The sequence below is a fragment of the Oncorhynchus mykiss genome, chromosome 25, assembly GCF_057628025.1.
Source record: "Oncorhynchus mykiss isolate SJ-2025 chromosome 25, ASM5762802v1, whole genome shotgun sequence".
Taxonomy (NCBI): domain Eukaryota; kingdom Metazoa; phylum Chordata; class Actinopteri; order Salmoniformes; family Salmonidae; genus Oncorhynchus; species Oncorhynchus mykiss.
The window spans coordinates 79,068,299-79,212,477 of NC_143046.1; the positions used below are offsets into that span (position 1 = coordinate 79,068,299).

A 144,179-nucleotide genomic window follows, 5' to 3' on the forward strand; every position below is an offset into this window, starting at 1 on the left:
ATAGAATCTATTTATTTACGTTGATTATTAACGGCTCACAGAGTCCAATAAAACAAACCAAAACCACACAAAACACTTTTGTTGATTGAATGTGTCCACAGGTACAAGCTTGATTTTCTTTGTTAATGGATTAGGCTTTGTATTCAGATATTCCACTACTACACCGATTGCTAACAAGACAAAAAAAAATCTAATCAACCTGCCCTTTTTAGTGGCTCGAAAAGGCACCGTGCATCACAGATCCCAGATCAGAAGTAGGCCACCAAGGGCCATACCGTAACAACTCTTTAATCTACAAGATTGGTGTACATGCCAAACCCTCCGAGACAACCTATGAATCTTGGCCTTTTTTCTCTGAGGTCTGAGGTGTTGGTGGAGAAGACGTAGGTCATAAGTCGAGGGGGCTGAGGGAGAAACGTGAAGCCATTGAAAAGTTTCTGAAGATGCCCCCAGCCACAATCAATGAGTCACTAGACCCTGATGAACACACGTCTCACACTCAGAGGGAGAGAGAGAGAGAGAGAGAGCGAGAGGAGGGAGAAAGAGAGAGTGGTCCATGGTAACTTTTCCTTCTTCTCATGCCTCATTATATCCAGGGGGAAATTAGGGACCCCTTTGACGGATAGCACATTTCAATTTTGGAGTGAATTATTGTACATTCGGAACATAAACCAGTCATTTGACTCCACGGGACGTGTGAGGGCTAGTATCAATCAGCAGTCCATTCGTACTGAATCAGGAATCACAGACACAATACCGGTTTTTAGCCTTTACGATGTATGTCACATTTGTTAAATTGAGATGCATGGACAATGCTTGAAGGGTATTGTCATGTCATAGTTAGACATGGTTTTGCAAAGTTGGGTTATGAAAAGGTATTCATGATTACATATTTGTAAAATCAATACATTTTTGGTCCTCTCTCTTCACATTCTTATATATATATATATATATATATATATATATATATATATATATATATATATATATATATATATACACAGTATACTATATATATGCTAAAGAAAATTAATATGCCATGCTCTCCAAGCAAACAGTAATCATATACAGTACGTATCACCATGACCAGCAATGTGAAGACTCTGCACTTCACAAGGTTATTCCTTCAGGCATGGAGTCCTGAAATGAAGAATCTCCCTGTTCCAAAAATACAACAACATTAAAAAAGGAAAAGCCAAATAAGACCCACATGATTGATTTACATTCCACATAGAGCATTACTGCATCGCATGAGGGCACTTCTATCAAAAGGCTATCAATTATGAATAGCTCCATATGGGTCGCCGTTATCCTAGGCTACCAAGTCTAATTATGTGAAAGTCAAGAAAAATTCTATTTGCAATTTTGCATTATTAAGGGAGCTGAATTGCACATGCCCTTGGCCTGAGAAGTTAACTCAGGATCATTCTACCTGCTATAACTGAAGGAAACAAAGTGAGAACAATTATGGTGGTATTCACACACAGCTGCTCTAAAACTCGTTTTTCAACCACTCCACACATTTCTTGATAACAAACTATAGTACTGAAAAGTCGGATAGGACATCTACTGCGTGCATGACACAAGTCATTTTCCCAACAATTGTTTACAGACAGATATTTCCCCTATCATTCACTGTATCACAATTCCAGTGGGTCAGAAGATAATATACACTAAGTTGACTGTGCCTTTAAACAGCTTGGAAAATTCCAGAAAATTATGTCATGGCTTTAGAAGCTTCTGATAGGCTAATTGACATAATTTGAGTCTCCCTCATATCTCCCTCATTAACTTTAAGCATCAGCTGTCAGAGCAGCTAACAGATCATTGCACCTGTACATAGCCCATCTGTAAATAGCCCACCCAAGTACCTCACCCCCATATTGTTATTTATTTTTTTGCTCCTTTGCACCCCAGTATCTCTATTTACACGTTCATCTTCTGCACATCTATCCCTCCAGTGTTTAATTGCTAAATTGTAATTATTTCACCACTATGGCATATTTATTGCCTTACCTCCCTAATCTTGCCTAATTTGCACACACTGTATATAGACTTTTCATTTCTGTTATTGACTGTATGTTTGTTTATTCCATGTGTAACTCTGTGTTGTTGTTTGTGTCGCACTGCTTTGCTTTATCTTGGCCAGGTCTCAGTTGTAAATGAGAACTTGTTCTCGACTGGCCTACCTGGTTAAATACAGGTGAATTTAAAAAAACAAATAATATATTGGATGTATTTCAAGGCCTACCTTCAAACTTAGTGCCTCTTTGCTTGACGTCATGGGAAAATCAAAAGAAATCAGCCAAGACTTCAGCAAAATAATTGTAGACCTCCCCAAGTCTGGTTCATCCTTGGGAGCAATTTCCAAAATCCTGAAGGTACTATGTTCATCTGTACAAATAATAGTACGTAAACATAAACACGATGGGACCACTCAGTCGTCATACCGCTCAGGAATGAGATGAACGTTGTCACGGCTCCTCCTCTGCATTGCAGGGGCGGTTCCTCCTGCAGGCAGAGGAGGGTCGTTAGTGATTGGAGTCACCTGGGATCAGAGTATTTAAACTGTCACTAATCACCTCTCTCTCTCTCTCTCCGCTCCTCCAGGTATGAACCTGTTTTCACTCAGTCATTCACACACACAGATGCACGCATCCATGCCCTTTACATTCACCTTACATTATGATACTTCCACACCTCATTCCTTTTTCTTAGTTTAAAGTTAATAGTTTTGTTTACAATAAAGAACTTTTTTTAATTGGCCTATACCTGTTGTTCGCGTCCCCTCATTTTTGCCAAAGGCTATGAGCCGGCCTGTGACAACGTACTTTGATGCAAAAAGTGCAAATCAATCCCATAACAACAGCAAAGGACCTTGTGAAGATGCTGGAGGAAACAGGTACAAAATTATCTATATCCACAGTAAAACGAGTCCCATATCGACATAACCTGAATGCTCAGCAACGAAGAAGCCACTGCTCCAAAACCGCCATAAAACAGCCAGACTACGGTTTGTAACTGCACATGGGGACAAAGGTCAAACTTTTTGGCGAAATGTCCTCTGGACAGATGAAACAAAAATATAAATATTTGGCCATAATGACCATCGTTATGTTTGGAGGAGAAAGGGGAGGCTTGCAAGCAGAAGAACACCATCCCAACCATGAAGCACGGGGGTGGCAGCATCATGTTGTGTGGGTGCTTTGCTGCAGGAGGGACAGGGAAGCTTGTGAAAGGTTACCTGAAACGTTTGACCCAAGTTAAACAATTTAAAGGCAACGCTACCAAATACTTATTTAGTGTATGTAAACTTCTGATCCACTGGGAATGTGATGAAAGAAATGAAAGCTGAAATAAATCATTCTAATCATACAGTTTTTACCCCCAAGCCATAAGACTCCTGACCAGGTAATCAAATGGCTACCCGGACTATTTGCATTGTGTTCCCCCCCAGCCCCTATTTTTAAGCTGCTGCTACTCTCTGTTCATCAAAATGCATAGTCACTTTAACCATATCTACATGTACATACTAACCGGTGTCTGTATGTAGCCTCGCTACTTTTATAGCCTCGCTACTGTATATAGCCTGTCTTTTTACTGTTGTTTTATTTCTTTACCTACCTATTGTTCACATATTGTTCTATTGGTTAGAGCCAGTAAGTAAGCATTTCACTGTAAGGTTGTATTCGGTGCACGTGACAAATAAACTTTGATTTCATTTGCTTCTCTCTTCTATTATTCTGACATTTCACATTCTTAAAATAAAGTGGTGATCCTAACTGACCTAAGACAGGGAATGTTTACTGGAATTAAATGCCAGGAATTGTGAAAAACGGAGTTTCATTGTCTTTGGCTAAGGTGTATGTAAACTTCCAACTTCAACTGTACATAGACCTCCACCCCTTGTCTTACCAGAGTCCTCTGTTCTATACTGCCAAAAAAGCTTAAAACCGCCAGCTGTATGTTATTCATGTCGTCAATCAACCGCGACTCGGTGAAACATAAGATATTACAGTTTTTAATGTCCCGTTGGTAGGATATAGTTTGCCTATTTTATTGTCGATTGATTGTAATAGGTAATAGCTAATAGGACCGATGGTGAAGGTAGATTACCCTCTCGGCGACGGACCCTAATAAGTCACTCGGCTCTTCGTCCACGATACCCCTGCCTCTTTCTCCTAAGGAATGACGGGGATGAGAGCCCTGTCTGGCGTCTGAAGTAAATCCTTCCCGTACAACTTATAGAAGAAAAAGTATTCCTCCAGTATGGGGTGAGTAATCTCTGTCCTGATATATAGAAGCTCTTTCCGGTCTATATTCAAAATAACTTGCAAATAATGCAAAAACTACATACACAATAGCACAACTGGTTGCTGGATCGTAAAACGGCAGCCATTTCCTTCGGCGCCATTCTTTCTGCCAGTATACAAGCTACGTGCAAAGAAAAGCGTTTCATGTCATACGCCTCAGACGCATGGTATAGATCCATTAGTGTTGTTGTTAGTCTTGTCTTTGTTGAGTAGAGAACACAAGCAGTGAGGTTGGACACTGAAATATAAAAAAAGAACAAGGTGCTAGACCATATTGCAATTATGTGCGGTTGGATTTTTTAATTAAAAAGCAATGCTCTCCAAACCTCTCCAATCTCTATGGCTGCTAACATTTCTATTAGACTCAATTACCATGAAATATGCTTTTCACTTCAAACCTTGTTGAAAATGTATGCGTAATAACAACAAATCATACGCATCATGCATGGAAATAATACACAAATAACGAATCCTAAAACCCAAGTCTCCAATAAAAAATGATGGGGAGAAAAGCAGCGATATCTACTCAAAATGTGTTAATAACAAGAACACAGAAAGCCAAACACCTTTCTGCAGCTACTGCACAGAGCGCAATGTTGCTATGTAGCCTCTTGTAAGTTGGTTCCAAACATATCTCTAAGACCATAGCCATTACTTCTGTATGGTGACATGCAATTTATACTGAGGCCCCTGAGGAAATTAACTTGGTGGTAACAACTCACAAGATCAACAATTCTGAAAGGAATAGGCCATTCCTTAGCAAGGAGCAGTACTACAATTATAGTCCATGAACTTCTGCACGGCTCGGCTTGCTATCAGAGATTCTGGTAGACACTTTGGGCCCGTCTTTCCAGAGCTGTGATAGATTAACTTAATTATTCACTCTATTATATCTGCAGTAAACCCCCTCTGTGGTGATGTTACCCATGAGGTCAATATGATAGGTTGAGATTGTGCTTTCTGTTGACATCCTGGATTTTGATGAGAATGTGGTGAAGGATCAAAATTAAGATTGTACAATGTCAGTGATGTTATGTCCAATGCTATCACAATATCATCCACTGAGATGCATTATTCAGAAATCAACATACAGTATGTTGTAGTATAAAATGCATCATGCTCTTTCTTCCATTGTCAACATTGCATGAGTTTCATGAGGAATTCCATTCTGAGGAAAGGATTCTTCTGAGACTATTATAAACTAGTGAGCCACTGATTGTCTGTGTTGAGAGCTAAATGTATGCCGATAGCCCGGGAGACAAGAACACACCACACTGGAGGGTCGGACAGGCTGATATTTCAGTTACTGGGCTGTTGATGCCTATTGCTGTCTTGCATTTCAAACTTGCCCCCCATGGTGGAAAATCAGAGTAAAAGCTGCAGCATATCATTCACAGAATAAAATCAAAACACACAAGTTATCACTGAAAATGAAAAGATAAATGAAGTGTCCAGTCATTTCATAAATGTCAAGCAGTCATAATGAAATATGATAGTGTCTCCGTCACACTCAGTGTCATCCTGTAACACTCAAACTGTTGGTTATTCCATGGGAGCTTTTGCAAAAATGGAATCACTGTGAAGGTTGGTGAAAACCAGGATCAGAGGTGGACTATATCAGACTTGTCTTATTTGCTCATTATCTGTGGTGGCAAAGTTCAACTGTTCACTTGGTTACTCATGAACACCAAGGGGCTAACGTTTAGGAAGGGCAAACAGACCCCATATTCCATTTGGTGGTAGTTTATTTTTCACATTCCATCATTTCTTTGGGTGTATTTGTATTTGTGTTTGTGTTGGATGGGTCCCAAATGGCACCCAATTCTTTGTATAGTCCACTAACTTTGACCTGGGCCCATAGGGCTATGGTAAAAAGTAATGCACTACATAGGGAATATGGTGCCATTTGAGACACATGTATATTTCTTTGTGCATGTCCAGACACCTAACTACATCATCAAAATCCTATCCATCGTTCCAGTCAGTCAGTGCTTCAGTTGGCTGGAGACTGGACAGTTGAGAGACCTGGTCGGTCCTGGACTGTGACAAGTGCCATTTTCAGGGTTGCTGTCATGGAGGACAACCACTTGGTGAAGCACCCCAGGTGATTTGATTCCTCCCTTTGTTACGTTTACTGACAGCAAATAGATTTTGCCAATCCATATTTCATTTCCTGTGTGTTCTCCAGAGATTCATCTCCTGTGGCTTGACCTTGTCAGCCGGCCTGGCCGAGTCTGTCTGCTGCTTCCCTCCCAATGGTCCTCTAAGATGTCTCTCTTGGAGTTGATGGGACAGTTTTCACAGCTTTACGACAATATGCAATAACGAAAAAGCCAATATCCAAGGGAAACATCAATAAAAAGTTAGAAAGCATTACTACATTGGATCAAAATAATTCCAAATTGCATTTGTTGTTATGCTGAAACGGTTAAATGAAAGTCAGGCATCGACACCACACTTGGAAAAATAGAATGGAGCATGCACAGCCTGTGTAAGGGTTAAACGGATGCTGCAGCGTGGCTACATTTAGAAATCACTTATGTCGTCCATCAAACTTTCTTCTTTCTCTCTCTGGCCTGCATTTCCCTGGAACCTCACTCTCAGTCCGTCCACCCTGCCTCCATCTGTAAATGCATTTAACTTATCTGTTTGCTACAGGCAGCGGGCTCATTTTGTAATGTCCGATTATTTCACAGTCATTTTCTGTACTGCAAACATGGCTGTTTAAACTTGGGGGAGATAGATGCTAGTGTTTCACTCTACACACAGAAAATGGGGATATTGATACACATTGAGGTAGATGGCATACATGAACAGTGGCCTTGGGTTATCTCACTGCAGCATCACTTGTGACTGAGCCATTAATTCTGTTAACACTCTCTGGTCAGTTTGTCATGTCAAGTCAACCCCAACGGAGTCAATTCACTGTTGATGCTGTATTGGAGGATTCCATTCTGGACAGCTGGGTTAACTTGAGCACAATTTTTTTCATGTTGCGAGATAAATGAAATAACATTTTGTCAACGTTGTTTGTTTCACTTTGATTTAGAAACAAACATAGGCTATATGCGTTTAATGCAGATTGTTACATAGGGCGGCGCACAATTAGCCAGTGTCGTCCGGGTTATGCCGGGGTAGGCCGTTATTGTAAATAAGAATTTGTTCTTAACTGACTTGCCTAGTTAAAAAAAGGTTAAATAAAATAAATGAAAAACAATAGAGATTACTCCATTGCAAGAATATAACAATATTTTTGTAGTGAAAAAATAATTGAGCATTGGTACGTTTTGCACCTTTCCCAATTATTTAGCATTATGAAAATGTTGCCTTATGTTCACAATAGCTCCTTGACACGTACTTGCTAATCACCCTAAAGTGAAAACCTACTGTTTTAGGGGAATCAAAAGTGTCTTGATGACACGATACATGGTGGTCAATATTTTCCACCTCGACAAGTCTCAAAACCTAAGAGTTACACTGTAGGGATAACATTCAGCCTGGCACCACTACAAATCCCTTAGAGGAGACACTGTCAGAAGAGAGAGAGAGAGAGAGAGAGAGAGAGAGAGAGAGAGAGAGAGAGAGAGAGAGAGAGAGAGAGAGAGAGAGAATGAACTGCATTACACAACTAAGGTGCATCAACCTAATCCACTGCTAACCTAATTTACACAGACACACGTACACACACAGGTGATAAACCCCAGATGTCATAAAATGACACTTTCACTTTCCTCAGAGTGGCTTAACACAGTGTCAGATTGTGTGTGTGTGTGTGTGTGTGTGTGTGTGTGTGTGTGTGTGTGTGTGTGTGTGTGTGTGTGTGTGTGTGTGTGTGAGTGTGAGACACCCCAAACCACTGACTGCATCACTATAATTCAGTGATACCTTGACCTTTCGCTTCTGTAGTGTCTCTCCTGGGCCCGTCCCAAATCCGATAGAGCTTATGTCAAAATTAGTGCACAATATAAGGAATAGGGTGCCATTTAGGATGCATCCTCTGTGTGAGAGCTACAGCGAGCGGAGAGGGGGGACAGGAGGTGTTGTGTGCTACTCACCTCAGACGGCCCAGTCTATTTCGGTTTGCATGGGGCTTTAAATATTCATCAGTCATTTATTTGCCGAGGCAACAGGGTCCTAAGCAAACAGTGCTTCAGGCGTCTGGGCGGCTGCTTGTAGTGATCATATCGCCTATCTATGTGATAGTCAGAAGCAGAGAGAGTAGAGACCATGGGATGACCTTCACTCTCTAACTCTGCTCTCTCACTCCTACCCAACCTCATGTACATCTGTTTCATACATTGACGTATTCATTTATTCTCTCTTTAGATATTTGTTCAGGTGAGTGTGAACTAATGGATGTGATTGTCTTGATGTTGGGAAACATATCACATGATTCTATTGTTCTAATTATATTGTTCTAGTTCTACTGTTCTAATTCATGTGATTATCTTGATGTTGGGAAACATATCACATGATTCTATTGTTCTAATTACATTGTTCTAGTTCTACTGTTCTAATTCATGTGATTATCTTGATGTTGGGAAACATATCACATGATTCTATTGTTCTAATTATATTGTTCTAGTTCTACTGTTCTAATTCATGTGATTATCTTGATGTTAGGAAACATATCACATGATTCTATTGTTCTAATTATATTGTTCTAGTTCTACTGTTCTAATTCATGTGATTGTCTTGATGTTGGGAAACATATCACATGCTTATATTGTTCTTTCTTCTTTCCGTACAGTAGAGAGAGAGAGAGGTTCTGTGCAGGCGGTGGTGGTGGGTGGTGCTGCCTGCGGATGTTAATAATATAGTAGCACACCGACAGACCGCATTATTCACTGCCATACCAAGCAATTAATTCACTCAAATCAAATTGTTTGAATTGACATTATTTTGTGCCGTCCCTGCAGAGGCACAGAGATAACAGCAAATTGAGTTCTAGGTGCACTTCTTTCTGCATGTGGACTAATGAATTAATCTGAGGCAGGGAGAGATTCACTGCTGCTGTGGGTTGTTTGTCCACGTCTTTATTCCCATTGCTGGAGAGGACTCACCTTCTGCATAGCCAATGTGTTCAGAATGTTGTTGTGACCAACACGGCTAATGGAACTGAGTGATAGGGTAGTTTCAAACGTAATGTATGCACATCTAAAAACCTTACCTTTGGATCGAAATGTTGCACAATAAACTGTGGGATCATTTACCGGTGTGCTTTTATCTTGATTGGCAGGCGAGTCATAGTGGAAAGATATTTCTATACAATAATAATATTGCTTTTCTCACATTATGGAAGTTGATGCTACTGTATTTGTGGCTCACCATAATTTATCTCAGGAAGTGTGCCAGGAAGTGTACCATGTAAGGGTGTGCTTATTGCCTAAGCAAAGACTTGAAAGTCTTTATTTGACCATTGACAAAGCATAACCGATTCTCGGAAACAGACTGGAATATCTTGTAAGGAATGACTTAAACTGGTGTTATGATCATTTTGATAAAAAGCAATGTAACACTGTATGTTTCAAGACTCAATAGCTGTTAGTTTCCATAAACACGACAATTACACCCCCCCCCCCCCCCCCTCTCTCTCTTTGTGAAAAAGTTTAATCCCTCAAGAGAAGAGTCAGGGGTTTAGGAGAAGAGGGTATGAGTGAGCACAGTAGGTGTGTGTGTGTGTGTGTGTGTGTGTGTGTGTGTGTGTGTGTGTGTGTGTGTGTGTGTGTGTGTGTGTGTGTGTGTGTGTGTGTGTGTGTGTGTGTGTGTGTGTGTGTGTGTGTGTGTAGATGTGTAATTTTGCCTGCATGTGTGTCTTTAAGAGGTTGACAGACAAGGCAGAGCTGGGGAGTGGAGGCTTGAACTGCATCCAAAGTGGCACCTAATTCCTATTTAGTCCATTACTTTTGACCAGGGCCCATTTGGGATGCAACCTTCACCCTCACAGTGTGCAGATCCAAAAAATAACCAGACCCAACAGGAGGCAAAACGAGAGAGAGGAAATATTTTCAAAATCAACATCAATGAATTTGAAGAGAAATAAACATGTATGGATCTACAGTGCAGTTCAGAGAGTTCCTAAGCAGTAAGGGATATGTGCATTTAATGTATGTATATGAGGGCATCTCTCTCTGAGAGGGCCAGGCATAGGGTTGGGGACAGGTATAGCATTGTGAGCATATGCTGATAATGTCTCAGTGATGGTTAAGGGTGAGCAGGACCTACGGGCCCTGGAGACTAGTGTGCTGGGGGTGGGTTGGTTGGCTAAGGTAAACTCAGGCAAATTAAGGCTCTTATGTGGGGCAAGGAGGGAAAGGGCACCTCTGCAGCTTCCAGGTGGGTTGCAGAGGGGCTGTGAGGGGATCAAGATTATTGGTGCGTATCTGGGCTCAGAGGGGTAGGCTAGCGGTGCTGTACCTGCCTGTCCAGGAGCAGGGTGACATGGTTCTGACTCAAAGCGGAGCAGAGACTACTATATCTCTCTCTCTCTCTAACTCCCTCTCTCTCTCTCTCATTTATATTATCCTCAGAATGGGGAATGAACTGTAAATAATTCAGTTATTTCAATAGACCCAAATGGAGCCCTATTTCCTAAATAGTGCACAACTTTTGACCAGGACTCATAGGGCTCTGGTCAAAAGTAGTGCACTATATAGGGAGCCATTTGGGAAGTATTCTCTCTCTCTCAAGATGAGCCTGTCGTGGACCTCCATCGAATGTAAATGAGGTCTCCTAGGTGTCCAGCCAGCCATGTTTTGTCTTCCCATGTCTGCTGGGTTGATTCTGCTGGGTTGTGATGCTTTTGACGCGGGGCACAGGGTTGCATCCTGTGTTCAGACACAGTATGTCCCAAATGGCACCCTATTTCCTATGTAGTGCACTACTTTTGACAAGGGTCATAGCGTTTTGATCAAAAGAAGTGCACAATATAGAGGTGCCATTTGGGATGAAGCCAGAGACACTGAGCTATAATTGAGATGTTATAGCTGAAACCAACACACTGACAGTATTCCAAAGGCTAGGATTAAAGCCACAATCCTGAGTCTTTGATTTTATCTTAATGTCAGCCCCATCACTTGGATCATTATGGAACAGCAGGAAATATCCCAGATTGTGCCTTTAGAGGGCTGCATACTCACTGTAGCCTTTCATTGAACATAAACACATTCCTTGCATGCTTTTATAATATAATAGCGCTCCAGAATAACAGCTTTATGAAATGACCTCAAAACACAGTGTTAGCTTAACCCTACATATTTAGAGCGGCAGCGACAACAGCAAGGCAACAGACATGAGGAATCCTCGGCCAAATCATAGGTGACATTTTTATCAGGGAGGCAGCGATGCAGCTTCTGCATTCGAATAGCATGGAGCTGTAGAGCCGACGCTCCTGAATGCTGCTGTCACCCTGATCCACAGAGCTGCCGGGATAAAGCAGGGACAGGGAACGTAATCCGATTGGGAAGATTGCAGCCAGAAACATATTTCCCCCCTTTCTTTCATTCTGACTGGAATCAAACAGCAGTGTCAGGGAGGCATTGTGATTAATCTGCGCTTTTGCCTTTTCGGCACTTCGTTTACGGGGTCTGGGGGAACAATGTTGCCTCCAAAATGGCACCGCATTCCCTACATGGTGCACTGGTAAAATGTTCCCTGGTCATTTATGGTACACTGGTAAAATGTTCCCTGGTCATTTATGGTACACTGGTAAAATGTCCCCTGGTCATTTATGGTACACTGGTAAAATGTCCTCTGGTCAAAAGTGGTGCACTGGTAAAATGTGCCCTGGTCATTTATGGTACACTGGTAAAATGTCCCCTGGTCATTTATGGTACACTGGTAAAATGTTCCCTGGTCATTTATGGTACACTGGTAAAATGTGCCCTGGTCATTTATGGTACACTGGTAAAATGTCCCCTGGTCAAAAGTGGTGCACTGGTAAAATGTGCCCTGGTCATTTATGGTACACTGGTAAAATGTCCCCTGGTGAAAAGTGGTGCACTGGTAAAATGTCGCCTGGTTAAAAGTGGTACACTGGTAAAATGTCCCCTGGTTAAAAGTGGTGCACTGGTAAAATGTCCCCTGGTTAAAAGTGGTACACTGGTAAAATGTCCCCTGGTGAAAAGTGGTACACTGGTAAAATGTCCCCTGGTTAAAAGTGGTACACTGGTAAAATGTCCCCTGGTTAAAAGTGGTACACTGGTAAAATGTCCCCTGGTGAAAAGTGGTACACTGGTAAAATGTCCCCTGGTTAAAAGTGGTGCACTGGTAAAATGTGCCCTGGTTAAAAGTGGTACACTGGTAAAATGTCCCCTGGTGAAAAGTGGTACACTGGTAAAATGTCCCCTGGTTAAAAGTGGTACACTGGTAAAATGTCCCCTGGTGAAAAGTGGTACACTGGTAAAATGTCCCCTGGTGAAAAGTGGTACACTGGTAAAATGTCCCCTGGTTAAAAGTGGTGCACTGGTAAAATGTGCCCTGGTTAAAAGTGGTACACTGGTAAAATGTCCCCTGGTGAAAAGTGTTACACTGGTAAAATGTCCCCTGGTTAAAAGTGGTACACTGGTAAAATGTCCCCTGGTGAAAAGTGGTACACTGGGAAAATGTCCCCTGGTTAAAAGTGGTGCACTGGTAAAATGTGCCCTGGTTAAAAGTGGTACACTGGTAAAATGTCCCCTGGTGAAAAGTGGTACACTGGTAAAATGTCCCCTGGTTAAAAGTGGTACACTGGTAAAATGTCCCCTGGTGAAAAGTGGTACACTGGTAAAATGTCCCCTGGTTAAAAGTGGTACACTGGTAAAATGTCCCCTGGTTAAAAGTGGTACACTGGTAAAATGTCCCCTGGTTAAAAGTGGTTCACTGGTAAAATGTCCCCTGGTGAAAAGTGGTACACTGGTAAAATGTCCCCTGGTTAAAAGTGGTACACTGGTAAAATGTCCCCTGGTTAAAAGTGGTGCACTGGTAAAATGTCCCCTGGTTAAAAGTGGTACACTGGTAAAATGTCCCCTGGTGAAAAGTGGTACACTGGTAAAATGTCCCCTGGTTAAAAGTGGTGCACTGGTAAAATGTGCCCTGGTTAAAAGTGGTACACTGGTAAAATGTCCCCTGGTGAAAAGTGGTACACTGGTAAAATGTCCCCTGGTTAAAAGTGGTACACTGGTAAAATGTCCCCTGGTGAAAAGTGGTACACTGGTAAAATGTCCCCTGGTTAAAAGTGGTACACTGGTAAAATGTCCCCTGGTTAAAAGTGGTACACTGGTAAAATGTCCCCTGGTGAAAAGTGGTACACTGGTAAAATGTCCCCTGGTTAAAAGTGGTACACTGGTAAAATGTCCCCTGGTTAAAAGTGGTACATTGGTAAAATGTCCCCTGGTTAAAAGTGGTACACTGGTAAAATGTCCCCTGGTGAAAAGTGGTACACTGGTAAAATGTCCCCTGGTTAAAAGTGGTACACTGGTAAAATGTCCCCTGGTGAAAAGTGGTACACTGGTAAAATGTCCCCTGGTTAAAAGTGGTGCACTGGTAAAATGTGCCCTGGTTAAAAGTGGTGCACTGGTAAAATGTGCCCTGGTGAAAAGTGGTACACTGGTAAAATGTCCCCTGGTTAAAAGTGGTACACTGGTAAAATGTCCCCTGGTTAAAAGTGGTACACTGGTAAAATGTGCCCTGGTGAAAAGTGGTACACTGGTAAAATGTCCCCTGGTGAAAAGTGGTACACTGGTAAAATGTGCCCTGGTTAAAAGTGGTGCACTGGTAAAATGTGCCCTGGTTAAAAGTGGTGCACTGGTAAAATGTGCCCTGGTTAAAAGTGGTGCACTGGTAAAATGTGCCCTGGTTAAAAGTGGTACACTGGTAAAATGTGCCCTGGTGAAAAGTGGTACACTGGTAAAATGTCCCCTGGTGAAAAGTGGTACACTGGTAAAATGTGCCCTGGTTAAAAGTGGTGCACTGGTAAAATGTCCCCTGGTTAAAAGTGGTGCACTAAATCTGGAATGGGGTGCCGTTTGTGACGCAGTTCAAGAAAGGTCATGGCGGCATTGAAACAGCTGTTATGCATAAAGCAAAGGGAGACATGAATGTATGCATGTAGAGCAGAGCAGAGAGAGTTTTGACACATGAATCTTGCTCTGTGCTGAGTAGACCCCACGGGGGACATGGTAATCGTGGATTTCACTGCATTTTTTGTCTGAGAGTCGTCAATCGACTTAAAAGGCTGTGGTATTCTTTGATCATGACTTGTATTTTTATTTGAGATTGTTTTCCATTAAATATTTAGATAGATATTCAGACAATCTTCTAATGTGTGCGCATTTATCCATCTAAAAACATTTTCTACAACTGGTAGCTAGCTAAATACCATTTCAAATCAACTGCATTGTCCATAACGCATTTTATAACACGCTTCAACACATCCTATAGAATCTAATCTTTTTTATTTTTTTATATTATTGTAATGGACAATGATACTTTGAGATAGGGAGACATATAGATATAGATATAAATAGATATAAATAGATATAAAGACAAAGACTAATGGGGGGAGACAAAAATGTCAATGAAAAAAAAGAAAGCGATAGGGCTGAGGCAGGATTGGAAACCCCGTCAACAGTGGGCATGTGTGGTCTGGAGTTGGCAGCCATTCCACTATACTAGATTACATGCCCACAAGGTTCATAAACCTGTCTCAACCCCATCACTTTTTTTTCTTGTTGATTTTTTACAATATTTTATTCATGCCCTCATTTACTCTAAGTGTGTGACAGCTGAGGTGAGAGCACTGATTAGTTTATGACAGATAATGACAATACACTGTGTCAAGCTGTGTCAATTACTAACTTGTGGTTGGGGCCCACCCAACATCTGACTGAGGTCATATTTCAGAGAGGATTAAAGTCCAATCACCAGTTAATCTAAGATCAATTTGTCAACAGTTGGGGTCTGAACATGCACGGCATAGTGATAGCTATGTACTCTGAGCATGCACAGGTACATTCTCTGAGCATGCACAGGATAGGGACAGGTACATTCTCTGAGCATGGACAGGATAGGGACAAGTACATTCTCTGAGCATGGACAGGATAGGGACAGGTACATTCTCTGAGCATGCACAGGATAGGGACAGGTACATTCTCTGAGCATGCACAGGATAGGGACAGCTACATTCTCTGAGCATGCACAGGATAGGGACAGGTACATTCTCTGAGCATGGACAGGATAGGGACAGGTACATTCTCTGAGCATGCACAGGATAGGGACAGGTACATTCTCCGAGCGTGCACAGGTTATGGACAGGTATTTTCTCTAAGCATGCACAGGATAGGGACAGGTACATTCTCTGGCATAGTGACAAGTAAGGTACTTTGAAAATGCATTACAGTACTATACGCTTAACATATTGTAGTCCAATTCATACTTCTGGATTTATGTATTTTTTATAATAACTTTTGAAAAGCTTTTTAAAAAGGGCTAAAAAAAAACTAATCAACATTGGTGTTCTACCACTAAACCAGGTCTGCTAGTCTACCAGATCAGCCTGAATATCAAACCATCACACCAGCATGTGTCACATCAAAACAACTTTCAACTTCAAACCCTCACATCCCCCATAAGGTAGATAAGGTAAAGCCAGCCTTGCTCCCATCTGCTGAGCGTAGCTGGCTGTGGTGTGATCTGTGATGCTAGGCCTCAGTACAGCTCAGGGCATCCAATCACAGGCACCGATTACACTAAGGAGCATAGGCAGTTAGTTTTGCCTCCCATCTTTCTCTTTATCTCTCCCTTCATCTCTCCCGTTCCCTCTAGCTCCCTCTTTACATCTCCCTCCACCTCTTCATCTCCCTCCATCTCTCGCTCCACCTCTCTCTCCCTCCACCTCTCTCTCCCTCCACCTCTCTCTGTATCTCTCTCTCCCTCCACCTCTCCCACTCCCTCCACCTCTCTCTCTCTCCCTCCACCTCTCTCTCGCTCCCTCCACCCTCTCTCGCTCCCTCCACCTCTCTCTCTCTCCCTCCACCTCTCTCTGTATCTCTCTCTCCCTCCACCTCTCCCACTCCCTCCACCTCTCTCTCTCTCCCTCCACCTCTCTCTCGCTCCCTCCACCCTCTCTCGCTCCCTCCACCTCTCTCTCTCTCCCTCCACCTCTCCCTCCACCTCTCTCTCTCTCCCTCCACCTCTCCCTCCACATCTCCCTCTCCCTCCACCTCTCTCTCTCCCTCCCTCCCTCCATCTCTCCCTCTCCCTCCACCTCTCTCTCTCTCCCTCCACCTCTCTCTCTCTCCCTCCACCTCTCCCTCTCCCTTCACATCTCCCTCCATCTCCACATCTCCATCTCCCTCCACCTCCATCTATCTCCAACTCTCCCTCTCTTGCCCTCCACTTCTTCCTCTCCTTCCCCTCTCCTTCCATCAAGGCCTTGCTAGCTACCCCGCAATTCAGGCAAATTCTGCACAGTTTAATTCTTCCCTGACAGTTTGAAGGTCCATTGGTTCAGTCAATACCCATCATTTAAATTAATCCCCCAGTCGTTTTTTTAACTCACTAAAAGTTGTCGGGATCGGATGGATTAAGGGGCAATCATTAAACATGTTGAATTGGTTCATTTTAGCTTTCCACAGGAGAACATGTTTTGTATTAAATAATTGTTGATGTACATCTAGATAATATTATTAGAAAATGTACAGATATTTAATGGATATAATTATGTTATGGCTGATTCTCTCACAAAGCTCTCATTACACACATTGTTTTTTTGTTGTTTTTTTTCAATCCAAATATGTAAGGCTTTAACCACACTGAAGATAAATGCAATTGCAGAATGTATGATTAGTGAACATTTGGTCAGCCTTTAGTTAGCTACCATTTTGTCTGTTTGTTCTCATTGTTACTGAAGCAGCAATTTTTTTTGAAATGCATTTATCTAACGAAAAACAAGTAAACACATACTGTACTGTAGTTGAATTTGCTGCTTGATTACTATGGTGTAATATATTCATTGACTCACCTATTTATTGAATCTAAATTACTTTTTTTTCTGACATACCCTGGAAAGATTTCTCATTAAGTGGGAGCAGTGATAAATGATATGCAGGGACCAGGGTGGGGGAGGGTGGGGGAGGGTTGGGAGGGAGGGAGGTAGAGAGGAGGGTCATTACACCACTGAAAGGACATCAGGCCCATATGGATGTGCTGAAGAAAGAGGAAGTCTCTTTCCTGTCCTGAGAGTCAGTGGGAAATAAATGATGAAATGGAGAATAGGGTCTCAGGATCTCAGATTAGCTGACGATCCTGTATGGGCCAATAAATTCTCAACCTAAATCCATGCAGTCATAATCTGGTGAATATGTTAAACACACTAAGAAGTGCTGATGAAGTAATGTCCTTCCATTGGATGTATTGATAATGCAATATTAGTGCCCTCCCACTTATCTTGTGTTATTCATGTATATTGACTCGTTCCACATACATACATCACAATACCAGATACATCATACCATAAATAAATGTGTAATGCATAGTCATTTTTTGCAACACCGGACAACATAATTAGGAATGGTTATAGGAAGGGCTTGCCATTGTAATGTTTTATAGTGTTATGTCTATGCTTACCATGCATTACGTCCACATGGTCTAGTAACTTGTCCGAGTGCTATCCTATGATAGTAATAATGGTAGATGGTGCATTAGTTAGGTGGCTAACGGGGCGCTTAACCCAGGTAGAGTGCCATCAGTGGGATTATTGACAATTGCAGGGAGACATGAGATGCCTCTACTCCCAATGTCAATAATGTAAGTAACAGGGATCTCTCCAATGGCTGGCGTATGTGTTAATTAAAGACACCGCAACAAGCCATTAAGCCTGTTTGTGTATACCACCCTATTCCCTACATAGTGCACTCATTTTAAGTGCACTATATTGGGAATAGGGTGCATCCCCTGAGATGGACTGAGCAGGAAATCATAGCAGCTCCCCTCCAATCCACTCACACAGCGAGTGGAGACATGCCAGATACTAATGTAATGAATCAGAAAATATGCAGTTCTGCTACTTAAAGACAGACTGAGTGTTGTCCAGGGTCATGCCAAGGTTCTTTGCAATCTGGGAAGGCGACACTGTGCAGTTGTCAACTGTGATGGAGAGGTCTTTGAGGGGGCAGGCGTTACCCAGGAGGAAGAGCATCTCCATCCTGTCGAGGTTGAGCTTAAGGTGGTGGGCCAACATCCAAGTTGCGATATCTGCCAGGCACGTAGAGATGCGTGTTGCTACCTGGGTGTCAGAAGTGCAGGAAGGAGAAAAGTAGTTGAGTGTCATCCGCATAGCAATGATAGGAGAGACCATGTAAGGATCTCGGAGCCGAGTCACTTGGTGTATTGAGAGAAGAGGGCCTAGAACCGAGCCCTGAGGGACACCAGTAGTAAGAGTGCATGGTGCAGACACAGATCCTCTCCATGTCACCTGGTAGGAGCGACTTGGCAGGTAGGATGCAATCCAAATGTGTGCATAGCCTGAGACGCCCAGCCCTGAAAGGGTAGAGAGGAGGATCTGATGGTTCACTGTGTCGAAGGCAGTGGATGGTTCTAGGAGGATAAGAACAGAAGAGAGAGAGTCAGCTATCGCAGTAAGGAGAGTCTCCGTGACACAGAGAACAGCAGTTTCGGTTGAGTGACCCGTCTTGAAGCCTGACTGGTTAGGGTCAAGAAGTTCATACCGAGAGAGATAACGAGAAAATTGATCAGAAACAGCACACTCAAGTGTTTTGAAAAAAAAAGAAAGGGATACACATCTATAGTTTTTGACGTCAGATGAGTTGAGTGTTTGTTTCTTGAGGAGGGGAGCCAGGCCATTCTGAAGTCAGATTGGATGCAGCTAGTGGTCAGAGCTGAGTTGATGAGGGAAGTGAGTAATGGGAGAAGGTCTCCAGAGATGGTCTGGAGAAGGGAGGGGGAGATGGGGTCGAGCGGTCAGGTTGCCGGGCGGCCAGACCTCACTAGTCACAGGATGTCATCTGGAGAGAGAGGGGAGAAAGTCAAGGTGTAGGGTAGTTCTGTGAGACCAGTGGACTCAATAGGCTGAATGAATGAGTAGCGGATGTTGTCAACCTTCTTTTCAAAGTGGTTGACAAAGTCGTCCGCATAGAAGGAGCAGGGAGGGAGAGGGGGTGGAGGATTAAGGTGGGAAATTGTTTCCTAGAGTTAGAGGTGTAGAAAGTGGTTTTAGCAGTGGATACAGAGGAGAAGAAGGCAGAGAGGAGGGAGTGAAAGGATGATAGGTCCTCAGAAAGTTTTGTTTTCGAACATTTTGACTCAAGTGTCTACAGCCCTTTTCTGTAAGGTTGCAATGAGTCACTCAGCCACGGAGCAGGAGGGGAGGGCCTAGCCGGAAGGGAGGAAAGGGGAGAGTGCGAGTCATAGGATGTGGAAAGGTAGGAGAGTAAGGTCGAAGAGGCAGAATCAGGAGACAGGATGGAGGAGGATTTAGCAGAAGGGAGAGATGATAGGATACAAGAGGAAAGTGTAGTGGGAGCGAGAGAGCGAAGATTGCGATGAGACATGACCATCTCGGAAGGGGCTGAGTGGGTAGCGTTGGAGAAAAAAAAATGAATCGAAGGCATACGTCTGGAGGTCGCCAAGTACGAAGAGCGGTGAGACACCCTCAGGAAATTAGATTATCAAGTGGTGAAGCTCATTGAGGAACTCTCCAAGTGCACCTGGTGGGCAATAGATGACAATAATGTTCAGCTTGAGTGGACAAGTGACAGTGACAGCATGAAATTCAAATGAGTAGATGGACAGGGAAAATCTCCACTTTAGAGAAATAAGTAGATCTGTGCCACCATCGCAATGACCAGATGCTCTCAGACTAAAAGAGAAAACGTAGTCAGATGAAGAAAGAGCAGCTCGAGTAGAAGTGTTCTCCGGGGTGATCCATTTCCTCTTCAGGGAAAAAAAGGAAAGTGACTGAAAGGTTGCAAAGACTGAGATAAAGTTGACTTTAATGACCGCAGATCGATAGATCCAAATGCTGCCAGAGACGCGGAATTCTTCATGTGTTTTGCATTCAGCGTACACTAAATTAGAAGGGTTGCAGCCAAGGGGTGGGGAGAGTCTGTAAAGCCTACAGGTATCAAAATAAAAATAAATAAAGAGTTGCCAAAGCTACAAAAAGAGCACCTAGAAAATAACTAGGTAAGATACTCAAGTGAGAGAGTGGTGTGGAGCCTTTCTCTCTTTCCTTCCTCGAACCACTCCACAGAACAACTCGGCAGAACCATCTTTGATTCAGCGATGGTCTTAGTTTGTGACACAACCGACACTTACAGCTGACGCTGAGAAACTAAGGGAGACTGACATACTAACACTAATTGCTAATTGCCTAGCAGAGGTGGAGAGCACACCTCCCTGTACTAATTGCTGATTGCCTAGGAGATGTGAAACTACCTCCAATACAGCCACTGATTACGAAAACAAGTCACAAATTGCCCTGCCCCTTGATCCTGTTTGACGTGTCAACAACTATCTGCAAATGATGAGCAGTCAGCAGTTTACACACCATGTAGGCTACTGGGAAGACAGGCAGCACTTAAAGTAGATGGCTCTAGCTAGCAAAAAGACAGTACTAGACAACAGATGAAGACAAAAATTACACTTCTCACTCCTGGAGATATCAGGAGTCATCTAGCTATAGAATGAATCTCAGTAAGGTTCAAGATAGTTTAGCCAACAACAATGGCACACAAGCAAAAAATCAACACTGTCAGAAATCTTAAAGTAAATGATGTCACATCGTTGTTCAGTGATGAATGTCACGGTCTGACATTAGTTCCTTTTTTATGTCTCTATTTTTGTTTGATCAGGGCGTGAGTTGGGGTGGGTATTCTATGTTTTTCAGTCTATGTTTTGTTCTGTGTGTTGTATTTCTATGTGTTTGGCCTGGTATGGTTCCCAATCAGAGGCAGCTGTCAATCGTTGTCTCTGATTGAGAACCATACTTAGGTAACCTGTTCCCACCTGTGTTTGTGGGTAGTTGTTTTCTGTTTTGTGTATTGCAACTTGCATAACTGTTCGTTTGTCGTTTTGTTGTTTTTTGTTCAAGTATTCTTATTGATTAAAAGATATTATGAATACTTACCACGCTGCACCTTGGTCTTCTCCATCTCCCGACAACAGACGTTACAGAACTACCCACCAAAAAAGGACCAAGCAGTGTGGTAACAAGGAGCAGAGGGTTCTGGACTCCTGGACTTGGGAGGAGATTCTAGACGGGAAGGGACTGGGGAATATCGCCGCCCCAAAGACGAACTGGAGGCAGCGAAAGCTGAGCGGCGGCGATATGAGGTAAGGCAGAGCAACAGGCACGAGAGGCAGCCCCCCAAATTATTTTTGGGGGGGCAGACGGGGAGATTGGCGGAGTCAGGCGATGGATCTGAGCCAACTCCCCGTACTTACCGGAAGAAGCGTAGTACTGGTTAGGCACAGTGTTATGCGGTCAAGCACACGGTGTCGCCAGTACGCGCTCATAGCCCGGAGCGCTATAGGCCATCCCCCTGCAAGTGCCATGCGAGAGTGGGCATCCAGCCAGGGCGTAGTATGCCGGCTCAGCGTGTTTAGTCTCCGGTATGCCGTTTCGGCCCAGGGTATCCTGCACTGGCTCTGCGTGCTGTGTCTCCGGGGCCCTGGGAGGGTGCAGTGCTCCCTATGCCTGCGCTCTGCCCGTGCCACGCGAATGTGGGCATTGAGCCTAAGGGAGAGGTGCAAGTGGTATGCACCAGATCTCCAGTGCTCCCCCACAGCCCGGTCCATACGGTTCCTCATCCACACACCAGGCCTCCTGTAGGTCTCCCCAGCCTGGGTCCTGTGGCAGCCCCACGCACAAGGCTCTCTCCGTCTCCTCCCTCCAGGTTCTCCCGCCTGTCCTGAGCTGCCAGAGCCGCCCGCCTGTCCGGCGCTGCCAGAGCCGCCCGCCTGTCCGGCGCTGCCAGAGCCGCCCGCCTGTCCGGCGCTGCCAGAGCCGCCCGCCTGTCCGGCGCTGCCAGAGCCGCCCGCCTGTCCGGCGCTGCCAGAGCCGCCCGCCTGTCCGGCGCTGCCAGAGCCGCCCGCCTGTCCGGCGCTGCCAGAGCCGCCCGCCTGTCCGGCGCTGCCAGAGTCTCCCGCCTGTCCGGCGCTGCCAGAGTCTCCCGCCTGTCCGGCGCTGCCAGAGTCTCCCGCCTGTCCGGCGCTGCCAGAGTCTCCCGTTGTTTTCTGTTTTGTGTATTGCACCTTGCAGAACTGTTCGTTTGTCATTTTGTTGTTTTTTTGTTCAAGTATTCGTATTGATTAAAAGGTACTGTATTATGAATACTTACCACGCTGCACCTTGGTCTTCTCCTTCTCCCGACAACAGACAGTACAATGACAATAGTTTGTCTAATGATCATAATGCATTTTTTGTATATATTTGATGCTGGGTTCTGACTATCTTGGTAAAAGTGTTATTCTGTCATGTCTATATTCAAATAGCTACAGTCTTCTTAAAAACTGAACATGTGTCAGAACCTTATGGTGGAAGCCAGATTGACTTTTCAGAGCCATTAGGTTCTATCTGCTAATGCACCCCCAATAATATGAATTTACAAGTGTCTCAGGATACTTTATGTACCTTTAAGGTGAGGACCTTAATGGGTTATGAAAAAATTATTCACCACAAAACAGTTCTGAGATCTGCGATGCTCAATATATATGAAAAATGATGCTACATTTCTCATAACTATGCTTAGTGCAGATAGAATCTCATTGTCCCAAGGTCACACATCTTTGTCTATTTATTGAGGCTACCGGACAGCACTTTCATTATTTTGTCTCCAACATATTTTGATTGTGTAATAATTAATTTAACAACAAATTCAAAAGGCAATCTTCATAACTCAATTATCAATTTCAAGCAATTTTGACATACCAAAAGACCAGCAGGCCTATGCTAGTAATTGCTGCATGATGCCCATTTCTGGTGATCATGCACAGCAAACAGTTAATATTGTTGATCCCCACATGTTTTTGCACCTGCATATTTATTTATCTCCTCTCTCCCTACAATCCTCTCTCCCTACATTTTTTACATTTGCACTTCGCGATTCTATAGCTGTACAGCAAATCAACAATCAGGTATGGTATTTGTACTGGTTGCCATTTTCTTGTGGCAACAGGTCACACATCTTGCTGCTGTGATTGCACACTGTGGTATTTCACCTAATAGATATGGTAGTTTATTGAAATTCAGATCCTAATTTGTATGTCAAATTTAATTTTCCTTTTGATTGCATAGAAGGCCCTCTTGCCTTGTCTCTCAGATCATTCACAGTGTTGAGGAAGTTAACCAAGGCTCTGATGTTTAGGCCGTGGTATGTACAGTATCATTTTTTTGTGTGCTCTAGGGCAACAGTGTCCAGATGGAGTTTGTATTTGTGGTCCTGGCAACTGGACCTTTTTTGGAACACCATTATTTTTGTCTTCCTGAGATTTACTGTCAGGGCCCAGGTCTGACAGTATCTGTGAAGGTCTAGGTGCTGCTGTAGGCCCTCCTTGGTTGGGGAAAGATGCACCAGATCATCAGCAAACAGTAGACATTTGACTTCAGATTCTAGTAGGGTGAGGCTGGATGCTGCAGACTGTTGTAGTGCACTCGACAATTTGTTGATATTTATGTTGAAGATGGTGGGGCTTAAGGTGCATTTCTGTCTTACACCCCAGCACTGTGCAAAGAAATGTGTGTATTTTTTGCCAATTTTAACCGCCCAAGTTGTGTTCATGGATTTCATAATGTTGTATGTTTTTATCCCAACACCACTTTCCATCACTTTCCTTCAATTTGTTTCGCTGGCCAAATTGATTTGAAAGCTTTAGTGAAATCAAAGAAGCATGAGAAGACTTTGTTTTTCAATTAGGGTGTGCAGGATGAATACGTGGTCTGTCATACGGTAATTTGGTAAAAAGCCAATTTGACATTTGCTCACTGCAATGTTTTCTGCTGTTAACGATAATGCAACGGTTGCTGTTGACACATATATCCCCCGGTAGTTATTGGGGTCATCAGTCCTTGGTTCCAAATATTGGGGAAGATGCCAGAGCTTAGAATGATTTAAAAAGTTTAAGTATAGCCAATTGGAATTTGTGGTCTGTATGTTTTATTATTTAATTTAGGATAATATCAACACCACATGCCTTTTTGGGTTGGAGGGTAAGCATTTTCTCCTGTAGTTCATTCAGTGTAATTGGAGAATCCAGTGGGTTCTCTTGAGAAACCAGTGGGTCTTTAATAGTGGATTCTAAGATTTGTAATTGATCATGTATATGTTTTTGCTGTTTGTTCTTCGTCATAGAGCCAAAAAGATTGGAGAAGTGGTTTACCCATACATCTCCGTTTTGGATAAATAACTCTTTCTGTTGTTGTTTTTTTCGTTTTTTTAGTTTTCCAATTTTCCCAGATGTTAGATTCTATGGATTCTTCAATTACATTGAGCTGATTTGTGACGTGCTCTTCCTTCCTTTTCCATAGTGGTCTTATGTATTGTTTTGGTGATTCACCATGGTGATGGCGTATGCTCAGGTTTTCTGGGTCTCTACATTTTTCGTTGGATAGGTTTTGCAATTTCTTTCTTAGGTTTTTGCATTCTTCATTAAACCATTTGTCATTGATTTGATAGGGAAGCTGAGAGGTCAAATATACTGTTTAGGTTTTCTACTATGAAGTTTACCCCTTCACTATTACAGTGAAACCTTTTGTCCAGTAAGTTGTCTAAAAGGGATCGAATATGTTGTTGCCTAATTGTTTTTTGGTAGATTTCCGAACTACTTTCCTTCCATATATATAATTTCTTAATGTTATTCAGTTACTTTGGCTTTGATGCCTCATGATTGAGTATTGCTCTGTTCAAGTAGACTGATTTTGCTGTGATCTGATACGGATGTCAGTGGGCTGACTATGAACAGTCTGAGAGACTTTGGGTTGAGGTCAGTGATAAAGTAGTCGACAGTACTACTGCCAAGAGATTAACTATAGGTGTATCTACCATAGGAGTCCACTCGAAGCCTACCATTGACTATGTATATTCCCAGTTTCTGACAGAGCTGCAGGAGTTTTTGTTGGTTATGTTGCCATAGTTGTGTCTAGGGGGGCATAGGGGGGCATATGGGGAGGGAATGCTGTCACCTCCAGGTAAGTGTTTGTCCCCCTGTGTGCTGAGGGTGTCGGGTTCTTGTCCAGTTCTGGCATTTAGGTCACCACAGACTAGTACATGTCCCTGAGCCTGAAAATTGTTCATCTCCCCCTCTAGGATGGAGAATCTGTCATCGTTAAAGTATGGGGATTCTATTGTGGGGATATAGGTAGCACACATTAGGACATTTTTCTCTGAGATCATTTCCTTATTAATTTCAAACCATATATACAATGTTCCTGTTTTGACTAATTTAATGAAGTGGGTTAGGGCTGCTCTTATCAAATTAGCATACCCCCTGAGTCTCTTCCCTGTTTGGTAGTTTGGTGGATGAAACTACCAGCTCTCTGTAACCTTGAGGTACGTCTCCTTTATACCATGTTTCTTGTAGAATGACAATGTCTGTATTTCCAATTTATTTTATGAAGTCTGGGTTCCTGCTCTTCAGGCCAAAGGCAGAGGACCTCAGCCATTGTATATTCCAGGATGAGATAGTAAAAGTTTTGTGTTCCATAGTGTCTAGTGTTGTTTTTGTGTGGTTTAAGCCCAGACCATCACAGAAGGTGTGAGCAGAGCATGTTGAGCATCTTAGGTCACAGGATGGTGCTTGGGCAGGTGTAATAGTGGGGGTTGGTTCTGTTGCTCTGCTCATGGCCTGGTCAAATATCCTGTAGTCATGTTGAAGGCCTTGCCACAGGTGCGGGGGGGGGGGGGGGTGCATAGGTCTGATATGGGGGGATCTATATAGGGTATGGCCAGGGTTTGCTTGGGGTGGTCTTAGCTGGTTGGGGTGTGGCTGGTAATGCTGTGGTCTGGGTGTAGGTCCTCTTGGTGTGGGTTTTCTCTGTGCAGGTCCTTCGGGAGGGTTTTTTGCAGGTCTGGGAGGTTTCTCGCTGGTCTGGGTGGGGTGTCAGTTGCTCTGTCGCTCCTGTTTGAGGTGCTGGGGCTACGGTTGAGGGTGACGTCTTTCAGGGTCCTGGCAAAAATTGGGATTGCTCTCTGTAGAGGTGGACCTGGTCGTAAAGGCTGTTCAGGGTGGAGTCCAGGGTGGAGTAGTGTTCCAGGTATGCATTAGGTTTTGAGGGACAGTCTCGCAAAATGCTTTCATTCACCCGTTGTATGGTGGCAGGGTGAAAGTATTTTCGTGGTAGCAGGGTGGCGATAACCACTGCATTGGGGAAAGTGGAATAATCTTTTTCAATCACTCCCTTGAGTGCAATTGCCACCCTTTCCTCTATATCATTTGTGCCCGTGTGAATTATGATATGGCTGGGGGACCCTAGTCTGTCCTCTGAAACCAGCTCCACACACACACACACACACACACACACACACACACACACACACACACACACACACACACACACACACACACATATCTTGCACTCACAGTCTATCCAGCTGAAGAGGAGCTGTCCAGAGCCAGTGATAGTGATTAGCATAAACAGAGTTTGGCAAAGCATCCACCATGTTGGTGCCAGACTTTCCATAACAATAACATGATATTTTGCATTCTAACTAGAATGTGTTGTGAGACTTACGTCGCCAAGATGCCTGTCATTATATTGAGTTTTGCTTGTATAGTGCAGCTTGTTAATCTGTGGCTCTAGTTTTATCCAGTGTTTAGTTCTATCAGGGTCTAGTTCTCTACTGGTTCCTATCTGGATCTATCCAGGGTCTTTCTCTAGTTCGTTCCAGTTCTTCTCTATTTCTATCCTAATCTCACAGCACCTCTTCAGGCATTTTTACATTTGAGTCATTTAGCAGATGCTCTTATCCAGAACTACTAACAGTAGGGAATGCATACATTTTCATTCAGTGGACCCCTGGTCAAGTGCCATGCTCTACCAACTGATCCACTCAGGACAGCTTGGTGATTAAGAGTGGCAGCCTGATGCCAAAGTCATCCATTCACAGTTATAGAAAGTCATAACACCTGTATTGAGGCACAAATATTACATACATTTTTTTTTCTAATTAATTTCTAACACATGATTCTATTTGACTGGAGAATGAATAGCAGATACCAAGTTTGATAAATATGAGGGGTTCTAAAGCCTCTCTGAAAGGTGAAGCTCAATTTGTCATGACGCCTGCAATAACGGTAGTGTTAATGAAGGAAAGGCTGAGAGAGAGTGTTGGGTGAGAGCCAAAGTTATGAGTAATGCTCCCTCTAGTCCATTATGTTAAGGATAATAAGCCACCTTCTCCCAGCCTACAACTAACCTCGTCCGCAAGGACTCACACACACACATACACACAAACACGTACACAGGCGCACACACACGTGTGTACACTCACACACAGACACATGCATGAATACACACACACAAACATACACAATCTGGTAAGAAGGAACACAGTTTCACTGCGTGGGCTAAAGTTTATTAGAGGAGAGAGGCTCACTGGCAATGGTGTCAAGGTCAAATGAAGTCAAAACTGCACTGAAGTTTGGTTGACAACTTTCACAGAAGGGGCAAATAGAGGGTTTGTGTCGATGTCACGTAGGCCTATCTCAGTTAGAAATGTCTCTAAAACTCACACTCAAGCAACCCTTGTTCTTATTTACTGTATACTAATTGCAACTAGATTGAATTCACATAAAAAAAAATCTGTTTTTTTATTTTTATTGATTTTCATTAAAAGGGATAAAAAGCAGTCAATGTCATGTTGTTTTGATCTGTGCATATTCTCCATATTTTATCTCAGCGGATAGATGCCTTTCAGCTAGACCAGACGTGTCCTTGATTATGATAATTGTCTGAGCATGTTTCTGATTGACTTTCATGATTAGTGACAGTGATTATAAAACCACAGGCCTGTGGTGCTGCAAACTAACTTAAATGGTCCTCTCCCAAGGAAACCATCCGTCAGTAAAGCACAGATACCCCATAATAACTTGGTTTTAGTTCTTAATCAATGCAGGAAGACGCAAGGACAACCCCAGACAGCATTTAACACAGCTTCTCTATTTTCTGCTAACGTTTGAACCTTATTTGCTCAGAACAGAGGAGGCAGTCTATCTCAGGCCAAACACCATTAGGGCTGGGAATCATATTTCATAATCCAGTGGAGCCCCTTAGATCAATACTTTCGTGTGTGTGTGTGTGTGTGTGTGTGTGTGTGTGTGTGTGTGTGTGTGTGTGTGTGTGTGTGTGTGTGTGTGCGTACTCAATCTTTATACCTCTGGCTCAGGAAGCTGGGAGACCATCATTCAGGGGTCCCTTACTCATTAGAAACAGTCCCCAGTGTGTGTGTGTGTGTGTGTGTGTGTATGCGTGTGTGCGTTCATTTAATGGAAGCTGGCCATGCTAATGACCATGAGGAATGGAGCCCAAATGTTCCTGTGAGCTAGGCACCAACATATCCAGTTATTGCAGCCCAAATGTTCCTGTGAGCTGGGAACCATTATAGCCAGCTGCTGCAGCCAGGCGTTATGGACTGATTTCAGGGATCGTCCACTACTATTGTTTTCTGCACATTGCCAAAACCTCCATAGTTATTAGTCAGTTACCAGATTGAACCTCTGCTCCCTCATCCTGTTCTAAGCTGTCTAAAAACCATAAGCAAAGCCACAGCAGGAACAGAAACTGCCAACTAGCGACTCAAATGGCATCCTAGTCACTCGAATTTGTGCACTAGGCACTATGGCTCTATTCGGTATACAGCCAACCAGCGACCCCAGCCATTTGGTAAATCTCTTCAAATCTCTTCAACTCTCCCAAGGGAACTTATCACAATGTATGTTCAATCAATCCCTTCCCTCCTTTCCTTCCCCATTCCTAAGCATCTTCTCTCTCATTGTGAGGAAAGTGTAAAATATGGTGTGTTCTGTTTCACCCTCTGGTACTAAGACCTTGTGTCCCAAAAGGCACCCTAATTCCTGCATAATGCACTACTTTGGACCAGAGTCTGAAAGTAGTGCACTATATAGGGAATAGGGTGTCATTTGGGAGGCAATCACAGTGTCAACCGTGTGATGTCTCACCCTGCGGTGACCCTCTGGTACTGAGAGAATCAGGCTGTCAAGTTAACAGTGGCCGGCCTATTAGTTGTCTGGACAGCACAGCTACTGTGGTTCAGGGATGACCATGGGCAACCGAGGTGATTACTTAAACATTTAATATACAGAGTCGATAGGCTAAAGACTCCAAGATTAAACTGCAATGTGAGATTCCCATGTGCTGTGGTTGTGGTAATAACCATACAAGCATAGCGCATTGGAATGTTATTTGATTGATATACGACCAACTTAACAGATAAGTATTTTACTTATAGTAAGTAATATGCGTATAAACTAGATTATTTTCATTTAAATAGTAGTCAACCTGTACTAGAATCATACTGGGCCATGTCTCACCCACCAAAACATCAAACACATCTTAAAACTCAACGCAATGGTCCTTGAAAACACTCAGTCTAAGCACACCCTCTGTAAGCATAGCGTACAATTGATCAATTGTAAGTAAGTATGCCATGGAAAGGGAGAATATAAAACTCTCAACTGATGGTTGCTCCCAGGCATTTATGACTGGAGAATAATGACTGTCTGTGCTTCCCTTGGTCCAGAAAATAGCCCTTGACACTATAACGTTCAAACTAGAAACAAACCTAAGCAAATAACAGTGGATCAATCAAGGACATAAAGTTTCAGCTGATAGACGCTCCAAGGCATAAACGATTGAGGAGAGTTGGTCGCCACTGTGTGGATACAGAATGTGAGAGACTTTGTTGGTTCAGAAACTGGTTACTGAGCTAAGTCACTGGTTTAGCACATTCACCAAGAGCTAAAATCTTACTAGAGATATGCATGAACTAAACATTCTGTGGATATTATTACATTAACAGCAGTGCATGAGTTATGAAAGTTAGATGAAGTTCACATTCATCCCTCAATGTCTCCTCCACACTAGGACCATGGAAGACGTGGACATTTTATTTGACCTTTAATTAACTAGGAAGTCAGTTGAGAACAAATAATTATTTACATTGACGGCCTACACCGGCAACATTGGGCCAATTGTGCGCCGCCATATGGTACTCCCAATCACAGCCGGATGTGATACAGCCTGGAATCAAACCAGGGACTGTAGTGACACCTCTTGCTGAGATGCAGTGCCTTAGGCCACTCGGGAGCCCAAGTATACGCACATACACTATACTGTATGTATACACTATCTTCAAATACTGTATGTCCTCAAAAAAGTATCTCACTCATGGACACTAGACTCCCCAGAGAGGGAGTGTTTGTTTGGTAGTTGAACTCTTTTATGGGTGACCACATAACTGGAGGGCACAGAAGTGTGAGTCTAAAGGCTGATTTCTGTCTCCACCAGGTCCACCAGGATCATTGGTTAAAGGTCAGAGGTAATTTAGAGCGGCATACTATCTATAGGCCTCTTTTAGTTCTCTGCTCTCAGAGGAATCACAGGAGAGTATGTGTACATATATGCACCCACCCACCCACCCACCCACGCACACACACACACACACACACACAACACAAGACTAATGAGGACAACAGCAGAAACCTGGCCTGGTTCTGTACTGGTTCATGTAATTGCATCCTTTAGTAGAAAAGGTGTCAGAGAGCCAAAGAGGACTACTAGTATGTGTGCCCTTTAATGTGGGTAGAGTCTGGCCAAGGTATCAATTGTGAACGAAGAAGTTCTGCCTTACAACATGTCCGTTGACCTTGAATTAGAATAGAGTCTTGGTAAATAGATTATGAAATAGAAGCTTCATGAAACCATATGTCAGACGTTGAATGAATGTCTGAGGATGAGGGATGCAACTTACTACAGTACTCTATATGGTTTTGGAATGTTAGAGATATAAAAGCAACCCCTCAATGTTCTACATCCCCTTAACAAGTGATTTGATATGGGACACAATACATTTTGTAACAAGCAAATTGCAGTATCATCTCCCCAGACTTGGTTCTCAAGGGTAACATTCAGTGTTTCAGACTTTTCTTAATTATTCAGCCTACACATGCAAAGTCTGTTCCAAATTGGTGAGATCTGAAGAGACATGTTGATGGAAAATAACTCAAAGCATCATTATAGCTTCTCTACATAATTTGTGTATTTCTCCCAGAGAAGACAGTAGCATCATGGATCAAATCTCTAAAAATGATTTCCTATTATCTTAGAAGTCAGGAACATTCTGAGATCAAATGTGAAGTGAATTTAAAGTGAGGTAAAAGAAGAAAAGAAAAAACAATACGACAAAAATAAATCATCAAATACCAGGAAATTGTTTTTTTCAACAACAATTCAATGTCAATTGTATGTATATACAGTACAGTACACGTTTGTGCAAAAACATGGATTCAAAAGACATTACATTATGAGCGGATCATTTCAAGGCACATATAATGTAATACCATAACATCATTTTTTGTTGAACAAAAACTGAAATAGTTGCTTTCCATCTTTCTGGACAGACATGCTTGTTCCAGTTAACTCTGCTATGTGTTTAACACCCATCTTTCATTCTCATCTATAACAAACATTTTCCTTACGCTGTAATTCTACTTAAAGGAAAGCGTAAGACGCAAACGTATGACTTGTGCATGAGTCAAGTCCATAAAAAAAATAATCTTTCAACAGCTTTGGAAACAATCAAAAGGTTCAACAAAGCTTGATTACTTCTACTGTTTCATAAACTCTATATCCAAGTTGTGGTAAGTGACCAGTGGCCAATAACATAGGAGTGGGTTGTTATTGAGAGAAATACTTGGATCAGGGCTAGTATTCGTAAAGCATTCCAGAGTAGGAGAGGTGAACTAGAATCAGGTCCCTCCTGTCCATTGAATTCTTATTCAATATGATCTAAAAGGCTAAACTGATCCTAGATCAGCACTCCAAACCAAGGAGTCCGTGCAGCTTTTAGACCAACAGATCTCTCTGTTTTTTGTTGTTGTTGTTGTGATATGTGAAGATGAGAGAGATGTCACTCACTGCATCAGGACAACATCGGTAGAATCTCTGTTCAGTACTAAGCAATGTCCAAGAAATTAATGTTATGACTAATTGACCATAATGAACAACTCTGCCCTCTTGTGGTATATTTGAAAGCACAGATTCTGCTCACTCTCTCTCTCTCTCTCTCTCTCCCCCTCGCTCTCTCTCTCTCTCTCTCCCCCTCGCTCTCTCTCTCTCCCTCTCTCTCTCTCCCTCTCTCTCTCTCTCTCTCTCCACCCCGTCTCACTCTCCCTATTTCTCTCTCTCTCTCTTTCTCACTCCCTCCCTCCTTCCCTCTGTCCCTCTCATCCTCTCTCTCTCAAATCCTTACCGTGAGAAAAGATTTCTCTCCAAATATAATTTCCTGAATGGCTGGTTTTATATTGGTTCTCTCTGTCACATTGAGTTGACACAGCAAGTCTAATTTACATAACCCCAAATTATTTCAATTCCCATTGCCAAAACATGGGATAGCCATATCTGTTATGGACACTGTGCTTGTTAGATTCATCACTGGTGAGGCAAATTTTTTAGCAATGAGTACACTGTCTGGCTATCACACGACTTCAAAATGGCCCAGTGGTTATGGAGCTCAAATCAGAACCAAACTGAATATAAAATGGCCCAGCGGTTATGGAGCTCAAATCAGAACCAAACTGAATATAAAATGGCCCAGCGGTTATGGAGCTCAAATCAGAACCAAACTGAATATAAAATGGCCCAGCGATTATGGAGCTCAAATCAGAACCAAACTTTATATAAAATGATGAGAGAACTCTGATTGGACAAATCTGTCTGCACAGAACTGAGTAACACAACTTCAAGAAACCAATAACTTATAAATCAATTAGCATTTTAACTAAGGGAATATAAAAGGTAGCTGAATTCAACATTATAGTCCAGCTGGTGTATAAATTACATTGTAGACACAGGGGTCTATGAAATATATACTGTACAGGGTACTGTATGTAGTTAAGTGTATGTGTTAATACAAAGGGGGTTCTATAACACTCTGTTGTGCAAAACCATCATGCACGGCAAAAGTCTGTGTCTGCTTGAACATTGTTCTTGCAATATACTGTGCTATTGTTCCCCACAGGGAAGTCTCTGAAGCCTATGCCCCCATTAGGGGTATACATGGGCTGTATGCGGTAGTCTCCCTTCAGGAGCTGCTCGTTGTTCAGGGACACTATCTGGAAGCTGGTCTCAGTCATTTCCAGTATAGAGTTATCCTTTTTGGTTCCTGCCTCTCCATAGTCATCTTTTCTCCTGCCCTTGTTGTATTTCCAATTGGTCGAGGACGACCGGTCCTTCTTGTGCATGTGCCAGCAGAATATGCTGAGGAGAAGCACCAGGACAACAATCACAGCGCCTCCAATGAGGCCAGCCAGGAGGAAGGGAGAGCTGGGGTCCTGCTGGGTGGCCTGCTCCGGCCACAATGGGCCTTTATTATTATCTGGACCATAGGAGACCGGCTTAGTCACAGCCTCTGAACACACTGTATCATCCTTGGGCCGGTAGTTATTGAACACGTCTAAGGGGATGACACAGATTCGGTAGGTGGATTTAGGCTCGAGGTTGGCCAACCGTATGCCCCGGTGCTCCCCTCCCACCATCCTATCCCGGACCGTGTCTCCAGACAGGCTGGGACCCATCTTGGCCCAGGTGACCTTGTAGGCTGTGACAGGGAAGGAAGCCACCCAGCTGACGTGGATGGCTGAACCGTTGAGTATGGTGAACTTGATTTGCAGGTTCTCCCGCTCTGGGTCCAGGGGTGGCAGGTTAGTCCTCTGTTCCCCGTCTCTGGGAGGGGAAGAGGAGAGGAGAGGGGGGTGATGTGTGGGTGAGGAGGGGAGCTTGGAGGGGGGAGAGAGGGAGTGCATGTCTGATGGGGAGTTTGTCGAGGAGGGATGGGAGCGGGAGGTCAGGCCTGGTGAGGTGGGGGGCAGGTTGATGGGCGGCGGGGCAGTTGTGGTGCTGTGAGGGCACTGGATCAGCTCAGTGTTCAGCTCTCTGATTACCATGCCACGGACCCTCTCAGGTTTCTGGCACATGAAGCCGCGCACGTTGAGGGAGGTTGGCAGGGACTTTAACCACAGTATGACCCAGTTAATGCTGCAGTCACACAGCCAAAGGTTGTTCCGAACAGTGAGCTGTCTGAGGCTGACGAGGCCGTCAAAGACCCCCTGTGTCAGGGACTGCAGCTGGTTGTTGGAAATATCCAGTCTCTCTAGCCTTCTCAGTCCCTCGAAAGACGTCACAGGGATCTCATTCATCTGATTATCCTGAAAGTTCAGCTTCACCAGAACGTCCCCCGGGAGCAGGGGGGGTGGGTAGGTGAGGGAGTTCCGCGCCAGAGACAGCTCCCTGAGCATTACCAGGTCCTGGAAGGTTCCAGGTGCCACACCCTCGTCTGTCAGCAGGTTCCCATCCAGCAGGAGGCGTTCTAACCTTGTCACATTCCTGAACGCCTCCTCTGCGATAACCGCGATCCGGTTCTCGTCCAATCGCAGCTCTTTGAGATCTTCCGGTAGACCAATAGGGACGCTGCTCAGGTGATTCTTTGTAAGGAAGAGCATCTTGAGGCTGATTGCCTCTCTGAACGCCCCTTCTTCCACCCCAACCGTGGAGATGGAGTTATCGTCTAGATGTAGCTCTTCCAGCCACAGCAGCTGGGCCAGTGCGGTCCGGGAAATGGTCTGAATATTGTTCTCCTGCAGGTGCAGCACCCGAACATTCTTGGGCAGGTTGATGGGGAACTCGTCAAGCTGGTTGCCGTAGAGATAGACATTCTCCACGGAGGCTATGTGGTGAAACTCCAAGGGGAATCCGGCATTGTTTATCTGGTTGTTGTGGAGGTAGAGGGTCTTGTAGCCCTCTCCGATCCCTAGAGGCACCGAGGTCAGGCTTCTCTCATTGCAGTAAACAAAGGTCCTGTCACAGCGGCACTCCTCTGGGCAGCTGGACCCGGACGCCCGGGAGAACTGCATGTGCAGGCCCAGCAGTATGGGTATCCACGGCCTGAGGAAAGAGACCCAGTCCTTATTCCACACACGCCCTGACTGATGGAGCTCCATTATTAACAATATGACATACAGACGATTTGTCGTGAGAAAAATGACAAATTCCAACCAACAACCACCACAACAAAAAAAGGAACAAAAACAATAAAAATCCAAAGAGGAAAAAAATGTTCTGTAACAAGCTGTGTCTGCTTAGTTCCCTGCCCCAGCAGTCAGCAGTGGTGGAGCGGCAGCAGCACTGCTGGAGGAGGCCTCTGGTGGTAATCCCTCAGTAATTGCCTGTCCTAAGCCTCCCAACACAAGAGCAATGGTCTCATTAAGCAATGCGCCTCCTTCGCCGGCCTCCATCCACGCTCGCTCGCTATGGGGACGACAGAAAAGCTCATCACATTTTCACTCTCAGTCAGCCGCTGCGGAGCACTGTGAGGGCCAATTTAAAATGGTGGCTACCAGAGAGCCGTGTAACGTACACTCAGGGTTATCATTGGAGAGCCCTCCCTCCTCCTTCTCTTCCTCTCTTTCAGTCTCTCTCTTGCTGTTTCTCTCTTTTGCTTCACACAAGGCTGGGCACAGACTGATGCAGCCTCCGTTGGACTTGAAATTTGGATCCAGAGGCCTATTTCAAAGAAACAAATAGAGAAATCAGTGGGCTGTTCTTTCTTAGAATGCTTGTGTTTCCTCTATATAAACATAAAGGAATACTTTAATTTGAATAACTCAAAGACAAAGTGAAGAGTTGTCAATTGGATAGAACAGACTGGTGCATGGTAATGAGTTTGACTCTTATTTCATATTCCTCACCAGACATGTACTGCAGCAGTGGATATTATTTAAAGAAAGTTGATGTTGAACCACGCTCTTGTTGTAAAAAATAATTAGATATCACTTACATTACAGTGTTCTTACAGTGTAATTACATTAGAATGAACAATGTAAGAAGTATTGTAACTCATAATTACAAAGTTGTAAAAATGAAGTGTCTATGAAAATTTCAGTAAAGCATTGTGGGTTTAATCCATATCAAAATCAACAATGGAAACATAATCGTGTGGAGCTGCACATTATCAATGTGCAGGTTGTACTTTTTTTAAACTTCAGCATGTGCTGAAGCTGACAAGAAATGCTGAATGAACTCAACACAGAGAGAGAAATAAATACATAGAAAAACAAATGCATACATAAATGAATAAATAGATCAATAAATAAAGTAAATTGAGTCTGGAATAAAGACGAGCTGGCAAATGTCTTATGAGCACTGAGTCGTGAAGTGAGTGATGCTGAAGAGATCACTGGCTCTGTGCACTCAAACTTGTAGAGGGCATTGAGGTGTTTAATCTGTCAAATGCCGCGGTGATGGACAGAGCTCTGCTCCACTGCACTCACAGGAAGCACAGAGCAGTCCTCCAATGGTAATGAGAAAGAGAGAAAGAGAGAGAGAAAGAGAGAGAGAGAGAAAGAGAGAGAGAGAGAGAGGGAGAGAGAGAGAGGGGGAGAGAGAGAGAGAGAGAGAGGGGGAGATGCACATGACATGAAGAATAACATTTTATAACACAGCCCTTACACAGAGAGAGAGAGATGCACAGAAACATCAGTGAAAACAGTTCTATTTAAATAAAAAATGTTGTGATTCAGTTGTTTTCGTTAGAGGGGGAAGAGCAACTTGCAACTGAGGCTAAAGCTGGACATGATGAACATGGGCTGTCAACAGAGATAAAACTGGACAAATGTCTACTGTTCGGAGGGAAACTAAGATCGATGTGGACTACTACTTCTCTGAAGGAAGAGGTGCTGAATGCACAAGGTCACAAGACAAGACACAATACTCTTGTGAAGTTGAATGCCCGAAATATGCAGTTAATGACGATTGTGCTTTAAAACATACAACCTCCCTGGAGAGTTGACATCTTTAATTAACTTGTTATGCAAAGAGAGTGTAAGAGAATACACTAAAGTGGGCCAATACAGTTTGTATTCAAGCAGTCACAAATAAACTTGCAACCCACCTCCCATAATTGACAATATTACCACTATCCATCTCAGACAGTATCAATTTTTAAAGCTGTTTGGACTGATCTTCAGATATAACCACATTAATTAATTATAAAGGTAGTTAAGAGATGAAGGGGGCAGGTAATGATATTACATATGGCTGGCTGTCATTTCCTCAAATGTCATCCAAAATGGCTAAGACATTATCTGATGATGTAATGTAACTCTCCACTGTTTACACTGTCGGGGCAGGAGGATCAGAAGCCTGGCTGACAAGGAGGTTAGTTGGTGTGCCTCCCCCGCAGCGAATGGTAGACTGCAAAACATGGATCACCAGTTTCTAACTGGATACGTATTGATTTATCACAGGTAAAGCCTCGGCAACGTCCGTAAAAACCTTGGCCGATGTCTCAATCATAGCCATCTACTTTAAGGTTGATTACAGTCGCCAGCAGCAGCGTAGGTAAAAGTTCCTCATCATTACCAATTTGTCACAGACCGCAGGTGAATTTCAAACGCTGCGCAAAAAGAGGGAATATAGCGAGAGACTTGCGGTGCCAATATATTTCATGTCTGAAACGGCTCACTTGCAGTGTCTTATTCAAATACAATAAACAAATATAAATTGATTTTGTTGAAAATATGCAGTTAGTGTTGTAGGCTTGTTTTCCATTTCGAAATAAACATAAGATGTGTGCGTAAAACATATGCGTAAAATCCAATTAATTATATTTTAGTTAAAGCAGCAATCTGCGACTGCTACATCAATTTTTAGACTTAAAAATGTATGGTATATGCCCATTGATACTTAAAGAGTAGAACTTACGAATGCCTCATGACCTTAGTTTAACTGTCATACCACACCAAAACCCAAAACACAAGCTTGCTTTACTCTATTGCTTGTAAACAATGCAATTGTAAACAAACAATGTATAGCCTCAAAACATAGTTGAAACTACAATTGTTATATCATGGATGGTCAGTCCTTGCATCCATAGTTCTGTCTATGAATTTGAGAGTGGTGACATTAGTCCAGCCCCATCCATCCCTCAGCTCTTTATCAAATCAGAGGCGGGGTACCACTCTGTTATTGTTTCAACTGCAGATTGCCCATTTAAAGTTTTAAAATATATATGTATATTTACCATCGCAGGGCTATTATATACCTAGTGGACAGCGTAGTATGTATTTCATAACGCATGTCCAGATGTTAGCGATAAAACGTAGGATAGCCTATCCGCTACCAGTAAGACGGGCAACAACAAAGTAATGTGTCTTACTTCACCTTTTTTGGAGATGCTGAAAGCCGTTTTACTGTATATCCATTGAGCATGGTGAACTATCCCTGGTCAGATCCCCCAGTAAATGACACCTAGCGCAGGCGTTTACAATTTCAGGCAACGCTGCGATTCCACATCTTGACGGGTGTACTCCGTAGTCCTAGTGACTCTGTCCGAGAGTCCCCGAAGGTGGGTGGTGTTGCGGGGGGCATGCTGTCCACTTGGGTCCGGGTTCCAGGCAACGATTCAGTTTATCCGCAGTACGATGCCCCAGCAGCAGTCCTTTGCCTCTTGGGCTGGTTCAGAGGCGCCCTCGAGTTCCGTGTTGCCTTCAAAAGATTAAATGATTACATTAGGCGAAGAACCGGGGACTTTTGGCACCCACCCCTTCCCCGTGTACACCCGAATGCAGCGGCAGAGCGCTTTTCCCAATAAAGCGGTCCGATCTCCCAGTCACAGTGACTAACATCGGATAGTTTATTGCTAATGCAAGAATTGCCTTTTCCCCTTGAAACCCTTGGGAGACGTTTACTGCAATCAATTCAGCTGATAGCGATCTCTCCTCACTGCCACTGCTCTCTCTCTCTCTCTCTCTCTCTCTCTCTCTCTCTCTCTAATTCAATGCAAAGGAGCTTTATTGGCATCTGTTTAAATTGCCACAGCAAGTGAAATAAACAATAAACAAAAGTGAGAAGAAATAAAACCATCAACAAAAAACTTTCAGAAAATAACATTCAACATTGCACTCACAGCGGTTTCAAAAAGATAAAGACATTTCTAGTGTTATATTATCAGCTATCTACCGTGTTTTAGCTATCTACCGTGTTTTAGCTATCTAGCTCTGTGTTTTAGCAATGTGCAAGTCGTTGTAGTACACTAGTGGGGGAAGATAAAGAAACAGATGACTATTTGTGGTATTTACAATGTTGTTTGTATTTCTCCTAACAGATATGGGACTTTATCAATGTTTGTTTTATTTTTAAAATCTTTGTGTGTCTGTGTGATCTGTGGGAAATATGTGTCTCTAATGTATTAATAAATGAAGCAGGAGGTTAAGAAGTGCAGCTGTTTCCACCTCATTTTGTGGACAGTGGGCACATATCATATCTTGAGAGCCAGGTCTGTCTATGGTGACCTCTCTCATTAGCAAGGCTATGCTCATTGATTCAGTACATAGCCAATGATTTTCTTAATTTTGGGTCAGTTAAAGTGATCAGGTATTCTGCTAGTGTGTCATCTCTGTTTAGGGCCAGGAAATATTTACTCATAATTTGATTGGATCTAATTGTGTTGCTGTCCTAGGCTCTGTGGGGTCTGTTTGTGTTTGTGAACAGAGCCCGCAGAACCAGTTGGCTGAGGGTCCTCCTCTGTAGGTTAAACTGTAGGTGCTGGCTTTGTGGTGGAATGTGTGGGAATCACTTCCTCACAAGAGGCATCAGTGCCTGGCTATGAAACAAATTAACTAGTCAACGTTGCTCCTCTGTCATTAGCTAGTTGCATACCAGATACATGTGTCTCATTTAACCATTGTTGCTATGCTATTGGGCTATATTGCATGAGGCTATAACATATAAACCACAGCTCCGCATATAATGAATGTACACAATTTATTTTTCAAAAAGACTATTACCAAGATGGAAATAAAAGAGTCTTGAAAGACTATTTTGGGTTCCTTCTAATCAGAAACTCTAAGTGGCTAATAGTTTCTTGTGAAGAGTTGGACTGGGATACGATTACAAAATGTTACAGGACCAGAATATCCCGACCACTGTTGGCAGACAGTCTCCCGCTGAGATGAAACGTGTTCATTATGACGGTTTCAGATGGGAGCGGATGCTGTTATGATTTATTGAAATGGGTAGCTAAGTCAAAATGGTCAGATGAGTTTGATTCAGGACTCCACCCCCCCCCCCACCCCCACCCCCCCCCCCACACACACACACACACACACCAGTATTTCCTACATGTCTTAAGAAGCGTTCTGCACTACTGGAGACCATAGAATTCCATGGCAGGAGTTATTTGAATACATTCCCTCAGTATTCAAACAGTCATTTGGATACAGTCCCTCGGTGTTCAAACAGTCATTTGGATACAGTCCCTCGGTGTTCAAACAGTCATTTGGATACAGTCCCTCGGTGTTCAAACAGTCATTTGGATACAGTCCCTCGGTGTTCAAACAGTCATTTGGATACATTCCCTCAGTATTTGTTCATATCCAGTTTTTCCTATAGCACATTACACAGCACTGATTCAGCCCGCTCACACACTCAGTCAGTAGAATCCCATGTAGAAGCACCACATGGCCCATTCTGAGTTCCACACAAAAACAACAGAGTGTACATCCTAATACACAGTGCAGATAATATATTCTTGTCTGTGTTAGTATAATTTGTGGATAAAGCACTCAATCAACAATTCCAATGGCAAATATACATGAATCCTAATTCAAAAGCATTGTAATTGTCATTTTCATTCAATTGTCCACTCATGTAATGTACCAGATATGAAGCAGCTATTGCTTGTGATCTTGATGCTGCTTTGCCAGCCAAATGTACATCCCCACATGACCCTGCCTGGAAATGGTTGACGTGTGCTTTTTAATTACTGGTATCAATGCAGATACAATGACAGCATGTAAAGGGGTAGAGTACGTGTTAATGGATGGGCTATATGGATAACCAATGCAAAAGGCAGACTGATTGATGAATCGGATCAATTTGTGATCATTAGTCATATGTAGATGACACACACCCGCACGCACACAGGAACGCACACACACATTTTGAATGCTAACATTTTGCATCCACAAATCACATGACATCATAAAGGATTCAAACATTCCAAAGGTCATTGATGCATGGACACTTAAGGAAACAAAAAGCACCCTCTCTTCCACACAGCTGGGCTGCCCATAACGGCCGAATCAGAGCAGTACCTAGCCAGTTGTTTTCAAGCCTGCGATCCGAAGGCCACGTACCGTAATACTATGTACTGTTTGCAGCCGAGACTGACAAATATCAATGCCACCAATTTCCATCTGTATCCCAGGCTGTCCAAGCGTGATTTGATGGGCTGGTATTTAAGGAGTATTTCAGAAAAAGCCTGCTCCATGGAACAATCGAATGAGCAGGACACTTCCAAAATCAGCACCTCCCTCTGGCCTCCCACCACAACAACTATATCTGGTTTATTCACACACACGCACATACACACACCACACATGCGTGTGTGCGCACATACACACTCATGAATAACTCTCTCAAACACACATACACAGGCCTTTAGCCTTTGAATATCATCATTAGTATTATGTGTCCACTGCCTCATTGTGACATTATCTGGGGCTTATGGCTTTAAATTCAACTGCCAAATGCCACATCTGCTCTCTCTCTCTGACCACTTCCATAATTAAAACGATATGCAAATCTGCCAGTTGGTTATTGTTATTAATGAGATGATGGGCTATATCAGGCCCTCACTGACAATAAATTGCTCATGGTATTTTGTTTGCGTTGTGTTGGAATAACCTGTGTTATTATGAGATTATGTAGCCTACAGAATGAAGGCTTTAGGAGTCAGCTGCTAAATCAACAAATGTGGTGTCTCTAAGCACAGTCTTCAATATTCAAAGCACTGTCTGACTTTACAGAAATTGATTATTCACTCTCTAGCTCAAAAGAGGGAAGCATAATGTTTCTATAGAAACTGTTTTTGTTATGTTAAGTGTGCCACAACTTTGCACGTTTCATCTAAACCAATATAGCACTTCTGATTTGAGAGACTACAGGGTTTGAGGTTTTAAAGGAGGTCAAAGGTTGTACGTGAACCATGAAATTAAACCTAGTGGATACTTTATGGACACATTCAGTCAGGTGGTGCAAGTTCAACAGGCTATATGAAGGTGGCAGTAGTGTACAGGATTGTACCACTTCTTTACAGAGAGGGGGAGTCATGGTAAGTCACATGATACACACTCAAGCTTAAGGATATAGACCTTTCCTTTGACCCCTTGAAATGTTGTGCCATGAACAGTCTCTAAAACATATCATTGTGACCCTGCGAGTACATAGAGATGTACAGTTGATTGTCAGGGCATAAATATCTGTCCAGAAAATGTATTAATCTGCTGTAAAAGTAAACAATATGGATGATGCTTCATACAAAGTTTTTTGTTCAATGTCTATAAAGGGCAAAGTTATTACCTTCTTAAATGATATTACATTCTGACTTGAAACCCAATGAAGCCAATGTAGCTATATGTCATATCATTCTCCACAGGATGTTGGTGGTACCTTAACTGGGGAGGACGGGTTCATGGTAGTGGCTGGAGCAGGTATCAAAAGTATGAAACACATGGTGTCAATGTGTTTGATGCCATTTCATTCACTCCGTTCCGTCCATTATTATGAGCCGTCCTCCCCTCAGCAGCCTCCTATGACTTTCTCATGTTTTCATGCTACCATCAGATCCATCTATCCAAGGGTACTTTTGTGAGATGTGAACAATATGAATGACATTCTTCTCTATGTCTGACGAGAGTCACAGCTATGAATGTTTCATTGTTTCATTTCATCCGTTTTACCATATTTCTATTAAAACACACACACACACACACACACACACACACACACACACACACACACACACACACACACACACACACACACACACACACACACACACACACACACATACATACACACAGAGAGAGACAGGCAGAGAGAGACACACACAGAAAGAGAGAGAGACAGGCAGAGAGAGACACACACACAGAAAGAGAGAGCGAGAAAGACAGAGAGAGAGAAAGAAACAGAGAAGGAGAGACATCTAGACATCTAGACAGTCATAACACCTCATCAGCCCCCTCAAAGGGAGAAACAATAAACAGACCCGGGGAGTAGGAGAGAAAGGGTGTCAGTGTTCAATCAGAAACTTATTTATTTAATCAGCCAGTTCTCAGTCTGAGGCAAATTAAGAGGCTAAAAAAAGATCCTGGGTACAACATGCGTGATCTGGATGGCAGCACATGGATGTGGTTCGGTAATGTGTGTCAAGCTGTGAAAACACAGACTGGATTCTAACAGAGAGATGCCTGTTACTGGCCAGACCACAGACACACTGACAGACAGGAGAGCTAAGGACAGGGAGGGTCAATGAGGTAACAGGAGCTCTCTTTCGCTATCTTTCTCTCTCTCACTACTTCTCCCTCACCACTCTTTTTCTTTGTCCATCCAACTCTTTCTCCTGCTTAACAAATCTCTATCCCCTCTTCTCCCTCTACCCTCTCTTTTTCTTTGTCCATCCAACTCTTTCTCCTGCTTAACAAATCTCTATCCCCTCTTCTCCCTCTACCCTCTCTTTTTCTTTGTCCATCCAACTCTTTCTCCTGCTTAACAAATCTCTATCCCCTCTTCTCCCTCTACCCTCTCTTTTTCTTTGTCCATCCAACTCTTTCTCCTGCTTAACAAATCTCTATCCCCTCTTCTCCCTCTACCCTCTCTTTTTCTTTGTCCATCCAACTCTTTCTCCTGCTCTACAAATCTCTATCCCCTCTTCTCCCTCTACCCTCTCTTTTTCTTTGTCCATCCAACTCTTTCTCCCGCTCTACAAAATCTCTATCCCCTCTTCTCAACTCTCCTCTCTGTTTTATTTTCTGGCTTGAACTTTTTATCCCTGTGGCTAAGATGGCCCTGACGGAGGCCGTCTCGCCTAAAGCTCCTACTTAACGTTGCAGGTTTATACTTTCCTTTGTAAAACATACAGGTTTGAGGTTAAATCACATTTTGGATAGACTGAGAGCATTGTTGTCACGTGTGCTCCCTCTCCGGCCTCTAGGTCACCAGGCTGCTCGTTATGGCACACACCTGTCACCAGTGTTACACGTATAATGACACACACCTGGACTACATCACCTCCTTGATTACCTGCCCTTTATATGTCACTCCCTTTGGGTTCTTCCCCAGTTGTCATTGTTGCTGTTTCATGTCGGTGTGCTGTTTGTGTTTCTTGTTAAGTTCATTTATTTATTAAATGTATTCACTCCCTGAACTTGCTTCCTGACTCTCAGCGTACATTGTTACAATTGTGTTTGTTCAACAATAAAATTCATCCTGAGGAATACAATTTGCCTAATAATTGTGCATGCAGTGTACACACGACTGCGTGGCCTCACACAGTTCCAACTACATCATCAAGTTTGCTGACGACACGACAGTAGTATGCCTGATCACCAACAACAACAAGACGCCCACAGGGAGGAGGTTGCCACTCTGACAGCATGGTGTCAGGTAAACAACCTCTCCCTTAATGTCAGAAAAAAAGGATCTGATTGTGGACTTCCGGAGGAACCAGGCTGGGCACGCCCCCATCCTCATCATGTTCCTCAGCGTACACATCTCTGAGGAGCTGAAATGGTCAAACCGCACAAACACTGTGGTGAAGAAAGCACAACAGCGATTCTTGAACCTCAGCATGCTGAAGAAATGTGGCCTGTCCCCAAGGGCCGTCACAGTGTTCTACAGGAGCACCATCGAGAGCATACTGTCGGGCTGCATTGCAGCCTGGTACGGCAATTCAGCTCTACCACCGCGGACCACATTGTTGGAGCTCTGAGCTCCTCCCCCTGTCCCTCCCCTTAATGTGTATATATTATTATTTGTATTTATTCTATATTTGTTGTTTTTAGCTGTGTACTGCATTGTTGGAGCTCGGAGCACAATAATTTCACTGTGCCCTGTAATTACATCTGCAACACTGTATATGTGAATTTCAAACTATCTAATCTAATTCCCATCTATCAAACTCTACCCCCTCTATTCAACAGTACACACATCAATCTTTCTCATTCATCTCTCATTCTCTTCAGCTCATTATTTATACTCTTCTCTGTCAAATTCTATCTCTCCCCGGATCTCTATCTCCACCACTCTCTCCAAAAACGCTCTCTATTTCCTCACCATACGTTGTCTTTGATATCAAGTCTGATTGGGGATGTTCCACTCTGAGTTTTACATCCTAAATGCTTTGTAGTTCTGCCAGTGTCTTTTCTCTCTCTGTGCTCTTTTGGCTGACCATTACCATTATTTGTGTGACCCATTTTGACATCATCAGACAACAAAGGAGTTCCCAGCAGTGTGTTCCATTTCAGATCTGTCTCAGTTCAACTTCAATCTCAGATCATAGGTTCAGAGTAGAGATATGGTCTGTGTCACAAATGGCACCCTATCCCCTTTACAGCGTACTACATTTGACTACGGGGCTCTGGTCAAAAGCATTGCACTATAAAGGGAATCAGGTGCCATTTGCGATACACACCATGAACCCATGGAGGTTTGTTTAGAACACAAAGCGTGTCTGAATAGATACAACTCCTACTTGTTGGAATGGAATGAGTAGTAAGCTACAGTAATAACGTCCTGAGAGACCGTCATGGAGTCCGGTTCACCAACCAACACCCTCAGGCAGGCCCACAGGCATCCATGTACTAGGACACAACAACACTCACTCAGCCCAATCTAACGCTCATTTTTCTGTCCTTTATTGTACTTTCATTTCATCCCATGATACAAGTGATATCGTTGTTAATATTCGCTGAACATCCAGTACTGTGCTTGATGGCTGTTTTGTGATTATCGCACCAGGTTGAGGTTGAGTAAACAGAGTAAACAGATAAATAGCTTCAAGCAATAACCAGGTTTCTCTCCTGACATCAACGTAGCTCTGATCTTCTACTTCTACTCTGATCTTTACTCTTTCCACACTTGCTCCCCCACCTCGACTCCCTTCTATGTACTGTACCTCCTCTCTCTCTCTCTCTCTCTCTCTCTCTCAGCATTCCTCCTCATTCTCTGTGCTCTGTGGAGCTTGTATCACTAGGTCTGCAGTGGCTGACCAGATCTCCTCCCTGTCTCCCCTTCTCGTCCCTCCGCTCCACCTCCTTCCTTTCTCTTCTTTCTCTCCGTCTTCTCCTCTCTTTTCCACCCCCTCCTTCCTCTTTGCATTCCTCCTCTTGCTCTGTGCCCTGGGCTGTCTATCAGTATGGACCCAGCCTGCAGGGGCCGACCAGATGGTCGGGGCCAGGAGAAGGCTCCACTCCACTGACTCAGGGTTCTGGCTGTGCTCTCGCCTGAAGGGCCGAGCTGAGGGCCGGATTCGAGGCTGAGGGCCGAGCTGGGGACTGAGGGCTGGACTGGGTGCTGAGGGGCTGAACTGGGGGCCGAGGGCCGAGCTAGGGCGTGCCTCGCTTGATCTCAGTTGCACCGCACCACTGAAGACACCGGCTGCTACCTGCTGCCTGCTGCCTGCTACACATAGCTAGCTGCTGCAGCCCACACCTCCCCCAGAGAGGAGGAGAGGGAGAGAAAGGAGAAAGTAACGTCTTGAAGAGAGGAGAAAAATATGTTGTAGAAGACAGTGTAAGAAGAAAGAAAAATGGCTTCTAGTCTTTGAGTGAATCTTCACATGGATTAATTAATCCGCCTGAAATGTATGTTGATAGGACACAGCCTTGCCCTTGGTCTGTATGACAATTAAGGCTCTCTAGATTGCATTCACATACTTTTCTTCATGTGCATCAGCATCATATGTATGCTTAATACAGAAAGGAATTTTTGTCAAAGTAAACAGCGCTCCATCATGTTCCCCCTTGTAAACAGCACTCCATCATGTTCCTCCTTGCAAACAGCGCTCCATCATGTTCCCCCTTGTAAACAGTTCTCCATCATGTTCCCCCTTGTAAACAGTTCTCCATCATGTTCCCCCTTGTAAACAGCGCTCCATCATGTTCCCCCTTGTAAACAGCGCTCCATCATGTCCCCCCTTGTAAACAGCGCTCCATCATGTTTCCCCTTGTAAACAGCTCTCCATCATGTTCCCCCTTGTACACCGTTCTCCATCATGTTCCCCCTTGTAAACAGCGCTCCATCATGTTCCCCCTTGTAAACAGCGCTCCATGATGTTCCTCCTTGTAAACAGCGCTCCATCATGTTCCCCCTTGTAAACAGCGCTCCATCATGTTCCCCCTTGTAAACAGTTCTCCATCATGTTCCCCCTTGTAAACAGCACTCCATCATGTTCCCACTTATAAACAGCGCTCCATCATGTTCCCCCTTATAAACAGCACTCCATCATGTTCCCCTTCATAAACAGCGCTTAATCACGTTCCCCCTTGTAAACAGCACTCTATCATGTTGCCCCTTTCCACAAAAACTGCAGAGGAGTTGCAGTAGTTGCTCAGCCCATAATTACAGTAGTTCAAAATGTCAGTTGGTGACATTCATTGATTTTGCTGCCCTAAGTGAAGTGTTGGTGAAATTAAGTTTGGACACACCTACTGATGCCAGGGTTTTTCTTTATTTTTACTATTTTCTACATTGTAGAATAATAGTGAATACATCAAAACTATGAAATAACATATATAGAATAATGTAGTAACCAAAAAAGTGTTAAACAAATCAAAATATATGTTATATTTGATATTCTTCAAAGTAGCCACCCTTTGCCTTGATGACAGCTTTGCACACTCTTGGCATTCTCTCAACCAGATTCACGAGGTAGTCATATAGAATGCATTTCATTTCAGGTGTGCCCTGTTAAAAATTATTTAGGGATCAGCATCCCGTCAACGGGACAGCTGTAAGTTATGCAGCGCCTTGTGTCGCCGTTGCAGATTTTAGAGAAACAACAAATGTCGGTACATATAAGTGTCTTATATCGGCTGAAAGCTTAAATTCTTGTATATATAACTACGCTGTCCAAAAAAATGTCATGACATTGTTTGAGGAGAGCTCCTAACAACAAAAAACACTTTTTTCACCGCGATAGGTTTGATAAATTCACTTCTGAAGGTGAAATGTGTACTTACGTTCTGAAATCTTGCTCTGATATATCATCCAAAGGGTCCCAGATATAACATGAAGTGTCGTTTTGTTGGATAAAATCATTTTTAATATCGTAAAAAGGTCCATATAGCATGCACGATCAATTTTGTATTTCCACTCGTTCAATTTGCAAAGAAAGGAATCTGTGAAAATCTCACTCTAAATGTTGTTTCAAAGAGTGAAATCACATTTGTATCTACTCCTCAGAGACGCTAGAACGTAACGAGACTTCACTCTATCATTAGGGGTGTAGTATATCCTATAGGACACCATATTTGGTCAGAGAGCGACACCTTCATGGCACGCCAGTGACAAAGCTAGCTAGATAGCCAATGAGCTGGGCTTTACGGGAGTATCTGGAAACCTTTTATGTGTCGTACAATGTAGCTACTAACCTTGTATGACAGCATGCCTTTTGGACAAAAATTATACGAATATTCAGAGTTATGAAGATACGAAAACTAGTTGTTTTGCAAATGTTGAACTTATAATATACCTACTAATACTGGAAAAGCTAAATCAAAGTCCAAGTATACAGATGACGATATTCTTGCAGAAAAAATTTAATATGAATGCAAATGTCTCCTTCACGATTTGCCCAAATGTATCTGGGTGACTTCACGCTAATGTCATGTAGTTCACTCATACTTAGTTATCTTAGTTTCTGAAACTTTGCACATACACTACTGCCATCTTGTGGACACCCTCGGAATTACAACCAGAGTGATGGCTGGAACCGGACCTTTCTGTTGCATTTCAAAGATGGTGGTAGAAAAAAAGTTGTTTTTTTCTTTGTATTTTCTTCTACCAGATCTATTGTGTTATAGTCTCCTACATTCAATTCACATTTCCACAAACTTCAAAGTGTTTCCTTTCAAATGGTACCAAGAATATGCATATCCTTGCTTCAGGGCCTGAGCTACAGGTAGTTAGATTTGGGTTTGTCATTTAGGCGAAAGTTGAAAAAAAGGGAGCTATCCCTAATTGCTTTCCTTCTTAATGCGTTTGAGCCAATAAGTTTGGTAAAAGTCCATACAATGGCAAGAACAGCTCAAATAGACAAAGAGAAATGACATTCCGGCATTACTTTAAGACATGAAGGTCAGTCAATAGGGAACTTTTCAAGAACTTTGAAAGTTTATTCAAGTGCAGTTGCAAAAACCATCAAGAGCTATGATGAAGCTGGCTCTCATGAGGACCGCCACAGGAAAGGAAGATCTGGAGTTATCTCTGCGGCAGAGAATAAGAATTACCAGCCTCAGAAATCGGCAATTAACTGCATCTCAGATTGCAGCCCAAATAAATGCTTCACAGAGTTCAAGTAACAGACACATCTCAACATCAACTGTTCAGAGGAGACTGCGTGAATCAGGTCTTTCTGGTCGAATTGCTGCAAAGAAACAACTACTAAAGGACACTAATAAAAAGTAGAGACTTCTGTGGGCCAAGAGACAAGAGCAATGGACATTAGACCAGTGGAAATCTGTCCTTTGGTCTGATGAGTCAAAATTTGAGATGTGGTGGTTGCAACCACCGTGTCTTTACGAGACGCGGAGTAGGTGAACGGATGATCTCCGCATGTGTGGTTCCCACCTTAATAAAGCATGAAGAAGGAGATGTAGAGGTGTTTTGCTGGTGACACTGTCAGTGATTTGTTTAGAATTCAAGGCACACTTAACCAGCATGGCTACCACAGCATTCTGCAGCGATACACCATCCCATCTGGTTTGAGCTTAGTGGGGCTATCATTTGTTTTTCAACAGGACAATGACCCAAAACACACCTCCTGGCCTCCTCAACCCAATTGAGATGGTTTGGGATGAGTTGGACTGCAGATTGAAGGAAAAACAGCCAACAAGTCCTACGCGTATGTGGGAACTTTTTCCAAGACTGTTGGAAAAGAATTCCAGGTGACTGCCTCATGAAGCTGGTTGAGAGAATGCAAAGCTGTCATCAAGGCAAGGGGTGGCTACTTTGAAGAATTTCAAATATAACATATATTTTTGGTTACTACGTGATTCCATATGTGTTATTTCATAGTTTTGATGTCTTCATTATTATTCTACAATGTATAAAATAGTTCAAACAATGAAAAAGCCTGGAATTAGTAGGTGTGTCCAAACTTTTGACTGGTACTGTATATACTTACACATATTTAACCCCTTAACTTTGTTTGCACAAAACTACCTCCATACTTCATTGATTTGTATGGATTACCTTCAGACAATTCACATAGTGTTACGAGATTCTTCCTGGGAAGGAGAGGCGGACCAAGCTGCAGCGTGGTAATCTTTATACATCTTTAATGAAGATGCTAAAACGAACAACATACAAAAACAAGAACCGTGAAAACCAGAAACAGCCCTATTTTTTACATTTTTTTTTATAAAAAATAATTTATTATCTTCAATACCATTCATTCTTTACAACTCATAATTTTCATACATACTCAAATAATGGTATTTTAATTTAACTAATTTAACTAAACAAAAACCCCAAACAAAACCTCAGGGGAGCATCTTCCCTCCCTGTCACCCTACAAACTACCTTTCCCTATCTCCCCGTCCCTAATCTATCCCCTTGCAAATCTAAATGACTTCCAGCCCTAAACCCCCCTTCCACCTCTCCCGAGCAGCATGCTGCCCCCACTTCCTCTCCTCCCTCTTCATCCTCCCCCTCAAATCTCCTTCCACCCTCCTCACTATCCCTTCCACCCCCCAATCTCTCCCGGTCTTCACCATGTTCTACCTGGCTTCCCACAGCCCCCGTTTAAAGAGACTCATGAGAAGCCAGAGCAGAAACCTGTCCCTATCCGTCCCTCTCGCTCTGCCTACACCTCTCTCTAACCTGGCCCACGTCAATACAAAATCCCCCCTTACCAAACCTAACAACACCCGTGCCCTAGCCCATACTACTCCGGCAAAGGCACAGTCCCAAAAGACATGGCGCACAGTCTCCTCCCTGCCACAAGAGGATCTTGGACAGGTGGGGGATTGCACCAAACTATACCGGTACATGATGGAACGTACCGGCAAGCACTTATGGAGGCTCAACCAATTCAGGTCCTTGAGCCTGTTGTCCAGACCCCGCGCCTGCACTCCCTCCCAGACCACTTCCGAGATGCCCACTACAGGCGCCGGACTCCCTGCCTTTCTGACTTCCTCGTACAGGTGCCTGTGATCTAAACCTACTCGGGCAACTTCAACCTCAGGGTGCGCACGCAGCCACTTGGCCGCATGACCAAAGTGCCACGGCAGCTGTTCCGCCCGAGGACCCGTGTTAGACCACACCATTACGCTTCTCGCCTGATACGAGAAGAACACCCGCAGGAGGTAACCGGACGGGTGTATCACTGGATGAGCAAGCTCCGTTAACAAGAAAGAAACAAAAATTGCGTCCAGTTTGAGGGGGAAATGTGGTACCCCCCTACCTCCCTCCCCGATGGGACAGATCATGCGTGCCCTGGCGACCCACTCGCACCTGCCACTCCACATGAACTGAAACACAAGTCTCACTAGAGGCCTCCTCAGACAAGCCGGCAATGGGTAGATGTACGCCAAATACAAAAGAGACGGCAACACATCCACCTTTAGGACCAGGACTTTGCCCATAAAAGACAAATACCTAGCCTTCCACATTGCTAGCTTCCTCTGTACCACTGCGATACGCATGTTCCAGTTTAGCGTCGCTGAGCCGGAGGTCTCAAAATGGACCCCGAGAATCCTCAGGGCCCCCTCACAGAGAGATAACCCCCCAGGCACATCCGTTCTACCGCGCCATCTTCCGAAAAACTTGACGAAAGACTTTGCATGGTTCAGAACTGCTCCCGACGCTCAGGTGAAATCCCCAAAGATGGCAAGGGACCTTGTCAGGCATGAGTCCTTGCACAGCAGCAAGGAAGTGTCGTCGGCGTACTGCGTCATCTTAACACGCAGCCCACCACTTCCAGGGATCAACAAGCCTTCCACCCCTGTGTCTGCCCTAATGGCAGCCCCCAGAGGCTCCATGTACAGAACGAAGAGGAGAGCCGAGAGTGGGCACCCCTCTCGGTCAAAAACATCACCCAAGTGACTATTTACACTAACTCGGCACCCCGCTCCGACATATAATGTACAAATCCATCCTATGAACTTCTCCCCAAATCCTAATCGACCTAACACTCTGAATAAAAAGGATCTATTCACGCGATCAAAGGCTTTCGCCTGATCTAGCGCTGCTACCATTAAAGGCAGTCCTCTATCTTCAACCCAAGCGATGGAGTCCCTGATTAACTGTAGGTTCCATCTAATAGAGCGGCCCTCTACCCCGCACGTCTGATCCTCATGGACGACGTAGGGAAGGGCTGTGCGCAACCGGTCTGCTAAAACCTTTGCAAGTAGCTTGTAATCTACACACAGCATGGTCAACGGCCGCCAGTTGCCAAGGTCTGTTACTTCCCCCTTCTTATATAAAAGTGACAGCACACCAACAGCCATTGATCCCCCCGGGACCCCCGTCTCAAGGATGGCCTTCAAGACTTCGAGGACCACTGGTCCAAGTATACCCCAAAACTTGAGATAAAACTCAGCCGGCAGCCCATCCATCCCAGGCACCTTCCCTTTTCCCATCCTCCTAAGAGCGCTCTCAACCTCTTCTAGTGAAATCTGGGCCTCCATCACTTCTCTAATGTCCTCCGGCAACCGCCTGGACAAGTGTTCTAAAAACACATTTCCCTGCTCTACATCTATTTCCCTTTCCTTAAATAAACCTTGGAAATGATCAGTTGTCAGCCTGACCATATCCCTTGGTTCTCTAACTATACTACCATTTTCTTCCCAAACGCCATGCATTACCTTCCTACTCTGTCTGGCCCTAACCGACTTAAAGAACATAGCAGAACAAGTCTCATTGTGTTCTAGAAAGCCACTATGCGCACGCTCCAGGAAAGCTCGAGCCTTCCGCTTCTGCAACTCCCTGAGCTGCGCCTTTAGGGTTGCGGATCTCTCCCAGTCAAACGACCCGCCGAGGTTGCCTGCCTCGTACTCAAGTTCAATTAACTTTTGGATACGATCCACCTCCCTCCTCTCCTCCCTTTTTTTCCTCTTGCAATACCCTATTATAAAAGCCCTAATCCTCACCTTAACTAATTCCCACCACTCTAACACCCCCTCGCACATGGACCGGAGACCTTCAAGCCTCCAAAAGAAACCATAAAACCCGTCAACAAAAGCCTGCTCCTCCAGCACATCCCGATCTAACTTCCAGTAACCCCTACCAAAGAGGCAGTCTGGCGACCCCACCTGCAGGAGCACCCCGTCGTGATCCGAAAAGAAAACAGGCAACAGCCGCCCAGACAACTTACCCAAAGACCTGGGTACAAAAATATAGTCGAGCCTCCGCTCAACCCCCCTGGAGTTGCGCCATGTAGGACCGGAGTAGTGTGCAGACCACCATCAACCAGACCATGGCAAGCCATTAGCCTGGTAATGACGCCTGCACTGCTATCCCCCCCTATTCCTAAATCTGTATTAAAATCCCCCCCTATCACTAATTTCCTATTTGTGACACACAGGGGCGTCAGACAGTCCACCATCTCCCTCCTGTCTGCCACCACCTGTGGCCCATACACCACCACTAATCTAAATTTACAAACCCTTATCGTGACATCCACCCCTATAACCCTCCCCTGCATTACCACAAAATAATCCTCCACTTTTACCTCCCTGTGCCCACACAAAATCCCTACCCCCGATGAGTGCACCCCCCCAATACCCCAAACCGACTCCCCCTTGTCCCACTCCCTCTTAAACCTACTAACATCCCCTAAATCCCTCAGGTGAACCTCCTGTAAAAAACAAAAATCAAACCCCACACCCTCCAAATAACTAAAAACCGCCCTCCTCTTAACAAAATCCCTTAAACCCCTTACATTTAAACTAACAAAAGTAAAATTAGACCCCATGAAAGAATGAAATAAAAACATGTAATACACTCAAATTCTAAACCTAGACAGAAAAAAACAAAAACAGGAGACTCACCCGATGCTCCCCTGCTCCATATCTACCGGTGAAAACACCATCCGTACTCCCGACATCCCCCCTCTTCCTCCATCTCACCAACCCAGGATGCAGGAATAGTGTTTGGCTCCGGGGTGCCCTGCACCCTGGGTCTACCCCCACACTCCTCCCCCTCCCCAGTGCTGCAGCTGGTTTGAACAAAAAACTCCCCACCTCCTCCTGTACCCAGTCCTGAGTCTTGTTAGGTGTGTCCCCACCCAACAGAAGTTGAGGGCCTGGGGAAACCAGCAGCAACCCAGAGGTTTCTCCCACCCCCATCACTCTCTTGACCATCCCCTCCCTCTAACTGTCGGCCAATCGCACCCTCCTCTTCATTCTCTTCTTTGGTGATGGCAGCAGTGGAGAGATACCACCCTCCCCCCCGCCAGCTCCTCCACCATACCCCTCATCTCTTCCACCAGGGCACTTTCCCCCCACTCCACTTGCTCTTCCACCATCTCCTTCTCCACCACTCCTCCCTCGCTTTCTTCTCTCTCATGCTCCTCCACTCGGTTGCCTTCTTCCGCCGCTTTTCCTGATTCTCCTGCTCCCGTGCCTGCTGTTTCCTTCTCTCTTCCATCCACCGCTTCTTGCTCCTCCTCCTTCCTTGCGGCCTTCCCCTTTGGACCTGTACTCTGGTCATGAGGCGTGCTTCCTTCCCCTCCTCTTCTTCCCCCATCCCCCGCTCCTGCTCCCCCCCCAGCCGCAGACGCATAGGACCTCTGACGAGTCAGGCACCCCCGCCACAGGTGTGCTGACGAGCCACACCCGTGGCACGCCTTAGGCTTGTCACAATCCCTCGCCTCGTGCTCCTCAGATCCACAAAATATGCATTTTCTTGTGCTGCACGAGGCGAATATGTGGCCGTAGGCCATACAGCGCCTGCAAAATGGGGGCTGACGTGCATAAAACAACGTCCCCCTGTCAGCCCCTAGTGAGAACATAGCAGGAGGATGGAGGTAGCCACCATGTCCCTTTGGGTCCTCCCTGAGGAGGGCCTGGAAGCCTCTCCTCCCATTCCAAAACCCAAGGGAGTCTTTGAGGTGCCTTGCTGAGGAGACGTTATCCATGTATCTCCCCAGAAAGGCCCTCACCTCTTCGTCCTTAACATATGGGTTGTAAATGTTGACAGTTACAACCCTAAAGTTGTTCTTCGCCAGGCTTGTTATTTCATAGTGGCTCATCGGCCTCTCACCTCCCACTGCTCTTGCCCTTCTCAGGATATCATCATGTTTCTCCTCTGTATATAGTGCCACATCGTATGCTCCCTCCAACGAGTTGTCTTGGAAACAAAACACGTCCTTCACCGTCAGCTTTAGAATCCCCATCAATATTATCCTTCCAAAAGTTTCCCGTCCTAAAGGCTCCAACTCCTTTTCCTTCCAAGCAAACCGAATCGTGTTGGCCAGCCCAATCCCACGGACTGACCGTGTTGATGTATTTTGCACCATCTCCGCAAGGAGAATGGCGCTCGTTCTCTTCTCTTCTCTTCCAAAACAATGAAAAAAGAAAAACCAAAGTGACTGAGCCTATACTGGTGCAAACCAACACAGAGACAGGAACAATCACCCACGAAACACTCAAAGAATATGGCTGCCTAAATATGGTTCCCAATCAGAGACATAGATAAACACCTGCCTCTGATTGAGAACCACTCTAGGCAACCATAGACTTACCTAGACAACTCTACTATACCACAATCCTATAACCTACAAAAACCCCAAGACAAAACACACCACATAAATAACCCATGTCACACCCTGGCCTGACCAAAATAATGAAGAAAACACAAAATACTAAGACCAGGGCGTGACACATAGAGCAAAATGGAGAACAACATTGTTTTTGTGACTGTCTCCCCTATCTAAAGAATGGTAGAATTAGTTTGCAGGCCGCAGATGTTTCCATGAGAAGACTTTGTCTGACAGACAGCGCTGTAGCTCTGCCACTTTCCACCTCAGATGCAGAACGGCGACATCGGCGGATGCTGTTGATTGAGTTGCAGCCCTGGCAATGAAACAGATATCTCTAGCTGACAGATTTTGATGGGGATTTTTAAAATGATATTACTTAGATTGATGCACCAGTTCATCAATAGACTCTAGAAGGGGTTTTATCTTCTCTGACATCAAATCAAAATCAAATCAAATCAAATGTATTTATATAGCCCTTCTTACATCAGCTGATATCTCAAAATGCTGTACAGAAACCCAGCCTAAAACCCCAAACAGCAAGCAATGCAGGTGTAGAAGCAGGGTGGCTCGGAAAAAACTCCCTAGAAAGGCCAAAACCTTGAAAGAAACCTAGAGAGGAACCAGGTTATGAGGGGTGGCCAGTCCTCTTCTGGCTGTGCCGGGTGGAGATTATAACAGAACATGGCCAAGATGTTCAAATGTTCATAAATGACCAGCATGGTCAAATAATTATAATCACAGTAGTTGTCGAGGGTGCAACAGGTCAGCACCTCAGGAGTAAATGTCAGTTGGCTTTTCATAGCCGATCATTAAGAGTATCTCTACCGCTCCTGCTGTCTCTAGAGAGTTGAAATGTCCCAAAATCTGCTATTCTTTCCTTTCTTCTTGATCCAGTCTGATTCATATGACTGGTTTGTTCTGAAACTAGTGTACTAGACAGGGAATAGGGTTACATCTGGGATGCAGACTCAGATTTTGGGACATTTGGGATGTAGTCCTCAGATTCCAGATTCCATTGAACTGTTACAACTCTCTCACGCAACTGTCCACCACGCTTCCTACTTCCAAATCTATCCTCACTATAGTGCAATGAAACGTGGAGCTCTTCAGAACTATGTTGTTACAAAGAGTCAGAGGGACGACAACCTGGTGGTTTGTAAATAAATCTTTTTTCATTCCATGTTCCATATGACGTCAGTAGAGCAGTAATAGCCTGCTCAGTCTAACCCAGCTGGGCAGTTGGAAGGACAGTTTGTGTTCTGACTGACACTATACCATCACCAGCATGAGAGAGAGAAAAAATAAAAATCAACAAACATATTGCTCTCTTCTCAGCCCAACTCACAATTAATTAATTTAACCACACACAGTTAGAGTAATACAGTAGATCCATTAATCAAAGTTCTACAGTAACATTCTTGGCTGCGTTGGTCTTAACTTCCTAAAAATACTGAGTATCACAAGACGATCCAGGATCAACACAGCTACATGATGATCCAGGATCAACACAGCTACATGAAGATCCAGGATCAACACAACATAAAGATGATACAGGGTCAACACAACATGTAGACAATCCAGGATCAACACAGCTACAGTGGGGAGAACAAGTATTTGATACACTGCTGATTTTGCAGGTTTTCCTACTTACAAAGCATGTAGAGGTCTGTAAATGTTTATTATAGGTACACTTCAACTGTGATAGACGGAATCTAAAACAAAAATCCAGAAAATCACATGGTATGATTTTTAAGTAATTAATTTGCATTTTATTGCATTAAGTATTAAGTAATACATAAGTATTTGATGCATCAGAAAAGCAGAACTTAATATTTGGTACAGAATCCTTTGTTTGCATTTATAGAGATAATACATTTCCTGTAGTTCTTGACCAGGTTTGCACACACTGCAGCAGGGATTTTGGCCCACTCCTCCATACAGACCTTCTCCAGATCCTTCAGGTTTCGGGGCTGTCGCTGGGCAATACGGACTTTCAGCTCCCTACAAAGATTTTCTATTGGGTTCAGGTCTGGAGACTGGCTAGGCCACTCCAGGACCTTGAGATGCTTCTTACGGAGCCACTCCTTAGTTGCCCTGGCTGTGTGTTTTGGGTCGTTGTCATGCTGGAAGACCCAGCCACGACCCATCTTCAATGCTCTTACTGAGGGAAGGAGACTGTGTGAATCAGGGCTTTATGGTCGAATTGCATGTAGACGATCCAGGAAAAACACAGCTACATGACGATCCTGGATCATCTTTATGTTGTGTTGATCCTGGATCGTCATGTAGCTGTGTTGATCCTGGATCGTCTACATGTTGTGTTGATCCTGGATTGTCTTTATGTTGTGTTGATCCTGGATCGTCTTTATGTTGCGTTGATCCTGTATCGTCTACATGTTGTGTTGATCCTGGATCATCTTTATGTTGTGTTGATCCTGGATCTTCATGTAGCTGTTTTGATCCTGGATAGTCTTTATGTTGTGTTGATCCTGGATCGTCTTTATGTTTTGTTAATCCTGGATCATCATGTAGCTGTGTTGATCCTGGACGACATACAGATGATCCAGGATCACCACAGCTACATGACGATCCAGGATCAACACAACATAAAGATGATCCAGGATCAACACATCATAAAGATGATCCAGGATCAACACAACATAAAGACAATCCAGGATCAACACAACATGTAGACGATCCAGGATCAACACAGCTACATGACGATCCAGGATCAACACAACATAAAGATGATCCAGGATCAACACAACATAAAGATGATCCAAGATCAACACAGCTACTTGTCGATCCAGGATCAACAGAATACAAAGACGATCCAGGATCAGCACAACATAAAGACGATCCAGGATCAAAACAACATGTAGACGATCCAGGATCAACACAGCTACATGACGATCCAGGATCAACACAACATAAAGATGATCCAGGATCAACACAACATAAAGATGATCCAAGATCAACACAGCTACTTGATGATCCAGGATCATTACAACATAAAGACAATCCAGGATCAACACAACATAAAGACGATCCAGGATCAACACAACATAAAGACGATCCAGGATCAACACAACATAAAGATGATCCAGGATCAACACAACATAAAGACAATCCAGGATCAACACAACATAAAGACGATCCAGGATCAACACAACATAAAGATGATCCAGGATCAACACAACATAAAGATGATCCAGGATCAACACAGCTACTTGACGATCCAGGATCAACACAACATAAAGACAATCCAGGATCAACACAACATAAAGACGATCCAGGATCAACACAACATAAAGATGATCCAGGATCAACACAACATAAAGATGATCCAGGATCAACACAGCTACTTGACGATCCAGGATCAACACAACATAAAGACAATCCAGGATCAACACAACATAAAGTCTATCCAGGATCAACACAGCTAAATAACATACTGTATATATTTTTTCATCTTCAGCAAGGATCGATCAGGACATAGTCTGCGACAGTTTGGCCTGCTGTACAGTACACAGTAAACAATAAGTAGGCAAGTGAGTGACGGTAATGTCAGGCAAAAAGAACAGGATTCTTTTTTTTGCTTTATATCATTATTTACTAGAGGGTTGGACCTGAAGAGATACACTACATGGAAAAAAGTATGTGGACGCCTGCCACCAGTTTTTCCCAATTGTTTACACACTAAAACTGGCCCATGAGGCACAATGACCCAAACCTGTAACTCATTTAGCAGAACCATACACCAAATCTGCAATACAACTAGCACATGTTTTGCTTTACACTCAGATTGCAATTCTATAACAAACATTTGGCAAAACACAACACACAATTCTCTACCTTTGGCACAACCTTCACGACCAAAATCCCTTGTGTGCAAATGAAAAGCAACACTCTTCAACAAGCTAAACTCAATGTCCAATTGATCACTTTCACCCTGCACATGTGCAAACACTAATTGCATAAATGTTCACTTTGTAATCAGACCTTTAGTATGGATAAAAAGGCCTCAGGTGAGTACTCCCGTGTTTGGAAGCAAACTTGGCGGAGAGAAGTAGGGGTAGGGGTAGAGGTAGAGGTTTAGGAAGAGGAAGAGGTGGGGGTGGAGGTAGACCAAGAACAAGGAGAGTAATCTCTGATGAAATTTGGGCTACTGTGGTGGACCATTTGGTCACCTGTGGTTTGACCTTGAGAGGCTGGGAAGAGAGTGCTGCCCAATCTGAGCCGCTTCACCGTAGCATCCATCATCCGGACCTTCCAAAATTAGAATAGGTATGTACTGCAGACATTGGACCGCTCTACTACTTTTACTACTTGACAGTAGAACAACATGAAGCACAGGAAAGACTGTAGATTCCAATACATACTGAAAGGAGAAACAAAGTAAATATTTAATGTATTACTGTATGAAGTTGGGAGCTGTACTACTTTGTAACATGTTTATCTAGTATACTGTATTACTGTAGTGTTTACTGTACTGTATGCTATTTTTTTTGCAGAACTGAAAGACGACCACCACATGTCTATTTACAGACAAACTGGAGAATGCCATTGTGCAAATGGTAGTTGAAAATAATGCAATAAAACAGCGAGAAATCCAACAACAGATTATTGAAAACCCTGCCATCTTTCATAACATCACAGTGAGCTTATCAACCATAACCCGCATCCTTAAGAAACACCATCTCCGGAAGAAAGGAATTCCCAAAGAGTGAAGGATAAACAGTACGAATATGTGCAAGTAAGTAATGTAATATTATTACACTCTTGAAACATTAGAGACTCATTGATGTTGCCAGTGAACTTTACTATACAGTAATTACAGTATTTACTCTCATTTCAGAGAATCATGGAGACAGACATAATGGTGCCAGAGGGGACGGCAGCCGTTTTACGTGCTCCTAACCATAGTGTGGTCTACAGCTTATCATGAGGTACTCTACCTCAGGCGAGCATAACCTCAAGAATTTCTTAATATTAGAGATGGCACACCAGCTGTTATTGACAAATAAACACAGACCACCATCCCTCGTCTTTCCGGAGGTTGCTGTTCTGTCTTGTCAATGGAGGGAAAACCCAGCCAACTGTATATTATCCTTGTCCTTGTTCAGTCACGACTCAGTGAAACATAGGATATTACAATGTTTTAAAACTTCTTAGGGTTAGATCTATTTTCCTGAATTTCAGCCTGACTGACGTGCCCAAAGTAAACTGTCTGTTACTCAGGCCCAGAAGCCAGGATATGCATATAATTGGTAGCATTAGATAGAAAACATGTTGACGTTTGTAGAAATGTTAAAGCATTGTATGAGACTATAGCACAATTGATATGGTATACTAGAATCCAAGGTCCCAGGCTCTTGTAATGGAAAGCCATGGGTCCTATGCAATTCTAGCTCCCAGATTGCAATTCATATGGCTTCGACTAGATGTCAACAGTCTTTGTTTCAGGCTTGTTTCCTCCAAAACGAGGAAGAATTTGGTCCCAGTGGAAAATCAGTCTGTCGGAGCACGGCGAAGAGGAGCGCCTGCTAATTTTACTTTTCTATTACAGTTTTTTTGGATTGCTTACACACTAAAATGAAAAGTAGTACACTATTATCAAAACCTTACACTCAAGAATCAAAACATCAGCCCCTATTTACACAACTATAAGCACATTGTCAACCTCACACTTGTTGCAAAACTATACACACAGTGATTTGCAAAACACTAAACACACTTAACATACATTACACACAAAAATCTATCATGAAGTCACGTCCTTGCAATACCAAAGCACTGACTGTAAAATTACCACACTGTCCAACCAATTGGTTCAACACAGTCATCAGGTGTGCAAACACTCGTTTGCTTAATTGTAGACACACCAATCAGGTGTATAAGCACTATAAAAAGCAGCAGGTGAGTTCATCGGTCTTCAAGCACAATGGAAAGAGTCAGAGAAAGAGTAAGACGAGGAGGAGGAGGAGGAGGAGGAAGACGAGGAGGAGGAGGAGGAGGACGACGACGACGAGGAGAACGAGGAGAAGGAGAACGATGAGGACGAGGAGGAGAATGAGGAGGAAGAGGAAGACAAGAAGGTGCTCATAGAGGACCGAATCTGACAAATGAGATCCGCGCAACACTGGTTGACCACGTTGTCAACCACGGCCTGACGCAGAGGGAAGCTGGACTGCGAGTACAGCCAAATCTAAGCCGATATACAGTGGCAAGTGTGATGAGAACATTTCGACTGGAAAATAGGTATTGTAAAAATATCATCATATCAAAAACATCTGCACGGTTTCAGTAACTGCTTACAGTACTGTATTCTATGCACTATCAGCACTTCTGTTACCTTTTCCTGTGAAACTACTGTACTATTGTATACTGTTTTTTTCTACATAGGATTGAGGGTCAGGGACGACAAGGGGGAAGGCCTCCTATGTTCACAGAACAGCAAGAGAGGGAGATAGTAAACATGGTTTTGGCCAACAATGCTATAACACTCAAGCAGCTCCAAGCTAACATTGTCAATAACCACGCCATTTTCAACGATATCCATCAGGTCTCAACATCAACACTGGCACGCATCCTAAAATAAAAACATATTCAAATGAAGCAAATTTATCGAGTGCCTTTCGAGCGCAATTCCGAAAGGGTGAAACGACTGCGGCATGATTATGCAGTGGTTTGTATTCACTTTAGCAGTGTGATCTTGCTAAAAGATCTCACAATCTTTTACTGTACTGTAATATGTATACTAGATCTACACTGAACTACACAATTTTGCCTGACACTGTTTTTCAGAGAGTTTTACGAATGGAGAGGAGATCCAGCATGAGTTAATTTACGTAGATGAGGCTGGGTTCAACCTGACGAGTACACGAATGAGGGGAAGAAACATCATTGGCCACAGGGCTATAGTCAATGTCCCAGGGCAACGTGCAGCCATTACCCAAAATGGGGTCCTCCACCACCATGCCCATATGGGCCCTTATAACACAGTACTCATACTTACATTCTTGGACCAATTGCACAACATAACAGCAGCAAATCAAATCGATCATATGCAATACATTGTTGTCTGGGACAATGTGTCTTTCCACCGCTCTGCTCTGGTTCAGAACTGGTTTCAGCAACATCCACATTTCACAGTCCTATATCTTCCACCATACTCTCCATTCCTCAACCCTGTAGAATATTTTTTTCTCGGCATGGCGGTGGAAGGTACATGATCTCCGTTCCAGGCTGAGGTACCCCTCATCCAAGCCATGGAGGAGGGCTGTGACCAGATGGCGGTAGCTTCAATGCAAGGATGGATTCGTCATTCAAGACGTTTCTTTCCAAGGTGTCTTGCTAATGACAACATTGCCTGCGATGTTGATGAAATTCTCTGGCCAGATCCAGCTAGGCAAAGAGACAATGTCTAGTTATTTTTTTATTTATTTGTTTGAACTTACAATATGTAAAGTGACGTCTGGTTACAGTATTATGAATCTTTATGTCAACATTTTGGGCGTGTTGAGAAATAAATGAGTTTCTTCAGTCTGCAACATTGGTCTTGTGTAGTGTTTGGTGAATTTACATTATATTTGTACTTTGTTGATAGTAGCCTACTCTAATCATAGGGAAGTAGAAGTGCTAAAAGTGTTTTAGGATTATCACAGCAGAGTGTAACTCGTGTCAACAGAGTATAGTAATGTGAAACGTGTGTGTTTCATATGGTAACAAAGTGTGGTTTTTAAAAAGAAGTGTATAGTTTTTACAAGAGTGTTTAATTTTGCAAAGGATCTGTAGTGTTTTGCTACTTGGGTGTGTGGTTGTGCTAATTGTGTGTAGTGTTTTGAAAACACGGGCCCTGTTTTGAAAATCGTGCTTAAGCAATCCAAAAAAACTGTAAACATACTTCTTTCCGTATGAAATATTATAGTTTATTTACATTTTAGGATAGCTGATGATTACATCGAAATGTAGTTTGACTTTTTGAACAAAGTTTAGAAGTAGCTTTTTGGAATTGTTTGTCTGCATGTTGAACGAGTAGATTACTGAAATGGATGACGCCAACTACACTGACTTTTTGGGATATAAAGAAGGATTTTATCTAACAAAACAACCATTCATGTTGTAGCTGGAAGCCTTGGGATTGCAAACAGAGGAAGATTTTCAAAAGTAAGTGATTTATTTAATCGTCATTTGTAATTTTATGAAACCTGTGCTGGTTGAAAAATATGTTGATGTAGGGCGCCATCCTCAAACAATCGCATGGTATGCTTTCGCTGTAAAGCCTATTCTAAATCGGACAACGCAGTCAGATTAACAAGAATCTCAGCTTTTAAACGATATAAGAAACTTGTATGTTCATAAATGTTTAATATTAAGATTATTTATTTGAATTGCGCACCATTCAATTTCACTGGACGTTGTCGAAAGGTCTCCCGCTAATGGGACGACTAGTCTTAAGAAGTTTATCCCATTGGTAGGATAGTCTGCTTCTCTGAGACTAGGCCCAAACCCCCCTTCATTCACATGAAGAAAAGACGGAAATACAGGGTTCGGAGATCGGGGTGCCTTGTGAGAATTCATCGGTGAGTGGGTAACCCACCTCTACCATCCATTCTATTGGTCATCGTGCAATCACTGGAGAATAAAATGGATGATCTCCGTTCGAGACTATCCTACCAACAGGACATTAAAAACTGTAATATCTTATGTTTCAAGAGTCGTGGCTGAATGACAACACGGATAATATGTGACCTGTTTCAAGAAACTGGGCGTACATCGTGGGTCACTTCTTCATACGAGAGCCATTTGAATAAAATCGTCTTATTTTTTTGAATATAATTGTTAAATTCTGATCCTAGCCACAGAAAAAGACAGCAACCGGTTCATTGACTACAGCTCAGCATTCAACACAATAGTGCCCACAAAGCTCATTACTAAGCTAAGGAGCCTGGGACTAAACACCTCCCTCTGCAACTGGATCCTGGACTACCTGACGAGCCACTCCGAGGTGGTTAGGGTAGGCATCTTCCACGCTGATCCTCAACATGGGGGCACCGCAGGGGTGTGTGCTTCATCCCCTCCTGTACTCCCTGTTCACCCACGACTGCGTGGCCAAGCACGATTCCAACACCATCATCAAGTTTGCTGACAACACAAAAGCGGTAGGCCTGATCAGCGACGATGATGAGACAGCCTATAGGGAGGAGGTCAGAGACCTGGCAGTGTGGTGCCAGAACAACAACCTCTCCCTCATTGTGAGCAAGACAAAGGAACTGATCGTGGACTACAGGAAAATGATTCACATCGATGGGGCTGTAGTGGAGCGGGTCGAGAGTTTCAACTTCCTTGGTGTCCACAGCTCCAACAAACTGTCATGGTCCACACACCAAGAAAATCATGAAGATGGCATGACAACACCTTTTCCCCCTCAGGAAACTGAAAAGAAGTGGCGTGTGTCACCAGATCCTCAAAAAGTTCTACAGCTGCACAATCGAGTACATCCTGACCGGTTGCATCACCGCCTGGTGTGGCAACTGCTCACCATCCGACTGAGGGTAGTGTGTACGGACTAGTACATCAATGGGGCCAAGCTTCCTTCTATCCAGGACATATGTATTAGGCGGTGTAAGAGGCAGGCTAAACATTTTTTGTCAAAGACTCTAATCACCCAAGTCGTAGACTGTTCTCTATTCTACCGCACGGCAAGCGGTACCGGACCTCTAGGTCAAAAAGGCACCTTAACAGCTTCTACCCCCTAGCCATAAGACTGAAGAACAATTAATCAAATGGCCACCCTGACTATTTACATTGATACCCCCCCCCCCCCCCCGCTTGTTTTTACACTGCTGCTGCTTTACCCCTACCTACATGTACAAATTACCTCGACTAACTTGTACCCCCGCACATCGACTCTTTACCGATTTCCCCTATGTATAGCCTCGTTATTGCTATTTTATTGTGTTACTTTTAATATTGTTTTTTACTTCAGTTAATATAGTAAATATTTTCTTAACCCTATTTCTTGAACAGCATTGTCATTTGAGGGCTTATATGTAATAATTTCACGTTAAGGTCTACTACACCTGTTGTATTCGGCTCATGTGACATATACAATTTGATTTCATATGATTTGGATGCACGTCCCATTCCACATGAACTCATATTCATAGAGAAGGCAGGATTCAATTTAGCGAAGACGAGGAGGAGAAGAAGGAGCATCATTGCTCAACGTGCCATTATTGAGTTACCTGGTAATGTCACCAAATGTGCAGCTATGAGCCACAATGGGGTCCTCCACTTCCATGCCACCCTTGGACCATACAGCACTGCCCATCTCCTTCATTTCCTGAACTCCTTACATGACAAGCTTTTTCAGACAGAGCAGAGATGGCCAAGTGATCGGGAGCAGCAAATGTATGTTCTAATTTGGGACAACGTGAGTTTCCATCTGGCTGCTCAGGTCCGCAACTGGTTCCATGACCATCACAGGTTTACAATTCCCTATCTCCCACCATATTTCTCAACCCCATTGAGGAGTTGTTTTCAGCATGGCGGTGGGAGGTGTATGATCGCAAAACCCCATGAACCTATGGCTCTTCTCCAGTCAATTGAGGAGGCCTGTGGTGACATTCCAGCAGACTCCTGTCAGGGGTAGGTGCATCATGCCAAAATATATTTCCCCGCTGTCTGGCAAAGGAGAACATCGCCTGTGATGTTGATGAAAATCTGTGGCCGGACCAAAACGACACACATGACTGATTTAGTTTTCGCAGTGGAGTATTTGTTCCTTGATGATTTTGATTTTACTGTATTTCAACAGTTTTTAAAAATGTATTCCCTACAATTCATCTAACATACAGTAGAGTAGTACAAATAAGTATATTTTTCGTCCTTTGCATATGAAAAATATATTTACTATATGTTTGCAGTTTTACTGTATGTGTGCTTGCTGTTTGACATGTACTGAATGATGTTGAAATATGAAACGTACATTTTTGCATTTGTGTTCCTTTCTTGTTTGAGTACAAAAACAATAAACAGTTTAACAACACAATCTTAGTCTTTACACTGAAGTAGATTTGAATAGTAGTGTTTTGAATGTCATATTAGTGTGATCTCGGTTGTCACTAAGTTGGATTCATTTGATGTGTGTGTGTGTGTGTGTGTGTGTGTCTCATTTGTATCCAGAGTTTAATTTTGAACAGAGAGTACATGATTTTGATTGTTGTGTTTCATTATGCAAGATGTCTGTGGGGTTTAGGGAAATTTACTAACTGTTTTGTGTTTAGAGTGTTGAGGACATGAGACGTAGTTTCAGCAAAATGGGTGTTAAAAAATTGGGAAAAACTGTAATATGCATTTGGTCCCCCCTTTGCTGCTATAATAGCCCCCACTCTTCTGGGAAGGCTTTCCACAAGATGTTGAAACATTGCTGCAGGGACTTGCGTCCACATTCAGCCACAAGAGCATTAGTGAGGTCAGGCACCTATGTTGGGCGATTAGACCTGGCTCGCAGTCGGCGTTCCAATTCATCCCAAAGGTGTTTGATGGGGTTGAGGTCAGGGCTCTGTGCAGGCCAGTCATGTTCTTCCACACCGATCTGGACAAACCATTTTGGTATGGACCTCACTTAGTGCACGGGGGCAGTGACCAGCACGAAAACATCCTGTGGCGTTCTGCATTAGCATCGAATAGCCCCCGTGATATGCAACTTTTCAGGGAAGTTAGGAACAAATATACACAGGCAGTTAGAAAAGCTAAGGCAAGCTTTTTCAAACAGAAATTTGCATCCTGTAGTACCAACTCAAAAAAGTTCTGGGACACTGTAAAGTCCATGGAGAATAAGAGCACCTCCTCCCAGCTTCCCACTGCTCTGAGGCTAGGAAACATTGTCACCACTGATAAATCCGCTATAATTGAGAATTTCAATAAGCATTTCTCTACGGCTGGCCATGCTTTCCACATCGCTACCCCTACCCCGGTCAACTGCCCGGCACCCTCCACAGCAACCCGCCAAAGCCCCCACCATTTCTCCTTTACCCAAATCCAGATAGCCGATGTTCTGAAAGAGCTGCAAAATCTGGACCCCTACAAATCAGCCGGGCTAGACAATCTGGACCCTCTCTTTCTAAAATTATCTGCCGAAATTGTTGCAACCCCTATTACTAGCCTGTTCAACCTCTCTTTCGTATCGTCTGAGATTTCCAAAGATTGGAAAGCTGCCGCGGTCATCCCCCTCTTCAAAGGGGGTGACACTCTAGACCCAAACTGCTACAGACCTATATCTATCCTACCCTGTCTTTCTAAGGTCTTTGAAAGCCAAGTTAACAAACAGATTACTGACCATTTTGAATCCCACCATACCTTCTCCGCTATGCAATCTCGTTTCAGAGCTGGTCATGGGTGCACCTCAGCCACGCTCAAGGTTCTAAACGACATCATAACCGCCATCGATAAGCGACATTACTGTGCAGCCGTATTCATCGACCTGGTCAAGACTTTCGACTCTGTCAATCACAACATTCTTATTGGCAGACTCGACAGCCTTGGTTTCTCAAATGATTGCCTTGCCTGGTTTACCAACTACTTCTCTGATAGTGTTCAGTGTGTCAAATCGGAGGGCCTGTTGTCTGGACCTCTGACAGTCTCTATGGGTGTGCCACAGGGTTCAATTCTCGGGCCGACTCTCTTTTCTGTATACATCAATGATGTTGCTCTTGCTGCTGGTGATTCTCTGATCCACCTCTACGCAGACAACACCGTTCTGTATACTCTTGGCCCCTCCTTGGACACTGTGTTAACTAACCTCCAGACTAGCGTCAATGCCATACAACTCTCCTTCCGTGGACTCCAACGGCTCTAAAACGCAAGTAAAACTAAACGCATGCTTTTCAATCGATCGCTGCCCGCACCTGCTCGCCCGTCCAGCATCACTACTCTGGACGGCTCTGACTTAGAATACGTGGCCAACTACAAATACCTGGGCGTCTGGTTATACTGGAAACTCTCCTTCCAGACTCACATTAAGCATCTCCAATCCAAAATTAAATCTAGAATCGGCTTCCTATATCGCAACAAAGCATCCTTCACTCATGCTGCCAAACATCCCCTCGTAAAACTGACCATCCTACCGATCCTCGACTTCGGTGATGTCATCTATAAAATAGCCTCCAAAACTCTACTCAACAAACTGGATGCAGTCTATCACAGTGCCATCCGTTTTGTCACCAAAGCCCCATACACTACCCACCATTGCGACCTGTACGCTCTCGTTGGTTGGCCCTCGCTTCATACTCGTCGCCAAACCCACTGGCTACAGGTTATCTACAAGTCTCTGCTAGGTAAAGCCCCGCCTTATCTCAGCTCACTGGTCACCATAGCAGCAACCACTCGTAGCACGCACTCCAGCAGGTATATGTCACTGGTCACCCCCAAAGCCAATTCCTCCTTTGGTCGTCTTTCCTTCCAGTTCTCTGCTGCCCATGACTGGAACGAATTGCAAAAATCTCTGAAGCTGGAGACTCACATCTCCCTCACTAGCTTTAAGCACCAGCTGTCAGAGCATTTTACAGATCACTGCACCTGTACTTAGCCTATCTGTAAACAGCCCATCTATCTACCTACCTCATCCCCATACTGGTATTTATTTATTTATTTTTCTCCTTTGTACCCCAGTATCTCTACCTGCACATTCATCTTCTGCCGATCTACCATTCCAGTTTTTAATTACTATATTGTAATTACTTCGCCACCATGGCCTATTCATTTCCTTAACTTACCTCATTTGCACTCACTGTATATAGCCTTTTTGTTTTCTTTTGTTCTCCTGTATTATTGACTGTATGTTTTGTTTATTCCATGTGTAACTCTGTGTTGTTGTATGTGTCGAATTGCTACGCTTTATCTTGGCCAGGTCGCAGTTGCAAATGAGAACTTGTTCTCAACTAGCCTACCTGGTTAAATAAATGTGAAATAAAAAAATAAAAATAAAAATGGTCATGCTGAAACAAGAAAGGGCCTTCCCCAAACTGTTACCACAAAGTCGGAAGCACAGAATCGTCTAGAATGTCATTCTGTGCAGCAAAATTAAGATTTATCTTCACTGGAACTAAGTGTCCTAGTCCGAATCACAAAAAAACTGCCCCAGAACATGATTCCTCCTCCACTAAACTTTACAGTTGGCACTATGCATTGGGGCAGGTAGCTTTCTCCTGGCATCTGCCAAACCCAGATTTGTCCGTCGGACTGCCACAATGTGAAGTGTGAATCATCATTCCAGCGAATGCTCCAGAGTCCAATGACGGTGAGCTTTACACCACTCCAGCTTAAGCTTGGCATTGCGCATGATGCTCTTAGGCTTGTGTGCGGCTGCTCGGCCATGGAAACACATTTCATGAAGCTTCCGATGAACAGTTCTTGCGCTGATGTTGCTTCCAGAGGCAGTTTGGAACTCGGTAGTGTTGCAACCGAAGACAGATGATTTTTACGCATTACTCGCTTCAGCACCAAGCGGACCCGTTCTGTTAGCTTATGTGGCCTACCACTTCGCAGCTGAGCCGTTGTTGCATCTAGACACTTACAGTTGACACTTACAGTTGACCGGTGCAGCTCTAGGAGGGCAGACATTTGATGATCTGACTTGTTAGAAAGGTTCCACATTGAAAGTCACTGATCTCTTCAGTAAGGCCTTTCCACTGCCAGTGTTTGTCTGTGGAGATTGAATGGCTATTGGCTCAATTTTGTACACCTGTCAGCAACAGGTGTGGCTGAAATAGCCGAATCCACTTAATTGAAGGAGTGTCCACATAGTTTTGGCCATGTAGTGTAACTCTTCTTCAGGTAGCAAAATGCCAAGCACCAGGCTGCCACCTCGCACGCCAGATTAATGGAAGCATACCGCTGCAAATGGATCACATGTGGCTCATATCCTTCTGCACAAGGAAAAGTACAAGTATTATAACTAATAATCAACAAATATTGGACATAGGACTAGTCGCGTCTTCTAGAAAAGGGAGATAAAGGAAACATTTATATCATGGAGACACAAGGTTATCTACCTGTGTGTGTATTTGTATGTGTGTGTCTACATGTGCAATTGTTTTTAGTGTGATTTTTAACCGTTGTATAATTCATGCGTTCTGGGCTGTTCTGGGCTGTTCCGGACTCTACATGGGCTTTAGGTTAATCACATGATACATGAGATTAATTACGGTGGCATTAGGAACCTGAGGAGCCAGCACCTGTCCCGTCAGAGCCATACATCAGCATTAAGAAATCAGCCCTGCGCGATCATTATTTATCAGGACCTGTAAATGCCCCTAAGGCCCCCAAAGTGCTGCAGGAGCTGAGGCGAGAGAGACCATTGAAATGTGTGTTTAAAGGCCCCAAGCCTAACTTAATCGCAAGAGAATGGGCTCCTGAAAGGGCCTCACAAAGTTTTGTTTTTGTAATTATTTACAGATTAAATAGATTAGCTCGAGAGCAATATTACAGTCTGTTCAATGACCGCAAAATTCAATGTAAAAATGGATTCAAGGACAACCAACTAAAATACAAAAGGACTTCTTTGGAACCATAGTGATTTTCATGGTGGTGAATTAGGGGGTGAGGACTTACACTGGGATAGTCTTGTCAGAACATTGTGAATTACTTTATCTGTTAATGCGATGTTGACATTTGAAACATGGACAGTCCAACGCCAACAGAAAGCGAGCCATACATCAAAACAATCCAGGCCTTTCATATTAAAGTCCAGCCAACAGAGAAATTGACTCATAAATCAAGATGTACAGTATAGCACTGTCCAATTCATTGCATGTGGCATGTGGCATGTGGCATGTGGCATACTGTATTTCAAGGCTAGCGGAGTGGGCACTGTTTCAGATATGCATTAGCCATGTTCGGGAAGGAACACAGCGCCGCCCCTCAGGCACGGCCTGCATCTCAAATGGCACTCTATTACCTTACATAGTGCACTACTTTTGACAAGATACCTATGGGCCCTGGTAAAAAAGTAGTGCACTATATAGGGAATAGGGTGCTATTTGATGTGTTCCGTGTGTTCTATGTTCCATGTGTCCTTGAATTCTGTGCATTCCGTAGAAATGTCAGATAACTCCAGTTGGGGTATTCTAGAAGTCCACATTCCCAGTCAAAGCACATTCCTGGGACATGCTAAAATCCCCCTGGGGTCAGGGATTGGCTTGAGTCCAATCCAACTGATAGCTAGGCTTAACAAGAAGGACATTTTAATGAATGGCCTTTTTCTTGTGTCTTTGCAGGCTGAGTGGGAACATAACATTTGGGCTCTCTGACAGTAGGCATCAAATGCAGACAGGTAGACAGGCAGGCAGACAGGTAGACAGACAGGCAGACAGACTGGCAGACAGACTGGAAGATATGCAGGCAGGCAGACAGGCAGGCAAACAGGCCCCTCATATCTCATTCTCTCTCAATTCAATTCAAGGGGCATTAATGGCATGGGAAACATATGTTAACATCGCAAAAGCAAGTGAAGTAGATAATATACAAAAGTGAAATAAACAATAAAAATGAACAGTAAACATTACACTCACAAAAGTTCCAAAAGAAAAAAGACATTACAAATGTCATATTATGTATATACAGTTAAAGTCAAAAGTTTACAAACCTGACTCAGTTACACCAGCTCTGTAAGGAGGAATTGGCCAAAATTCACCCAACTTATTGTGGGAAGCTTGTGGAAGGCTTACCAAAACATTTGACCCAAGTTAAACAATTTAAAGGCAATGCTACCAAATACTAATTGAGTGTATGTAAACTTCTGACCCACTGGGAATGTGATGAAAGAAATAAAAGTGGAAATAAATCATTCTCATTATTTTCTTTTGGCAATAGGTCACAATTTACCAGCTGGCAGAGGGGACTCTTCTCCAGGTTCATCTCTCTGTAGGTGAGGGCTTTGTTATGGAAGGTTTGAGAATCACTTATTTTAGGTGGTTGTAGAATTTAACAGCTCTTTTCTGGATTTTTATAATTAGTGGGAATCGTCACAATTGTGTTCTTTATGCATCATTTGGTGTTTTACATTACATTATACACAGGGTATGTTTTTGCAAACTTCTGCATGCAGAGCCTCAGTTTGGTGTTTGTTCCATTTAGTGAATTCTTTGTTGGTGACTGGACCCCTAACCTCACAACCATAAAGGGCAATGGATTCTATAACTGATTCAAGTAATATCCTAATTGGGATGTCAAATTCGATGTTCCTTTTCATGGCCTAAAAGACCCTTCTTGCCTTGCCTCTCAGATTGTTCACAGCTTTTTGGAAGTTACCTGTGGAGCTGATGTTTAGGACCAGGTAGATATAGTTTTTTTGTGTGCTCTAGGGCAACAGTCTCTCAGTGGAATTTGTATTTTTTGGTCCTGGCAACTGGACTTTTTTTGGAACACCATTAACTGTCAGTGCCCAAGTCTGACATAATCTGTTCAGTGCCTTCGGGAAAGTATTCAGACCCCTTGACTTTTTTCACATTTTGTTACGTTACAGCCTTATTCTAAAATGGATTAAATGAAAAAAATCCTCAGCAATCTACACACAATACCGTTGACAGTTGACAGTTTATTTCAGAGCAAAAAACAAATCATGAGGTCAAAGGAATTGTCCGTAGAGCTCCAAGACAGGATTGTGTTGAGGAAGAAGTTTGGAACCACCAAGACTTCTTAGAGCTGGCCGCCAGGCCAAACTGAGCAGTCAGGGGAGAAGAACTTTGATCAGGGAGGTGATCAAGAACCCGATGGTCACTCTGACAGATCTCTAGAGTTCCTCTGTGGAGATGTGAGAACCTTCCAGAGAGACAATAATCTCTGCAGCACTCCCTCAATCAGCATTTTATGGTAGAGTGGCCAGACGGAAGCCACTCCGCAGTAAAAGGCACATCACAGCCCGCTTGGAGTTTACCGTAAGGGACCTAAATACTCTAAGACCATGAGAAACAAGACTCTATGGTCTGATGAAAACACAATTGAAACATTTGGCCTGAATGCCAAGGTGTCACGTCTGGAGGAAACCTGGCACCATCCCTATAGCGAAGCATGGTGGTGGCAGCATCACGCGGTGGGGATGTTTTTTATAGGCAGTGACTGGGAGACTAGTCAGGATTGAGGGAAATATGAATGGAGCATAGTACAGCAAGATCACTGATGAAAACCTGCTCCAGAGCACTCAGGACCTCAGACTGGACAGAAGGTTAACCTTCCAACAGGACAACGACCGTAACTACACAGCCAAAACATTGCATGCGTGGCTTTGGGACAAGGCTCTGAATGTCCTTGAGTGGCCCTGCCAGAGCCAGAACTTGAACCTGATCGAACATCTCTAAAGAGACCTGAAAATAGTTGTGCAGCAATGCTCCCCATCCAACCTGACAGAGCTTGAGAGGATCTGCAGAGAAGAATGGAAGAAACTTCCCAAATACAGTTGTGCCAAGCTTGTAGCATCACACCCAAGAAGACTCGAGCCTGTTTTAGCTCCCGAAGGTGATTCAACAAAGTACTGAGTAAAGGGTCTGTATGTTTATGTAAATATGATATTTCAACTTTTTTTTATATACATTTCCAAAAATGTCTAAAAACCTGTTTTTGCCTTATCATTATGGGATATTGTGTGTAGATTGATGTGTAGACATTTTTTTTGTCAATTTTATAATAAGGCTGTAACCTAACAACATTTTGAAAAAGTCAAGGGATCTGAATTCTTTCCGAAGGCACTGTAGGTGCTGCAGTAGGCCCTCCTTGGTTGGGGACAGAAGCACCAGATCATCTGCAAACGGTTAACATTTGACTTCAGAGTCTAGTAGGGTGAGGCCGGGTGCTGCAGTCTGTTCTAGTGCTAACTAGTGTTCTACAGTTGTTCTCTCTCTCTCTCTCTCTCTCTCTCTCTCTCTCTCTCTCTCTCTCTCTCTCTAACCCTCCTGTCTCCAGTCTCTCTCCACATCAACGCAAGCGGCACTGGGCTTAGCCGTATTTGTATTATTAATCCACACGCTGGCTGGATCCCTCAAACAAGAAGAGGTATTGTGCTTTTTTTTAATGGAGGGAAAGAAGGAGGAGGGAGTGTATGTGTGTGTGGGGGTACCAGTCACATTTCCCATCACGGTCCATCTTGGCAGAGGTGGGTAGTAATACCCGAGGGCATGATGGTCATCTTTCAACAGGATCCACTAATGAACTGTTTTTATTTGACAGCATGCAATTACCAACTTGGCGATGTCATAAAACTATCCCTCGCTCTCTCCTTCTCCCTGTGACTCATTTTCTCCTCTCCCTCCCTTTTTCTCACCCTTCTAAATTATTTATCTCCAAATTATTCCATCTCTTATCTTATTTTACTAGCAACATCTGAGGTTGAACTCATTCTCTTTGCCAGTTTGTGCATCCACATTTGGAATCAAATGTTTTGCACCTGACAGTATGGATGTTGTCAGATTGCCCATACTAACATTTTAACATAAGCAGTCTGAGAGCAGTCTGTGCCAGAGGAGGCTGGTGAGAGGAGCTATAGGAGGATGGGTTCATTGTAATGGCTGGAATGGTATCAATGGAATGGTACCAAACATCAAATACATGGAAACAACGTGTTTGACTCCGTTCCGATGACTCCATTCCAGACATTTTAATGAGCCCATCCTCCTATAGCTCTTCCCACCAGCCTTTTTGTCTGTGCATGGCACTACATTCCTCCTACTTTATAGAAGGATTCAGATACAGCCTCACATACCAAACATCTGTCAGTGGGTAGAAACACTGACATTTGTTTCATGATCATCTGTAAATGCTGCTAGATATGCTGAATGGTGGGTTTGTTGGGATTGTTGTCCCCCATAATGAAGTCAGGGAGGGGACTGTGGATCTGTCTCTGTCCGTTTGTACGTTAGACACACGTGATATTTATATTTATAGATTTTGACGAAACATACTGTAATTGTAATTTAATGTGAAATAGTTTTATCGCTCCAAAATTTCCCAAGAGGGGAAAGAGGGAAGAAAATGTACAAATTCCAGTGAGCTTATTTTCTAGTCTCAGTACTGTCCCTGCTGCCCTTGAAGTTCTCAAAATGTCAAACAAATGTATTGTCCACTTTTAGCTTGTTTTTATACCACTTCTGACCTTAGACAACACAACCCACTCCAAACCAAACACTATGAAAACCTGCACATAAACACACAAACACGCATGCACGTACACACACACACACACACACACACACACACACACACACACACACACACACACACACACACACACACACACACACACACACACACACACACACACAGAGAAAGCACTACCACACATAAACTTTTTGAATATCCCTCTCCCTACCACAGTTTATGTTGATGATAGATTACCATGCTGTTTACAGGTAGACTAGATTATCATGATGTTTACAAGTGGACTAGTTGATGCCTTTTTTGTCTCCACTCTGAGAGACTTCCAAGGAGTTCAAGGTCCATGGCCAAGCCCTGAGCCTCTCTTATCAGTATGCCGCGCAGCAGAGCAGACAAAACACTTTCATCACAATGCAAAGAATGAGCTCGGAGATGATACTTTGCAAATGTCTATTTTCCACAACGAGGGTGAGATTGGGATCTCCCGCTGGCGGAGAGAGAATGGCCCTCTCTCTGTCTGTTTTTCAACTCTCTCTCTCTCTCTCTCTCTATGTATCTTCTCTCTGTATCTCTCTCTCTGTGCCTCTCTGTATCTCTCTCTATGTATCTATCTCTCTCATTTTCTCTTCCGCCATCTCACTCTCTCTCGCTTTCTCTTTCTCTCTCTCTCTCTAAGAACACAGATAATATTAGGATTATACTTGCTTGTGTCAATGATCATACTGATTAGTGGGGGTTTTTCATTCCGCAGGAACAATGAGTCATCTGGCTGACTTTGAGGTGATCACTGAGCTAGCAGACACATTTTGAGTTTTACAGTGAGTTACCAGACATATATTTAGTTAAACAATGAGTTAGCAGACTCATTTTGAGTTGAACAGTGTATTAGCCCCCCCCCCCCCCCCCCCCCCAGGTGTCGTTTATTTTCCCTGGTGTTTTTATCCCTGTGTTTCCTGTCTCTCTGTGCTCATCTGGTATGTTCAAGTCAAGCAGCGTGTTTTTCCCGTGCTCCTGCTTTTCTATTTTCTTCTTCTAGTCCTCCCGGTTTTGACCTTTGCCTGTTTTTCTGGACTCCATTCCCGCCTGCCTGGCCATTCTGCCTGCCCTGACTTCGAGCCTGCCTGACCATTCTGCCTGCCCTGACCTCGAGCCTGCCTGACCTTTCTGCCTTCCCTGACCTCGAGCCTGCCTGAACATTCTGCCTGCCCTGACTTCGAGCCTGCCTGCCATTCTGTACCTCTCGAACTCTGAACTGGTTTTGACCATTTGCCTGTCCACAACTATTCTCTTGCCTTCCCCTTTTGGATTTTTAATAAACATCTTGGACTCTAACCATCTGCCTCCTGTGTCTGCATCTGGGTCTCGCCTGGTGCCCTTAGCCCATCTTTGAGTTGAACAATGAGTCAGCTGTCTAACTTTGAGTTGAGTCTGCCAGTATGCATAGTCATTTATCTCATGTATGTCACAGTAAAGCTATTTCCAGGACATGGACTAAGTGCGGTTGGGTTCGTTTTTAATTCAATATTGCTACACTATGTTCTACAAAAACGGTTGACTTATTTAAATGGTGGGTTGTCTCTACAGAAAACTTGTACTTGGTTTTGACAGCTACTGTGATATGCATACAGTATTTATTGTTAAAATGTATTCTCTTTTAACCCCTAAACCAAACTCATGCTGAGCTAAATCCCTTACTCTTCATCTGTCAAAATGTAGACTTGTCTTCCCACTTCTTCAAGGTTATATATTTTTAGTTAGCACATGTGCAGACAGCGCACAGAGAGCTGGCCTGTGTTTTGCAAGCTAGCTCATTTGTGTGAGTGTACATTACCTGTACATAAAACTGCTGACTTGACCCCTGTGTCATAATTTACGACACAGTCTGTAAAGCCATGCTAATGGGCACACCCTACCTAAAAGACCATGACTCAAAGAGGCCAACATATGCCATGCCACGTTGTCTGTCGAAGCATTCTAAATGGCACCATAGTACCTATATAGTTCACTAATTTTGATAGGGCTCAAGCTAAAAGTAATGCACTATTTAGTGAAAAGGGTGCCATTTGGGACGTATGCTGTGACTGTGGCATGAACACTCATTTCACTCCATCAAGCGGAAAGGAAAGGGAAGGAAAGAGAAGACCCCCACTGAAAAAACTAATGGGATTACCAGAGCACTCTTACATACCACTCATGGACCCACATTTTTTTCAGCTTAGTTAATTTGTATTTATTGTATGTATTTTATAAGCCCTATGCCAGGGCAGAGCAGGGTCCTGGCAGTGGAAAACCATAGAAGGAGGCTGTGCCAAGCTGTACTCACAGTAATCAGGAACCCCCAGCCAGACAGTATTAGGAACATTCCTGTGATAGCCTGTGTTGACAGTGAGGTCAGATTACTGTACGGTACATCTCTCCAACATTAACTACACACCTCTGCTTTGATCCCTGACAGCCCAGCCATCACTCCGGCTGGTGCCTGGGAGAATTCACTGGAGGTCCGACCGAACGGCCCCGGGATCTAGAGTCCGGGGTCCAGATTCCAGGGTCCAGAGTCCAGGGTCCAGGGTCAAGAGTCCAGGGTCAAGAGTCCAGGGTCAAGGGTTCAGGGTCAAGAGTCCATGTCCAGAGTCCAGGTCCAGAGCCAAAATTTCAGCAATATCTCGATTAATTCATATTGTTTTTGTGGCCATATCATTCCATGGCTGATACAGTGTATACTATGAAAATAGGCTCGTGGTGCAGCCTGTAACTTGGACGGTTGCCTTGCCAACACAAACTGACTCACTTCTTGGAATATTTCAATTTGAAACAATAAATCAGGACAGGGAGCAGCAGCCAGCCAATCTTCCCAGGGTCTGAAACTCAAGCCGTCACATTGTGTGCGTGTTTGTGGCTGGTATGTGTGTGACTGGTGTGCGTGTCGTGTGTGTTTGTGTGTGTGTGTGTAGCTGGTGTGTTGTGTGTGTCTGCGTGCATGCTTGGATGCGCATGTGTGTATTGAGTTTAGGGGGCTCAGAGCGAGGTGTCTCTCTGGATCATATCTGTGCCACTTAATCATGTCTCCCAGCAGCTGAACAAATGGAGATAGATGTTGTTTCCACTTCTGCTCTTATCCCTGTGAGTGTCTTACACACAGGCATGACCAAGCCCAACACATGCGTGTCACAAGATAATCGAGCTGCTGCACATATAAACTACTTCACAAAACATTTGTTTTAAAGGATAGAGTGGAAGTGTGAGCTACCTCAAACAGAGGACAGGATAGCAATAGGAGAGACTGAGGCAGCACGGCGTACACAAGGCTTTTGTGACTTGTGTTCTGACAAGCCCACCCCAGCTAGCACTAACTACATGGCTAACAAGCCCTCCCTGGCTAGCACAAGCTACGTGGCTAACAAGCTCTCTCCGGCTACCACAAACTACGTTTTTAACAAGCCCTCCCTGGCTAGCACAAACTACGTTTTTAACAAGCCCTCCCCAGCTAGCACAAACCACGTGGCTAACAAGCCCTCCCCGACTAGCACAATATACGTGGCTAACAAGCCCTCCCCGGCTAGCACAAACTACGTTTTTAACAAACCCTCCCTGGCTAGCACAAACTACGTTTTTAACAAGCCCTCCCCGGCTAGCACAAACTACGTGGCTAACAAGCCCTCCCCGGCTAGCACAATATACATGGCTAACAAGCCCTCCCCGGCTAGCACAAACTACGTTTTTAACAAACCCTCCCTGGCTAGCACAATATACGTGGCTAACAAGCCCTCCCCAGCTAGCACAAACTGCGTTTTTAACAAACCCTCCCTGGCTAGCACAATATACGTGGCTAACAAGCCCTCCCCGGCTAGCACAAACTACGTGGCTAACAAGCCCTCCCCGGCTACCACAAACTACGTGGCTAACAAGCCCTCCCCGGCTAGCACAAACTACGTGGCTAACATGCCCTCCCCGGCTAGCACAAACTACGTGGCTAACAAGCCCTTCCCGGCTACCACAAACTACGTGGCTAACAAGCCCTCCCCGGCTACCACAAACTACGTGGCTAACAAGCCCTCCCCAGCTAGCACAAACTACAAGGCTAACAAGCAATGCAGTGCATACTCACAGCATACTTTCACAATTTGACCAGTCCAGTTAGATTCAAACTTGGGTACACATACAACCACTAATTTGTAGTTTATACGTATGTGTATAAGTAGTTAATTAGGCCTTTATTATGTCTTATTAGCCATATATTAGTTCTTAATGATTTTCTCATTCAAACATTATATGTCCTGTATAACTGGCCATAGCTGAGCTATAATAAAGGCATAGTAATAGTTAATAAAGAGCAGTGGCAGATAGCCTAGCGGTTAAGAGCGTTTGACCAGTAACCATAAGGACGCCGGTTCGAATCCCTGACCCGACTAAGTGAAAAATGATTAGTGGTTAATATATGTACATACAATTAAAGTGTTGTCCTTGATATTTACACTGTGATATTGGCTTTTATGTGATACTTAACATGACTGAATATTTCTGTCCAGACAACAGAATTTATAGGCTTAGAAAAACAATGATTTTCCCCAAAACATTCTCTGTGGTATGTCATTGCACTGTACATGTGGTTGTGTGTGTGTAAACGTGTATGTGCATTCCAGGTTGCTTGTTTCTTGTGTGTGTATAAATAAATAAAATGACTGAACACTGCAGAAAGAGTGACATTTAACCAACATGCACACCCACATAATGCATCAGATTTCTCAGATGGTGATTTATATTTACATGTTAGTCATTCACCAGACACTCTTATCCAGAGCGACTTACAGTATAGTGACTGCATACATTTTTATACTTTTTCGTATATTTTTTCGTTCTCTATCAACATAATCATCTTCACATGCCATGCGGGGTGTGTAATGTTATGTACATGTTGCTCCCTAACCACTGTCTTCAGCTACAAATCACAATCCAAATGATTACATTGAATGTACTACATGACCTGCCATCATACTAATCTGATGTCGTGATTGTAAGGAGAATAAATTATAGGCTACACAGGTTATTTTGTTCAAATGGGTAAAAAAAATGCACAAAAACGGAACTGGAATAAGTATTGTTCTATTCTTAGCTGCACTATAACCCTCTTATTAAACCACTGAGTGCCACCCACTGCCTGCACCATTACATCATACCCAAGGCTGGACCATTCGTGTGCCACTCTCACAGCTGACAGTTAAATCTCATTGGCTATTCTCAATTCAAAAAAACATTCAACCCTGATGAGAAGAGAAAAGGAGGCCGGAGCGAGACATCCCCGCCAGAGATTTAGTGTCTGTGTGTGTGCTTGTGTGTGTGTACTTGTGTGTGTGTGTGTGTCTGTCTATTTCTATACGTGTTTGCGAGAGAGCCTTAGCAACGGTTTATTTTTCTCGCACTTTTTCCCCCCAGCTCAGTTGAGGTCGATGCTTTGCCTTCTGCCTGATCTGCCGCCAGCGCTAGACCTCTTTAATGTGAAAGACACAAGGTTAGGGGATCCACTTACTAAACAGCAGCAGTCCCCACCAGGTAATCAACTGAGCATGGCATTGCAATTTGACCTGGGTCAACTGGGCCCACACCTCCCCTTTAAGAAAGGAGGAGAAGGCCCTGCGTGTCTGTCCCAAATGGCACCCTACACCCTATTTAGTGCACTACTTTTAACCAGATCACTATGGGCCCTGGTCAAAAGTAGTGCACTATGAAGGGAATAGGGTGTCATTTGGGACGTATCCCATGTAATGAGAGAGGAAATGTTGAGTGACCTAACGCTAATACAGCAGCTCGTCCACATCAGTCGATGGGAATTTGCATGAGATGCTTTCTCTTTAGTGTGGTCTCTACTGATCTTATCATGGCTAACTCCAAATCCTCTTTGTCTCCCAATTTCTTAGTGTTTGTTGTGTCCATTTTTTCTTGCCTGGGAGTACAATATAATATAATGTTATAGTAGATTTATTTAGATTGTTACATATAATTGTTTTAAAGGGATCATTTTGAATCTGTTTTCAGCTAGCCTACAAGCCAGATGTACGTAGGAGTTAGGCCTAACCACTAATTGAGGTTAAATAATTTAACATGCGGAAACGAGGTCTTATCCAAATGGAGCTGATTGGGACCCACTTGGCAGACCTGAACTTTTCCTCTTTTCTTTTTAAGCTTTGTTTCTTGGCAGCACCATGTATAAAAGTAGAATACAAGCCATCATGACCATACTCTGCCAGACCTCCTTGAAATACCAATTAAAGTTAATTTAGTCACATTCTCCTGTTCTTATTCCCCTCCTCCTCTGCCTCTAGTGTGGCTTATATGTTCTTCTGGCCAAGTGCTTTGCAGCAAAACACACTCTTTAGGAGCAAAGCGAGAGATTAATGCTACCATCTTGTAACCAGTTCTGAGTACATGTTCTTGGAAAATCTGAAACACACCAGCTATCAATAACAATGCTACATGTTGCCCAGTTATTACAGAGATAATTCTACATTGATTGGTTTGATCTCCACTCCCGTTCTACAGCGTTGGCTAATGTAGCAAAAGTTCTGTAACTTTCCCAAAAGCTAGATATCTCCTCCACGGGATTTTTAAATGTTCTATCTAACCTGATCATAAGGTGTAAAGACCTACAGTGCCTTGCGAAAGTATTCACCCCTCCTGGAGTTTTTCACATTTTTTGCCTTCCAACCTGGAATTAAAATAGATTTTTGGGGGGGTTATATCATTTGATTTACACAACATGCCTACCACTTTGAATATGCAAAATATGTTTCGTTGTGAAACAAACCAGAAATAAGACGAATAATCTGAAAACGAACTATTCACCCCCTCAAAGTCCATATTTTGTAGAGCCACCTTTTGCATAATTACAACTGCAAGTCTCTTGGGGTATGTCTTTATAAGCTTGGCACATCTAGTCACTTGGGATTTTTGCCCATTCTTCAAGGAAATATTGCACCAGCTCCTTCAAGTTGGATGGGTTCCACTGGTGTACAGCAATCTTTAAGTCATACCACAGATTCTCAATTGGATTGAGGACTGGGCTTTGATTAGGCCATTCCAAGATGTTTAAATCTTTCCCCTTCAACCACTCGAGTGTTGCTTTAGCAGTATGCTTAAGGTCATTGTCCTGCTGGAAGGTGAACCTCTGTCCCAGTCTCAAATATCTGGAAGACTGAAACAGGTTTTCCTCAAGAATATTCTTATATGTAGCGCCATCCATAATTCCTTCAATTCTGACCAGTGTCCCAGTCCCTGCCGATGAAAAACATAACCATGTTTTATTTAAGAAATTGCTTTTTTTCTGGCCACTTTTCTGTAAAGCCCAGCTCCGTGGAGTGTACGGCTTACAGTGGTCCTATGGACAGACACTCCAATCTTCACTGTGGAAGATCTGTGAGTTTTGGTGGGTGGCCCTCTCTTGGCAGGTTTGTTGTGGTGCCATATTCTTTCAATTTATTATTAATGGATTTAATGGTGCTCGAGGGATGTTCAAAGTTTCAGATATTTTCTTATAACCCAACCCTGATCTGTACATCTCCACAACTTTGTCCCTGACCTGTTTGGAGAGCTCCTTGGTCTTCATGGTGCTGCTTTCTTCTTGGTGCCCCTTGCTTCGTGGTGTTGCAGACTCTGGGGCCTTTCAGAAGAGGTATACTGATCATATACTGATATCATGTGACAGATCATGTGACACTTAGATTGCACACAGGTGGACTTTATTTAACTAATTATGTGACGTCTGAAGGTAATTGTTTGCACCAGATCTTATTTAGGGGCTTCATAGCAAAGGGGGGAATACAAACCCAACTTTCCTTTCTCTTGTCCTTTTCCTCCACTGGTTCTCAGGCTTGTATTTACTATTCTACTTTCTCTCCAAGTTACAAAGGGGTTTCATGTATGTTGATTTGTTTGCTTATTCTACTAATACATACATACATTTTTTTTTTTTACTTCACCAATTTGGACTATGTTGTGTATGTCCGTTACATGAAATCCAAATAAAAATCTATTTAAATTGCAGGTTATAATGAAACAAAGTAGTAAAAGCGCCAAGGTGGTGAATACTTTTACAAGGCACTGTAAACATGAGACCAGTATTTTTGCTTCATATAACGATACCTACTCACTACATACTCTATAGAGAAACGCAGAAACTCTCTAAAATTAGGTGAAAATGTATTCAGTCTCATACTCTTCGTTCGTGTAGTCGTCTGTACGTTTTAGAGATCTGCTGAGGGGTAGGAAAATCTGCCCAAAAATAACTAAACACGGTAAGCAGGACACGAGGACAAGGCACTTGGTGAACAGCTAACTTGAGAACCCCCCCAATAACATCCCATGCCCTGATATTGTTCACAGTCTGGGAGTTGAAGACCCCAAGCTACTGCTTAGCCTCAATACGTCTCCCCTCATTTGTGTAAGAGAATACCCCTGGAACCATCCAGGACTTGCTCTCACTTTCATTTTCCTACATAGTGTTGTTGCTGCATATTTTAGCTCTACCCTGGGGCTGGAAGCCACTTTAAACTGTCTCCAAAGCCAGGGAAACCAGCATCCAACCAGCCCTGCAGCCCAGGGAGAGGAGATCTACAGATATACTTCACTATGAGTCTTGCAGTCATTAGGTACCCAATGACTGCACTGTCAATGGTCATGTTCAGTATGTGTGTGTGTGTGTGTGTGTGTGTGTGTGTGTGTGTGTGTGTGTGTGTGTGTGTGTGTGTGTGTGTGTGTGTGTGTGTGTGTGTGTGTGTGTGTGTGTGTGTGTGTGTGTGTGTGTGTGTGTGTGTGTGTGTGTGTGTGTGTTCATGCGTGCATGTTTGTTTCCAGTGTTTTATCTCTCCACAAACCCAGCGGCATTTGCCACCTGTCCACAGCGACCCGGCCAGCAGTGAAGCTGGTATGTCAGCAGTCTGCCACTGTCACATGTCTCGCAACATAACAATCCACAGTGACTTTTGTGACTTAAGCGAAGCATAAACCCTAGAAGGGATTGTTGCTTTTGTCAACATACAGAGTAGTAGCAAACATAAATGCATTTTCATCACATTATAAATGGCTTGGAGCCATAGGATCCATTTTAAACAGTGACTTATTTTTTGTAAAAAACCATTTTCAGAACTTCTTCAGGCACTAGATATAACTTAAATGTCGAACTCTAAAACAACAACTGCTGCTAAAAGTTTGCATTCTATTCTATCTAATTTTTGTTGAAAAATATTAAATATGCAAACAACGTTATAAATTACCTAGATTGTTTTATATTGCATTAACATAATTAAATTAAAGAAATAATTGGCTCACCAAGAAAGCGCATTTGACTTGTTTTGCGTTGATTTAGCTTAATCAGAAAATACATCAAGAGATTTTGTATTATTTTAAGATATTCTGCCTTTAAGTAAAAAAAAGGATCTGCCAGTGCATTAAGATCAAATAACTTGAAATGAGATTAATGATCTTACACCACTTGTGTAAAGCTTTTAACATATTTTATATATATATAAAATATTTTTTAAATAAGAAAAATGATCTGCTAGTGCACTAAGATTATTTACCTTGGTAAAAGGGCAAGTCAATGCATTCTAATGGTAAAATATATCTACAGTAGGTAAGATTTTAAAAAATTGCAGTGTAGTTTTCATTGTTATCTTTCACAAGTTCTGAGATGTATTTCTTCACAAAATGGACCATATGAATTTGACTATTCCTCTGAACAGCTCTGTCCAGGATGTAATGATTGAGGTAGTATGTGAATTAATTCATCAATGTCAGTAAATAGAACTGCAGGGCAAACAGCTAAACCGAGGCACTGATGGGATAGAAACCATTACTGTGGTTTCACCTGCGATCAATACACTGTAAAACACAAGTGGATGGCTGCAAACACAATAGGAAAGCAGAGATGTGCAATACACACGTACAAAGGCACACATACACACACACACGAGAGGCATTGTAGTGAAGCCCCACCCAATTATACTTTAATTTGATTTATATTCTGATGAATGAAGCAACTAATGTAACAATGTGATCTGGTTCTGTCAGTGTTGTTTTGAATCTTTTATTCGCAGCTACAAATTCCCAGTAGTGGAGAAACGGTGAACCGCTTCAGGGATTTCATGGACGGACGTCCGTCAGTAGTTATTCTGACTTCTTGTTCAGATTCAAAGAACTAACATCAATCCATTAGATCAGACTAGATGACATCCATGTGTTTTCAGTGAATTACATGTTGTGGTAGCACAGTATTTTACACTACTGTTTCCAATAGGCGATTGTATGATAGTAAGGGTACTCAAATGTGCAACTACATGGCAACCCAGAACCAAATGGTGTAGTAGTCAAGCAGTGCTTGATTAAACAAGCAAATCATTTATATGTTAATACTGTGTAATTACAATTTTAATAAGTATTCTGTCTGTAATTACCTAGTAATTATTTAAGTAATTCATCATTTTTGCATTAAATAAAATAAAATACCGCAATATAAATTCACTCAACCAAATAAATAAAGTGACAGTATCATACTGTATTTCCAATAGATTTCCTTACAATATACTAAGACACATTTGCAGAAGTGCAGTATGTGTTCACAATGTGTCTTTGGGATATAATAAATGACAGCCCAGCAAGAATTCAAACCATCTATAAAACTACTCTTACATGTATATGAGCACTTTCAGCTTCAGTTCTTCCTTGTACTATACACATTTTACATTTGATCTCAATATAACTTTGAATATAACTTTCAAAATAACTTTGAATATGGTTTCTCATTTCACATTTGATCTCAACTTTGAATATAACTGAACATATTTTTGTTGTTCATTGTCTGCTCATAGCCTACTACTATTTAACCTCTAGGGAAATTGTCTTAAACATCAACATAATACATTTTATTTATTGCCCAGCCTTAAGTGCATGCAGCAGCAATTTAACAGTGCCCCGTAGGTACACAGTCATTACAGCAGGTAATTAGGAGACTGGCTCTATACCTTCTCTAGCGCTGCTGATTGGTACACAGTCAGGGAACCTGAATTCCTGGGGTCTCACGGTCCTCTGCGGTGTTTCCCAGTCCCCGTCCTGAACGGATGACTTGTAAACGTTCAGAGAGAGAGTGGGATACCCGGGGCACTGCTCAGCGGCACAGGCGACTTCTCAGTGAGATCAACACCTCAGCCTTTCCTTCTCTTCCACTGGTGTAACTTAACCCTCTCCATCCCTACCTCCGTCAACTCCCCCTCAGCCCTGGACCAGCCCTCTATAGGCAGGCAACCTACATCCAGTTGGATTCTCAACTTCCTTTTTATTTAACCTATAAGCCCAGCTACGATGAGCTCACAGACACAGTATGCCTATAGTAGGGTCGGGTTTCCAGGCCTCTTGAAGGAAGGAGAGCCTGGGGAACACCATAGAACAAAAGCGAGAGAGGAGAAATAGAGAGTGGCCAGGATGGTTGAGGAGTCAGGAGACTGAGGTTGGCTGGGTAGTACAGCGACCCCCTCTCTCCACTGTCTCTCACGGATGAAGACCATGTGATGATCCATCCGACATGCTAAAACTCCCCAGGCTTTAGAACTGAACCACAGCCTCCTCAGAGATAGATCAAGGAAGGGTAAACGCTATTCTCGAGAACAATGAGTGGTTCCCAAAAAAGAGGAAGAGAAGCTTGTAGTGGAAAGGTTTTATGAGGTCAAAGTGAACCATTTATTATGTAGCTAGCTATGGTGTCTGTATTGGTTAGAAGGGGCTCTCCGCAGGTTCATTACAGTGTGATGTATTTAGAAGGGTCTCTCCACAGGTTCATTGCAGTGTGATGTATTTAGAAGGGGCTCTCCACAGATTCATTACAGTGTGATGTATTTAGAAGGGGCTCTCCACAGATTCATTACAGTGTGATGTATTTAGAAGGGGCTCTCCACAGGTTCATTGCAGTGTGATGTATTTAGAAGGGGCTCTCCACAGATTCATTACAGTGTGATGTATTTAGAAGGGGCTCTCCACAGATTCATTACAGTGTGATGTATTTAGAAGGGGCTCTCGACAGGTTCATTACAGTGTGATGTATTTAGAAGGGGCTCTCCACAGGTTCATTACAGTGTGATGTATTTAGAAGGGGCTCTCCACAGATTCATTACAGTGTGATGTATTTAGAAGGGGCTCTCCACAGATTCATTACAGTGTGATGTATTTAGAAGGGGCTCTCCACAGATTCATTACAGTGTGATGTATTTAGAAGGGGCTCTCCACAGATTCATTACACAATGCAGAGCTAAAAAGTAAGAACATTTGCAAATGTCAGTGTGCAGGTGTACGTGGTAGTTGAGGCAACGTGTACATGTAGGTTGGAGTTACAGTGACTTGGCAATCAGGATAGATAATAAACAGACTAGCAGCAGCATATGTGGAAAGAGTGTGTGTGTGTGTGTGTGTGTGTGTGTGTGTGTGTGTGTGTGTGTGTGTGTGTGTGTGTGTGTGTGTGTGTGAGAGAGAGAGAGACAGAGATCAGTGTAAGAAAAACAGTTAAAAAAAGGGTCAATTAACGGTCCTCTTATATGACTTGCAATGACCTATTTCTACATCATGTGTCTAATCAGAATGCTGTGGAACACATCTGCGTTGCATCGTTAACAGTAATGACATCATCTCATAACCTCTCCCAGTACCGACGGTAATGGAACTGTTTGGAGAACGCTAGCTAGTCATTATGCTGTATGCATAACATAGAAAACTCCAGCCCCAAACTCCAAAGGGTTACGCCGTAGAAGTGAATTTGCTGCAGTTTCCTAAAACTTTGGATTTACTGTTTGCCAAACCAACCTATTTACACGAGTCCTTTTTGAGTCCGTGTTGCGAAACTCATTATCTTGTTAGTAGTTGTGGTACAGAGAAAATGTATGTTTTTTCTTTATGGAAAATCACTGTATATCTGTAGTGTACAGGGATTAACTGTAATTCAAATCAACAGGAATGGACGGTGAAGGCAATCTGCCCTAGAATCTCTCCTCTTGGTGTTTATGCTGCTTGGCCCCAATTCCGGCCCCGATTCCGGCCCCGATTCCAGCCCCAATTCTGGCCCGAGTTAAGTACCTGTAACTAGAACTTAATTCCCTTGTTATGCGTATTCTGACCTTGCTATTCTCTCGCTATTCGTTCAGGTGTGGAGATCGAATAAGTTAAACTTTGGCGGAGGTGTGTCCACAGATAAGCCAATTTCTGACCTTGACTTAATTCTCTCATAATTCCACCACCTTTATGTGCAAGGAAACCATGAATAAGGTCGAGCAAACAAGTGGAAAAAGCATCTACTTTCTTTTTTCAGATTGAAATAACAGCATTATCTATGCACTGTAATTTCTAAATAGATAAGAGCTATTGATAAGAGCTTGGTAAATGAGTAATCCGATTGGAGAAGGTGATTGTAAATACACATAGCAATTGTTTTAGATAATTGTTCCTTATGATCCCTGAAGATGAATGTGAAACCAGTCACATCGAAGCAAACGGAAAATCAAATGAACATGACATGTATTGAGGCCCTATTTGAAGGCACCTTCTTCTAGTAAAAAAAATAAATCCTAATGCCCCAGGGCAGTGAAAGGGGACATTGCCCTGTGTAGGGTGTCGTCTTGAAGGGTGTAGGGTGTAGGGTGTCTTGAATCGCTGTGGTCATTAAAGAGCCCATGGCACCTTTCGTAAGAGTAGGGGTGTTAACCCTGGTGTACGTACTGGTGAAATTCCCAATCTGGCCCACATACCATCATGGCAACCTAATCATTTCAAGCATCCAATTGGTTCATTCAACCCCCCTCCTCCCCACTGTAACTATTCCCCAGGTCGTTGCTGTAAATGAGAATGTGTTCTCAGTCAACTTACCTGGTAACATAAGAGTTCAAATTCCACACTGAAGTAGGCTATAAATAGCTGTGCCGCTATTCTGGATGTTAATTCTGTGCTCTCATAATTTGCGTGGATAAAGTTTAAACACCCAAGCTTTAAGCTTCTGTAGGGCTGAACCTGCCGAGTTGATGTATATGCTATTCGTGGGATTTTCTCTGTTTCATTTGACAATTTATATAATGTTAAATATTAGCCACTATCCGGAGCCACTGTCAGTAATACCCACATACATTTATAACTGTCACTTTAGTGTTTGCTTTTTTCAATTTGTAGCTTACAATTTGCATCATTCCATTCCGTTTACCTTTCTTTCCTCTGTCATGTCCGTGTAAGGGTAAGTTGTTCCTGAGGGTCGCTACCATTAGTGGATCAAATTAGGTTCACGTTGTGCAATCATTTTGAACATGTAAATCATTATGGAACTCAGACCACACGTAGCAGGTTAAACCTGGAGTCTGGAGCATGGATGAATATGATTTTTTAATCAATATATTTTGTGCGTAAAGGCACTCCAAACCTGCTTTTTTATGCTTCTTACATACTTTCTTAACCATAACATTTGCCTAAATAATCTACAAGATCAGAGTATTTTTAAATCTACCAGTTGGTGCTGAAACGGAGGTGAAAGAACACAGTTAACATACGTTCATTGATCCATATATTCTGAACACGTTCTCTCAATGTATTCTATTGAGTCTGTCGACAAAATTATAATTAAAGTTACAACGTATTTAAAGGGATATCTTAAGATAAATGTACTGAAAACCCAATTGAACGGTTGAATGATATTTATTCAGAGAGCTCGAGTTGGCCACACCTGCAGAGCACGTTACCAGACTGAAAAAGGTAAGTCTGAATACCAAATACTGAGAAATGTGCAGGAAAGGCGTGTGTAGGAAAGGTGAAAATTCCTACATCGGAATCGGCCCCCGATAATGGAGCCGTGTGGATCCACAGATGAAGTATAAGCACATATTAATAGTTTATCGGGGTGAGAGAAAGTGCTTTGATAAGGTCTAGCTAGCTCAGGCTTCCACTGGTCTATGTCTGCATCCCAAATGGCACGCTATTCCCTATGTAGTGCACTACTCTTGACCAGAGACTTTTGGGCCTGGGTCAAAAGAAGTGCACTACTGTACATAAGGAAAAGGGTGTTATTTAGGACACAACCTTTAAATCCTCTCATTTAAAACCACTGGGATGTTTTAACCCAGAGGTAGGGTTGTAACAGATTATTAAACATTTTACTAATTGTAATCTGTTACGTCACCAGAAAACATATTGTAATCAGATTACAGATCCTTTGAAAAACTAGATGATGACTTCTAGGATTACTTTTAAATTCAGAAAGGATGTTTTGTAAAAAAATATTTGACACCTTTCTGTTTTCTCAATGACATTACAATCCGCATTGAAGAAGAGGCGCAAGTTTATGTTTGTTTCCTGAGCTTGTCTGACCACAAGTCAGAGACCACCAGAGCAACACAAAAATGCATTTGATGGATTGCGGGGAAAAAGCAGGAATAGGTTTTTGTAGGCTACAGTCCAAACTATCTCTTCCAATGGTGCGACTGCTGTCGGCATCCAAAGATTATCCAACTAGAATAAACGCTTGGAGGTAAGGACTAGAGCAGTGGTGTAGCCTACGGGCTATACATACATCACTTATTTTTTTACATCTACAGTACATAGCACATTGATGTGAATCATGCTGATGCTTTCTCATTTAGCTATTTGTGGTTGTTCTGGATGGCTGTTCACAAATGTACACTCCCATTCTAAAGTTTGGGGTCACATAGAAATGCCCTTGTTTTTGAAAGAAAAGCACACTTTTTTGTCTACTAAAATAACACCAATTGATCAGAAATACAGTGTAGACATTGTTAATGTTGTAAATGACTTTTGTAGCTGGAAACAGCTGATTTTTAATGGAATATCTACAGTACATAGGTGTACAGAGGCCCATTATCAGCAACCATCACTCTTGTGTTCCAATGGCATGTTGTGTTAGCTAATTCAAGTTTATAATTTTAAAAGGCTAATTGATCATTAGAAAACATTTTTGCAATTATGTTAGCACAGCTGAAAACTGTTCTTCTGATTAAAGAAGCAATAAAACTAGACCAGTTGAGTAGCTGGGGCATCAGCATTTGTGGGTTTGATTACAGGCTCAAAATGGCCAGAAACAAATAACTTTCTTCTGAAACTCGTCAGTATGTTCTTGTTCTGAGAAATGAAGGCTATTCCATGTGAGAAATTGCCAAGAAACTGAAGATTTCGTACAACGCTGTGTACCACTCCCTTCACAGAACAGTGCAAACTGGCTCTAACCAGAATAAAAAGAAGAGTGGGAGGCCCCGGTGCACAACTGAGCAAGAGGACAAGTACATTAGAGTGTCTAGTTTGAGAAACCGACGCCTCACAATTCCTCAACTGGCAGCTTCATTAAATAGTATCCCCAAAACACCAGTCTCAATGTCAACAATTGGCCCTCTTTCTGGGACTCACCCACAAACAGGACCAAGCCTGACCTGCTGAGGAGTGACGGACTCCATCCTAGCTGGAGGGGTGCTCTCATTTTATCTACCAACATAGATAGGGCTCTAACTCCTCTAGCTCCACAATGAAATAGGGTGCAGGCCAGGCAGCAGGCTGTTAGCCAGCCTGCCAGCATAGTGGAGTCTGCCACTAGCACAGTCAGTGTAGTCAGCTCAGCTATCACCATTGAGACCGTGTCTGTGCCTCGACCTGGGTTGGGCAAAACTAAACATGGCGGTGTTCGCCTTAGCAATCTCACTAGGATAAAGACCACCTCCATTCCTGTCATTATTGAAAGAGATCATGATACCTCACATCTCAAAATAGGGCTACTTAATGTTAGATCCCTTACTTCAAAGGCAATTATAGTCAATGAACTAATCACTGATCATAATCTTGATGTGATTGGCCTGACTGAAACATGGCTTAAGCCTGATGAATTTACTGTGTTAAATGAGGCCTCACCTCCTGGCTACACTAGTGACCATATCCCCCGTGCATCCCGCAAAGGCGGAGGTGTTGCTAACATTTACGATAGCAAATTTCAATTTACAAAAAAAAAAATGACGTTTTCGTCTTTTGAGCTTCTAGTCATGAAATCTATGCAGCCTACTCAATCACTTTTTATAGCTACTGTTTACAGGCCTCCTGGGCCATATACAGCGTTCCTCACTGAGTTCCCTGAATTCCTATCGGACCTTGTAGTCATAGCGGATAATATTCTAATCTTTGGTGACTTTAATATTCACATGGAAAAGTCCACAGACCCACTCCAAAAGGCTTTCGGAGCCATCATCGACTCAGTGGGTTTTGTCCAACATGTCTCTGGACCCACTCACTGTCACAGTCCTACGCTGGACCTAGTTTTGTCCCATGGAATAAATGTTGTGGATCTTAATGTTTTTCCTCATAATCCTGGACTATCGGACCACCATTTTATTACGTTTGCAATTGCAACAAATAATCTGCTCAGACCCCAACCAAGGATCATCAAAAGTTGTGCTATAAATTCACAGACAACACAAAGATTCCTTGATGTCCTTCCAGATTCCCTCTGTCTACCCAAGGACGCCAGAGGACAAAAATCAGTTAACCACTTAACTGAGGAACTCAACTTAACCTTGCGCAATACCCTAGATGCAGTTGCACCCCTAAAAACTAAAAACATTTCTCATAAGAAACTAGCTCCCTGGTACACAGAAAATACCCGAGCTCTGAAGCAAGCTTCCAGAAAATTGGAACGGAAATGGCGCCACACCAAACTGGAAGTCTTCCGACTAGCTTGGAAAGACAGTACTGTGCAGTAACGAAGAGCCCTTACTGCTGCTCGATCATCCTATTTTTCTAACTTAATTGAGGAAAATAAGAACAATCCGAAATTCCTTTTTGATACTGTCGCAAAGCTAACTAAAAAGCAGCATTCCCCAAGAGAGGATGACTTTCACTTTAGCAGTGATAACTTCATGAACTTCTTTGAGGAAAAGATTATGATTATTAGAAAGCAAATTACGGACTCCTCCTTAAATCTGCGTATTCCTTCAAAGCTCAGTTGTCCTGAGTCTGCACAACTCTGCCAGGACCTAGGATCAAGAGAGACGCTCAAGTGTTTTAGTACTATATCTCTTGACACAATGATGAAAATAATCATGGCCTCTAAACCTTCAAGCTGCATACTGGACCCTATTCCAACTAAACTACTGAAAGAGCTGCTTCCTGTGCTTGGCCCTCCTATGTTGAACATAATAAACGGCTCTCTATCCACCGGATGTGTACCAAACTCACTAAAAGTGGCAGTAATAAAGCCTCTCTTGAAAAAGCCAAACCTTGACCCAGAAAATATAAAAAACTATCGGCCTATATCGAATCTTCCATTCCTCTCAAAAATTTTAGAAAAGGCTGTTGCGCAACAACTCACTGCCTTCCTGAAGACAAACAATGTATACGAAATGCTTCAGTCTGGTTTTAGACCCCATCATAGCACTGAGACGGCACTTGTGAAGGTGGTAAATGACATTTTAATGGCATCGGACCGAGGCTCTGCATCTGTCCTCGTGCTCCTAGACCTTAGTGCTGCTTTTGATACCATCGATCACCACATTCTTTTGGAGAGATTGGAAACCCAAATTGGTCTACACGGACAAGTTCTGGCCTGGTTTAGATCTTATCTGTCGGAAAGATATCAGTTTGTCTCTGTGAATGGTTTGTCCTCTGACAAATCAACTGTAAATTTCGGTGTTCCTCAAGGTTCCGTTTTAGGACCACTATTGTTTTCACTATATATTTTACCTCTTGGGGATGTCATTCGAAAACATAATGTTAACTTTCACTGCTATGCGGATGACACACAGCTGTACATTTCAATTAAACATGGTGAAGCCCCAAAATTGCCCTTGCTAGAAGAATGTGTTTCAGACATAAGGAAGTGGATGGCTGCAAACTTTCTACTTTTAAACTCGGACAAAACAGAGATGCTTGTTCTAGGTCCCAAGAAACAAAGAGATCTTCTGTTGAATCTGACAATTAATCTTAATGGTTGTACAGTCGTCTCAAATAAAACTGTGAAGGACCTCGGCGTTACTCTGGACCCTGATCTCTCTTTTGAAGAACATATCAAGACCATTTCAAGGACAGCTTTTTTCCATCTACGTAACATTGCAAAAATCAGAAACTTTCTGTCCAAAAATGATGCAGAAAAAATAATCCATGCTTTTGTCACTTCCAGGTTAGACTACTGCAATGCTCTACTTTCCGGCTACCCGGATAAAGCACTAAATAAACTTCAGTTAGTGCTAAATACGGCTGCTAGAATCCTGACTAGAACCAAAAATTTTGATCATATTACTCCAGTGCTAGCCTCTCTACACTGGCTTCCTGTCAAAGCAAGGGCTGATTTCAAGGTTTTACTGCTAACCTACAAAGCATTACATGGGCTTGCTCCTACCTATCTCTCTGATTTGGTCCTGCCGTACATACCTACACGTACGCTACGGTCACAAGACGCAGGCCTCCTAATTGTCCCTAGAATTTTTAAGCAAACAGCTGGAGGCAGGGCTTTCTCCTATAGAGCTCCATTTTTATGGAATGGTCTGCCTACCCATGTCAGAGAAGCAAACTCGGTCTCAACCTTTAAGTCTCTACTGAAGACTCATCTCTTCAGTGGGTCATATGATTGAGTGTAGTCTGGCCCAGGAGTGGGAGGGTGAACGGAAAGGCTCTGGAGCAACGAACCGCCCTTGCTGTCTCTGCCTGGCCGGTTCCCCTCTTTCCACTGGGATTCTCTGCCTCTAACCCTATTCAGGGGCTGAGTCACTGGCTTTACTGGGGCTCTCTCATGCCGTCCCTGGAGGGGGTGCGTCACCTGAGTGGGCTGAGTCACTGATGTGGTCATCCTGTCTGGGTTGGCGCCCCCCCCCCTTGGGTTGTGCCGTGGCGGAGGTCTTTGTGGGCTATACTCAGCCTTGTCTCAGGATGGTAAGTTGGTGGTTGAAGATATCCCTCTAGTGTTGTGGGGGCTGTGCTTTGGCAAAGTGGGTGGGGTTATATCCTTCCTGTTTGGCCCTGTCCGGGGGTGTCCTCGGATGGGGCCACAGTGTCTCCTGACCCCTCCTGTCTCAGCCTCCAGTATTTATGCTGCAGTAGTTTATGTGTCGGGGGGCTAGGGTCAGTTTGTTATATCTGGAGTACTTCTCCTGTCCTATTCGGTGTCCTGTGTGAATCTAAGTGTGCGTTCTCTAATTCTCTCCTTCTCTCTTTCTCTCTCTCGGAGGACCTGAGCCCTAGGACCATGCCCCAGGACTACCTGACATGATGACTCCTTGCTGTCCCCAGTCCACCTGGCTGTGCTGCTGCTCCAGTTTCAACTGTTCTGCCTTATTATTATTCGACCATGCTGGTCATTTATGAACATTTGAACATCTTGGCCATGTTCTGTTATAATCTCCACCCGGCACAGCCAGAAGAGGACTGGCCACCCCACATAGCCTGGTTCCTCTCTAGGTTTCTTCCTAGGTTTTGGCCTTTCTAGGGAGTTTTTCCTAGCCACCATGCTTCTACACCTGCATTGCTTGCTGTTTGGGGTTTTAGGCTGGGTTTATGTACAGCACTTTGAGATATCAGCTGATGTACGAAGGGCTATATAAATAAATTTGATTTGATTTGATTTGAACAGTGAAGAGGTGACTCCGGGATTCTGGCCTTCTAGGTATAGTTGTAAAGAAAAAGCCATATCTCAGACTTGCCAATAAAAAGAAAAGATTAAGATGGGCAAAGAACACAGACAATTGGACAGAGGAACTCTGCCTAGAAGGCTAGTATCCCGGAGTCGCCTCTTCACTGTTGACGTTGAGGCTGGTGTTTTGCGGGTAGTATTTAAAGAAGCAGCCAGTTGAGAACTTGTGACACTTCTGTTTTAGGTATTAAAATAAATAAATTGGAGTGACTGGAAATATGACAGACTTTGGTTTTAATGTAAAGATTTAACCTAATTGTATTATTATGTGTAGTAGAAAGCAATGGGTTAGAAGAAGCTTACATAACCAACCAATAAAGTCAAAAGTAACATCTTTCCAATGTTCTGCCTTAAAACTATCAACGTTTCCCATTACTGTTGGAAATGTGATTGAATCAACACAGTATTAGCCACTTTCAATGCAACATAACAAAAAAAAATACAATAATAACTATGCAAGACTAACTATGCAAGAGATTCTGTGGTCGGCAGAATGCATCAGAGTAGGATTCTATTACATTGACAGCCATGGCTCAGGCCCATACTCTACACAGACCGGTGCTCATGAACAAATCAGAGCTGCAATAACCTACATGCAACTTGACCATTGCCATATATGGATCTGTGCCATTCACTTTAAACTGGACTGTGTTTACAGCATGAGTCAGTAGATGTGCTTGGTTTGAGATCAAAGAGAGAGCTACATGTAGCGACATGCAAATTTATACATCTGTCCTTTGCTAGTTAGTGAATTATTAGCCCAGTTAAAGATACTTTGTAGTCAGCAATGATGGGAGTGATTGCTTCCTACAAGAGCACAAAACATGTGCATTTCTACCCATCTTTGAAAAGTGAATCGGGTAAAGAGCTTTTTTTGTCTTAAAGGGGCAGTGTTGTATTTTGAGACAGGCTTGATTTAGCTAAGTAGCCAATAGGCAAAGAGTAACATGATTTGTCTGATTCTCTGTAATAATGTATGGGAATAATAATGCATTTTATTTGTAAAGTGGTTTCTTGCATCAAACAACACAACAACATTTTCAGCCCCCTCCTTGTCTGAAGGACAAGTAGTTAAACAGGTTCATGTCAAGTCCTGCATGTTCTTTGCATTAGTCTCATGGAATGTAGGCCTATATTGAAGGCCTATATCACACATGGACCGCTACTGTAGGCTGAATGATCGAACAGCTACTGTTTCTCAGAAAGTATAACACCAACTGAAATGGACAGTATGATTTGTCAACAAATGTGTTATGTCATACTGTTCAAAACCAATAAAACAACTGGTCATAAACTCCTTAAAGTAAAGAACTGGAATATGTATCAGCGTTCAATCCTATGCCCAATCTGTTAAATAAAACATGTTTTTATGTGTCTGCAGGAACCCTAGACATTTAGGAAGGCTGTAGTGTAACCTGCATTGTACAGAACAAGTCATACCTTTGAGATCATCTATACAGAAAACACAATACAACAAATAGCACTCTGTCACTATTCTAAAACACCTTAGGAATGTGTGTGACTGGTATGTGTGGGAACATCAATGACAGTATCCCATACTGTACATTATGTATATCAATGAACAAGCGCTCAAAGGGAAGACTCTCGGTATGTTGTACATTATGTATATCAATGAACAAGCGCTCAAAGAAAAGACTCTCGGTATGTTCTGCTCGAATGTGAGAATTATTCATAGGAATCGCCCTTCTCTCCCCCCAGGAGGTAGGACATTAGAGTGTAACACTCGATACATCACTTGCTCTAACTGTTCAGACACAAATATAGTGTTACACTTGCGGATTGCAGGAAATGAACCGTGTTAGGTGTTATTGGATTGTGTGTTGGGTTGGTATGCGCCGCTATTGTCTGTGTAGATACATCCCACAGCAGGAATGTGTGTGTGTGTGTGTATAACATGTGAACCTGTTGATAGCCTGCAACTTTTTCCCAGCCCTGATGACACTGCTGGGGCCTGATCTGTGGTTCCCTGTACCTCTGAACATTCTGCAAGGAACCACACTGGGAAAAGGAATTCAAAGAGTGTCAACAGTATTTTTATGTCACATATTTTGGGGGAAATTGACCTATTCAATTATCATTGTAATTGTGCACACGTTGATGTCAGACATGCAGCTAGCCCAATTCTCTGTTGGTGATGACTGGGATGAATGCAGGAGCAGATTTCAGGAGCAGACACCCTCTTTCTGACTGATGACTGATATATGGGCATGTACGTGATAGGCCTATCTGGCTTACATGATTACGATGTTCATAATGCTTCTTGACAGTGTTATAAAGTGTATTTTCTAAGTCCATATAAAGTGACACAAGATGGTTATAATGCTTCTTGACTGTGTTATAAAGTGTATTTTCTAAGTCCATATAAAGTGACACAAGATGGTAATAATGCTTCTTGACAGTGTTATAAAGTGTATTTTCTAAGTCCATATAAAGGGACACAAGATGGTTATAATGCTTCTTGACAGTGTTATAAAGTGTATTTTCTAAGTCCATATAAAGTGACACAAGATGGTTATAATGCTTCTTGACAGAGTATTTTACAAGTTGTTTAAAATATGATGAAAAACACATGACTGTAAAGAATTCATTACAACAACAAAGAATTTAAGAAACAAACTTTTCAAATGAAAGGAAACTTCTTAGCAGGGATAAACCAAATTTGTAAGTGTGTCATAACCAGCCAGAGATTAACTCAATATATGTCACAACTGGTGTAAATACATGTCATGACAGTGTTATGAACATATTATGAGAGGTTATGGCAAGTTATGTCAGCTGTTATGACATAACATGACATGATTGTGACCATGTCATACCATGTTATGACACTTGGTGTCAAGTGTTACCAAATGGCCATTATAAAGACAAAAAATGATTGTTCAAATTCAAAGCTTCAACATTGTGAATGGTAACAGTAAGGAAGACGGCATTGGAAAAGTGAACAGATTTAGACCAAAAGCAGTGCTGTTGTTATAGTGACAAGGGATATCTGTGTTATAGATGCTGAGAGAAGTGACACTTTAAATGGTGTTCACGGCCCTATTCATGGATTCAAGTTGTACAACTGTGCAGCTAAAGGTTGACGCATTGATTGGGAGAGTCTGTTTGCACAAACATATTACGATAACCATTTTGTGGCGTCTCCACAACATTTGTACATCACTGGAATCCTTTTTGTACAGTTGTGCCAACTGCCTTGTACATCAGTTGTACAACTGTAGCTTGTAGTGATTTCTATGACAGTTTGTCAACATTCACTTCCTGGCAATGAACACATCTCTAGAAACGTAGCATATTTCTTAAACGTGTGGGTCCTGGATTTTCATCTGATGCTTGACTGTTGGTCGAGTCATAAAATGTAGTTGCACAATTAAAAGCAACAGAGACAATACTAACATCACATGGCACGGTAAATCAAATCAACTCATCAAGCGGTATTGATTGATCTAAACTATGTAACACACTCCAGTGCCCATCTTAACTTTTCTAAATAAATGTCTACATTTTCTTAAGAAGTTGAGAGTGGTGTCATTGGGGGTGTTGTCTAACTCGCTGTGTGTCTGTCAGTATCACACTGAGCCAAAATAAGTGTTATGGGTGTTGTCTAAATCACTGTCTGTCTGTCCGTTAAGTATCACTGAGCCAGAAGAGATGTTATGGGCCTTATGATCTCTCTTGTCACGGATCATTTCTCATTAAATATGTGGGCGAGACAAAACAATGTCCTTGTGCTCATTCCGAAACATTAGCCAAGTGGATAACAAGCGATTAAAACCCCATTATTTCTAAGCACCCTAAACAGGCTTAAAGGGCTAGTTCACCCAAGATGCGCAAACAATCCTGATATCCATCCTATGACTTGAATAGGATTTGTGCCACAAATGCTGAAACATTAGCATGTGGAAACGGTGCCAGAGAAACTAACCGAAACATGGATTGCTGTCATACCTTGTCTATGGGCTGCTTACAGGGTAAGAAAACCAATGTCTAATTCTACAATTTGGGTGAACTATCCCTTTAAGTGTTTGTTCTGCTATGTATTGTTTGGGGGACTCTGTATGTGAAGTATGCCACGTTATTAATCCCAGTAAAATGGAAAATTAAACAAGAAAATGCAATATAGCTACACGTCCTGGAAACTAATCTGCATTTCACAGCTGCTGAACCCTAAATGGCATCATTTTTTGAAATTTTCTGGTGAAAAATAATGTGATTAATATTTCTTCAATTGATGATTTCCATAGTTTATTTTTCCACATCTTTTCATGGCTTTGGAAACTATTTAAGACTATTTAGCTGTACTATTCAGGAATATTCTGTAATCTAGCTAAATGCATGTATTATGTATGTTTCCCTTTACCTATGTAGCCATTCCTGGAGTGAGTGCAACAGAAGAGACAGGCATGCATCCTTTCGTCAACATCGGGAGGTAAGCCAACAGTAGTAGGGTCATTCACTGGGGAGATACTGCCATGGGGCATCTGTTTGCTTCCATTAATTCCAATAAAATGAAATAAATAAAATCCATAAAAGCTGGTTCAGTATGGCAATAGTGCAGTTTGCATACAGATGTAGGATCTTAATTTGATCACTATTTTGTTGTTGAGAATTTTCCAACGCAGGAAATGCAAAGTTGTGGTGTATTTGAGTTTTTAAAAGGCTTTAAAGTTTGTAAATTCCACTTTGAAATGTCATACTTGATTTTCCCTAACAAAAAATGTATCAATCCCTACAAAAATGTTCATTCATTACAATCCACATAATAATTCACATTTCCTGTTGCTGCAGGATTTTTTTCCTGCTGCCTCAAATTAAAATCCTACATCTGAATTTTTGAGGGTAAAAATGAAAAACACCTCTCTTTTTGTCGTTTTTATTGGCCTTAGCAGTGGGGCCCTGTAGACCTCCCAGAGAGCTGGTTGGTAACGAAGGACCATATTTATGAGGGCTTGAATAGCCAGGTAATACCATCATTTGGGACTGGATTGACAGTTCTTTACTAGCATAGAAAAGCGTATTTATTACCTGCAATATGAACTGTGAAATGCAACACCTGTAGAATAGGGAACAGTAAGTGACAGCCAGCCTCAATCATTTGTTACAACATCTGAGAGGTACTGTCATTAACCGATAAGTGGACCATAAACATGGCCATGCCTTCTCTCACATACTCTACTATATATATATAAAAGTGTAAAGAAGATATGGGCCGATAAACATTTTGTTGATACATGTTGGTAGCATTGCCTGAGTCATTAAATGTGTAAGAATACAATGCTAAAGCACAAACCCGTTGTATTTGGAGCAGTGTTCCAAAGCTTTGATTGATGAGAACTGAAAATATGTTTATAAAAGGACAGGTTTATATTTGTTAAAGGTATAATTTGTGGGAAGGGTATCAGGACTGAGTACTCTAATGTGCAATTTCCTCATGTTAGTGTCTGTGGAGAGACTTCATGTATTAACAGTGGGTGTTTTTTTATCACACAGATAAAGACTTTATGTTCCCGGAATAACATGGAGTCAGGACCACAAAGCAGACTGAAAAAAGCCTGGAGATAATGGTTTCAGAATGATTCATACACATAAAACATGTTGTTTATAGAAAGTTTGTTTTGGGATAGACTCAACTGCTGTTTTGACTCGGATAGGAGCCTTAAACGTATTCAAGAAGTTCATCACTTCCAGTATTCAATTTTTCTTCTAGTTGTGTTTTCATATCAGCACTCAGATATTTCGCAACCATTGCCCATTTCTCGTTACGGCAGGAAATATATCAACACTTTGGACTAAATCAGCAACTTTCTCACATATATAACATTTGGTTTTATTCACCTTGATTTCAGTGTTCTGTTCAAACAGTTTAGGCAGCCAAGAGTATCCAAGGATCCAAGGATATCCCTACTTTTAAGCACATTCATCTGTTACCTTTTTTCCTATCATTGAACGACATGGTACATATTGTATTACACAAGTTAAGATTGTTCATGGAATATATAATGATTGCTCAACACAATTCTGTTTACAAACCCGAGGGATGCAATTACATGTCACATCAGTAACTCAAATAATTTGTAACATGGTAATTCAGAATCCTCAGAGGACAATATGCTCAGGGGAATGAGTCAAGAATAACATAACCTGTAGGAACAACCTAATAAAAAAGACCTCATTACTGTACGTCCTATTTCCATATTTCAGATAGCTGTTTTTAGTCATCTCCAATAAATTACTTGAATACATGATTAGTCTTCACGCTCATTGAAGGGAGAAATTGTGCCCAGACTGAGTTTCAAATGTTGAATGGAATATCACAATTTCCCACCATGATCATTGCATAAAACTGTGGACAGACTTCAGCTCAATCAGCTCAATGTCTAGTTTTGATTTATATTTGATTGCGTTGTCAATTAATATCAATAACAACAAAAATACCATGTCATTGGATTTAAGTTAAAAGTTGGGTGAAAAAAAGGCTAATATTCCCGAAATTCCCTTACATTGATGACTTTTTGCTAATCCAATCAGTTTCCCACGCTGATTCAACGTCATGACATAGCATTTTTATGACGTGGAAACAACATTGATTGAACCAGTTTGTGCCCAGTTGGAAGGTACAAGAAACTCAAACTAGTTAAATAGTGTAAATAGTCTCCAATGGCCCTTTTCCTCCTCCCTCTTAGTTGGTGATCAACAGTGGTATGTTCTATTCCTGAAACCGCCAGTCATCTCCCCTGTCGGTTTGATCAAAGGCACCTAGATGACTAGGCGACTAGTCACAAGGACTGTCAGCTCTGCTCATCATTACTGGAGCCGTTATGTGCTTCAGGCCTGTCTGGAGCCTGATGCTGACAGAGGCAAACACATCAAGAGTTGTCTGGTACCAAGCTCCTCCAGCTCCACTCCGCACCAGGCCCAGTGTCGAGCCCAGCACTGGGCGTATCAGCTGCTCCTGTAGGAGGTATCAAGCCCTGGATATCTGGGTCTTGCTCTGTGCTTCAGACAGTGATAGCTGATGCTGTCTGTGATTGGTTGTCCAGACAAGTCACCTCCAGGCGGTCTGACCTCATACCCTACAATCACATTCCTGACTCTGTTTGTTCTGGCCAAGCAGAGTTTATTTCTGGCTTCTTTGTTGAGATAAGACAAACACAACAAAGTACAAAGGTTATTTAAGGAACAATGACAGATGTGGTTTTGGTTTCCGAGCAAGAGGAAGGATAATTTTGTTCCCATTTTCTTGTAGTCTTCTTTATACTTTCAGGCCATCTTGTTATTATACAATTATCTTCTGTTCTATTGCTCTTTCGGGTAACTTGGATGCCTATTCATGATTCTCCAAGAAAAAGTCATGCTCTTACCCAGCGAATGGTTAGATTTGCTTGTGTATCTAAGCATTCCATGACCCAAAATGCTGTACAAGCTGCCTTTACCAGTGCTTGAGAGAGGCTTCATTCAATTTCCTACACGCTGATTTATAATGTGTACATTTTTGTCCACGTCAGTGCATATGCACACTGTAGACTGTGGTTAACTTAAAGCCCCCCAAACCCGTACAATTCAGGAAGCTCAGCATATTGTTTCAAAGTGCTCATAAAGAAACCTGGAAAATGACAACATGCTTTAGGGTGAGCTCAACTTAAGCCTATGGTGGAAGAAGTGTATGGCATTGAAAAGGTCTCTACAAAATGGTTTCCCCTTTTTCTGCTGGTGGAGGGAAAAAAATAATGAAAGAAACAAAACTCCTCTTAAAGTGAGAGCATACAGCAGCCACCAATGAAGCAGGAGAAAAGCTTATCCTATTTCATCAAAAGTTCAGTTGAATATTTATACATAATATTGACTGGAACCTTATCTATAATGTATATAGTAAATAAATATATATAATAACCTTGCTGGCTGGTTGGGGCCATGTTTTGTTTCCCCCCTGAGGGTTCTGGTGTTATGATCTGCATCCCAAATGGCACCCTATTCTCTATTGTAGTGCATTACCCATAGGGGTCTGGTCAAAATTAATGCACTATATAGGGTGCCAATGGAGCCGCAGTCATGGACTTCTTCCAGCACTGCTCAGGGTTCATTCCAGCCCTGCTCAGGGTTCATTCCTGTACACATACTTTGCAGATGTTGTCGCAGATGTAGCAAAATGTTCTTACCTCCAACAGTGCAGAAACACCTAACAATGCACAAAAATACACGGAAATTTTAAAAAATGTAAAAAAGGAATGAAGAAATATAGAAATATTACAACAAGCAATGTCAGAGTCTGGAATAGAAATATATACATGTATGTATAATGATTGTGTGTATAGACATGAATTGTATATGAATAGAAAAGGTGTGTACTGTAGTACATAAATAGGATGATAATACAGTACATACAGTTGAAGTCAGAAGTTTATATACACCTTTGCCAAATGCATTTCAACTCAGTTTTTCACAATTCCTGACATTTAATCGAGTTAAAAATTCTCTGTCTTAGGTGAACTAGGATCACCACTTTATTTCAAGATTGTGAAATGCCAGAATAATAGCAGAGATAATGATTTATTTCAGCTTGTATTTCTTTCATCACATTCCCAGTGGGTCAGAAGTTTACATACACTCAATTAGTATTTGTTGGCATTGCCTTTAAATTGTTTAACTTGGGTCAAACGTTTCGGGTAGCCTTCCACAAGCTTCCCACAATTCCCACAAGTTGGGGGAATTTTGGCCCATTCCTCCTGACAGAGCTGTTGTAACTGAATCAGGTTTGTAGGCCTCCTTGCTCGCACACGCTTTTTCAGTTCTGCCCACAAATTTTCTATAGGATTGAGGTCAGTGCTTTGTGATGGCCACTCTAATACCTTCACTTTGTTATCCTTAAGCCATTTTTCCACAACTTTGGAAGTATGCCTGCGGTCATTGTCCATTTGGAAGACCCATTTTCGACTAAGCTTTAACTTCCTGACTGATGTCTTGAAATGTTGCTTCAATATAGCAACAAAATGTTCAATCCTCATGATGCCATCTATTTTGTAAAGTGCACCAGTCCCTCCTGCAGCAAAAGACCGTCACAACATGATGCTGCCACGCCCGTGCTTCAAAGTTGGGATGGTGTTCTTCGGCTTGCAAGCGCCCCCATTTTTCCTCCAAACATAACAATGGTCATTATGGCCAAACAGTTCTTTTTTTGTTTCATCAGACCAGATGTCCCCATGTGCAGTTGCAGACCGTAGTCTGGCTTTTTTATTGCGGTTTTGGAGCAGTGGCTTCTTCCTTGCTGAGCGGCCTTTCAGGTTATGTCGATATAGGACCTGTTTTACTGTGGAGATAGATACTTTTGTACCTGTTTCCTACAGCATCTTCACAAGGTCCTTTGCTGTTGTTCTGGGATTGATTTGCAATTTTCGCACCAGAGTACATTCATCTCTAGGAGACAGAACGTGTCTCATTCATGAGCAGTATGACGGCTACGTGGTCCCATAGTGTTTACACTATTGTTTGAACAGCTGAACGCGGTACCTTCAGGCTTTTGGAAATTGCCCCCAAGGATGAATCAGACTTGTGGAGGTCTACAATTTTGTCTGATTTCTTTTGATTTTCCCATGATGTCAAGTGAAGAGGTATTGTTTGGAGGTGTACATCCACAAGTACACCTCCAACTGACTCAAATGATGTCAATTAGCCTATCAGAAGCTTCTAAAGCCATTACATAATTTTCTGGAATTTTCCATGCTTTTTAAAGGCACAGTCAACTTAGTGTATGTAAACTTCTGACCCACTGTAATTGTGATAGAGTTATTTATCAGTGAAATAATCTGTCTGTAAACAGTTGTTGGAAAAATTACTTGTGTCATACACAAAGTAGATGTCCTAACTGACTTGCCAAAACTATAGTATGTTAACTAGATATTTGTTGAGTGGTTGAAAACGAGTTTTAATGACTCCACCCTAAGTGTATGTAAACTTCCGACTTCAACTGTACATATGAAGTGGGAAAACAGTATGTAAACATTTTTAAAGCGACCAGTGTTCAATGACTCAATGACACTAGCCTCTAGGGTGCAGGTTTGAATACCTGGTGGTACCTGGCTGGTAACAGTGACTAAAGTTCCAGGCAGGGTACTGGGTGAAAGCTGGCTAGTGGTGACTATTTGACAGTCCGGTGGCATGGAAATAGAAGATGTTTTTCAGTCTTTCGGTCTCAGCTTTGATGCACCTGTACTCTCTCCGCCTTCTAGATGATAGCGGGGTGAACAGGCTGTGGCTCGGGTGGCTGAGGTCCTTGATGATCTTCTTGGCCATTTACATTTTTAGTAATTTATCAGACAGTCTTATCCAGAGAGACTTACAGTTAGTGCATTCACAGTCATAGTAAGTATATTACCTCTCAATAAATAGCTATCAGCAAAGTCAGAGCTAGTAGGAGATGTGACACTGGGTGCTGTAGATGTCCTGGAGGGCAGGCAGTGTGCCCCCGGTGATGCGTTGGGCATGCCGCACCACCCTCTGGAGAGCCCTGCAAATGCTGACAGTGCAGTTGCCATACCAGGTGGTGATACAGCCCGACAGGATGCTCTCAAAGGTCTATCTGTAGACGTTTGTAAGGGTTCTAGGTGCAAAGTCACATTTTTGCAGCCTCCTGAAGTTGGAGAGGAGTTGTTGCGCCTTTTTCATCACACTGTCTGTGTGCATGGACCATTTCAGGTTGTCAGTGATGTGCACGCTGTAGACTGTCTAGACGTTGTTGGTAATTAAGCCTACCACTGTAGTGAACAGGGAGTACAGAAGGGGGCTGAGCACGCTCCCTTGTGGGGCCCACGTGTTGACGATCTGCATAGCAGAGGTGTTGTTGCCTGCTATGTTTAAAGGTTGACCTGTCTCAGAGGGCCTCACCTTTGTGACAGTGCTTAGAGAGAGAAATATTCAATAGGTAGAAGAATGAAGAGCAGTCAGTGTACAGGAAACAGGAAACAGGCCCGTTCTCTAGTCAATCAATCAATCAATCAATCAAATGAATTTCTTACATCAGCTGATGTCAGAAAGTGCTGTACAGAAACCCAGCCTAAAACCACAAACGGCAAGCAATGCAGATGTAGAAGCATGGTGGCTAGGAACAACTCAATGGAAAGGCCAGAACCTTGGAAGAAACCTAGAAAGGATCCAGGCTATGAGGGGAGGCCAGTCCTCTTCTGGCTGTGCCTGGTGGAGATTATAACAGAACATGGTCAAGGTGTTCAAATGTTCACAGATGACCAGCAGGGTCAAATAATAATAATCACAGTGGTTGTAGAGGGTGCAACAGGTCAGCACCTCAGGAGTAAATGTCAGTTGGCTTTTCATAACCGATCATTCAGAGAATCTCTACCGCTCCTGTTGTCTCTAGAGAGTTGAAAACAGCAGGTCTGGGACAGGTAGCATGTCCGGTGAACAGGTCAGGGTTCCATAGCAGCAGGCAGAACAGTTGAAACTGGATCAGCAGCATGACCAAGTGGACTGCGGACAGCAAGGAGTCATCAGGCCAGGTAGTCCTGAGGCATGGTCCTAGGGCTCAGGTCCTCTGAGAGAGAGAGAGAAAGAAAGAAAGAATTAACAAAATAAAGAAAGAGAGAGAGAAAGAAACAGAGAAAGAGAGAGAAATAGATAGAGAGAATTAGACAGAGCATACTTAAATTCACACAAGACACCGGATAAGACAGGAGAAATACTCCAGACATAACAAACTGACCCTAGCCCCCCGACACATAAACTATTGCAGCATAAATACTGGAGGCTGAGACAGGAGGGGTTGAGAGACACTGTGGCCCCGTCCAATGATACCCCCGGACAGGGCCGAACAGGCAGGATATAACCCCACCCACTTTGCAAAGCACAGCCCCCACACCACTAGAGGGATATCTTCAACCATCAACCTACCATCCTGAGACCAGGCCGAGTATAGCCCACGAAGATCTTCCCCACGGCACAACCCTAGGGGGTGCCAACCCGGACAGGAAGATCACGTCAGTGAATCAACCCACTCAAGTGAAGCACCCCTCCTAGGGAAGGCATGGAAAAGCACCAGTAAGCCAGTGACTCAGCCCCTGTAATAGTGTTTGAGGCAGAGAATCCCAGTGGAGAGAGGGGAACCGGCCAGGCAGAGACAGCAAGGACGGTTTGTTGCACACTCCTGGGCCAGACTACACTCAATCATAGGATCTACTGAAGAGATGAGTCTTCAATAAAGACTTAAAGGTTGAGACCGAGCCTGCGTCTCTCACATGGATAGGCAGACCATTCCATAAAAATGGAGCTCTATAGAAGAAAGCCCTTCCTGCGTGCGTCTTGTGACCGTAGCGTACGTGTAGGTATGTATTGCAGGACCAAATCAGAAAGATAGGTAGGAGCAAGTCCATGTAATGTTTTGTAGATTAGCAGTAAAACCTTGAAATCAGCCCTTGCCTTAACAGGAAGCCAGTGTAGAGAGGCTATCACTGGAGTAATATGATCACATTTTTGGGTTCTAGTCTAGATTCTAGCAGCCGTATTTAGCACTAACTGAAGTTTATTTAGTGCTTTATCCGGATAGCCGGAAAGTAAAGCATTGCAGTAGTCCTAGAAGTAACAAAAGCATGGACAATTTTTTCTGCATCATTTTTGGACAGAACAATTCTGATTTTTGCAAAGTTACGTAGATGGAAAAAAGCTGTCCTTGAAACAGTCTTGATATGTGCGTTAAAAGAGAGATGGTCGAGAGTAACGCTGAGGTCCTACACAGTTTTATTTGAGATGTCAAACATCAAGATTAATTGTCAGATTTAACAGAAGATATCTTTGTTTCTTGGGACCTAGAACTAGCCTCTCTGTTTTGTCCGAGTTTAAAAGTATACAATTTGCCGCCATCCACTTCCTTATGTCTGAAACACAGGCTTCCTGGGAGGGCAATTTTGGGGCTTCACCATGTTTCATCAAAAGGTACAGCGGTGTGTCGTCCGCATAGCAGTGAAAGTTAACATTATGTTTCCGAATGACATCACCAAGAGGTAAAATAAATAGTGAATACATTAGTCGTCCAAAAACATGGCATTGAGGATCACTGAATTTTTCCAAATGGTATCCATATACAGTGCCTTGCAAAGGTTTTCACCCCCCTTGGCACTTTTCCTATTTTGTTTTATTGCAACCTGTAATTTAAATATATTTTATTTTGATGACATGTAATCCACATACACAAAATAGTCCAAATTGGTGAAGTGAAATTAAACAAATACCTTGTTTAAAGAAAAATATATATATTAAACAGAAAGGTGGTGCGTGCAAGTAGCGCACTGTGAGTAGTGGGTGTGGAGTCAGACACAGGAGGCAGAAGATACAGAGTAGCGCTTTAATATGCACTGGGAAAATGTACTCTCCAAGAAACTGGGCGCACATAAACAATCACCCAAAACCAGGACCACACCAGTCCGGAGGGAAAATCCAAAACAATCAACAAAACTACACAAAATAAATTTGAATAGCCCAACTAAACCTAAACAAGAAACAGGTGTACTAAACAGACAAAAACAACAGAAAAGGGAAAAGGGATCGGTGGCAGCTAGTAGGCCGGTGACGACGACCGCCGAGCGCCACCCAAACAGGAAGAGTGGCCACCTTCGGTAGGAGTCGTGACAGTGCATGGATATTTCCCCCCCCCCCTTTGCAATGAAGCCCCTAAATAAGATCTGGTGCAAACAATTACCTTCAGAAGTAACATAATTAGTTAAATAAAGTCCACCTGTGGGCAATCTAAGTGTCACATGATCTGTCACATGATCTGAGTATATATTCACCTGTTCTGAAAAGGCCTCAGATTCTGCAACACCACTAAGCAAGGTGTACCACAAAGAAAGCAGCACCATGAAGACCAAGGAGCTCTCCAAACAGGTCAGGGATGAAGTTGTGGAGAAGTACTGATCAGGATTGGGTTCTAAAAAAATATCAGAAACTTTGAATATCCCACAGAGCACCATTAAATCCATTATTAAAAATGGAAAGAATATGGCAACACAACAAACCTGCCAAGAGAGGGCCGCCCAGCAAAACTCACGGACCAGGCAAGGAGGGCATTAATCAGAGAGGAAATATTGAGACCAAAGATAACCCTGAAGGAGCTGCAAAGCTCCACTGTGTACATTGGAGTATCTGCCCATAGGACCACTTTAAGCCGTACACTCCACAGTGCTGGGCTTTACGGAAGAGTGGACAGAAAAAAATACGCAAACATGTTTGGTGTTCGCCAAAAGGCATGTGGGAGACTCCCCAAACATATGGAAGAAGCTACTCTGGTCAGATGAGACTAAAATTAACTTTTTGGCCTTCACGGAAATTGCTATGTCTGGCACAAACCCAACACCTCTATCACCCCGGGAGCACCATCCCCACAGTGAAGCATGGTGGTGGCAGCATCATCATCCTGTGGGGGTGTTATTCATTGGCAGGGACTGAGAAATTGGTCAGACTTGAAGGAATGATGGATGGCGATAAATACAGGGACATTCTGGAGGGAAACCTGTTTCACTCTTCCAAAGATTTGAGACTGGGACGGTGTTTCACCTTCCAGCAGGACAATGACCCTAAGCATATGGCTAAAGCAACACTTGAGTGGTTTAATGGGAAACATTTAAATGTCTTGGAATGGCCTAGTCAAAGCCCAGTCCTCCATCCAATCGAGAATCTGTAGTATGACTTAAAGATTGCTTAACAGCAGCGGAACCCATCCAACTTGAAGCAGCTGGAGCAGTTTTGCCTTGAAGAATGGGCAAAAATACCAGTGGCTAGATGTGCCAAGCTTACCAGTCCCTGGTTCGAATCCAGGCTGCATCACATCCAGCCATGATTGGGAGTCCCATAGGGCGGTGCACAATTGACCCAGCGCCATCTGGGTTTGGCCAGGGTAGGTAGTCACTGTAAATAAGAGTTTGTCCTTAACTGACTTGCCTAGTTAAATAAAATATAAAAATTATAGAGACATACCCCAAGAGACTTCCAGCTGTTATTGTTGCAAAAGGTGGCTCTACCACTTTGGGGGTGATGAATAGTTATGCACGCTCAAGTTTTCTGTTTTTTGTCTTATTTCTTGTTTGTTTCACAATAAAATATTTGGATCTTCAAAGTGGTAGTCATGTTGTGTAAATCAAATGATACAAACCCCACAAAAATCTATTTTATTTCCAGCCTGTAGGGCAACAAAATAGGAAAAATGCCAAGTGGGGTGAAAACTTTCGCAAGCCACTGTATAGTCCACAACTTTTGTCCATATCCCTGTGAGCCTTGGTCAAAATGAATACACTATAAAGGGAAGAGAGTGCCATTTGGAATGCATTCCTTGTGCCCTGCTTCCCGGGGACAGAAAAGACTTCAGAGGGCAGAGAAGGCCGGCAACGTGAGAGGAGCAAGACTCTTAAGATTTGCAATGTGCAGCCTTTTCGTTTCCCCGACTAGACGGGAGGTGGTTCAGCTCTCTCTGACTTTTAGGAATCTTGTGGGACTAATTAATTAGTTGTCTGTGTGTTTTAAAACTGATAGAGGGAGAAGGGAGAAGGGAGAAGGCGTGTGGTGTTGAAACCGAGGGATGAGAGGGAAGGAGTTAAAAGGAAAACCTTTGGTGCCTGAGAGGTCACGGCATGTGCAACGGTATGCACACTTTCCGTCATCTCTGTCACATGGTCCTTCCTATATTTTCACATAATAAAGAGATAGAAAAAAGAGAGAGAAAAGGAAGACTGAACAAAATCAGTGAATCCTGTACAACAGATAAAACATTTGTACAATAAGGGGAGAGAGACACTGAAATAGACTCATGAGAAAAGCTTCTGCCTTCACTTACTGACTTCCATCTGTTTGCCTCAAAGCAACACACCACAACACAAGGCAAAGAGAATTATTGATAAAGAACAACAGATCTTAGTTGAAGCCGTGTGAAGTCAGAACAACGAGATCCATCCATCCCCGTACAGTGTTTCTCCTTTCCCACTGACCACTCAATAGTCATTAGCGACACAACATTACAAATGAATGGAACCGCTACCAGACCTGCAGTTAGGGGCGATTTTTATGAAACATTACTTATCCGGGGACAATTTTAAGTGTGATTAAACATAGTTAGCTAATTACAGTAACAGCATGAATTATGATTATAATAATACTCTCTGTGATTTATCTGGAATTTGATTGTTTGGGGGTGAAAGAGAAAAATTATATTAGCATATGCAAAACATATTAATGTATGGTTAATGAACCTTTCCCCAAGTAGCGTCAGTCAGCCTCAATGTTAATGTTGCATGGCGTTCAGAGGAAAAATGTAATACTAACGCTATAATTAACATTGCAATTAAAGATGAGCTCAACACCTAGGAGCAACACCACAGGGGCTCATGGTAAGCAGGGGTACGACCAAGGCTCCAAGGTTGAGCTGCACTAGAGTGGGAGGCAACCAAACTATCCATAATAAAATACATATGTAATGAAGAGTGTAGTCATGCACAACTATGTATATACCTAAGTGACAGGGTTGAAGAAAAAAAACAATTGTGACCTGAGGTGAAAATATAGGTGAAAATATAGGTGAAAGTAAGGTGAAATCATCAGGAAAAGCCTAGTGGTTAGAGCGTTGGACTTGTAACCAAAGGGTCCCCGAGCTGACAAGGTAAAATCTGTCGCTCTGCCCCTGAACAAGGCAGTTAACGCACTGTTCCTAGGCCGTCATTGAAAGTAAGAACTTGTTCTTAACTGACTTGCCTTGTTCAATAAAGGTTTCAATTAAATTGAAGTGTTGTTTGTGGACACCCTGAAATAATGATGATGACTGTGTTGGTGTTTGGATGCTATAGACCGTTGTTTCCCAAATCTGGCCCTCAAGTTCGCCCAACTGTACATATTTAACCCTACATACAGTATTTAACCTCAACAGTACATGTTTAACCATACAGACAGTATTTAACCCCAACAGTGCATATTTAACCCTACATATTTAACCTCAACAGTACATTTTTAACCTTACATATTTACCTCAACAGTGCATATTTAACCCTACATATTTAACCCCAACAGTGCATATTTAACCCTACATATTTAACCTCAACAGTACATTTTTAACCTTACATATTTACCTCAACAGTGCATATTTAACCCTACATATTTAACCCCAACAGTGCATATTTAACCCTACATATTTAACCCCAACAGTGCATATTTAACCTTACATATTTAACCTCAACAGTACATTTTTAACCTTACATATTTACCTCAACAGTGCATATTTAACCCTACATATTTACCTCAACAGTGCATATTTAACCTTACATATTTACCTCAACAGTGCATATTTAACCTTACATATTTACCTCAACAGTGCATATTTAACCCTACATATTTAACCACAACAGTACATTTTTAACCTTACATATTTACCTCAACAGTGCATATTTAACCTTACATATTTAACCCCAACAGTGCATATTTAACCCTACATATTTAACCCCAACAGTGCATATTTAACCTTACATATTTAACCCCAACAGTGCATATTTAACCCTACATATTTAACCCCAACAGTGCATATTTAACCTTACATATTTAACCTCAACAGTACATTTTTAACCTTACATATTTACCTCAACAGTGCATATTTAACCCTACATATTTACCTCAACAGTGCATATTTAACCTTACATATTTACCTCAACAGTGCATATTTAACCTTACATATTTACCTCAACAGTGCATATTTAACCTTACATATTTACCTCAACAGTGCATATTTAACCCTACATATTTAACCACAACAGTACATTTTTAACCTTACATATTTACCTCAACAGTGCATATTTAACCCTACATATTTAACCCCAAAAGTGCATATTTTACCCTACATATTTAACACCAACAGGGCATATTTAACCCTACATACAGTATTTAACCCAAGTCTTTTACAATTTTTGGGGCCTTTCTCTGACACCGTATGTAGATCCTGAATGTCAGGAAGCTTGGCCCCAGCGTATTCAAAACATGAGGCACTTCCGAATTTGATTTTTCTCAGGCTTTCGCCTGCAACATCAGTTCTGTTATACTAAAAGACAATATTTTTACAGTTTTGGAAACTTTAGAGTGTTTTCTATCCTAAGCTGTCAATGATATGCATATTCTAGCATCTTGTCCTGACAAAATATCCTGTTTACTACGGGAACGTTTTTTTTCCAAAAATGAAAATACTGCCCCCTAGTCACAACAGGTTTTTTAATGTATCCAAATAATGTATCAAAATAATGTATTGTAATAACATTGTGCAGATTCCTGCAGAACATTGCATAGTTTCACACACTACAAAGGGTAAAGAGAGGCAGACAGGCAGGGTAACAGACAGGTTTTTGGAGCTATGTTGAAAGAGCAGGCCCAGGGAGGAGGAGGACAGAGTGAAGGCACACAGCAAACCTTCTTGTTTCATTTTTACTTGTTTTCACCTACACACTTTCTACACTTTTATTTCGCTCGTGTCCAGTGGACCCGAACACCACATATGTAATATAAATGTGTAGGAGGGTGCACAGTGTGCACTCAATGAAAAGGTGTTATTTCACATGTTCACAGAAAATGAGCCAAGGCAAATGAGTCTCAGGTTGAAAAAATTATTCATTGTATAATTTTTATTTTAGTTAACATTGAAAATGGGTCCCACAGACCAGAACTCCACACAAGGGTTAAACAGCATGATCATTACACAGGTGCATCTGGTGCTGGGAACAATATAATGCCACTTTCAAATGCGCAGCCATGCTATTGGCATGCTGACTGCATGAATGTCCACCAGAGCTGTTAACAGAGAATTTAATTAATTGTTAATTTTCCATCATAAGGTCCCTCCAACTTCATTTGAGAGTATTTGACAGTATGTTCAACCGGCCTCACAGCCATAGACCACTTGTATGGTGTTGTGTGGGTGAGAGGTATGCTGACATAAGCTACAGACAACAAACTATAATTGCATTTTATTGATGGCCATTTGAATGCACAGAGATACCGTGATGAGATCCTGAGGCCCATTATTGTGCCATTCATCAGCCACCATCACCTCATGTTTCAGAATGATAATGCACAGCCCCATGTCTCAATGATCTGCACACAATTCCTGGAAGTGGAAAATGTTCTAGTTCCTCCATGGCCTGCATACTCACCAGACGTGTCACCCATTGAGCACGTTTGGGATACTCTGGGTCAACATGTTCCAGTTCCCGCCAATATCCAGAAATTCGCACAGCCATTGAAGAGGAGTGGGACAACATTCCACAGGCCACAATCAACAGCCTGATCAACTCTATGTGAAGGAAAATGGTGGTCAGACCAGATACTGACTGACTTTCTGATCCACACCCCTACCTATTTTTTAAAGGTATCTGTGACCAAAATATGCATATCTGTATTCCCAGTCATGTGAAATCCATAGATCAGGGTCTAATGAATTTATTTCAATTGGCTGATTTCCTTATACGAAATATAACTCAGTAAAATCTTTGAAATGGTTGCATTTTGCATTTATATTTTTGTTCAGTAGTTTTCTCTCTAGAGAAACGGTGGGTTGGGATCACAAAAAAAACTGAACTAAATGGAATTCAAGTAATTGACGTCAGTCAATCAGTTGTTTAGTAACTGAAGAAAATAAATATGAAAATGTGGTTATTCGCTCAGCACTAATTACAATACTACAATTTGTGTGGGTTGAGTACAAAACAAGACATTAGTCTTTATCATCTTCGTTCTTTTTGATTTGTCATTCAACATGTTTCTACTGATCACTGAGAATGTAGCAAGAGGGTGGTGAGGCCTGGGGTTTTCTCTTTTTAGCAGTGGAAAAAAGGAAACTTATTTCCATTTTTCTTGAGTTGAGATTGATGTTTGTCTTGAAGGACTGGGATCATGAAGTCTTCATATGATGGAATGATGGGTGTAGACTACTGGTTATAAATTATACAGGGAACTCAGTTAAGCACGATTAAGTATTATAATTAAATTTTGAGATTGTGTATATCTATCTTATTCAGCATTTGTTGTACGGTCTGCTTTCATTTTTTTGTATTGTACTTGAGTTTTCTTCTAGAAATGATCTTGGCCATACCGTTTTTAAACTGTTCAGGATGTATTAAAAGTCCATTCTTTATCACCATCACAGACTACTCTGTATCCTTCTGTGTCTTTGTCTTCGTAAATCCCTCTCATTGTTCTCACTGGCAGAGAATGCAATGGCTTTCTACTGTCGTGAATAATTAAATAGTATGTTCAGTAGCTTCTTTTGGCAGGGGAAGCTAACAACTTATTCAAACAGTGTTCAGGAGGGAATCGAATACTGCTTAGTTAACACCGGTTGATGTTTGGTTGCAGCACTTTTGTCTGACTAAAAAATGTTGCATACATATTGAATACATATTGAATTCAAAGAGTGAACTCTTCTCTATAGTCAGTATATGTTTAGATATATGACTTTAAAAAACACCTTCTTTATTTTGCCCTATCAAGGACATGATATACTGTAGCTCTTCTGTCGACATACATATTGTGGCATTCAAAGGAGACACAAAACATAGTTGACATATATTTTATTGTATGTAAGGTGAGAGTAAACACAAATCCCCCACTTCCTACTATAGTAACAAATTCTCATAGTTAAGATGTGTGTTATCCTAATCCCACATGCAATCTATAGGCCTATATGCCATTATTTGTGATGGCCATTTACGGGGGTCCTGAACACCCAGAGATAGATGTCCAATACATCCATTGTACCTCAGAGCACTCAATTCCTTATGGAGAGCAGTTGTGCAATCATAAAGTTAGATAGCCCTGCTGTGGCCTGTGGGTCTCGTAATACTGCCTGCTGAGAGAGTGTTCGGCAGCCTTCACGCCCGATCAGTGCGAGGCAATGAACCCGATTGATGACAGTTTGGTTTCTGTCTGAAGAAAGCGCCTTAACGGGGAGGCAGCCTCATAGTCAGAAGCAAATTCATTTTTTTCTCCATCGCTCCCCACCATGCTTTGGAAGATTTAATCGCCAGCAGGTTGTCTCCTTTAGGCAGGAGAGTATTACTCAAGAGAACACTTGCTGTGAAGAGAAGGAAGGCACCGCTGCCGCCCGCCACCCGAAAGCAAGTCTGAGATAGTGGAAATGTGAAACAATGCTGTCATGGTGTTGAAAACATAGCTGCATATGGTGGAAATGGAAATATTTCCTTTTATTTAAACGTGGCATGTCTTTGCTGAGCCACCTTTCCATTAGTCTCACAATTAAATAAATGCTAATTTCTCTTTATCGTGAGCTGAGTCCTAGTTTTGTGAACTGACGAAGATCCTCTGGATCAAAATGTTGTCAATTAAGGTGATAAGTGGGATCACACAGTGTGTGGTCCTTTCTGTTCTTTCCATTTAAATATCATTAGCCCAGTACCTAAGTTATTTTAAAGATTTGCAAATTACTGTAAATAATCCCTGAGTCATAGCTGAGTCAGATTTGTATTCCCACATGACCGGAGTCTGGGGAGATCCAAGGTCTATTATCTGCTCTTAGTTCTACATTTTGTGAATGGGGCATGCTTATTTATGCTGTGATGAAAGCACTTTTAAAGAGCAACCAGGCATCCTCTACTGATGGGATGAGGTCAATACACTTCCAGGATACACGGGCCAGGTTGATTATAAAGGCCTGCTCGCTGAAGTTTTTTAGGGAGCGATTGACAGTGATGATCGCTTAACCGCAGACCCATCACGCACGCAGGCAATGAATGAGGCAGTGATTGCTGAGATCTTGGTTGAAGATAGCAGAGGTATATTTAGAGGGCAAGTTGGTCAGGGTGATATCTAAGAGGGTGTCCATGGTTCCGGATTTAGGATTGTACCTGGTAGGTTCCTTAATAATTTGTGTGAAATTGGGGGCATCTAGTTTAGATTGTAGGACAGCTGGGGTGTTAAGCATATCCCAGTTTAGATCACCTAACAGTACGAACTCTGAAGATAGATGAGGGCAATCAATTCACATATGGTGTCTAGGGCACAGTTGGGGGCTGAAGGGGGTCTATAACATGTGGCAATGGTGAGAGACTTGTTTCTGGAAAGGTGGAGGCAATCATTTTATAAAGACCTCTTCATATGTGTTCTCCTGTTCTATTGGTTTTCTTTCAACTTTCTTTCATTGTCTATCAGCCAAAGGCATTAACATATTAGCAACCCATGATAGTTGTTGCATCTTTAGATCTCACCTCTTTCTACATTTCTAACGGATATTTCCATCTCTGTCCATGAAACCGATCGCATGTGCCTTGTGCATTTTAGAACGGTGCTTTCCCACAAATTGCATTTTGGAACATTCGCACGTGGGCCTAACGCTGTGTGCACACTGCTGCTCTTAAAAAATATGAAGAAATTATGTTTATTTAAATGTTTAAATGACTTTATTTTAAGCTAATCATTCTGATCTGTTCCATCAGCCGTACTAATTCATACGTTGAATACTTCCACGACATTACTTTGATATGCATCATGGAGATTAAGAGTTGAGTATATGCAATGTCCACTGAAAAATAAGTGTGTACACAGCGTATACCTGTATACCCTCCACTACACCACTGACAATAAATGACAAACAAACCAAACGATAGGTGCTTGATGCATCATTATATACCCACCAGGATCAATCAAGGTCATTAAAAAGCTACACTTCTTATAGAGCTTTTTTATATATCAAATTAAACGTAACACTGAAACAAGAAAAAATGGTATAATCTTCCAATTTATTGGGACCCTTAACTAAATAAAATATGAAAGATTAAGAATCTTATTTTGTAAATGGTCAATGCTCCAGATAAACCAGTACATAAAAGCTGTACTGGCTCAGGGGAGATAAGGATTTGTCCTTTTGTCCCCCAGGGCTTAACTTTCTATTTGTGAAAATTAATTAGGTTCCCAGTCAATATTGCAGCATTTCATTTTAAGAGGGATACACCTGGAACACGACGTTCTTCCTCCCTGAGTCATTTAGTTAACATTTAGTTAACATCTGTTTTTAGATGAAAGAGGCAGAAACGGAGAAGAATTATGGTGCACCTTTGAAATGTTATACTTCTGAGGTATCTTGGCTACAGCACCGTTAATCTGATTATTTTATGAATGTATGTATGGCTGAAGACAAACATTTACACGTTGACATTTGTACTGTACATTGGTATCTCTCTGAATAGGCCTCCTCTCTTCTCACTACAGAGCAATCTTAATTTAATTGACATTAATTAATAATCTCCCTTACAGAGAGAGCAGTGAATCTGCTCCAAGCACCTCAATCAATACACACAACGATTTTCATCATATCTGGGGTCAGGGAGGCTAGACCAGAGCCTGCGAGGGCAGTCAATAAGGCAACCCGACACCAGTGGAGGCTGATGACATGGAGAATGGAGAGGGATAGGAGACACACGGTAGAGGCGCAGACCACAAGGAGAAGACAAAGCCTGTTTCCAAATTCGACAAATTATTTTTACCTAAAACCTTTATCAAAGACATTAACACTCAAATATTATGGGGAATGGGAATTAGAAGGCTACTTACACAGTGTTGGGAATGCATCACAGCAGTGATTGAATGAGAGTATGAGAAATTAGTTGCGTTGTTCAGAGACTTGACTTTAGTGTAGCACAGGCTAATCATGGATGGATGGTGTTGAAGAAGAGCTCAACTTTTTCACTGAGGGCAGGAACAATAACACAACCCAGGTAGACAAAAGAGCTAAGAATGAGTTAGCCAAAGCAAAGACAAAAATCACATAGATGTGCAATAATGTGATTTCTTGTGTATGTGTATGTGATCGACTTGATGTATAGTAATGAGACATTTGACAGGGCTACTCACAGTGTTTGGAGAGGACACATTCGATGGGCCAGTGGATGAGAGGGCACATGAGACGCGGCTTCAATTCATGTCAGGAGAGAATTGACACTGGTAGTGGAGTGGAGGGGTCATCCCCTCTTATTAATTAAGGAACAGGAGGGGACTTAGATGTAAATACAAATAGTAACATTCAGAAACATCAGTAACATTTCAACTAACTATCTACTAACCCTTACCCTATCTCTAACCTTAACCTTAACCCTTACTCTAAACCTAATTCTAAACATAACTGTAACCTTAGCAAGCAGTTGCTTATCAACAAATAGTTTGTTGATAGTATGACCATTTGAAGAGCATCTGCAGAGGGAAAATCCATACTATCCAAATAAAGTGTGACCTCAACAAGTTTCTCCATGAAGATAAACTCAGACACCTCAGAATTCATAAAGTCAAACACAGACTGCCCGTCTCGCCCACTTGACACATCAAAATAGCCAAAGAATAAAGCCCTGATCATCCACATACTTCACAATAACAACCTCTCTTTTAATCTCACTTTCAATGGATGATGCCATGGAAGCTATCAAATCATTCTGAAATGATTTCGACATCCCAGAGAAGACACTAGAAACTTCCATGGAAAACAATATATTATCTACCTTCTCTGTCTCCTGTGCTTGGAAGAAACTCATTTGAATTGAATATGCTCAACTATCACTATTCACTACCTCAATCTCAATCTATCCAACAATGTCACCAACTCACCAAGCTTCTAAATCACACATTATTATTTTTTTATTTAACCAGGCAAGTCAGTTAAGAACTGATTCTTATTTTCAATGACGGCCTTCTGAACAGTGGGTTAACTCCCTGTTCAGGGGCAGAACGACAGATTTGTACCTTGTCAGCTCGTGGGTTTAAACTTGCATCCTTCCGGTTACTAGTCCAATGCTCTAACCACTAGGCTACCCTGCCGCCCCATGCATAACACTGGGTTAATTATCTTCCTCCAGAAAACGTCATAGTTACCATGTAGGTCTATGGAAGAGGGTGAGGAGCACGAGCCACCTAGGTTTTGTATTGAAGTCAATGTAGCCAGAGGAGGATGGAAAATATCTGTCCTCCGGATAAAACCATGGTGCTACCCTAGAGGTAGACCATCATTGCAAAACAGTGTGTTTTAATCCGGTATTTGTTGATGTGAATTTGGTGACCTGAATATATTTAGTATAGTTTTATCTAAACACGCTAACTGTTTCATAATTTGTATTGTATTTTTATTCACTGACTAGCATGTTCCTCCCCTTCCTCCTCTGAGGAACCTCCACTGCCTGATTCTGACCGAATGTAAATAAATGTCTTTCACTACCTATTTCTGAATATATGGGTATATATTTAAGATAGAAACAGTTATATCAACAAAGGTCCATTCTCTTACTAGTCTGTCGCCATGCATTAGTTGAGAGTAAGAGGTTGTTCCTTTTCAATCACATAATCTTCAAATTATTCTTCATACAACATTGAATGCTGCATTTAAATATCCACTTACCGTTGACCTTTCAACAGATTTACGGTAAGAGTGAGAGAAAGAGTAAAAAAACAATAACGTTGTGCCGATTGAAAATCTCCTCTCAGGGAAATCTATGGGAAGCACTCTGCGTAATTGAGGTAATTCTTGTTTTTCTTTGTTCATAAGATGTTTTTTTGGAGTGGAGATCGTTAGCAAATTGAAATGTATCGATTTTGGATGGTGAAACGTTAACGTGCCAATTGCCATGCTGATATGATGAAAGTTAAGCTTATATGTACTGTATGTATCAAGACCATAACATGGACACATTTACATCCTCTTTTAGGTTTTCTCCTACACTCTTACAGATCATAAAACTAAAGCTCCCCAAAAGTCCTTAAGGTACAGCTACAGAAAGTTGTTTTGCCTGGAGCTCACACGCACTAGATGGCCATAAGTATGTGGACACACCTTCAAATGAGTGGATTTGTCTATTTCAGCCACACCCATTGCTGACAGGTGTATAAAATAGAGCACATAGCCATGCAATCTCCATAGACAAACATTGGCAGTAGAATGGCCCGTTTTGAAGAGCTGGTCAACCGTAAGTACTTGAATTGTGAAGTGGAAACGTCTAGGAGCAACAACGGCTCAGCTGCAAAGTGGTAGGCCTCACAAGCTCACAGAAAGGAACCGCCGAGTGTTGAAGCGCATAGAGCGTAAAAAAAACGGTGAGTTCCAAACTACCTCTGGAAGCAACATCAGCACATGAACTGTTCATCTGGAGATTCATGAAATGGATCTCCATGGCCGAGCAGCTGCACACAAGCCTAACACCACCTTGCACAATACCAAGCATCGGATGGAGTGGTGTAAAGCTTGCTGCAATTGGACTCTGGTGCAGTGGAAACGCTTCCTCTGGAGTGATGAATCACATTCCACCATCTGGCAGTCTGATGGATGCCAGGAGAACACTACCTGCCCCAATGCATAATGCCAACTGTAAAGTTTGGTGGAGGAGGAGAAATAATGGTCATGGTCTGTTTTTATAATTGGGACTAGGCCCCCTTTGTTCCGGTGAAGGGATATCTGAACGCTACAGCATAGAATGACATTCTAGACGATTCTGTGCTTCCAACTTTGAGGCAACAGTTTGGGGAAGACCCTTTCCTGTTTCATGACAATGCCCCCGTGCAGAAAGTGAGGTCAAGATTGGTGTAGAAGAACTTGACTGGCCTGTACAGAGCCCTGACCTCAACCCCATCGAACACCTTTGGGATGAATTGGAATGCCGACTGCGTGCCAGGCCTAATCTCCCAACATCATTGCCCGACCCCAACCAAGCTCTTGTGGCTGAATGGAAGCAAGTCCCCGCAACAATGTTCCAACATCTAGTGGAAATCCTTCCCAGAAGAGTGGAGGCTATTTTTATTTTACCTTTATTTAACTAGGCAAGTCAGTTAAGAACAAATTCTTATTTTCAATGACGGCCTAGGAACAGTGGGTTAACTGCCTGTTCAGCAAAGGGGGGACCAACTCCATAAACATTTTTCATGAGATGTTTGACAAGCAGGTGTCCACATACTTTTGGTCATGTAGTATGTCCTTGCAAGGTAATTAACAGAAGTTTTTTTTTATTTTATTTTTGACATGGAGCTCTTGAACACTACTGGTTTCGATACTGTGAAGAGAGCTCATCATTCCATCAATGTTGTGACAGGGCTGAAAATTGGGTCCTCTCTGCCAGTCCTTAACAGTCATAACTAATGTGTCAACATTAGTTACATGGTCCCTTTTCCTGGTATGTAACTGTGCTTCTCAAGTTATGATTGTGTTTTTATTGAAACAACTCTCAGATTATAACCTGAAAGTAGCCAAGCCAAAATGGATGACTGTAATGTGCGTTGGGCATTGTGATCAAAGATAGATTGAAATGCTAGTTTAAACCAGCTATTTTTTTTATTTATGTATTTATTATTATTTTTTAGGGGGCTGATCAGTTTTAATATTGCAGATAGATTGTTGCTTCCATCAATGTAATTGTCTGCATCATTTCCAATCCTCCATATATTTTTGGGGTAAATATATATACTGTATATACATACAGTACATACATACATACATACATACATACATACAGTACATACACATACATATGCATATATACAATCTATTTTACAATAGTTATATTCTGTTTGTTTTTAGTCCTGGCCTTCCTCTATTTCTGATGTACATCCAGTTTGATTTATATTTGCCATATATTTGTAACTGTGCTATTTCACAAAAGTTCTGAACCTATGTACATTTTACAGACCCTGTATGTTTTACATTTGTTATTTTGTTGTTATTAGTCCCACCCTTCTGCTCCATTCAACCCCTCCCATCTATCTCCATCCATATTGGATTTCTATTTGCCATATTTTTTTATACATTTTTATTTCACCTTTATTTAACCAGGTAGGCTAGTTGAGAACCATTTCTCATTTACAACTGCGACCTGGCCAAGATAAAGCAAAGCAGTGTGACACAAACAACAACACAGAGTTACACATGGAATAAACAAACATACAGTCAATAATACAATAGAAAATGTCTATATACAGTGTGTGCAAATGAGGTTAAAGGAGGTAAGGCCATAGTGGAAAAATAATTACAATATGGCAATTAAACACTGGAGTGGTAGATGTGCAGAAGATGAATGTGCAAGTAGAGATACTGGGGTGCAAAGGAGCAAAATAAATATATAAATAACAGTATGGGGATGAGGTAGTTGGATGGGCTGTTTACAGATGGGCTATGTACAGGTGCAGTGATCTGTGAGCTGCTCTGGCAGCTGTTTCTAAAAATCAGGGAGGGAGATATGAGTCTCCAGCTTCAGTGATCTTTTCCATTATTTTTTTTCTACTTTGCACATTCTTCCATTGCAAATCTACCATTCCAGTGTTTTACTTGCTATATTGTATATACTTTGCCTCCATGGCCTTTTTTTGCCTTTACCTACCTTCTCACCTCATTTGCTCACATCGTATATAGACTTGTTTATACTGTATTATTGACTGTATGTTTGTTTTACTCCATGTGTAACTCTGTGTCGTTGTATCTGTCGAACTGCTTTGCTTTATCTTGGCCAGGTCGCAATTGTAAATGAGAACTTGTTCTCAACTTGCCTAAATGGTTAAATAAAGGTGAAATAAAATAAAAAATAAAAAAATCTTTGCATTTTGTTCTAGTCATTGGCAGCAGAGAACTGGAAGGAAAGGCGGCCAAAGAGGAATTGGCTTTGGGGGTGACCAGTGAAATATACCTACTGGAGAGCGTGCTATGGGTGGGTGCTGCTATGGTGACCATTGAGCTGAGATAAGGTGGGGCTTACATATTTTTCAACTGTGCTGTGATGCTTCACAAAAGTACTGAACCTTTCTATTCTCACAGTTTCTACAGATTATAAATTAAAGAAAAACGTTTTTGCTAAAATAATTATTATATTATTGTTTGATTGACTATGACTTTTCAAATCACCCGGTATTGCTATCTGCTGCCTTAGCTCTAGGTAAATGTTGCAATTATTTAGCCATTCATGGACATGTGACCAAAAACGAGCTGCATATGGACAGTACCAAAATAAATGATCTAATGACTCTGCCTCCTCACAGCAGAATCTGCAGAGCTGGGAAGATTGTATCCCCCATATATATATAACATTCCATTGGTTGCAAGAATTTAATACAATCATTTCAATTGAAAACGTTGAATCCTGCATCGTTTTGTATGTCATTTCATAAACCATGTGCCATGAACTCTGGACATCAAAAATCTCTTTCCAACTATTTTACAATTGATATGGAACAGCTGTCAGTATTTTGGTCCATAAAGGAAACTGTTATATATTTTTATTCGGGACAGTTTTCTTTAATCAATTTTGGTCTTTAATGCCATGCTGACAAACAAGTTCCTTACTTTTTCCTCCTTCCACTTGCCTCTTCCATTTTTGTGGTATGCTGCAATTAGTTGGTTGTAATTTTGGGTAGAGTAGACATTTCCATATGTCTGTGTTAGCTTCATGTGTGACAGAACTCCACCAGTCCTATTTATGATATCATTTACAAAGATTATACTTAAAAAATCAATTAGTATATGATCAATTAGTATATTTGAGTTTAACAACGTTTGTTGTATTATTTGTTCTGTCTTTGCAGGTGGATTAAACTGATATTGCAACCAACTTTCTATAGCTTGTTTAAAAAATAACTATATTTTGGAAATTATTTTGTTTTCAAATAACCAAAAGTGAGTGGTTGTAATCTGAATAAAGGGAAAAAGGCCATTCTTGAAAATGGGAACCATTTCGGATTTAAGTGTAACTTTTGTATGAATGATGCCTTTAGTGAGAGGTAAATATATATTTAATATATAATATATATTTTATAATTTCTCCCCACTGAATTCATATTCATTATATAAATAGGCCTTTTTAATTTTGTCTGGTTTGCCATTCCAAATCAAATTGAATATTTTTTACACATATAATTTAAAAAGCACGTTGCTAGGTGTTAGCAAAACCATAAGAAAATCGCGCACTAGTGACTCATCGCGCACTAGTGACTCCTGTGGCGGGCCGGGCGCAGTGTGCCCTAACCAGGTTGCCAGGTGCACAGGGTTTCCTCCGACACATTGGTGGGGCTGGCTTCCGGGTTGGATGCACGCTGTGTTAAGAAGCAGTGCGGCTTGGTTGGGTTGTGTTTCCGAGGACGCATGGCTTTCGACCTTCGTCTCTCCCGAGCCCGTACGATAGTTGTAGAGATGAGACAAGATAGTAACTACTAACAATTGGATACCATGAAATTGGGGAGAAAAGGGGGTAAAAATAAATAAATATATTGGAGTGAGATTTCTTTCTTTCGGGATATGTATACCGAGTATGTCCACATCCCCATTCAGAACATTTTATTGGTAAACTACACGGTAATGTAAAGTATAATATTTTTGTGATCCAATACGTAATATCACAATTTGGTTTTAATCCAGAGAGGTTAGAAAATGTATCTAGATCCTCTATTAGGCTGTGGAGGGATTCTAATTGTGGATTTAAAAGAAAACTTGAATCATCAGCGTACAATGGCACCTTTGTTTTTAAGTCATAGATTTCTAATCGCTTAATATTATTGTTTGATCTAATTTTAACAGATAACATTTCGATGGCAATAATGAACAGATATGCCGATAGTGGTCAACCTTGCTTTAAACCTGTTGACAGTTTAAAACTTTCTGAGATGTTTCCATTATTTACTATTTTACACCTAGGATTACTATACATAACTTTAACCCAATTTTTTAGAGATTCTCCTAAACTGAAATATTCCAGGCATTTATATATAAACTCCAGTTTTCAAAGAAGAATCATAATTATGTGGACCGTTAATGAGCCATATATAGTTGAAGTTGGTAGTTTATATACACTTGGGTTGGAGTCATTAAACATTGTTTTTCAACCACTCAACACATTTCTTGTTAACAAACTATAGTTTTGACAAGTCAGGTAGGACATCTACTTTGTGCATGACACAAGTAATTTTTGCAACAATTGTTTACAGACAGATTATTTCACTTATAATTCACTGTATCACAATTCCAGTGGATAAGAAGTTTACATAAACTAAATTGACTGTGCCTTTAAACAGCTTGGAAAATTCCAGAAAATTATGTCATGAATTTAGAAGCTTTGCAATGGCACATGAGGACAACGATCTTACTTTTTAGAGAAATGTCCTCTGGTCTGATGAAACAAAAATAGAACTGTTTGGCCATACTGACCATCGTTATGTTTGGAGGAAAAAGGGGGACGCTTGCAAGCCGAAGAACACCATCCCAACCTTGAAGCACGGGGGTGGCAGCATCATGTTTTGGGGGTGCTTTGCTGCAGGAGGGTATGGTGCACTTCACAAAACAGATGGCATCATGAGGGAGGAAAATTATGTGGATATATTGAAGCAACATCTAAAGACATCAGTCAGGAAGTTAACCAGCTTGGTCTCAAATTGGTCTTCCAACTGGACAATGACCCCAAGCATACTTCCAAGTTGTGGAAAAATGGCTTAAGGATAACACAGTCAAGCTATTGGAGTGGCCATCACAAAGCCCTGACCTCAACCCTATAGAAAAATTGTGGGCAGAACTGAAAAAAAGCGAGCAAGGAGGCCGACAAACCTGACTCAGTTACACCAGCTCTGTCAGGAGGAATGGGCCAACATTCACCCAACTTATTGTGGGAAGGTTGTGGAAGGCTTCCAGAAACGTTTGACCCAAGTTAAACAATTTAAAGGCAATGCTACCAAATACTAATTGAGAGTATGTAAACTTTTGACCCACTGGGAATGTGATGAAAGAAATAAAATCTGAAAGAAATAATTCTCTTTACTATTACTCTGACGTTTCACATTCTTAAAATAAAGTGGTGATCCTAACTGAACTAAGACAGGGAATTTGTACTTTTATTAAATGTCAGGAATTTTGAAAAACGGAGTTTAAATGCATTTGGCTAAAGTGTATGTAAACTTCCTACTTCAACAGTATGTTTATGGTCCAATAACATATTTCAAATCCTCCATCTACCTTGAGGATCTGTTTGGAAATTTGCACATTTGGACCAAAATGACTTTTAATTAATAAAATCACCCCATTTGAATTTCTTTGCACATGGGAGAAATATTTCTTCCACCCAGTCCTTTTTCCACAAAACTTCCTCTAAAATTGTTGAATGAGTTTCCTGTAAACAATAGATATTATATCCCTTCTCTTTTAGCCAGGTAAATACTGATAGTCACATTATCTGCTGAAACATTACAATTATAACTGGCTAGACTTATTTCAACAATTACCATAATAAGACACAGGTTTCATTTCTATTTATCATAATATATGTGTGTAAACATACCATTAAGTAACATGATGATTAAGTGTCCATTTAGCTGTACCATGATATTTGCATTGCTACTAAGTAAACCTCCAATTGGTCCCCACTATTCCAGCTGCTATAACCCCTTGGGTTGTCATCCCAATGCAAGGCAGACCACCCCCGACCCGCCGGATCCCATGGCCCCCGGAGAGACCGGGACACATCCTTCGATATCCTTCCTGTTTGGCCCTGTCTGGGAGTATCATCGGATGGGGCCACAGTGTCTCCTGAACCCTCCTGTATCAGCCTCCATTATTTCTGCTCCAGTAGTTTATGTGTCGGGGGGCTAGGGTCAGTTTGTTATATCTGGAGTACTTCTCCTGTCTTATCCGGTGTCCTGTGTGAATTTAAGTATGCTCTCTAATTCTCTCTTTTTCTTTCTTTCTCTCTCTCGGAGGACCTGAGCCCTAGGACCACACCTCAGCAATGATGACTCATTGCTGACCCCAGTCCACCTGGCTGTGTTGCTGCTCCAGTTTCAACTGTTCTGCCTGCAGCTATGGAACCCTGACCTGTTCACTGGCCGTGCTACCTGTCCCAGACCTGTTGTTTTCAACTCTCTGGAGACAGCAGGAGCGGTAGAGATACTCTTAATGATCGGCTATGAAAAGCCAACTGACATTTACTACTGAGGTGCTGACTTGCTGCACCCTTGACAACTACTGTGATTATTATTAATTGACCATGCTGGTCATTTATGAACATTTGAACATCTTGGCCATGTTCTATTATAATCTCCACCCGGCACACCCCTCATAGCCTGGTTCCTCTCTAGGTTTCTTCTTAGGTTTTGGCCTTTCTAGGAAGTTTTTCCTAGCCACCGTGCTTCTACACCTGCATTGCTTGCTGTTTGGGGTTTTAGGGTGGGTTTCTGTACAGCACTTTGAACTATCAGCTGATGTAAGGAGGGCTATATGAATCAATTTGATTTGATTTGATAAGCGCACATAGTGCCACCCACAGAACAGAAGCAGATCAACCACCAAAAGCATTTCAATCGCCCTCACCTTGATTTCAAATATATATAGCTATTAAAAAAGTAATATATATTTAACCCTCCTGTTGTGTTTCGGTCAAATTGGACCGATTTACACGTTTTCTCTCTGAAAAATGTAGTTAATTTAATCTGATTGTCTTAAGGTTCCATTACTTTTTCCACACAGGGCATCTGAACACACAAATACATTTGGATGATTTTCATTACATTTTGGGTGTTTTAAATTTTGTACACCTGTGGTGTTCCCGGTAAAAATGACCGGTCATTAGAAATGAATGGGTGAGACTACAATTAGTGTATAAAACTGAGTTCAGGTACGTGCCCATTCATCAGATGGACACACTTCTTCTCCCAGGCCCCCACATGCATGTGTGTTTGAGCACACACAAACACACAAACACCTCACTCGCCTTCTTGGCTTCCATGGCAACCCCCACGGGAACCTTTCCCCAAGTAGTCTGTGATAAATAGCACAATATGTTTAATCTGAGTATTTGTCATAGTCAAAATAATTCATACATCATGCTTTTTTTACTCAAAAACTAGTTCTATGAGCTTAGGTAATTGAGGCCTACAGGCCATACATAGCAAATAGAAGTTCAAAACTAGTAATGTTCACAAGAATTTAAGTTTATAAAAATATCTAACACAACAATAGGTGATAATATATGTGTTATTATGGATTTATAATCCGCTATAATGAGGCGGTCATTATGGACAGGGAACACATAATTAATTCACATGAAACGAATACAACAGGAGGATTAAAAAAACGGTTTATCTTAATTTCCAAATTTACTATTCATATGTAGTAATGTAGACAGTTTATGCAAAGGATTGTTACCTCTTACCAGTATTGCCATTAAAATTGGCAAGCAATTATTATTTTAGAAAACAATTATTGTGATTCATCCTATATTGTCCCTAACATCTTTTACTCCCTAGCGACAGTTGTGGGATAGACAAACACACACACACACACACACACACACACACACACACACACACACACACACACACACACACACACACACACACACACACACACACACACACACACACACAGCCCCTTTCCCCCACAAACAACTATACACTCAGATGCTCAACACTTGCATCATCCTAGAGCCCAACTCAAGAAAGGTCTTGATTTGCGAATGCATATACAGTTGCAGCTGTATGAGAAGGCCTGCAAAACTGAGCAAAAATGAGCAGAAATGGGAAGATTTTATTAACCATTGTCACGTCCCAGGTGATGGAGATCAGATAAACCCCCTTCTCCCGAAACACCCACACGTGGTCCCCCGTCTTGACCATATTCCCAAGCATCTCCGTGCAGTCAGACCTTTGATGATTTTGTGCCACCAGGGCCACAATAATATGCCGATATACAACCATTTCCTTTCTCTCTCACATAACGCCACACTCCCAAACACTAAAAAGCACACACCACACATTCCATCACAATACAGCCAGAAATACCCACATAGTGTGCTTTCTGCCTGCTGTGTTTTTATCTCCACCATGTTGAATTAGTACTTTTGTGTTCCAATTAGTTATATTCGAAGATTGCTTTTCTATCTATTTTTTTGTATTACTGTAATACAATCCCTACCATGGCTAGCATTGTATGTTCCATTATTCACCTCCTCTTTGAGAACTTAGTCATTTTTAGAATAGCCATGGAGTAGTCTTTGTGTCTCTGAACATTTGGTTGTCAATATACAGTTTATCGACTACGAGAGCAACGCGTTTCCCATTCAATCTATTTTCCTTGAAGATTGGGTACAGATTTTTTTGCGCCATTCTGCAATTTCCTTCGGGAACTGATCATTCATGACTATTTTCGTTCCAGCAAGTCTTTTTCCCAGGCTTTTAACCATTATTTTATCTTTAAAGGAAGAACATTTGGCAAAGATTGGGCGTTCATGCCTCTGCCCTCTCTGTCCAAAACGGTGTACACGTTCCAGTGGATTTTGTGGATAGCTTCGTGTGGGATAGCTTCGTGTGGGATAGCTTCGTGTGGGATCTGAAGGGCTCTCAGGAGGAACTCTATAACTACACTTTCAGGAACTTCTTTCTCTTGGATACTTGTAAGTAACCGCCTCTGTCAGAGCGATGTTCATTAACTTCGGTTTCAATCCTACTGACTGTCCCTTTTAGCTTGTTTGTACCATTTTCCAATGTCGCAGCTTTTTCGTCACTCATCTTGACCTCAGTAAACAATGGACCTGATCGGACAGCTCAGAGCTTCTGCTCTTTTCTGTCCATAAGAAACAAATGGATTGGTGGAAGAGGCAGGGCAGGCCAGGAACAAGGAAGGAGGGTGTGGTCAAGCAAGGCATCCCCCGAGGCTAAATGCCCTAAGGGTTTTAACTCTTTTATATCCTTACTGACTAGTTAAAGTATGCCCAGTTTGTCATTTATTGATTTTAAAAGATCGTTTTCGACCTTTACCATTCCTGGTTGTGAAAATAACAAATTGTCTGTAGAGAGTCACATTTTTGTTTTGAGATTGGTTCACCTGTTTAACTCTCTGTCATGTTTGAGTGTTGCTTGTTTTCGTAACATTTGTTGATAATTTCTCTAGTCTTATGATTTCTTTTGTGTTGTTATCCAGATTGGCGGTTGTTACCCACCTGTTTGTGAAGTGCTAATATTTAGTCTAACTTACTGATATTGACTATTACGTTTTTATCTTGAGGTGATCTACACTGCTGTGTTCAGTCCGCCATCTTTTTTTTTATGAAACCAACTCATTTTGATTTGCCAAACTGTGGCAGTGTAGATCATTAGAAGTGTCATGTTTGCAATACAATCTCCAGATGGAAACAAACCCATGGTTTTTGCAGGCAAGAGAAAAATGTTGACATTGAAACATATTACACTTCATCTTGAATGGAATATAGTTAACAATACAGTGCCCATGGTAGCAGATAATCTGTGTATTCTCTGCCTGGACATGTGGAAGTTTGTTACAAGGAGCCTCCCACGTACAGTGCATCACAGGAGGTTGGTGGCACCTTAATTGGAGAGGACGGGCACGTGGTAATGGCTGGAGCGGCATCAGTGGGAAGGTATCAACAACATCAAACACATGGTTTCCATGGTTTCCATGTGTTTGATGCCATTCCATTTTCTCCATTCCAGCCATTATCATGAGCCATCCTCCCCTCAGCAGCCTCCACTGACGTGCATGTCCGACTAGGTGTGTGACCTCAATCTGACATCGGCAAGACAACGTCTGACTTGTTCTCAACCTGATTGTTCTGACGCAGCTCTGAGATGAGCCACAGCAGAGCTGACTTTAATATGAGAATCCCGTTATTAAGGAAGGTTCTTCTTTTGTATAATAACCCATCCAATAAATGTTATTCCTCACTGTCCTTCAGAACTTGGTTCAAATACTATTTTAAATCTTTAAAATACTTTTAGCATTTTCTTTAGCTTGCCTGGACTGGCTGATGACTGGGTTTGGCACTTTTGCAACTATTCTATTGCTTCCATTTCGCCAGACAAGCTCAACTAAGCCCAGCTAAAGTATTTAAAATATGTTTGATTTGAACCCAGGTCTGTAAAGTAATGGTTTGACTGAGAAGATAATGAAACAGGTCTTATCCTTTAAAATCATCTGTTGAATATTTTTATTAAACATGCATTGCATTGCAAAGAAAGCATCTTTTGAGAAATGTAGATATTTTTTCATCAAAGTTCTTGATGAGACCTCATGTATATGTGCCTTCAGATAGTATTCACACCCAGTGGTGGAAAAAGTACCCAATTGTTGTACTTCAGTAAAGGTAAAGATACCTTAATAGAAAATGACTAAAGTAGATGTGAAAGTTACCCAGTGGTTTGGAATATACTTAAGTATCAACAGTAAATGTAATTTCAATAATATACTAAAGTATGAAAAGTAAAAATATAAATCATTTCAAATTCCTTATATTAAGCAAACCAGACGGCATCATTGTCTTGTTTATTTTAATTTACGGATAGTCAGGGGCACGCTCGAACACTCAGATATAATTTACTAACGAAGAATGTGTTTAGTGAGTCTTTCAGATCAGAGGCAGGGGATGACCAGGGATGTTCTCTGTTTAGTTAGTCTTTCAGATCGGAGGCAGTAGAGATGTGTCTTGCTAAGCATTCAAAATGTAACGAGTACTTTCGGTTTTCAGGGAAAATGTTTGGAGTTAAAAGTACATGATTTTCTTTAGAAATGTAGTGAAGTAAAAAAAATGGTTGTCAAAAATATAGTATACATACCCCGAAAAACTATTTTATTAGTACTTTCAAGTATTTTGACTTAAGTAATTTACACCACTGTTCACACCCCTTGACTTGTTCCCTATTTTGTTTTGTTACCACTTAAATTATTAACATTTATTAAATTGAGATTTTTGGGGGGCATTGGCCTAAACACTGCAACATTGTAGTACCCCGTTATATCAATGTGGAATTCAGTTTATTTAAAATTTTTATAAGTTGCTTGAACTCACTCTGTATGCAATAATAATGTTTAACATGATTTTTGAATGACTACCTCATCTCTGTATCCCAACACATGCAATTATCTGTAATGTCCCTCAGTCGTGAAGTGAATTTCAAACACAGATTCAACAACAAAGACAAGGGATGCCTCGCAAAGAAGGGTACCTATTGGTAGATGGGTAAAAAAACAGCCTTTGAATATCCCTTTCAGACATGGTAAAGTTATTAATTACCCTTTGGATGGTGTATCAATACACCCAGTCACTACAAAGAAACAGGCACCCTTCCTAACTCAGTTGCCAGAGAGGAAGGAAACCGCTCAGGGATTTCACCATGAGGCCAATGGTGACTTTAAAACAGTTACAGAGTTTAATTGCTGTGATAGGAGATAACTGAGGATGGATTGTAACTACTAACATTGTAGTTACTGCAAAAGATTAACCTCATTGACAGAGTGAAAAGAAGGAAGCCTGTACAGAATAAAACTATTCGAAATCATGAATCCTGTTTGCAACAAGGCACTAAAGTAATACTCAAAAAAATGTGGCTGTCATGTTCTGACCTTAGTTCTTTTGTTATGTATTTGTTTTAATATGGTCAGGGCGTAAGTTGGGTGGGTTGTCTATGTTAGTTTTTCTATGATTTGGCAGCTGTCAATCGTTGTCCCTGAATGAGAACCATACTTAGGTAGCCTGTTTTTCACCCTTGAGTTGTGGGTGATTGTTTTCTGTTTTGTTGTGACGCGGGACTAGGTGGGTGAAGGAATCAGGCACAGAGAGTTCCACTGGGGAAAAGTGCTCTTTAATACAGCACATGAAGTGACTACCCAAAAACACAGGGTGCCAAGTCCAGAAAATATAACCACCTCTACCTAAAACGCACACACGTAAAATGAAGACAATCCCGCACAAAACTAGGGCGGGTACACGTACTTAAAATAGGAAAGCTCATTAAGCCGTGCAACAGAACACAGGTGAAACTAATAACACAAAACAAACAGACAAACGAAAAAGGGATCGGTGGCGGCTAGTAGGACGGTGACGACGACTTCCACCGCCTCCGTGTGGAGGCGATGGAAGTCTCTCAGCAGAGAAGGATCCAAAATGTCCCCCACCGGAACCCAGCATCTCTCCTGCGGACCGTACCCCTCCCAGTCCATGAGGACCTGTAGACCCCTCAACCGGCGTCTCGAGTCCAGAATGCCACGTACTGTGTACGCCGGGGACCCCTCGATGTTCAGAGGGGGCGGAGGGACCTCAGGCACCTCACCTTCCTGCAGGGGACCAGCCACCACCGGCCTGAAGAGAGACACATGAAACGAGGGGTTAATACGGTAATACCTAGGAGGTTGGAACCTGTAACACACCTTGTTTAGTCTCCTCAGGACTTTAAATGGCCCCACACACTGCGGCCCCAGCTTCCGACAGGGCAGGCAGAGGGGCAGGTTTCGGGTCGAGAGCCAGACCCGGTCCCCCGGTGCGAACACGGGGGCCTCACTGCGGTGCTGGTCAGCGCTCCTCTTCTGCCGTTCTCCCGCTAGTCTTAACGACTCCTGGACGGCTTTCCAGGTGTCCTTGGAGCGCTGTACCCATTCCTCTACCGCAGGAGCCTCGGTCTGGCTCTGATGCCATGGGGCCAGGACAGGCTGGTAACCCAACACACACTCAAAAGGGGACATGTTCGTTGAGGAGTGGTGGAGGGAGTTCTGAGCGAGCTCAGCCCAAGGAACATACCTTGCCCACTCACCAGGCCGGTCCTGGCAATATGACCGCAGAAACCTGCCCACATCCTGATTCACGCGCTCCACCTGCCCATTACTCTCGGGGTGAAAACCTGAGGTCAAGCTGACCGAGACCCCCAGTCTCTCCATAAACGCCTTCCAAACTCTGGACGTGAATTGGGGGCCCCGATCAGAAAGATGTCCTCAGGCACCCCATAGTGCCAGAAGACATGGGTAAACAAGGCCATCAAGGCAGTCTGCAGGGCCGTAGGGAGACCAGGCAACGGATGAGACGGCAGGACTTAGAAAACCTGATCCACAACGTCCAGGATTGTAGTACTTCCCTGGGATGGGGGAAGGTCGGTAAGAAAGTCCACCGATAAGTGTGTCCACGGCTGTTGTGGAACGGGGAGGGGCTGTATCTTCCCTCTAGGCAAGTGCCGAGGAGCCTTGCTCTGAGCACACACCGAGCAGGTGTGTTCATAAAATCTCACGTCCTTAGCCAACGTGGGCCACCAGAATCTCCCTTTAAGACTCCGCATTGTCCTTTCGATGCCAGGATGACCCGAGGAGGGGAGAGTATGAGCCCAACGGATTAGCTTATCCCGGGGCCCCCTCGGCACGTACTGATCCCCCGCTGGACAGTCAGGGGGGGCCGGCTCTAACCGTGAGGCCCTCTCAATCTCCGCGTCCACCTCCCATACCACCTGTGCCCCGAGACATGAAGGTGGAATGATGGTACGAGATGGTCAACCGAAACTGGGTAAAAAACATGGCCCATCTAGCTTGTTACGGATTTAGTATCCTCGCTGCCCGGATATACTTGAGATTACTATGGTCAGTCCAAATGAGAAAAGGGTGTTTCTCCCCCTCAAGCCAATGTCTCCACACCTTCAGAGCCTTGACTACAGCTAACAACTCCTGGTCCTCCACGTCATAGTTCCGCTAAGCAGAGCTTGGGTGGCACGCCCGAGTGCTGGGACAGCACGGCCCCGACTCCCGCCTCGGACATGTCCACCTCCACTATGAACGCTAAAGAGGGGTCCGGATGCGCCAACACGTGCGCGTTGGTGAACAGCTCCTTCAGACGATTGAAAGCTCTGCCCGCCTCTGCTGACCAACGCAAGCGCACCGGTCCTCCCTTCAGCAGTGAGGTAATGGGAGCAGCCACCTGACCAAAACCCCAGATAAACCTCCGGTACTAATTGGCAAACCCTTAAAACCGCTGCACCTCTTTCACCGTGGTCGGAGTCGGCCAATTACGCACGGCTGTAACGCGGTCACCCTCCATCACCATCACCACCCCGGAGGTGGAAATACAATAGCCTAGGAAGGAAACGCCCTGTTTGAAGAACACACATTTCTCCGCCTTGCAATATAGGTCATGCTCCAGCAGTCACCCAAGTACCTTACACACCAGAGGCACATGTGCCGCGAATAGATCAAGATATCATCGATGTACACTACTACTCCCTGCCCGAGCAGGTCTCGGAGAATCTCATCTACGAAGGATTGGAAGACGGCTGGAGCATTTTTCAACCCATATGGCATGACGCGGTACTCATAATGGCCAGATGTAGTACTAAATGCAGTTTTCCACTCATCTCCTCCCCGGATACGCACCAGATTATACGCACTCCTCAGGTCCAGTTTTGTGAAGAAGCGCGCCCCGTTAAATGATTCCACCTCCGTAGCGATGAGAGGTAGTGGGTAACTAAACCCCACTGTGATGGAATTTAGTCCTCGATAATCAATGCACGGACGCAGACCTCCCTTCTTCTTCTTCACAAAAAAGAAGCTCAAGGAGACGGGTGATGCGGAGGGCCGAGTGTACCCCTGTCCCAGCGATTCAGCAACATGTGTCTCCATAGTTACAGTCTCCTCCTGGAACAAGGGGTACACGTGACTCCTAGGAAGTTCAGCGTTCTCCAGGTCTATCGCGCAGTCCCCTCGACGATGGGGTGGTAATTGGGTCGCCTTCCTTTTACTGAAGGTGATAGCCAAATCGGCATATTCAGAGGGAATGCGCACGGTGGAAACCTGGTCTGGACTCTCCACCGTAGTCGCATCAACGGCAACTCCTGTACACCTGCCTGAACACTCCTCTGACCACCCCTTAAGAGCCCCCTGTCGCCAGGAAATCACTGGGTTGTGCTGAGCTAGCCAGGGAATTCCCAACACCACTGGAAACGCAGGTGAATCGATAAGGAACAGACTAATCTGCTCCTTTTGACTCTCCTGCGTTACCATGTCCAGCAGCACCGTGGCCTCCCTGACCACTCCTGACCCTAATGGCCGGGTATCTAAAGAGTGCACGGGGAAAGGTAGGTCTAACTGCTGACTCACCTGGGGTGATCGAGTAGTGCTCCGCCTGCCCTCCGGACTCCCAGACGAGTTCCTCCAGCACCGGTCGGCCGTGTGTCAACTGGTGCAGGAGGAAACTCCTCCTCCGGTCCCCCTCGAAGCCGCCCCCCCTAACTCCATAGGGATAGGAGCAGGAGGGCCGGGAGGTGGAAACGACAGGACCTGTTCCGAACGCCCGCAGGCAGCCAGCAGGTTGTCAAGACGGATGGACATGTCGATGAGCTCATCCAGCATGAGGGTGATGTCCCGACATGCTAGCTCCCTGCTGACATCCTCCCTGAGGCTACATCGGAAATGGTCTATCAAGGCCCTGTCGTTCCACCGTGCTCTTGAGGCCAAGGTCCTGAACTCCAGGGCAAAGTCCTGCTCGCTCCTCGTCTCCTGACGCAGGTGGAACAGCCGTTCACCTGCCACACGACCCTCTGGTGGGTGATCAAATACAGCTCAGAATCGGTGGGTGAACTCGGGGGAGTGATCCCTCGCAGAGTCTGGGCCATTCCACACTGCGTTTGCCCACTCTAGGGCTTGTCCAGTCAGACAGGAGACGAGGGCGCTCACGTTCTCCTCTCCGGAGGGAGTAGGACGACTGGTTGCCATGTAAAGTTCAACGTGTAGGAGGAACCCCTGACACCCAGCCGCAGTTCCATCATAGTCCTGTGTGAGCGCCAGCTGAAGAGCCCCCGAGCCGGATGCGGTAGCAGGGGCAGCAGGTGCTGGAGGTGGGGGGTGGGGGGGGGTGCTGGAGATGAGGTGGGAAGGCCACTACTCTCCCATCGATCCATCCTCTCCATCATTAGATCCATCGCTGAACCAATCCTGTGGAGAACACTGGTATGATGGAGGACCCTTTCCTCCATCGATGAGAGAGGAGGTGCGGGTGCTCCTGCTGATTCCATGTTGTTAGGTGCGGAATTACTTTGTGTCTACACCAGACAGGACTGTTTCGTTTCGTTCATTCTCCTTTGTTATTTTGTTTAGTGTTCTCGTGATAATAAATTATCAATATGGACACTTACCACGCTGCGCATTGGTCCTCACCTTTTTCCACCAACAACGGCCGTTACAGTGGCAAGACAATAAACTTTTTGTCATGAATACAAAGTGTTATGTAAGGGGAAAATCCAATCCAATACATTACTTATTACCAGTATTCATTTTTTCAAGCATGGTGTTAGCTACTTCATGTTATGGGTAAGCTTGCAATCGTTAAGGACGGGGGAGTTTTTCAAGATAAAAAAATAAACTGAATGGAGCTACAGTAAGCACAGGCAAAATCCTAGAGGGAACCTGGTTAAGTCTGCTTTCTATCAGACACTGGGAGACGAATAAACATTTAAACTTAACAATAAACTTAAACACAATGCCAATCTACACTGGAGTTGCTTACCAAAAAAACAGTGAATGTTCCTGAGTGGCCGAGTTAGAGTATGATTTAAATCTACTTGAGAATCTATGACAACACCTGGAAATGGTTGTCTAGCAAAGATCAACAAACCATTTGACAGAGCTTGAATAATTTTGACAAGAATAATGGGCAAATGTTGCACAATCCAGGTGTGGAAAGCTCTTAGAGACTTACCCAGAAAGACTCATAGCTGTCATCGCTGCCAAAGGTGCTTATGCAAAGAATTGACTAAAGAAAATACTTATGTAAATATCATATTTCATTTTCAATACATTTGCTAAAAAAATAAACCTATGTTTTCACTTTGTCATTTAGGGCTATGGTGTGTAGATGGGTGAGAGAGAAAAAATGATTTCATCCATGTTGAATTCAGGCTGTAACACAACAAAATGGGGAATAAGTCAAGGGATATGAATACTTTCTGAACGCACTGTATACATTAATATTTTATTTTGCTACAGCAAATATTGTGTCTTATAAGCACATGTGGGCTGGGCATCCTGACGATGACACTTTAATAATACAATAAAATGAATCAAAATCTTGATTTTCATATAAAAATGAGAATATCAAAATGACTTTGTGTGGGATGTGTATGAATTTTATTTGCTGAACTGTCAATCTGTATCAACTGTAAACATATTGCCTTGGTCTAGAAGACATCACTCTTTGAGATCAGATGTTTTATTTGATGAGATGTTGTTTGATACAAGATTCTGTTTACATTTTCTTGAATAAATGTTTAACTTTGCATCTCCAAAAATGGTAGATGCAGCACATAGACCAATTAAAGTATATTGGTATTGCTATCTGTTGTCCGTACTTCAAAGCTACAGTGTATGCAGTAGTAACAGTCCTTTATTGGAAAAATGTTTATATCTTGTACATGAAGAATTACCAACATACACATACCACAAAGTAAAACTTCAATGGTAACATAGTAATTGCTGATTGTTACATTTTAATTAGCATTATGACCTTACATTAGCATTTCATAAATATATACTCAACCTCTTACCCCTACAGCAGAGTAGTCAGTGCATCCTGCTGAAAGGCTGGTAATCTACAGCTAGTCTACTGCATGGTGCTGGCACGTCAGATATCACAGGCTTTGTAAGGAAATAAAGAGTGTATGATGTAACCCGTTTGATTAGTATAAAAGCATTACAGTCTAAGCCTTCATACCAAATGCAAACCCTATTCCCTACATAGTGCACTACTTTTAACCAGAGCACTATGGGCTATGGTAAAAAGTAGTGTACTACATAGGGAATAGAGTGCCATTTGGGATGCAGCTTATTACACTCCAACACAGAGTGGTGGTAGACTGTACACCATCTGTTAATGGAATGACTATTAATTAAATGCTTTAACTCTATTACGACTTCTTTCATGTGTAATGCAGCCTTGATTCCACAATGGAATTTTATCAATTACTTTATAATTCCACATGGAATGTATTTCTATGATGTTCTTATTATCTGTAAGATGCCCTTTTTAATTCAGTTGGGTATGTTTGTCAGAGATTACTACAGAAAATACTGGGTAGCTTATACATATACATTCTGAACCATGACAGGCATTAGTCTTAAGCAGCAATCCAGATGGCAAGGCTTTGCAGAGGACAGAGGAATCAGTTTCACACATCAACTGTAAAAACAGAGGGACTAGCGAAAGGAACACCGTGGTAAAATGGTTTTCTGAAATCCCAAAGCATCGTATAATCTTTCTCAAAATAGATACTGCTCTGATAAAACAGTGGGACTGATGGAATTTGATAATATAATGTTGGCTCAGTGGACTGTTTGTCTGTTTCTCATCACGGTCAGGGGTCTGTGTTTTACAGGTCTTATTGTCTGACACGTGTACACTGACTTAGAGTCAGAGTATTAAAGCCAAACTTTCTTTGTCTTCTTCTCTAAAATATATGCAGTGAAGTTAGCTAGATATTTCATCATCTCTCCAGCCTTGAGTTATTGATACACATTAAAAGCTCTGTTTGCATCAATTTGACAAATAACAGTTAGTTCTCATTGTTCAGTTTTGAGAGTAAGTTCATTCTTAACCCTTGTGCAGTCTTAACATTCTGTATACTCCCCTTGTCCTAAAGGTCAAAAATGACCAACCTTCACTCAACCCCTAATATGAAGCAAATTAATTTAATTTTAAACCCCAAATCTATTTTGCATGAAGAAACAACCTGTCATTCATCGCAAACTTTGTGAATATCTGGGTTTTCCCTCTTCACAATGTAGAAAGACTGTATTTAATCAGTGGACACCACTCGTTTTTATTACAAAACACCTGTCATAATTGCTTTCTTTGCTAAAGTAGAGGTTTATTATTATTGTTATTATTGCTAAACGTGTAAACATAATTTTTTTTAGCAAGAGATAGCACTTGTATAGCCTAAGAAAGTAACAGAAATGTGCAGAAAGTAGTTTTGAATGCATTTTATTGAAGGGAAACAATAAGTCTTGAACTTTTTTGGCAACATAGTGATATATTCGTATATACTGTACAATAGGGAATTCAACTACAAAATACTAGTCTTATCCCATTTTTTGACCCACTACCCCTCCACAAGGTGTATAAACAACAACAATAAATAAGAATAAAATAAAATAAGATAATAGATACAAAACAAACACGTCAAGAATATAAATCAATCAACTCTAATTAGCACATGTAGGATGGTATGCAAGTGTGTGTGCATGGACTTTGCAGATGTATTTCTCACATGTGCAGCACATAGTATATGTTTTATAGTACTTCTTTGGGGGGAAGAATTGGCATCTCCTCCTATTGCTTGCCCCAGCTGCAGCCTCAGGTGGATCAGGACAAGATTCAGCCCCCTGAACAGCTTTCACAAGTGCTGCAGAGGCTGCTGTGCGGGGGAGGCGCTCCCTTGTTTGAATGTGTGGGATTACAAGTGCCTTTCCCAGCTGCTCCAGGAACACACTCCTCTTGTTCTGGTTATCAGGAATCCAGGTAGGATTGATCTTGTTCCATATCACAAAGGTATTGTATGAGGAAACATCAATGATGTTATGGAAGATGACCTGAAGCCAGCGGTCATCCTCCTGCAGCTGTAAGTTCCAATCACCTTGTCCATGTTGTCCATGCCTCCTTTGTTGTGGTTGTAGTCTAGGATGACGGCTGGCTTCCTGTCCTCACTGTCACTGATCTCAGACATTTTGTGCAGTGTGCTCAGGAGAGCCATATTCTTGTTCCTCTTTGGGAGGTAAGAAACTAGAGTGGTGGTAGGGGTGAAGGCAAACTTTGATGAGAAGGCCTCTCTCCCCCTTGATGCGAGAAGTGCAGGGGGGAGTTCAGGCTTGTTCTTTCAACCATGGTGATCTTCCTCTTCAGGAGCTGCTGGCTGAGTTCATAAGAGGTGAAGAAATTGTCACATGTGACATTGTGCCCCCTCAGTCCATCTGTGGCATCAAGCACAACCCACATCCCCTGGTACTTCTCTGGGCCTCCGTTGGTTGGCTTCCCTGTGTAGACCTGCATCTTCCAAGCGTAAATCAATGATATTACAGCAATACATAATAAAATTAACAGTAAAAATCATTTACATTACAGATATGAAAATAAAAATTGACCTCTGAATGGAACCAGTTGCTCATCCACTGTTACTTCAGGCCCAGGGTTG

At 42.5% G+C, this 144,179-nt stretch overlaps 1 protein-coding gene and 1 long non-coding RNA gene across 3 annotated transcripts; one reads left to right on the forward strand and one right to left on the reverse strand.

The window, feature by feature from the left end:
• Positions 1-33,195: 33,195 nt before the first annotated feature.
• Positions 33,196-87,813, reverse strand: LOC110505810 (leucine-rich repeat transmembrane protein FLRT2). Of its 2 annotated transcripts, none has more exons than XM_090219345.1 (2): positions 87,529-87,813; positions 33,196-36,105 (listed from the first exon to the last, which is right to left on the reverse strand). In XM_090219345.1, exon 2 carries the CDS (start codon positions 35,541-35,543, stop codon positions 33,495-33,497), a length of 2,049 nt encoding a protein of 682 aa, XP_090075471.1. In that variant the 5' UTR covers positions 35,544-36,105; positions 87,529-87,813; the 3' UTR covers positions 33,196-33,494. The 2 variants fall into 2 exon arrangements, with proteins under 2 accessions (XP_090075471.1, XP_021440939.2); XM_021585264.3 differs by lacking the exon at positions 87,529-87,813 and adding an exon at positions 38,764-39,362.
• A 10,081-nt stretch (positions 87,814-97,894) lies between these two features.
• LOC110504337 (uncharacterized) lies at positions 97,895-103,394 on the forward strand. Its single transcript, XR_002470591.3, has 3 exons — positions 97,895-98,059; positions 101,589-101,649; positions 102,711-103,394. It is a non-coding gene; the product is annotated as an uncharacterized LOC110504337 (long non-coding RNA).
• Positions 103,395-144,179: the final 40,785 nt, after the last annotated feature.

Coding starts and splice junctions, on each gene's coding strand:
- LOC110505810 (XM_090219345.1), bottom strand. CDS start 35,543: ATGGAGCTCCATCAGTCAGGGCGTGTGTGGAATAAGGACTGGGTCTCT.